Source organism: Chiloscyllium plagiosum, unplaced genomic scaffold (assembly GCF_037043375.1).
Source record: "Chiloscyllium plagiosum isolate Xiang-an unplaced genomic scaffold, Cpla_swu_hap1 HiC_scaffold_17, whole genome shotgun sequence".
Lineage (NCBI taxonomy): Eukaryota > Metazoa > Chordata > Chondrichthyes > Orectolobiformes > Hemiscylliidae > Chiloscyllium > Chiloscyllium plagiosum.
Window position 1 is genome coordinate 61,147,435 of NW_028270155.1, and position 104,944 is coordinate 61,252,378.

A 104,944-nucleotide genomic window follows, 5' to 3' on the forward strand; every position below is an offset into this window, starting at 1 on the left:
CACTCTGTCCCCCAGCTCTCTGTGGCAGGGAGCTACAAAGATTCTTAACCCTCTGAAGAAGAAATTCCTCTTCATTGTCTTAAGTTGACTCCCCTTTATTCTGAGACTGTCTTCTGGTCCTAGACTTTTCCTTGAGGGGAAACACTCTCTCAGCGTTTATACTGTCAAGTCCCTTAAGAATTTGATATGATTCAATGAGATCATCTCTCATTCTTCTAAATTCCAATGAGTCGAGTCCTGACCTATTGAACCTTTACTCACAAGACAATCTCTCCATACCAAGAGTCATCCGAGTGAACCTTCTCTGAACTGCTTCTAATGAAATGTAATCTTTCCTTAAATAAGGGAACCAAGATGCTCCCCCCCGATAGCTGTTAGATTAATTGGCCTATATTTACCAGCTTCTTGTTTGCCCCCTGTTTTGGATAGGAGTGTCACATTAGCAGTTTGACAATCCTCTGGTACTTTAGCAGCATCGAAGGATTTTTGGAAAATTGCAAACAGGGCCTGGAGACTTACCTGCCTTTAGCCCCATTAGTTTGACTAATACGACTTGTCTAGAGATGGTAGTTAATTCCTCCCCCATATTCTTTAGTATTAATGGGATGTTTGAAATATCTTCCACTGTAAAGATTGATACAAAATATCTATTTAGCTCTTCAGCCATCTCCTTGTTTCCCCATAACCATCCCTAGATATTCATTTTCTAAGGGCCCATCCATTCTATTGTATTACATCCCCATCAACATTCATGAACATTTCTGTGGACAAAGCCTTATTTTCAGTGTAGTTGGTAACTAGATACATTTTTTTTGTGAATTTTTTTTTTGAGAAAAATATTCTGACACCCAGCTCATTGGATGCTCTTCTGAGCACGGAATGAAAGAATACTAAACAATCTCTTCCCATGTGTGTCCAAAGAGGGGAGATTTGGCAAACCCAGGAGGAGGGACACCGGATCTACCTTGACATCCGTTCCCAAGACTCCTTCCAAAACACTTGCTATAGCGCCCTATTACCTATAAAGCCTGTGGCATGACCACAAACAATAAGTAAGAGTACCAACATGTATTTTATATTTGGGGCACACTGGGGACACTCCTGTCTTAAATTCCACAAGCCGCTCTGGTACCAAATAAACCCTGTGGAGTACCTTCAGTTGCATAGCCGGTGTCCTATTGCAAATTGAAATCTTCCTACGTTCTCCCAAATATCCTACCATGCCTCTGACGAGATCTTCATCTCCAATTCCTGAGTTCAGATCCTGCACAGCCGCTCAATGTCCTTCGAGCCACTACCTCCGAATAAATGATAGAGGGTGCTGACCGAGAGTGTGCCCATGGACCGAAGCACTCTCCACTCTATATCAGACTCATAGGGACTATCCATTAACGTAGTCTTTTTCTGTATAAAGTCCCTGTCATGAAAATAACGAAAGAGGCTCCTCCTAGATTGCTCATATTTCTGGCTCAGCAGCTCGAAAGACATCAGGACCTCCCCCTCAAATAAATCTTCCAAGCAGGAAATTCCTCTGGACTCCCAGAGCCTCAAGCTGGAATCCATTGATCTCGGCTGGAATCCTGGCATTCCTACTATGGGAGTAAAAGGGGAAGTCTTTTGTAAATTGCCCTCGCTTTGTCGCATCATTCTCCATTTTTTAACCATGTTAAGGATTTCTGCAATACCCCCTTACAGCCCTCACCTTGTACATGAACAACAGATTAATGAGGGGACATTTTGCCTGGGAGGCTTCGATGTCCATCCAGATTGACCTCTAGTCCTGGCAAGTCCAATCAGCCACATAGGATAGTAGGGAACTTAGTTGGTAATTCCTAAAGTCTGGAAAATCCACACTCCCCCATCCCCCTGTGGAAGCTGCAATTCGGCGAGCTGAGTAAGAGGCCGCCTGTGACACCAGATAAACGAGCCGAAGCAACGGTATATCCTCTGTAGCACCTGCCTGGGCAGCATCGGAGGGAGCATTTGCATAGGATATAACAAACGAGGAACAATATTCAGTTTGATCAGAGCTATTCTACCCAACCAGGAGATCGGAAGATCCTCCCTGTGCTGAAGATTCTGTCTTATCTTCTCTTGCAACTGCACAAAGTTTGCATTATATAATTGATCAAAGGCCGGGATGATAAAAATGCCTAACTACGAGAAACCTCCCTGCGACTATCTGAAAGGGAATCGGATTCCACCCCCAAGATCGGGTACTCTAACAAGACCCCTGACAGGTATGGCCTCTGATTTCATAAAATTGATTTTATACCCTGAGAAAGAGTCAAATAAATTAATCACTTGTATTAAAGGGGGCACAGATATCATTGGGTTAGTTAGAAAAAGAAGAACATCATCTGCGTAAAAGGTGATCTGATGCCTTCCTGGTCCCATCTCTGGGGCAGTTATATTGGAGTCCTTCCGGATTGCCTCTGCCAATGGCTCAATCACCAATGTAAATAGCAATGGTGAGAGGAGGCACCCTTGTTGGCTGCCTCTGCCAATACTAAAATTGTCAGACCTTATACCATTAGTGAGAACCGCTGCCTTAGGGTCACTGTATAACACTGCCACCAATCTGGCAAAGACCCCTCCCAAGGTCAAACCGTTCCAGAACATAAAAGAGGTACGGCCACTTCACCCGGTCAAATGCTTTCTCTGCATTCAGGGAGACTACCAAACCTGGAATTGAACCTTGCTGATACACCTGAACCATATATAGCGCTCTCCTAATTCTATTAGAGGACCTGCGACCCCTAATAAAACTTGTCTGGTCCTCTTTTACAATGAAGGGCAAGGCCTTCTCCAGCCCCAACAGCAGCACTTTTGACAAAATTTTCAAATCCATGTTTAACAATGATATGGGCCAAAAGAAATGCAATCCTCTGGGGCTTTCCCTCTCTTAAGAAGGTAAATATTTGCTTCTCTCAGACAGGATTGGAGGCAGTCCTGATTGTACAAATAATTGTACATATCCAACATTGGCACAACCAGCATATGAACTCCTTATAAAACTCACTCCAAAATCCATCTGTGCCAGGTGCTTTACCACTCTGGAGCTGCCTCACCACCTCCTGTATCTCTTGAATTGTCAGAGGGGCATTCAAAAGAGACACTTGTTCTAAAGTTATACCTGGGAGGTCCAAGGTCTTAAAAAAGGACTCCATCTTCGCCAATCTGTCCTCACAGCCCTCCAACTGGTACAACCTAGATTAAAATTTCCTGGATGCTGCGTTAATCTTTTTGGGATCGCAGGTGATAGTACCAGCACCTCGCTAATGGATGTGATAGATTGGGAGGTACTCTCCTTTCTGGCCAAGTACACCAAATACCTACCCAGTTTATTACCATAACCAAATAACCTCTGTTTCGCAAAGGAGATCTCCCTCTTTGCTGTCTAGGTCAGCGCAGCATTCAGAGCAACCCGGAGGGCTGTAATCCGCTGCAACTTCATTACAGCCTGCCTGTCAAAGTATACTGTCTTAGCTGCCTTCAGCCAGGCCTCAAGCATACGCTGCTGCTCTCCCTTCTGCAGCTTCCAAGTCGCCGAGTTAGAAATAATCAAACCCCTTGCATAGGCCTTGACAGTCTCCAAGAGCACTGATGGATTGCTGGCCAAACCTGAATTAATGTCTCAAATAATTTTAAATTCCCGCGAAAAGTACTCAATAAACTTGCTATCCTTTAGAAGGAAAGGTTCCACGCTCCACTGCCACAAGCCTATCCTATCACCACCGACTCTAATCTCCATGTACACTGCTGCATGATCAAAATGGCTATGTTCCCAATTCTACAGGACAGCATCAAACTCAAAAAGGCCAATGGAGCAAAAAACATGTCAATCCTAGTATAGCACTTGTGTGAGTTAGCCTCAGGGTGTTGTCACCTCAGGGTGAAGACCTCGCCACACATCCATCAACCCCAACTCCCTGTTCAGATCCACCAGCTGCCTAGATTGTGGGGATATGCCCGCGAGACCCTTAGGCATCCTATCCACCTCAGGGTCCATCAATCAGTTAAAGTCTCCCCCTATAATTGTATGATATGCCCCAAGGGCCATCAACCTGGAGAGTGCATCCATTAAAGATTTGAGGGGATGTGCTGGGCAACAATATACATTCAAAATCCCGTACTCCTCTCCATGTATTAAAGCTTTAAGGATCAGAAACCATCCACATTCATCCTTAATTTGGTCTAACAACTGAAATGGGAGATTCTTCTGGATGTGTATTGTGACTCTTATGCTTTTCTAATTAATGGATGAGAAAAACACCAGGCCAAACCCTCCCTGCTGTAACTTTAAATGCTCCTTAACGGTTAGATGTGTTTCTTGCAGCAAAGCTATATCGACCCTTACTTTTCTAAGACTTGAAAGTGTCTTTTTCCTTTTAATCAGTGAATGACTCCCCTTAATGTTCCAGGTGCACCATTTAAATGAGCAGTTAGCCATAGCCATCTGAAGCAGCTCGTAACCCCCCCCAGGGGAAAGAACCCCATTTATAGCGCGCCGAGTGAAAGCAGTAAACAGTTCATATAAACTTGAAAATACAACTACAAAAACTGTCGAATCAAAACTTCTAACAACTACTTCTACAATGAACCCAACATATAACACAAATAAGAGGAGTCCTCCCACTTGCCCATAGGGGGGGCACTCATAGGGGGATATCCACTAACCCCTCCATAGCTTCTTCTAGCTAAAGCCACACCCCAAACCCAGGCAAAACAAAATTTTAAAAATACACGCTTGTTACATCAAGAAAATTAAAAGTAGACATTCAGTCCATCCAATCTATATTTTGATCCTTGACAATCCTGATAGATTAAAAAAAAAGTAGCCCCAAACCCTCCCCCCACCCCACCCCCCCATCCCATACCAAGAGAGAGAAAAGAAAAGGGAATGATAGAAAAACAATGGACAATGGGAGGGGAGAAAGAAAGGAGAGGAGAGAGAAAGAAAAAAGAAAGGAAGACCCCGACATATTAAAAAAACAGGTAAACCAGGAAAACTACAGAAAAAAGCAAAGAGAACACAATTGCCCATATTATTTGAACCAGCCAATCTATTTTAAGGTGTCCAGGAAGCCCTTTGCCTTTTCCGATGAGTCAAAATTAAACACGGACCCTCCTTGGCTGAAACATAATGTTACCAGATATATTAGAGTACTGAATATTCAAGTCCCTCAGCCTCCTTTTTACTTCAAAGGCCTCCCTCTTACAGATCACGGCCACAGAAATGTCTTGGAAGAACATATTTCTTGATCCCTTGTATATGAGAGCCTCTGGATCCTTCCCCAGTGCTCTAGAAGCTTCCAGCACCATTTGCTTGTCTCTATAGTGCTGGAGTCTCACTAGGACCGGGGGGGGGGGCATTGGTTTGACCTGGGCGTGTGCACTGTGACCTGGTGGGCCCGCTCGACCCGTACCCAGCCCGCCCCGACTTACAGCTTCAAAACCTCCAAGAAGCTGATCAGCTGACCTCCCTCTTCCCGCTCCAGCAGCTTGATCAGATGGATATTCCTCCAATGGTCTCAATTTTTCGAGGTTGTTGAACTGCTCGACTAAGGCCCATAACATGCTGTTTCAGTGCCCGGTTCCAGCCCTCTGAAGATTCCACCGCGGTTTTGGAAGCTGCAGCCCCACTGTTCCACCTCCACGACGTGCCGCTCGAGACACTGGATCTCCTGGTCATACTTCTGCAGCATGGCCAAGATTGGTCCCAGCCTGGTCCGGGTCCCCTCCATCACTGAATCAATCTTTTCTCAGAGTTCCACGGCCTCAGAGACCAGGCTCTGCTCCACAGGCAAGTCCTCCGGGATGTTCGCGGAGACCGATGCTGTGGCCGTGGGCGTGTCCGGTACCGCAGGGGAGTGCCCTACTCGTTGCAATCCTCGCGGTCCTTTTCCCTTGTCATCTTCCTTAATCAACAAAACTGACACACAGCAATTCTGGGGATCTAAAACTGCCAATTTTTGCCACAGTAGCTAAGAAAGGGAGGGTAAATGCACCACTTTGCCTGGGTTCTGGTGCAGAGCTCAGCAGGGCAGACCTACTGGATCACTGCCATCTTGGATATCCCCAGATACATTTTTAAGCTGCAATTTGTTATGGTCTGTGAGACAGTGCCTGGGAGGGTGGAGAAAGCAGATTTAATAAAAGTGAAATATTTGATGTGTGTATTTTTATGGACATGATTTCAGGGAAATGAGGAATGTGAAATAAATTTCTCCTGTGCTGTTATATTCAATCTAAATTTTGCTTTGGGGTCCTGTTGAGAATTGTCTCTGTCTCAGTATTATATAAGGCCATGACTTATCCCACAGGATCTGAACCATATCTCAACTTGTTCAAAATTGTTGACAAATCACTGCCGCCCTCTGATTGTAAAACTGAACATTTTATAAAACTACGTAATAAAGACCTTGCCATTTTAGATTGTCATTCTTTATTGGGAAAGATAAAGGAAGAAATTGCTTCACTCAGTCATAAAGAGTGCAAAGCAAAGGTAGTATTTACTAAATGAGGGTGCTGAATCAAAAAGCTGTCTCTGGCTGGCTTTCTCTCAGTGGGAATGGAACCATTCAAAGTTGGTCCAATGGAGCTGGTAGACAGCACAGAGAGAGAGAGAGAGAGAAACACTTCACTGAGGATGGAGTAGTGAACCATCCTTAAACTCATAGCCAAGTCAAAGAGGACCAGAACAGATAGTACATGATGACCAGAGACGATTTAATCTTTGATGTTGGAGAGGATTTAATCTTGGGTGGACACATTTGGAGCTTTGTGAAGACTGGAAATTGAAATGGAATTCACAAACAAAGAGAAGACGATGGCTTGAAGAGGGAATAACTCATTTAAGGGGCTTTGAAGAAAGGTTTTGATGGAGAGGAGAGCCTGAGTTGAGAGCTTTTTTTTTAAAATGAGGAGGGGCATCATGATGATGTTGAAAAGGAAGTGGATGGAGTTTGTGAAAAATATTCATGATCTTGGGTAGTATTGGGTCAGGAAAGAGAATTGATTGTCTCACCTCTCGTTTCAAATCTGATTTTCATTTTTAACCTTTAACTTGAGCTTGCTTTTTGCTCAGAACCAGCTCTTCCGTTTTGAAAGGACATGTGGAATATGCCACATTACTCATTTGTGTGATATCCTTGATGGCAGCATCCTGTTAGTGGTAAAAGCTGCTTGTGTTGCTATTGCATAGTAACTCTGAGAAGCAGTAAAGTTCTGCTGTTGCTGAAATATCAGAGTAATGAGTATGAGTTTCAGTGTTTGTACGTTCATCAGTCTGTAGCCATGTGTCCCAAAGACTGGTGGATTGTATTAAAAAGCAAGGTATTGACATAACCATACAGTGTTTGCACCACTCAACACAAAATGGCCAACATTAGACATGATTGCATAACTGGATAGAAGTTGCTAAACAAACCTGGGAGCACTAACAGTTGTATGAGCTGTGAATTGAAGATTGTCAGTTAGGTTTAAGGGATAGCCCACTTGCACGTACTGGAAACTACATAGATTAATGCACACAGCATAAGAACATGGAGCAGGCGATCTGTCTCATCAAGCCTGCTCTGTTATTCAATAAGATCATGGCTGATCTCAGTTCCACTTACCTGCCCACTCACCATAACCTTTAATTCCTTTACTGTTCGAAAATCAATCTATCTTTGCCTTAAAAACATTCACTGAAGTAGCCTCAACTGCTTCACTGGGCAGGGAATTCCACAGATTCACAACCCTTTGGGTGAAGAAATTCCTCCTCAACTCAGTCCTGAATCTGCACCCCCTTATTTTGAGACTATGACCCCTTAGGAATGTATACACATTATCTGTTTCAACTTAACAAAATAAGTGATAGCCATACATAGAATCATTTCTCAGGGCAATGACTTGACCAATCATTGTCATCATGCCTGGTTTAAACTGAAATAAATTTTGGCAGCTAACTGTTGGACACAATTTTAACTGGCTCTTCAGTCATTGAAATGCTACCATATTCTGCTTTTTGCCATGCATGTCCTTGTATGATCAGAATAGATGGAACTTAATGCAAATCTCAGCATTAACCTTTTCAGAATTGTTTACCTTGTAAAACAACATCTTTTGGGTGGGACTTGTGATTTCAGACCATTCACTCATGTCTTCAGGTTGTCCATTGAGGAGAACATTTTGCCTTTGATAGCAACTGAAGACAGGATAAAGCTCCACACGTGTCACATTCAACCCAGTCTAAAGTGCCCAACGTGAAAACTGACAAGACCCAAAGTCCGGCACAGACTCCATCCCGAGATTGCCAGTTTTAAGACGTTATACCTGGATATCATGGAATAAACAAATATCTTCCACTAAACCGATGACTTTATTCTCCAATGTCATTTAATATTTACAGTGACTAAACTCCTGCCGGTACTTGGCTTTAATAAAATTTAGAATCATCACAATGAGAATGCCTCACCTTTTGCTCAAGTAAAAGAACAATATTGTGAATGCTGGAAATCTGACATTCCAGAGAGTATCGGAGAAACAGGCCTGGCAGTATCAGTGGAGAGGAATACAGAGTTAATGTTTTCAATCTGGTGTCACTCTTCTTTGGAAGGATCCGTTTGCTTCATTGATCAGTCTATTCCAATTATTGTTGTTGACAATTTAAAAAAAAAATTCAATTATGTTTATGATTCACTTTCTCCAAGAAAATGAAGGAAGAACGTTTTCTCAAATGCTGTAGTTCTCTTCTGAAAGGATGTGCCTGCTACAAATCCATTTGGCTTTATGTTTCCACACTGAGAGATTGAACACTAGTTGTATGCTTGTGTGTTAATACAAACTGGGTCAAAAGACATGTTTCCATGCTTGAACTTTTCGGTGCTTCCTGTGACTACTTTAAACTACTTTTTCAGCAAATGGAAAGAGAAAATATCAATGAAGAAGCAATGAACAACTTTTAAAGAACCTGCAGTGAGAAGGAGAAAGGAACCAATAGAATCATTTAGAATATTTTTGACTCCCATTTTATGTTGGCAACAACTCTGAAGTGTAATAGTGGAAATTCGAATATGTACATCCTTACTGCAAAGCTGTCCAAGAGTAGTCTGCGATTCGTCATCAGTTGACGTCAGTCGATGACAAACTGGGTGGAATGGAAGCAGTTTTCCAGTTTGGACTCCAGGCCTTTGCCAGGATCGAACACTTTGGAGCTGTTATATTTAAAGCTTGAAGTAATTTAAAACATTAATCCCTGAGCCAGTACTTCCCAAAGTTTACCTGCTGTGACTGCATCCCAATTCTGAAGACTTCCTATGAGCCTGAATGAAACTTTTGCGGTTATGGGTAGGAGATTGGAGAGGGGAGCTTCAGCTTTTGAGCAGGTAAAAGGAGTGGAAGAGCTTTAGTTATTGAGCACTTTGTGGGGCAACGGGATGGCACTGCTACTGAAAAGATATACAATAGCATCCCGAATTCTAAAGCATTAGGGTTCTCTTATGAATGTACCAAGTTAGAACGCAGTGTAACATTATTGATGCTGTAGATCATTAATTAATTACAAACCATACAGATTTTTAATGTGTTTAGGCTCAGCTTACGTAATTGCACCTTACAGAATCATGATTTATCTCGATAATTGCTGAAATTGACAATGACTTTAATAGGATCCTGATTGTCCATGTAATTGGATTCTGACAACCAAAATACAGGTAATTCTAATTATAAATGATTATCATTCTGATTATTAAAGCAATATATAGCAGATTATTAATACAATATGAAGTGTGTAACAAATGTAATTAGATCTAATTATTAATTGGAAAGACTACACCTTTTTATTTTACCCTATTTTTGATTGTGAACTGAACTGGGAAAAAGTCTATTTTACAAAAGTATAGAGTAAATAGTTACTAAAGTTTCTGATACTCGGTTTTGTTTATACAGTTAATTTACAAAGAATAGGAGTAAGTGGCATAGCATGAGGATGCAAACAAAGTGATATTCAGCTGGCAATATGTAGCCAATTGGTTTGTGGAATTATGACAGGTCATGGATGCCAAAGGTGAACAGTCAAATGCCACCTGTCTAGTTGCTGTAGAGCTGAACACCTTGTGTGTGAGAACAGACCAATCAGTTGCTCTTGGACATCTGGAAAGGCAGATAGTGTCTACCTGAAACTAAAGAAAGTCAGTTGTTTTCTCTAACAAGTTGCTGTAAGCTGTTGTTTTTAAGCAATAGGTTAGAGACTTTGTAATTTGTGAACCAGTCACTCTGTGCCACCTATGAAGACTTTTAAGAATCTGAAGGCACAACTTGGGAGAATGACTGAATTGGGAAATGAAAATAAATTCTTCCATTGAATCTTGAGGACTGGTGTCATTGAACTGTTTTCACATAACTTTGTTTCCATTCCATCCATATCACCAATTTTTTGTTTGTTTATCTGCATCTGCCTGTGTGTCTGTCTACGAGGTGTGTAAAAGGGGGTCAGGGGTTTAACTAGTAATGTTATATTGTTGACCATTCATAGTTGTTTAGCAGCAGTTAGGATCTATTTATTTATAATAAATAATAATTCTTGCTAAATACAGAAACCTTGTCCATGATTTCTGTTCACCTGAATCTATCAGACAGTTATAAAGTGTTCCTGTCGTGCAGTAGTAGCATTCCTACCTCTGGACCGAGAGATGTGGGTTCAAGTCTCACCTGCTCCAGAGGTGTTTAATTACATCACTGAACAGTTTGATTAGGAACCATAGGTTAAATTGGAGACTTTGAGTACAAGGATAAAATGTTTAACTTTTGACAACTCCTGATTTCCACTGGGCTCTCCCAGAGTGAAAGTAATAATATTTAATAGGACTTTGATTATTTATGCAGTAACATCTTAACTTTTGATACAATATCCCAGTTATTGATGTTGTCATAGAGTCATAGAGTCATAGAGATGTACAGCATGGAAACAGACCCTTCGGTCCAACCCGTCCATGCCCACCAGATATCCCAACCCAATCTAGTCCCACCTGCCAGCACCCGTCCCATATCCCTCCAAACCCTTCCTATTCATATATCCATCCAAATGCCTCTTAAATGTTGTAATTGTACCAGCCTCCACCACATCCTCTGGCAGCTCATTCCATACACATACCACCCTCTGCGTGAAAAAGTTGCCCCTTAGGTCTCTTTTATATCTTTCTCCTCTCACCCTAAACCTATGCGTCTGAATTTGAAAGTAATAGGACACTGTTTATGAATGTAACAGTAATCTGATTATCAATATAATCAGAATGAGGGCATTAATGTAATAAAATCGTCATTGTTGATGGAATAGGTTTCTGACTAATGTAATGATATCTTGATTATTAACAAATTACGATCCTGATTATGATGGAAGTAGGCTTTCTGAAGAGAAATGAACAGTAACTTATCTAAAAGCTCTCTTGTTCACACTAGCAGTCAAGCTGCAGAGACAATTTCATTATATTGGTTCCATAAATAAAAGACCTGCTTAAATCATGGTTTTCTTAAGGGATTTAAAGTGTCAGTGTGCAGTGAAGCAGTCTGGGCAGAATACCCTGCGATTTGTTTTTGTTGAGAAAACAAGTGTGACATGTAAAGGTTCATTGGCTGAAGTATTGAATTTTGGGAAGATTACCTGAGGAGTTGGAAAGACCACTGAGCTAAGAGCTAAGGAATCGGAGAGACAGTGGGACCTGCGAGATAGCAACGCTAAGCAGGGTGATATAAACTGTAGGCAAAGCCTGAGACCTGAATCACTTCCCTTGGGAGTCAGAGAAGCAGCAGGGTCTGTGAGGGAGCAGCTGGTCCTGAGCTCAAAACTGAGTAAGAAAAACAGTGACATCACAGGAAAACCACACATTGATTGGTAAGGAATTCCTGTTTGGGATTGTCTACAAATTGCTGTAAATTAGAAAAGCATATTTATTTTCAAACCATTAGCTGTACTTGGATTTAACTGAGAATGTTATGTCCAATATAATAAGTAAGTAAAGGAAGTAAAGTCTTAAAGTACGAACTTCAAAGACATATGGCAGGGACCGTTTGTTTGGAGTGAAATGAAGTCCCTAGCATTGTTAGTTTTCATTAATAGGAGAACTCACAATTAGTTTTCAGGGAAGTCATGGAAGTGGAGCTCATATCCATAATATGGTCCTCCAGCACGATATGAGAAGCCATGAACACTTCCAGTGTCCCTGACAACCACGTGTGTAGGAAGTGTGTCCAGCTGTAACTACTGGCTAACTACATTTGATATTGCTGATAGGGAGGGACTAACAAAGGGCGGGGAACCTGAGCATGGAGACAGAACGATGGAAACAAAAAGCAGAAGTGGAAGAAGCAAGAAGGAAGACAGAAAGAAAACAAATGAGGCCACAGCACACAATAAAGCTAAGACAACTAACAAGGTTAGAAAAGGCTTTATAGCTTAATGTGCAGAGCATTTACAATAAGTAGAAATAAAATGGAGGAGGTTGTGTTACAAATAGATAATAATTGTAATGATGTAGTTGCGATCACAAAGACTTGGCTGCAAGGATGTGGACTGAATATCCTGAGGCATGTTATATGGGAAGGACAGAGGAAAAAGGGAAAGGAAGTGGCATAGCATTATTAGTAAAGGAGTTCATTAATGCAATAGTGAGGAAGATATTGGTTTGGAAAATCATGATGTGGAATTGGTATGGATGGAGATAAGAAAAACCAAGAGACAGAACATGTTGGGGATTGTCTACAGGCCCCCAAAAGTAGTGGAGATGTAAGGGAAGGCATTAAACCAGAAGTCAGTGATGCATGCAATAAGGATACAGCAACATTGATCACTATGAACATGTTAATTGGCTTGGGCCCTGTAATGATGGGCCACTTCTTGCTCGAAAAACATGAAAAAACCCCTCAAACTGAGCCATTAAATTTAAGCTTTTTGTGTGTCTTGTTCTTTCTTGACTTTGCTCAAACAAAGAGCCTCATCTGACACAAAAAGATTATGAGTTTTGTTTGTGCCATCAGCACCCTCCAGCTGTTATACAAGACAATAGGGGTGGATCTCAGTAACATCTGGATGCATGTGCTGCTTTGGACATTTCTTTGGCAGTTATCTGTTCCCCGCCTACAGAAACAAACACTCTTAGGTGGCCGGGAAACACATCCCCCACCCTTTCCTCCTGAGCTTGGGGACCCCTCAATGTTTTTAAACAAGTATGAGATATCTTTTTAGGCATCCAGGTGACTCTCCAGATCTGCAGTCCATCAGTGAGGTGCACATGAACCATAATAGATGTCACTATATTATGATTTACTTGCTGTACTGTTGTAATCTCCACCGAATAAAAAAACCTTTAAAGAGAAATTCAAACTTCTCGGTTAACAGCTCATAGAATGACAGAAAAATGTTTCAAACTTAAAATGGTTTCTGTAACAAATGATTAAGAAAACACAACCAACTGAACACTTTTTTAAAAAGACAACTTAATTTCAGAAAAGCAATTCCACACTTAAATTTAGCATGATCAAAAATCTCCCACTCTAGTTACTAAAACAGATATTTCATTCTCCAGGAGCGAGTCTTAAAACTATTCTCCATTCCTAATAGTTGCTTCCTGGCTAACTTTTAACCTGAGTTCTGCCTTTCACTTTGAGGGTTGTGACGTAAATCTCTTCCCTCGTTGCATGCAATGCAGATCTCCCAGTCCCCTTCAAATCCTCACGAGTCTCAAGGTTCCCGCTCACATTCTGCAGGACAAAGAGAAGTTAACTTTTCTCTGCTAAAGGTTCAGACCTGGTTGTTTCTATCTCTTGAGGCTTTCTGCTTCTCAGGTGGTTGCAGGCAAGTTGAAATTGCGAACTGCTGTCCATTTGTAGGATTCTCGTAGGTTTCTCGGGAAAACTCAGAAATGGCTCCATCTACCCTTATCCCCATGGTAACACATTAGCTGTATTGTCTAGGTTGAAACGCAAATTAGTTTTCCTTGATTTAACCCTTTCAACTTGAAAGTAAAAGAATAGTTTTCAACATCACAATTTACAACCTATTCACCCATAACACATGTATTGGATTTTAGGACATTCAGTGCTTCTTCATAGCATACTCAAAGACTGCTCAGTAACCCAAGTGAGACTTGTTAGTAAAAGAATCTGAGTCTACCTTTGATTGCCAATAATGAAACCACGGAGGTGTTCCAGCAGGCAGACTGCAGAACAGGCTTCTTTTATCTACCCTGTGTTTAAAAGGAGAATGTCTACATGTAATAATCAAATAAACCTTATCACTGTGCTAGGACAGGTACCACACCAACAATGGGCCGTACTATGGAATGGAGCAGGAACATGTATTTAAAGGGGTCCCATCCGTGCTCTACCATTTTCTTTGAGATTCCAACCTTTTTAAGACACTGAAGAAAATAACTGTAAGGAATTCACCTTCAGAACTCCAATTCTGAATTAAAACCTCTCAGCAGTGATTCACTGTGAGAAACCTATTACCACCAGTGAGTGATGTGTTTTAGGACTGGTCCTTAATACGCAAAGATTACAGAGAACTTTGATCCAATGTGCACATGCTTTATTATTCTTTAAGAGTTACAAGATATCACTTACATTTGCAATATTCCATTTAATTCATTGAGGTACAAACTGAGTGGCATCACAATCTTCTGAAATGGTCAAACTCAAGTTCCTTGCATTCACCTGCATATGTCCAGTTGTAATCAATATAATCAATTGTTCTAAGTAAAGCTTATTTCTATTAAAAATGTGTGGAGTGGAGATATGGCTGTATGATCAGACTCATCAGCTAGACAAGAACCACAGAAGCTATGACCATAGAGTCATAGTCATAGAGATGTATAGCATGAAAACTGACCCTTCGGTCCAACCTGTCCATGCTGACCAGATATCCCAACCCAATCTAGTTCCACCTGCCAGCACCTGGCCCATATCCCTCCAAATCCTTCCTATTCATATACCCATCCAAATGCCTCTTAAATGTTGCAATTGTACCAGCCTCCACCACATCCTCTGGCAGCTCATTTCATGCACCACCCTCTGCGTGAAAAAGTTGCCCCTCAGGTCTCTTTTATATCTTTCCCCTCTCACCCTAAACCTATGCCCTCTCGTTCTGGACTCCCCCACCCCAGGGAAAATACTTTGCCTATTTACCCTATTCATGCCCCTCATAATTTTGTAAACCTCTATAAGATCACCCCTCAACCTCCGACGCTCCAGGGAAAACAGCCCCAGCCTGTTCAGCCTCTCCCTATAGCTCAAATCCTCCAACCCTGGCAACATCCTTGTAAATCTTTTCAGAACCCTTTCAAGTTTCACAACATCTTTCCGATAGTGATACAGAATTTCCTAGGTAGACAATAGTACACGTTAGCAAGTGATTACAGAGGACAATTTATTAATCGCCCGTTATGTTATAGGATCTTGAGCTTTTTTTGACTCAAATAATTTTCAATACTGTTTTTAGCTAAGCGGCCACTTAACAACTCTTGCACAAACAGTCAACTAATACAATACATACTATGTTCTCGTAAACAGAAGCTACCTATTGGAGACAGTAGGGATTCCTACGTGGGTTCATCAAAAATATATCAAACAAACAATGCTACATTGTCTTGACATAAGGTGTGTCAATGCTTCTGATAATTTAGAGAGCACTTTTCAGAAAATGCTTTCTCACACCTCTTTAATTACTCAATAAAGAAGAGAAATTGCGTCCTGCACATTGGTCCCAAAAGTATGAAATATTCCTGAGCACAAAAAAAAAGCAGCTAAAATAAAAGCTTTCTAGTGGGTTTTGAACTGTCATTTATTTTCTGGGCAGAATTTTAGTTGTTTGACTATTATATTGTGGCCTATATGCATAACAGGATAAAGTTAGGCCTCATCATCACAGAATGAGTTGGGAAGGCTATCTTTGAGCCTTCCAAGTTAAAGACAATCAGAATGAAGGTAGGAAGGTGGTGATGATTGGATCCCACTTTTCAGTGTAAAGTATATTTAATATCTCTTTGCCAGTGTTTACACTCTCCAAATCCAACTCAGATGAAACGGGAGGGTTCATAGATTCAATTGAGATGTTTGGTGCATTTGAAAAGTAAAGGTGTTGGAGTCTCAAACGGATTGAGTGATTTGGCTTCCACAGCCTTCTGTGGTAGAGACTGTCACAGGTTTGCTAGTCTGAGTGAAGAAATCTTCCTCATCTCAGTCCTGAGGCTCAGTTTGAATTCCAGATTTTTGTTGAATTCAAATTTCATCATCTGTCATGGTAGGATTCAAACCCATGTCCTTAGAATATTAACCTGGGGGACTGGATGATGAGTTCAGTGGCGTCACCACTATATCACTGTCTCCACCACCTATTAGTTTAGCCTTTGCAGCTTTCAAACAAATTGAAGGATTTGCTTTCTCAATTCTCTACTGCTTAAGTCTTTGCTGATCAACCGGAACTAACTCTGATAATTTTACAGCAGCTGGAATTGAGACAACTCCTCATTTCAACTGATCATTAGCCTTCATCTAATGGGCATGATTTGACATAGCATTTGACAAGTCATTTAATTTTATATTGGCAATGGCCTTCAGAATAGATGGTTCTCAGAGCTAAGGGGTAATGGACGTTTGTGTGCTGATTCTGAGTATACGCTGAACCCATACATAAAGCAAACAACTGTACGCATTTCACACAATATACAAGTGGTAGGATTCTTTTTAAAAACAAAAGATTGTTTTGAAACACATTCGAAAGGTGAATGGAAGGCAAGTTATTTCACTTTCACCATTTCTTCTCTATGTTGAGGTTGTATAACTTGATATTTCGTCTTTCGTTGGTTTTTTCATAGCCCAATACCACAGGAATATGAAAAATCCTGCAAAGGTTTTTAAAAAAATGACATGGTCATTAGTTACTCTATTTGTTGACACAAAATGGCCTAATCTCCTCCATCACTAAACCTAATCACCCGATGCCTGGAGGAAGAATGGCTCATCTTCCATCTTGGGACCTTCCAACCACGTGGAATCAATATGGATTTCACCAGGTTCCCCATTACCATCCCCTACCTTATCCCAGTCCCAACCTCCCAACTTAGCACCGCCCTCTTGAACAGTCCTAACTGTCCATCTCCCTCCCACCTATCTGCTCCACCCTTCTCTCTGACCTATCACTTTGACCCCCACCATCATCTACCTCTCCTCCTCTAACCTTGAACATTGTCAACATGAAAACCCATCTGCTTCATGCGTGTCCAATTAGGAAGGGAAATCTGCTCCCGTTCTTACCTGGTCTGGCCCACATGGGTGCCCAGATCCACACCAATACAGTCATTGTACTATAATGAAACAAGCCACTAGTCAGACCATAGTTGGGACACTGCGAACTGTTCTGGGGCCCTTAGCTAAGGAAATGTACACTGGCATTGCAGACTATCTGGAAAAGATTCACTAGGCTGATAGCAGGTATGGAGGGATTGTCTGATGAGGAGAGGCTGAGTTCAGCCAGTCCTCATTGGAATTTTAGAAGTATTGGAAGTGATCTTATTGAAACATACAAGATTCTTAGATGCAGAAAGGTTGTTTCCCTTTGTGGGTGAGACTAAGAGCTGAGGACATAATCTTAGATATAAGGTTCATATACTTCAGACAGAGATGAGGAGGAATTTCCTCTCGTGGAGGATAGTGAATCTGTGGAATTCCTTACTGCAGAGGACTGCCTGGTTCAAGGAACGCAGATTTTCTTTTTACTCAGTACTACAATTCTGAGTTCTGGGTTCTGAGGCGGCTTAATTTAAACATTCACATTCTAAAATTACATTGCATGAGTGACATGGATGTAGTCAGGGTTGGAAGCTGGAAATTATCTGAACATTGGGTTCCTGACCTTCATTTTAAAACCCAGTCCTCTATTATGTGAAGTAAATTCATTTAATAAAATTAACACTATCATCGGTCCTTTGTTACCATGATATGACTACAGCACCAGAGCATTGACTGGAACAAGCGTAGAAAGTGCTGGAGAAACTCAGCAGGTCTGGTGTCATCTGCAGAGAGGAAAACAGAGTGAACATTTCGAGTCAGGACAGGGAGTCAGTCACCAGAGCATGGACTAACCTTGCAAGGAGTTGAAGATGGTGAACAGGTAGATTTCAATCAGACGGAGTGGTCCAAACGAAAAGAAAGCCAAAGCCCAGGTTATGCCCAATAGGCAACAGAGGCCAAGGATTGTCCACAGATCCTTCCAAACAGACCCTTGTTCTTCAGTGCGCTGTCTTTTCAGATAAAATAGCTTGGTACAGACTGTGATTAGTATTATTGTATTTCCAAAGAATATAATGCTGAAATAGCCACAGTTTGTAATGTAATGAACCACCTTTTCTTTTATCCAGCACCTGTTCAGAAAGAAGTATTCAATGATGTACTTTACGTTTTGAATGCAAATACATGATTAGGATCAGCAGAAGGCCATTTGGCCCCTTGAGCCTGCTATCCCAGTCACTAAGATGATGGCTAATCTTATTGTGCCTCACCCCCACTTTCTTGCCAAACCTGATCAGCCTTGATACATTTGTTAATCAAGAATGTGTCTTCCTCTGCCTTAAAAATATTCAATAACTCTGCTCTGCTGTTCTTTGGGGAAGGGAGATCCACAGACATGAAGGGAAAAGATTTTGCTCACATCTGTCTTAAATGGAAGATCCCCAATATTTAAACAGTGTCCCCGAGCTTTATTCTCTTCCACAAGGGTAAACATTCTTTCAGTTATATTCTGTCAAATCTCCTCAGGATCCACCCCCTCTCCACCCCGCCCCCCCCCTCCCCTCAGGATCTTACATGTTGCAATTGCATTGTTCCTTAAATAATCAAAATAGATCAAAATAGTACAAAGTACTCCAGAGGTGATCTTACCAATGCACTATACAACTGGAGCAAAACAGCCCAAATTTTATATTCCATTCCCCTTGTAATAAGCAACAATGATCCATTTGCCTTCCTAATCAATTTGTACACCAAACATTTTGTGATTCATGAACCAGGTTACCCAGATCCCTCTCTACCACAGAGTTCTGCAATCACTCTCCATTTAAATATACTTTAAGTACCACTCTCTCCCACAGTACGGTCTATCTGCCAAACTTTGCTCACAACTTGACCAATCTACACCCTTCTGCAGACTCCTTATGTCCCATTCACAATTACTTTCTTATCAAATTATCACCATATATTCGGTCCCTTCATCTAAATCATCAGTATTGGCAGTAAGTAGTAAAGGACTAAGAACTGACTCTTGTAGTCCTCTACTAGTGAGAGGTTGCCAACCCTGATATGACTCATTTATGTCTATGCTATGGTTCCCTGATAGCCACCTAGCTCAGTTGGCTGGATGACTAGTTTGCAGTGTAGAATAATGCCAACAATTTAATTCTGCTCTGATGAAGAGTCATCTAGACTCAAAACACTAGTTTGCTCTCTCTGCATCGAACTGTCTGACCTGCTGTGATAAATCCAACATTTGTTGTTTTCAGTACAGATTCTTGCAGTAATTTGCTTCTACGTGGGGTTCAACTCCCACACTGGCTGAAGGTACCATAAAGGATTCTCCATCTCAACTTTTACCCTTGCCTGAGATGTGGTGACTGTTAGGTTAAGCACCCACCAGTCGTCTCCCTCTAATGTGAAAGTGTCTCTGTGATCTGGTAAAACTGTGGTTCCTTAGCTTTACCTTAGTCCTATATCTGTGCTAATATGTTATTCCCTGAGCCCATGAATTCTTATTTCATGTAGCAACATTTGATGTGGAACCTTGTCAAGTGCCTTATTGAAATTATGAGCTCTTTTTTATCCATATTGTTTGTTTATTTCTCAAAGAATTATGATAAAATGGTCACAGATGATTTTCCTTTCTCAAAGCCATGTTGATTCTGCTAAATTACATAATAAGTGCCATGCTATAAACACCTTAATAATGGATTCCAGTATTACCTCTACTGCAGACATCAAGCTAACCGGTCTGTAGTTACCTGTTTTCTACCTCCTTCCTCGTTTGAATCATTTTCACTTTAATGTCCAAACAAAAAGTTCTATTTGGAAGTTAACTTCTGAGTATTCTGCTTATTGCTTAAAACTTGTAGGCTCATAAGTAACAATGGCAAAGAAAAATAAATATTCTATCACAGAAATCTAATCTTCATTAAGATATATAATAACATTTTTTAAGTTTAAGTAGAATAATCAGTCAGTGTATCAAACCTCAGTATAATAGAGGCATTATATTCACTATTTTGTAATCGAATGAGACCTTTCCAATATTAAGTAAAATTTGGAAAATGAAACTATTGCAGCATCTTAGGATAAAGTCTAATTGGATCAGGGGACTGTCAGTCTTTAGTTGTGATAACTTCCTCAGTACCTCGCCTTCACAATGTGATCATCAATTAATCTTATCTGATTGCACTATACAGGGTGTGGTATAACCGCTCTTTTGGTTAGCATTAGAATATGCTGTTCTAAGAATGTTCCAGAAAACATTCTATGAATGCATCATCTGGAATACATTTGAATCTGACTTTTCCAGTTCATATGCTGATTAGAATCTCCCATGATTATGTTTGTGTCTTTATGACAAGCTCTCATTCTGTCCTTCTTTTCGCCCCTGTTTAATTATTGTTCGGAATTCTGTACATCCTCCTGTAAGTACTTATCACTTCGACCCAAACTGTTTCCACACCTTCCTGACTCAGGTCACCCATCTCTATTATGCTCAACTGATCATTACTTAACAAAGCCACCGTCCGCATTTTTCCTATTATTTCTAAATGTTGTGTAAGCTTCAAGTTCAGGTCCATATTATTCTGCCCAGAGCACTGATGCTGAGTGGGGGCTGTTTTTGTGTTTGTGGATTCTGTGTGGCAGGGTCCAGGGGGGATGTTGTATCTGGTTCTCTTTCAGCGATGGCCATCAGTTTCTGCACAGCAATGGTATCCTCCTCTAGCTCGGTGCAATCCCACAGCTGCTGGATCTCCTGAACTTTGAACTCCTTACCCTTATCTTTCAGCAGGCATTTCTCCAGTTAGCAATAGCTATTTCGATCTTTTTGCAGCGCTATCTAATCCGGTTCCAAATGTTACACTTTAGTGACCTCAAGCCTTGACTATTGGCACACACTTCAGTGGTACACTCTGTCACTTCCAGTTATTACTTTCCTGAACACTACCCTGTTCTCTTGGCTTGTCCTCCCTCTCTGACTCATCACATCTTTCCTCACTTGGTCTTTCCCTCCTATGGGGAGAAAGTGAGGTCTGCAGATGCTGGAGATCAGAGCTGGAAATGTGTTGCTGGAAAAGCGCAGCAGGTCAGGCAGCATCCAGGGAACAGGAGAATCGACGTTTCGGGCATAAGCCCTTCTTCAGGAAGGGCTTATGCCAGAAACGTCGATTCTCCTGTTCCCTGGATGCTGCCTGACCTGCTGCGCTTTTCCAGCAACACATTTCCAGCTCTTTCCCTCCTATTGTTTAGTTTAAAGCTATCCTTACCCACACTCATTATCCGAATTAGCACAGAGATCCCAGCATGCTTTAGGTGAAGATTGATACACGTCTCACTTTCTCCAGTACTGGGGCCAGTGTCCATGAATAAAGACCCATTTTCTCCCACAGTGACCTTTGAGCTATGCATTTCTAATCTTTTTCGCGATATGCCAATTTTTCTTGTGGCTCAGCAAATAATTCAGATGTTATCACATTTTGGGGTCCTGCTTTATAATTTAGCCACTTGCTGCACATACTGCCTCAATAGATCTTTTCCCAGTCCTCTCTCTGTTGTTGGTGTCAACATGGACCACAGTCACTGGATTGCCTCACTGTCAGTGTAAGACACTGGATTGCCTCACTGTCAGTATAAGACACTGGATTGTCTCACTGTCAGTGAAAGACACTGGATTGTCTCACTGTCAGTGTAAGCCACTGGATTGCCTCACTGTTAGTGTAAGACACAGGATTGCCTCACTGTCAGTGTAAGACACTGGATTGCCTCACTGTCAGTGTAAGACACTGGATTGCCTCACTGTCAGTGTAAGCCACTGGATTGCCTCGCTGTCAGTGTAAGACACTGGATTGCCTCACTGTAAGTGTAAGACACTGGATTGTCTCACTGTCAGTGTAAGACACAGGATTGCCTCACTGTCAGTGTAAGACACTGGATTGTCTCACTGTCAGTGAAAGACACTGGATTGTCTCACTGTCAGTGTAAGCCACTGGATTGCCTCACTGTCAGTGTAAGACACTGGATTGCCTCACTGTCAGTGTAAGCCACTGGATTGCCTCGCTGTCAGTGTAAGCCACTGGATTGCCTCACTGTCAGTGTAAGACACTGGATTGCCTCACTGTCAGTGTAAGCCACTGGATTGCCTCGCTGTCAGTGTAAGCCACTGGATTGCCTCACTGTCAGTGTAAGACACTGGATTGCCTCGCTGTCAGTGTAAGCCACTGGATTGCCTCGCTGTTAGCGTAAGACACAGGATTGCCTCACTGTCAGTGTAAAACACTGGATTGCCTCGCTGTCAGTGAAAGACACTGGATTGTCTCGCTGTCAGTGTAAGCCACTGGATTGCCTCACTGTCAGTGTAAGACACTGGATTGTCTCGCTGTCAGTGTAAGACACTGGATTGCCTCGCTGTCAGTGTAAGCCACTGGATTGCCTCGCTGTCAGTGTAAGCCACAGGATTGCCTCGCTGTCAGTGTAAGCCACTGGATTGCCTCACTGTCAGTGTAAGCCACTGGATTGCCTCGCTGTCAGTGTAAGATACTGGATTGCCTCACTGTCAGTGTAAGCCACTGGATTGCCTCGCTGTCAGTGTAAACCACTGGATTGCCTCACTGTCAGTGTAAGCCACTGGATTGCCTCGCTGTCAGTGTAAGCCACTGGATTGCCTCACTGTCAGTGAAAGCCACTGGATTGCCTCGCTGTCAGTGTAAGCCACTGGATTGCCTCGCTGTCAGTGTAAGACACTGGATTGCCTCGCTGTCAGTGAAAGCCACTGGATTGCCTCACTGTCAATATAAGACACTGGATTGCCTCACTGTCAGTGTAAGCCACTGGATTGCCTCACTGTTAGTGTAAGACACTGGATTGCCTCGCTGTCAGTGTAAGCCACTGGATTGCCTCACTGTCAGTGTAAGACACTGGATTGCCTCACTGTGAGTGTAAGACACTGGATTGCCTCACTGTTAGTTTAAGCACTGGATTGCCTCACTGTCAGTGTAAGACACTGGATTGCCTCACTGTCAGTGTAAGCCACTGGATTGCCTTACTGTCAACATAAGACACTGGATTGCTTCACTGTCAGTGTAAGGCACTGGATTGCCTCACTGTCAATGTAAGACACTGGATTTCCTCACTGTCAGTGTGAGCCACTGGATTGCCTCACTGTCAGTGTAAGGCACTGGATTGCCTCATTGTCAGTGTAAGCCACTGGATTGCCTCACTTTCAATATAGGACACTGGATTGCCTCACTTTCAGTGTAAGACACTGGATTGCTTCACTGTCAGTGTAAGCCTCTGGATTGCCTCACTGTCAATGTAAGCCACTGGATTGCCTCGCTGTCAGTGTAAGACACTGGATTGCCTCACTGTCAGTGAAAGCCACTGGATTGCCTCACTGTCAGTGAAAGACACTGGATTGCCTCACTGTCAGTGAAAGACACTGGATTGCCTTGCTGTCAGTGTAAGCCACTGGATTGCCTCGATGTCAGTGTAAGCCACTGGATTTCCTCACTGTCAGTGTAAGCCACTGGATTGCCTCACTGTCAGTGAAAGACACTGGATTGCCTCGCTGTTAGTGTAAGACACTGGATTGCCTCGCTGTCAGTGTAAGCCACTGGATTGCCTCACTGTCAGTGTAAGACACTGGATTGCCTCACTGTGAGTGTAAGACACTGGATTGCCTCACTGTTAGTTTAAGCACTGGATTGCCTCACTGTCAGTGTAAGACACTGGATTGCCTCACTGTCAGTGTAAGCCACTGGATTGCCTTACTGTCAACATAAGACACTGGATTGCTTCACTGTCAGTGTAAGGCACTGGATTGCCTCACTGTCAATGTAAGACACTGGATTTCCTCACTGTCAGTGTGAGCCACTGGATTGCCTCACTGTCAGTGTAAGGCACTGGATTGCCTCATTGTCAGTGTAAGCCACTGGATTGCCTCACTTTCAATATAGGACACTGGATTGCCTCACTTTCAGTGTAAGACACTGGATTGCTTCACTGTCAGTGTAAGCCTCTGGATTGCCTCACTGTCAATGTAAGCCACTGGATTGCCTCGCTGTCAGTGTAAGACACTGGATTGCCTCACTGTCAGTGAAAGCCACTGGATTGCCTCACTGTCAGTGAAAGACACTGGATTGCCTCACTGTCAGTGAAAGACACTGGATTGCCTTGCTGTCAGTGTAAGCCACTGGATTGCCTCGATGTCAGTGTAAGCCACTGGATTTCCTCACTGTCAGTGTAAGCCACTGGATTGCCTCACTGTCAGTGAAAGACACTGGATTGCCTCGCTGTCAGTGTAAGCCACTGGATTGCCTCGCTGTCAGTGTAAGCCACTGGATTGCCTCACTGTCAGTGTAAGCCACTGGATTGCCTTGCTGTCAATGTAAGTTTCTCTCCAACCCAGAACACTTGTACTTGCCAGAATTCTTTCGACCGGCTTTAACATGATTTTATTCTTTTGTATGTGTCCTTGCACACTATGATTCCAGTGAATGCCTGGCCAAGTTATTTTCCAATCAGCCCAAACTGCTGAACAGATTTTAGTTTGAAATGGGCACTATAAACTGAAATTTTGCTGAATGTATTATTTATGAACATTATGAACATGAAGAAGTTATTTGGCCCTTCAAACCTGCACTGCCATTCAATAAGATCTGATTTTAATCTCAATTCTAAATTCCTGCATGTCCCTGATCAATCTTTCGTTCCCTTGGTCATCAAAAATCTATCTACCTCCACTTGAACAATATGTAAAGATCCTGCATTGACTGCCATTTGAGCAAGGGAATTACAAATATTCATGACCATCTGAGAGAGAAAAACTGTTTCCTCACCTGTTTTAAATGGCACCCCCTTCGTTTTAAACCATGATCCCGAGTTCTAAGTAGTCCCACAACATTCTTTCAAAATTCACTTGCTCAAGTCCTCTCAGGATCTCAATTCATTCACCACTGACTTTTCTACGTTGCAGAGAATGCAGGCCTGTCTAGCCTTTCCTCATTAAAACAATCAGCTCATCTACAGTTTAGTAAACCTCCTCTGAACTGCTTCCAAAGCATTATCATCCTTCTGTAAGTCTGGTGACCAGTACTGTACACAGTACTCAAGACACAGTCTATCAATGCCCTGGATAACTGAAGCATAACGTTTCTACTCTTGCATCCAACTCCTACCACAATAAAACCTAATGTTCTGTCAGCTTAGCCTGCTATGATTTCAATCTTGTCCTCTCCATGTAGATTCAGTGTAGGATTATAACAGGAGTAAGAACCTGGCGAATGCCAAGTGTTTATTTTAACTCCCTCACACTCAATTGCACATGTCACTTCACAAATCATTCATCATAGTTGTTGCAACTTACTTGGTAATGAAATAACAGAAATTGCACAGTATTTCACAAACTAAAACTCAATCCTGTTAAAGAACAAGATTAGTCACTTCTTGTCCAAGCCAGCTTTGCGATTATATAATTTCCTTTTCCTGTCTTCCAAAATCTCCTTACCAGCTTCCTGTTGCATACACACAGTCACCCTCTGTAATTCTATTCTGAACATGAAAGGCTATTTTACCGTAAGAGTAGTCGAATCCTGCCTTCACTGAGTTACAAACCCCCCCAATGCTCAGTGGATCCCTATCAGAAGCAGGAACACAGACAGATTTCCCTGCAACTATTAGAAGCAAATTATAGCATAGTTCCATCAGTTGTCTCAAACCAGGTCATACACATTTGAATTTGATCCTAGGAAATTGTTGTCCCAGTTCCTCCCTGGAAATAAGTGCCTCCTCAAACTCTCATGGAAGTGGAGGAGAGTCAAATACTAGCATTATTGCCTTTTACAAAGACTTACATTGAAGTATTCTTCCCGTCTTGTTTCTCAATCACAAATTCGCCATAAATGTCTGGTATTGCGATACATATAAGCACCACAATTGCAGGAAGGCCTATCAGTCAAAGAAAATGATTTGCAATCATTAACATTTAAAGAATACAGATCATATTAAGAACAGTGAGCAATAGGCTCCTCAAGGTAAGTGTTTGCCAGGAATTGGTGTTGGAGAGACTGTTAGGTCTGAAGGTTGATAAGTCCCCGGGGCCTGATGGTCTACATCCCAGGGTACTGAAGGAGGTGGCTCGAGAAATCGTGGATGCGTTGGTGATTATTTTCCAGAGTTCGATTGATTCAGGATCAGTTCCTGCGGATTGGAGGGTGGCTAATGTTGTACCACTTTTCAAGAAAGGAGCGAGAGAGAAAGCAGGAAATTATAGACCAGTTAGTCTGACCTCAGTGGTGGGAAAGATGCTGGAGTCTATTATAAAGGATAAAATTACGACACATCTGGATAGTAGTAACAGGATAGGTCAGAGTCGGCATGGATTTGAGAAGGAAAAATCATGCTTGACTAATCCTCTGGAATTCTTTGAGGATGTAACTCTGAAGATGGATGAGGTAGATCCAGTAGATGTAGTGTACCTGGACTTTCAGAAAGCTTTTGATAAAGTCCCACATAGGAGGTTAGTGAGCAAAATTAGGGCGCATGGTATTGGGGGCAAAGTACTAACTTGGATTGAAAGTTGGTTGGCTGACAGGAAACAAAGAGTAGTGATAAACTGCTCCATTTCGGAATGGCAGGCAGTGACCAGTGGGGTACCGCAGGGATCAGTGCTGGGACCGCAGCTTTATACAATATATGTTAATGATATAGAAGATGGTATTAGTAATAACATTAGCAAATTTGCTGATGATACTAAGCTGGGTGGCAGGGTGAAATGTGATGAGGATGTTAGGAGATTACAGGGTGACCTGGACCAGTTAGGTGAGTGGTCAGATGCATGGCAGATGCAGTTTAATGTGAATAAATGTATGGTTATCCACTTTGGTGGCAAGAACAGGAAGGCAGATTATTACCTAAATGGAATCAATTTAGGTAAAGGGGCAGTACAGAGAGATCTGGGTGTTTTTGTACACCAGTCAATGAAGGCAAGCATGCAGGTGCAGCAGGTAGTGAAGAAGGCTAATAGCATGCTGGCCTTCATAACAAGAGAAATTCAGTATAGAAGCAAAGAGGTTCTTCTGCAGCTGTACAGGGCCGTGGTGAGACCACACCTGGAGTACTGTGTGCAGTTCTGGTCTCCAAATTTGAGGAAAGACATTCTGGCTATTGAGGGAGTGCAGCGTAGATTCACGAGATCAATTCCTGGAATGGCAGGATTACCTTACACTGAAAGACTGGAGCGACTGGAGCGACTGGGCTTGTATACCCTTGAGTTTAGAAGACTGAGAGGGGATCTGATTGAGACATATAAGATTATTAAAGGATTGGACACTCTGGAGGCAGGAAACATGTTTCCGCTGATAGGTGAGTGCCGAACCAGAGGACACAGCTTAAAAATACGGGGGAGACCATTTAGGACAGAGATGAGGAGAAACTTCTTCACCCAGAGAGTGGTGGCTGTGTGGAATGCTATGCCCCAGAGGACAGTGGAGGCCCAGTCACTGGATTCATTTAAGAAAGAGTTGGATAGAGCTCTCAAGGATAGTGGAATCAAGGGTTATAGAGATAAGGCAGGAACAGGATACTGATTAAGGATGATCAGCCATGATCATATTGAATGGTGGTGCAGGCTCAAAAGGCAGAATGGCCTACTCCTGCACCTATTGTCTATTGTCTATTGTTGCTAATGTTGAAGAAAGGACATCTTTTCCTTTCAATTTTGGCTCAGAAGGAGCACTATTAGATGCAGAAGAAAGCACCCTTGACAATTTTTTTGAACAAAGAGGAAAACATTTTACATGGTTGTGGATTACAATCCAAATTCCCTTTTGTGACAATGTTAGACCAGCCTCACCTCTCAGATGATCTTTCTGAAAGTTAGCTAGAGAAAGGCTGACTGTAAAAATACTACACAAATCTGAAGGACAGATTTATCTTTCACCAAATGAAAGGCACTTACTGAGCATATTAACTTCTATCATATTGTCTTTTCAACATGGAACTGCTAATTTATAACATTCCAGATATTACTATAATCCAGCAACCTCTCCTGAGTAAAGTATCTCGCCACCAAAGAGGTATGGACCAAGTACACAGGAGTGGGCTTAAAGGGCACAATGTTTCTCATTTTCTGAATATCCTCTGTCTCAGTCCCCTTCATGTTAAATCATGTCCTTTCATTACCATAACAAGAGAGGGGTTATTCTGAGGATGAATTTCATCTCAATCAAAATGATACTAACATTTCTTTCACTTATACATGGGATGAGGGCATCTCTGGCTAGGTCAAAGTTTACTGCCCATCCCTCATTTCCTTAATAATGTGGTGGAGGTATAAGGAAAATCTATATTTGAGACCAGAGAGGAACTAATTTGGGTATTGGAATACAAGCGACAATGTTTTGTTAAAATGAAGGGAAAACATCAAGCAGGGGCAAAAAAAAACCTGTGAGTAGAGGAAGAGACAGCTAAACGTAGAGGCCCGTGTTAGAAACAATGACATCTATCAGAGTATGTTTGAAATCTTGCAGAGTTTGAGTTTAGAAAGTTAGGAATCGGAAACCAGTGTTAGAACTGGAAGATGTAATTGCAGTCTTATGTTTAGGGAGGACCTGGTTTTGACTATCCATTAGATACCTGACCTCTGCACACTATTTCAAAAATTTAGGACAATTAAAGTTTTGTGTGTAAAACACAAAGTAACATCAATACATCAGCCAACAAAATGTGAAAGGAAAATCATTCTTACTCACCCCAACCTATAACAGCCAGTTTTTGTATGTAGTATTTTATGTAGGTGTTGAAAACTTTGATCAGCAGCAGGTACAGCTGAAATGCTTCAATTCCCATCCAGGTAAAAGTACACAGCAATGAATAATGTAGAAAAACAGCAATGGTCTTACATAGACTTTCATTTTTCACCATACTGAGCCACACGTTGGTCAAGAAGTTCACATTCAGGAGAAATATGGCAGCACAGAGATTCATGTGGATCTTTGTGACTTGATCGCTTTTAATTTTCCTAAACACAAAGTCGAAAGAAAAACAAAATGTTTTACCAACATTGTGAGGACGGTTAGTTATATATACTTCAGACGCCTTTAGAATTAGCAGTATATTATGTGTGTTCAAGCTCCCTTTACAGGCTTGCTTTCATTAACTTTAGGCAGCATGGTCGCTCAGTGGTTAGCACTGCTGCCTCACAGTGTGAGGGACCTGGGTTTAATTCCACCCTGAGGCAACTATTTGTGTAGAGTTTGCACATTCTCTTTGTGGGTTTGCACCCACAGTCTAAAGATGCACAGTCTAGGTAGACTGGCCATGAGAAATGCAGGGTTACAGGAATAGGGTTGGGAGATATAGGTCTGGGTGGGCTACTCTTCAGAGGGTCACTGTGGACTCAATGGGTTGAATGGCCTGATTCCACACTGTTTCGATTCCATCTAAACCTTCCCTATTCATGTATCTACCCAAATTTTTTTTTAAGGTTGTAACTGTACCTGCATCCACCACTTCATCTGGCAGTTCATTCCGTGTATTTGAGATTTGAGATATCATAGGCATTACGTGAGTGCAGAGGCAAATGTGTGTATGTGGCAGGAGAACTGGAGGAAAGGTCGGTGATAGGAGAGAGAGGTAACGGAACCAACATTCAAAGGCAATGACAGTTCATGACAAAGGAAGTGTTCATGGGACAAGTGCAGAAACATTAGGTATATCCAGAAGCGATGTAAGTATGAAAAGGAGAATCATCACTTCCTGCTCCCTTTCAAAACCACAAAGGTAAAATACATGATCTGAAATTGCAGAACTCAATTTTGATTCTAGAAAACTATATAGTGTCTAATTAAAAGCTAAGCTGCTTCTTCGAGCTCACATTCCATTGGAACAGAGTCAGCAGCTGAAGGTAGAGAGGTCAGAGCGAGTGTGGGCTGGAGAATGAAAATAACAAGTGACTGGAATTTCAGGATCATAATCTTCACTGGCTGACATTTTTCTTCAACTCAGAACAAAATATTGCATGTGATTTATGCACGAGGAAAATGAGCATCTCAGAGCTCTGCAGCCTCACACCATTTAGGTGAAAAGCTTTTAAAAATGTTTTTATGCCAAAATGGACATTTCATACTTGCACACAATGTATAAAGAGAGGGCTAAGAAGAGCCAGGAAGGGACTTGAGAAGTCATTGGCAGATAGGATCAAGAATTTTTTTAGACGTATCAGGAATAAAAGAATGACTAGAGTAAGATTAGGGCCAATCAAGGATAGTAGTGGGAAGTTATGCGTGGAGTCAGAGGAGATAGGGGAAGTGATAAATGAATATGTTTCATCAGTATTCACACTGTTGTGAATAAGACAATGTTGTCGAGGAGAATACTGAGATACATACTACTAGATTAGATGGGATTGAGGTTCACAAGGAAGAGGTGTTAGCAATTCTGGAAAGTGAGAAAATAGGTAAATCACCTGGGCCAGATGGGATTTATCCTAGGATTCTCTGGGAAGCCAGGGAGGAGATTGCAGAACCTTTGGCTTTGATCTTTATGTCGCCATTGTCTACAGGAATAGTGCCAGAAGACTGGAGGATAGAAAATGTTGTCCCCTTGTTCAAGAGGTGGGGTAGAGACAACCCTGGTAATTATAGACCTGTGAGCCTTACTTCATTTATGGATAAGGTGTTGGAAAAGGTTATCAGAGATAGGATTTATAATCATCTAGAGAGGAATAAGTTGATTAGGGATAGTCAACATGGTTTTGTGAAGGGTAGGTCATGCCTCACAAACCTTATTGAGTTCTTTGAGAAGGTGACCAAACAGGTGGATGAGGGTAAAGCGATTAATGTGGTATATATCGATTTCAGTAAGGCATTTGATAAGGTTTCCCATGGAAGACTATTGCACAAAATACGGAGGCATAGGATGGAGGGTGATTTGGTGGTTTGGGCCAGAAATTGGCTAGCTGAAAGAAAGGTTAGAAAGTTGTGGTTGATGGGAGATGTTCATCCTGGAGTTCAGTTACTAGCGGTGTACTGCAAGGATCTGTTTTGGGTCCACTGCTGTTTGTCATTTTTATAAATGACCTGGATGAGGGCGTAGAAGGATGTGTTAGTAAATTTGCATATGACACTAAGTTCGGTAGAGTTGTGGACAGTGCAGAGGGTGTTGTAGGTTACAGAGGTGGGCTGAGAGGTGGAAAAGGGAGTTTAATGCAGAAAAGTGTGAAGTGATTCACTTTGGAAGGAATAACAGGAATGCAGAGTAGTGGGCTAATGGTAAGATTCTTGTTAGTGTAGATGAGCAGAGAGATCTTGGTGTCCATGTACATAGATCCCTGAAAGTTGCCACCCATTTTGATAGCGTTGTTAAGAAGGCGTATGGTGTGTTAGCTTTTATTAGTGAAGGGATTGAGTTTTGGAGCCTTGAGGTCATGCTGCAGCTGTACAAACCTCTGTTGCAGCTGCACTTGGAGTATTGCATACAGTTCTGGTCACTGCGTTATAGAGAAGATGTGGAAGCTTTGGAAAGGGTGCAGAGGAGATTTACGAGGATGTTGCCTGGTGTGGAGGGTAGGCCTTATGAGGAAAGGCTGAGGGTCTTGAGGCTGTTTTCATTAGAGAGAAGAAGGTTGAAAGGTGACTTAATTGAGACATATAAGATGATCAGAGGGTTAGATAGGGTGGACAGTGAGAGCCTTTTTCCTTGGATGGTGATGGCTAGCACGAGGGGACATAGCTTTAAATTGAGGGGAGATAGGTATAGGATAGATATCAGCGGTAGTTTCTTTACTCAGAGTAGGGGTGTGGAACAACCTGCCTACAACAGTAGAGGATTCGCCAACTTTAAAGGCATTTAAATAGTCTTTGGATAGACATATGGATGATAATGGAATAGTGTAGGTTAGATGGGCTTCAGATTGGTTTCTCAGGCTGGCGCAACATCGGGGGTCGAAGGGTCTGTACTACGCTGTAATGTTCTATGTTCTATACAACTCACCAGATCTCTGATTACTCACTTAGCCTGTTTACATCCCTTTGTTGGCTCCTTATATTCTCTTCACAAGTAACTTTCCTACCTATCTCCACACTATCAGCAAATTTAACAAACATACTTTTGATCCCTACATTCAAATAATTTATATAAATTATAAAGAGTTGCGGCCGGGGTCTTGATTTGGGGCTTGTTCTTGTTCTAGCAGGCCTACCCTTTAAAACCATACTGCACTTTCCCTTTAGTGACTCTGAGGCTGAGTCACCTGCCTCACAGGAATTTATCCCGTCTTATTTTGAAAGAAAAGTTGCCACAGCTTTTCCGTCTGTCCATCCAATGCCCCACCTTAACATCAATCCCTTCCTCCTCAACAGCCAGTGATGATAATATAACACCCTGCAATCAAAATAAAACTGTTGTCTATTGTTCCTGAGCTTTTAACTTGCACCAATGCGAAAAAGTTTTGAATAAAGGACAAGATAGATTCAGTTATGACAAGCCACCCATTGCTTCAACCAAGTTACTTCCTGCAGACAGACCCAACATTCCACTTACTTTAATGATATATAGCTCAACAAAGTGAAACATCATCTGAGGGATTGGTCTGAGAAATGTGGAAAATGATACATGATCCAACGCTATTGGAATTATTGGAAGACAATCCCATTGGTGACAATCTGATTGTATTCACTGAGCAGATGTGTGACTTACCTGAATACACAGTAAATGATTATTGTGGTGGCTGAGAAGATGGCAGAAATACCACAACCAATCTGTGAGATGTACATCAATGAAATCAAAACTTTCTCATCCACGGTGTTGTTGGTATTACTGAAGTCCTTTGGGAAATGAAGGCATAGACCACAATGAGTAAGAGTTAAATCCTGTCTCACCCAGAATAAATAGCCTGTCTCTTGTACCAGTTCAAAACACTGGGATTAAGCTACTTGATTAGTAGGATCAGCTCAAATGCAAGTAACTGTACATTGAAAGAAACTTTTGTTAGTGTGTGTAGAATCCTGGTGAGGCTGCACTTGAAATGCTAGGTTAGAAATGGAGCCATTCTCCAAGTCCTCTTCTGGGATAACTCCTACAGAGGAATCTAGATTCAACTGGGGCAATGGTTGTCGACACTTGGGCTAGCCCACTCACAACCAGCCAAAGGCTGTCCTAGTAATCTCATCAGGTTATGTCTCCTAAACACAGGTTCACAGCAAATTTAAATTCTGTTTCAGGTCCGACATGTGACTGGATGCCTGAAGGTTATTGCAAGTGGTACCATGCATTATTGAGGTTCACCGTTAGTAAACTTTATCCCTTTCTGACTTTGGCTAGGAAAACCTCTGGCTTTTTTCTCAGAGCAGCATGTACAGCTGTGAGGCTCTGATGTCCCTGCCACCTGAATTAGGTGCAGATGCTGGTTCCAGTGTTGACATGGCCCTGTGTCCAGTGTAAAGCCGTGGGCAGAAGTTGCATTGTACTTCACGTCCAGTGGCACAACTGCATTGAAGAGTATCCTCTTGGATATTGTGCAATTTCAGCTGCTACGTCCTCAAAACCCATCGATGAGAGAGAGAGAATTGAAAACTGAGTAGCTCAGTTAATGTCAGTCCTTGGGCTCTGAGTAGGGATAGTCAGAAATCTCGACAAGTTTGCACTGAAACTCTGGCAAAGCAGTAGGCAGGGAAGACTGTGAAGGAAGGTTGAAAAGTCTGTAGAAGATGACAATGCGAAATAAAGGAAATATTTTGAGGAGATTCAGTGAAAAGAGTGAGTTGCCTATTGGCAACGACTAACACACAGTCAAGAAGTGTGGTGCTGGAAAAGCACAGCCTTTCAGGCAGCATCTGAGGAGCAGGAGAGTCGACATTTCAAGCATAAGCTCTTCATCAGGAATGACAGATCTCTCAGACAAAAGACATCAGTCCAAAACTTACCAGTAACACAGCAAAGTAGGAGAGATGGTCACACTGACATATGGTATGGCCATCCTGAACTGTTGTTTTACAACCAGTAGAATCCCAATGACCTGTTGAGTTGTCTGTAACATAAGGTTTGTCTAAAATTAGAGAATTGGTTTTTTCTAATATTAACTGTAATAGTTTGACAAGTCTTTTACTTACCATCTTCATTTTCAGACCAGAAGACACAATGTTGAGAGAAGTTATTCTGAAATTCAAAAATAAATTGAAATGTTTTGTTTGGCTAGTTGGTGTTTCACTACAAATCTATTGAAATGCCTATTAAACTACAGGTATACCACAAACAGAGACCAGTGTTTGTATATGACAATGCTTAACCTAAGATTGATTTAGACTGTGATTGCACCTCACATTTGGATTATAACAATTAAACTGTGCATTTACACATCCGGGCACAAATGTTCCCTTGGTTAGCCATTATTTAATGTTTGAACACCCCCAGTAATAAAGGAACCGTTGTCATAACATTCAAATGATTGAAAGTGAATTTAGATGGTCCTCAGGAAATTGAGAGACTTTCTTAACATGTGGCTTTTACAGGGTTGGAGTTCTATTGTGGAGCCTATAAAGTGGAGTTAAACCAATGACTCGGGTGGCCTCATTTTTTGCTGGATTCTTGTTGCACACCTAAAACTGGCTCACATCAATGTACAAGTGGGAGCATGTCTGCATCCTCAGTGACGTGCCTTAGTGGGTATCAACACAGCCCTTGAGGTGTGCAGGAGGTAAACCAGGAGAAGTTCCAGAAGATCGCTATCAATAGCCTTGGTGTAAGATTGAGGCAGTCACCAACATGAAGGTGAGTGAACTGGATAGCCCTCGACAATGGGTGCAGATATCACAATGTGATGATTAATTTGGTTAATGTGCTAATTAGCACACACATACAGGCTTAGGAAGACAGTTCCTTTGGTGCTGTGATTTACCCCCACCTCAGGGCCAGGAGGCCCCAGTACAAGTCCCACCTGCTCCAAAACTATGTCATATTATATCGGAATAGGTTGGTGAGGAAAATACCTACAGGGTGGTCAAGCTCCCGGCCGAAAGATTAACATGAATTTAAATTTAAACTGCAACATGTGAGCAGGTCAGCTTATGCATCCATGTAAGAAGGGAGTGTGTACTTAAAGAAATTAACCAGAACAGATGGAATAATGCTCACATTTGTGTGATGTGAACATTGTCTTAAAACTTGTCTGTGCTACTTAAAACCAACTTGAAACTTTCAAAGAGAAGGAGCACTCCACCCAGACATGATGCAGGAGTTGGTGGTAGAAGAGACTTCAGGAGCGAGGAATACATTTGATGTAATAGGACAGAAGGGATGTACAAAGTTTCTCAGATGTTCAGAAACCACTTGAGCGTAGTATAATTGTCACAACTCATCAATAAAAAACAACCAACAGCTGCCATGTGAGTAGCTGACGATCCTTTTAATGAGCTCGGGTGTGGGGTCCTTCCTGAAGCTGTCTGTATTTAAGAGATAACTAGAGGGTTTTATTTTAAAATGGCAGCGCTGATGTGAGAGCTGCTTGATTCACTGACTGCTATCCACCGCAAACTCCAGCAGATACTCATAGCTGAAAAAATAAACCAATATCTCCAAAACAGAGTGGCACAGTGGCTCATTGATTAGCACTGCTGCATCACAGCACCAGGGACACAGGTTTGATTCCACCCTTGAGCGTCTGTGGAGTTTGCATCTTCTCCCCATGTCTGAGTGGGTTTCTGAAGGTGCTCCGATTTCCCCCCACAGTCTAAAGTTGTGCAGGTCAGGTGGATTGGCCATGCTCAATCCCATAGTGTCCAGGGATGTGTAGGTTTGGTGGATTAGCCATGGGAAATGCCGGTATTCCGAGTTAAGATAGGATACTGGGTATAGGTGGGATGTTCTTTGGACAGTCAGCATGGACTTGATAGACTGAATGGCCTGCTTCCACACTGTAAGGATTCTATGATTCCATGAGCGATAAGAAGTAGAATTTCAAAGCTTAGATTGCTTAAATCAGATGAACAAAGAACTTTACTTTATACTTTACACAGGGTGATAAATGTTCTGTCAGTTCTGAGCCATTTAAAATTGAACAAAAACATATGTAGAAAACCGAATAGGTTGTTATAATGTCAATTTGGGGACAAAAAGGATAAAATTCAATCAACATAACAGTCTCCTCATTCCTCAAAATTCTTGGGAATTACTGAAGATTTTCTTACCAGCATTTTTGACTTATGATTAATTGTAATATTCACATACTCAGTGAGGTTATGAATGCTTGTGTTTCCTACAGCAACTTCAATCACGTTATTGTTTAAGATAGTACTGTTTTTTTCGTCCTGTGGAGAAAGAAGCCAGGAGAACTGTCAGCAATGTACTGCAATGTGTACTGCACTTTAGGTATTTTAAACAGTTCAAGTGTAAGTAACTAGGGCCAAACTAGTGTTAGGGTCCACACACAGGGTTTCACCTCGTGTGGGCATTCCTTAATAGTCTAATAGGATGGAATCCTGTCCCTCCTGTGGAACACAAAGTGATAACAAAGGACTTTAATGGACAGGGTAGTGAGATGAAGTCAAAGAGACTCTGAAACACAGGACTGTTCATATTCCATGGCTTTCAGAGCTGGACAGGTAATTTGCAAATGTTATATTATCTGAAGCTAACTGCACTGACTTCAGAGATTCAGAAACCAGGGGGATCTTATGTTATGGATCCAGGGAGAGCTTACCAACTAACAATGTTCCCTGTAACCCAGAAGGTGCATTGGCACCTGTATCTCTGAAAGTCAGAGGTAATGTCAAAGGGCACACGATGGGAACATTTCAATGGCATCTTCCTAACCCACAACCTCCAACACCAAGAAGGGCAAGGGGAACAGATGCGTAGGAACACCAGCACCTGCCAGTTCTCCTCCGAGCCACACACCATCCTGACATGAAACTATCTTGACATTCCATCATTGTCACTGGGTGAACATTCCTGAACTCTCTTCCTAACAGCACTGTGGTTGTGTTGAGTTCACAAGGACAGCAATGATTCAAGAAGGCAGCTCACCACCACCTTTTACCAGGGAAATTAAAGATGGGCAATAAATGCTGGCCCAGTCAGTGATTCTCACATCCAACTGGGGATGAAATTATGCAATGTATTTGTTGGATCTCTGTACATTTTGTACAGCGATAGGAATTAGGATGTAGAACAGACCCAGGTCATTGTACTCCTTCGAGTCTGCTCTGTCATTCTGTATGATCATGGTTGTTGTCTCAACTCCACTTTTCTGTCTGACTACCATAACCCTAGACTCCCTTGTTGATCAGAAATCTATTCACTGCTGCCTTGAGCAAAATCAATGACTGAGCCTCCTGTGTTTTCTAAGGAAAAGAATTCCGTGGACTCACGGCTCTCCAAGAGGAAAACAAAGCCTTCCACATCTCAGTTTTAAAAGGATGGACTCCTGTTATCAAACTGTGGCCCATTACTCTTTTGTCCTTGACAAAAGTATCCATCCATCCATCCTATCAAGTCCCCTTTAGCGAGAGTTGAGGAAGTTACAGAGATAGGGAGGCTTGTAGGTTCTGGAGGAGTGTACATTGATCTAGAGGTTCGGAAAGGCTGGAGAATGCTACAGTGCTAGGAAGGATTGTCGGGACTGGAGGAGGTTACAGAGATAAGACCATAAATTCATCAGGTGAAGGAGGAGAAGTTGTCCATTCAGCCCATCATATCTGTTCCACCATTCAATGAGATCTTGGCTGCTCTGCTAATCCTTACTGCCATTTTCCTGCCTTTAGCCCATAACCCTTGATTCCTTACAGTGTGCAAGTAGGCCATTCAGCCATCAAGTCCACACTGACTGTTCGAAGAACATCCCACCCAGACCAAGCCTCCTATCTTAACCCGGTAATCGGTCTATTTCAGCCTTGAATACACTTCAAACATACAGACTACCTCCCTTATTCCTAAAAGTGAATAAAAGGGATTAAGATTAGGGTTAGATGGCAATTACTTTGCCCAGTTAATTGTGACACACAACAGTTAGTCATAGACCGAAGGGTTTGTTTCCATGCTGTACATCTCTATGACTCTATGATTCTATTAATGTTGACTTTGCCAGCAAAGGAGTTTGCAAAATACAATTCAGAAAAAATGCGTGAGCTGTTAGTGGCCTGTTCACTACTCCCCAGTTGATCGAATGTAGCCTTCCTTGTGTTATGAGAAGTTCCTTTCTACTTTCTCCTTTTTGAATTGAAGTGGTGGGAGGTGCATACAGACATCAGTGCAGAATTGAAGCACTTTACCTCAAACAGTGCTGTATCATTGAATAATGAAAAAGTGATGCTCGAGAAATCGTTCTGCTGCTCCATTGATTTCCTGAACAATTCCTCTGGGAGGACAACCTCAATGTCAACATTTTGTTCTTGAGTGGTTCTTTCACCGACCTGCACAACAAAATAAATAACTATTTCACATTTCTGTTCATCAATCATAATTTATAGATAAGGTTCATTTGGAATGGCACATGCATGAAAATCAGATACTAAAACACTGAAAAAAAAAGGATAATTTCTAATTAGAATTATTGTTTGGGTAATTTAACCTTTAGGTGAGGTAGTGTATTCTTTTGGGCCTGTTCAGTTGACCCTTTGGGAGAAGTAAGTAACCTTTTCAAAACTTTAATTGTTCATTGAATTGTTCAAAGTAGACATGAGTAATCATGAAATGTCGATGAAAACGCTGGAACTATCAAAGCTGTCATGGTATATAACTCTCCTGCTCTGTAAAGTTTGGAAAATTGTCTGCAATGTTTAAGAAAATGGTATTTCCAATCCATCAAAGCAGGAAGCTGTGCTTTTTCTAGTTATGGGGATAGAAAGAATAGAATAAAATAAAACAATGAGTAATAGGACAATTGTATGCTTATAGTATTGTTAAAAAAAAAACAAGCCTACTTTAGAAAGCATAGAGGAAATCTGAGAAAGGGAATAAGAGAGGAAATGAACAAGAATGAGAATAAATTAACAGCTAACACATTAGTAATGAAATGGAAGTTAAAAGAAGGATAGGGCTTATTCGAGAACAAAAAGGAAATTTTCCTTTTTGCAACAGTAGCTCTGTAACGTACTATACCACATGGCATATGTCTTCACTACAGGATTAGATGCTGCTAATGTAGCAGTAAAAGGGGAGACAGTGGGAATAATGAATAGAATAAAAGCAGAGATGAATTTCTTAAATATGGCTTGAAAGAAATCAAAGAAAGAAAGCTCACCTAGTCCAAGGGTTTATCAACCTAGATATTTTCTAATCAACTTGTCCAGAGATGTTTTTACACACCTTTTAAATGTTGTAACTGTACTCAGATCCACCACTTCCTCTGGATGGTCATTCCACACATGAACCATTCTCTGTGTAAAAGCATTGCCCCTCACATACTTTTAAAATATTACTGCTCTCACACTAAAAATAGATCCTCTAGTCTTGAAATTGTCCACTCCGGGGTAAAAGACACCTGCCATTTACCTCACCTATGGCCCTCATGATTTTATAAACCTCTATAAGGTCACCTCTCAACCTCCTATACTCCTCCAGTGAAAAAAAGACCCTGCCGATGCAGCCTCTCCTTAGAACCCATGCCCTCCACTCCCAGCAACATCCTGGTAAATGTTTTACATAGGAACATCAGAAGATAGGAACGGGGAGCAGCAGTAGGCCATCTGGCCCTCCCAGCCTGGTCCTCTATTCAATAAGATCCTCTGCTCCACTCACCTGCCCTCTCACCACAACCCTTAATTCCTTCATGGTTAAAACAAATATCGATCTTAGCTTTAAAAATGTTTACTGAAGTAGCGTCAACTATTTCATTGGGCAGAGAATTTCATAGATTTACAACCCTCTGGGTGAAGAATCTCCTTCTCAATTCAGTCCTAAATCTGCTTCCTCTAATTTTGAAGCTATGCCCTCTTGTCCTAGTTTAATCTGCCAGTGGAAACATCCTCTCTACTTCGATCTTATCTATTCCTTCATAATTTTATGTTTCTTTAAGACTCCCCCTCCCCAATTTCTTCAAAATTCCAATGAATATAATCCCAGTCTACTCGGTCTTTCCTCATATGTCAACCCACTTAACTCCAACCTAGTGAACCCCTCTGCACCCCCTCCAGTGTCAGTACATTCTTTCTCAAGGAAGGAGACCAAAACTGCACACAGTACTCCAGGTGTGGCCTCACCAGTACCCAGTACAGCTGCAATATAACCTCCCTGCTTTTAAACTCAGCCCCTTTAGCAATGAAAGACAACATTCCATTTGCCTTCCTAATTACCTTTTGTACCTGCAGACCAACCTTCTGTGATTCATGCACAAGGACAACCAGGTCCTGCTGCACAGCAGCATACTGCAACATTTTACCATTCAAGTAATAGTCCCTTCGGGAATTGGTTTAGTTCAGTTGCCTAGATCGTTGGTTTACAGAGCAGTGTGGGTTCAATTCCCATCACTGGTTTAAGGTTACCATAATGGATTCTCCTTTTCAACCTCTTCCCTTGCCCGAGGCCTGGTGGCCCTCAGGTTAAGTCACCACTAGTTGCTTCTCTCTCTAATGAGACAGCAGCCCCTATGATCTCATAAGACTATGGCAACATAACAACAATAGTCCTTTTTACCGTTACTCCTACCAAAATGGATGACTTCACATTTATTACCATTGTGTTCCATCCGACAGACTTTTGCCCACTCACTTAAAGTATCTATGTTTCTCTGCCAAGTTTCACAGTCTTCTGCACGCTTTGCTCTGCCAATCATCTGCAAACTTTGACACACTGCACGTGGTCCCCAACTCCAATCATCACATAAATTATGTGGTCCCAACATTGATCCCTGAGGCACACCACTAGTTACTGATTGCCAACCAGTAAAGCACTCATTTAGCAAAGTCAAAAAGTGTGGTGCTGCAAAAATGCAGCCGGTCAGGCAGCGTCCAAGCGACAGTAGAGTCAATGCTTCGAGCGTACGCTCTTCATCATTCCTGAAACGTCGACTCTCCTGCTCCTCAGATGCTGCCTGACTGGCTGTGCTTTGCAAATGCCACACGTTTTGACTCTGATCTCCAGCATCTGCAGTCCTTGCTTTCTCCTAGCACTCATTTATCCCCACTCTTTGCTACCTGTTGGTCAATCAATCCCCTATCCGTGCCAATACTTTACCCGTAACACTATGTAGCTTTATCTTATGCATTTTCTGAACCTGCTCCGGCTTGATATTACTTTTTATTCTATTTTAGCTGAACTTTGTTAATTCAGTTACTGTGCCAGTTAAAGGTCAATTTTACAGATCTTCCCTGAATTCAAATAAACTTTTTTTTGTTTCTCAACATTACTTGAAGATAAAGAGAAAGTTAACGTTCTGAGGCAAGCATGATTCTTCCTTGGAATTTATTCCTTCAGCATTCCAAAGAAGGCTCATACTGGACTTGAAATGTTTACACTGTTTCTTTCTCCACAGATGCTGCCAGACTTGCTGGGTTTCTCCAGCATTTTCTGTATATCTTTCAGATTTCGAGCATTGGCAGTGTTGGGTTTTTCATTGCTTTGGGGTGAATGGTTGATGTCTGAGGTTGCGCTATCCACTGGATCATGTATCACAATAGGCCTAATTGTATCTCTTTCTCCCATTTTTATATAACTTAATATAAGCTTATCCCTGTATCAGTGTGTACTAAGTTTGGTTTCATATTTAATCAATTACCCTACCCAATTCCCAGAGGCAGCCTGTATTCCTTGCTGCTGATGTATGCAGTTAGAGGCCTAAAAACATGAAGAGCGCATTTATTCCCAAGCAGAGTGAGGCAACTCACAAACAAGAACAGAAAATGCTGGAGAAACTCAGCAAGTCTGGCAGCAGCATCTGTGGGAAGAAAGCAGAATTAATGTTTCAAGTCTCGTATCTCTTCATCAGACTTCAGTTTCTGGTTTGGTTTCAGACCTCCAGTGCCCACAGTTCTTTATTTTAGTTTAAGGTGAGGCTAGTATATTTGAGATGAATATTTAATTTAAATCTCATTCAATTCCTTTTATGTTCATCAATATATATTAGTACTTAAAACATATTGAGATAAAAATCTAGCCTCAAATATGAACTTTGAAAATTATAAATATATAGGATGCCACGTCAGATTTGATGTTACAAGGCAAACATTTCTGTGCACGTTGAAAAATCAGGTCAGAGATGCTATGTTGTCTGTACCTGTAGTTGTAGCTTTGCTAGGCACAGAGTTAGTGAAAATTACTTACCCATGAAGAATTGGCAACAAGTGTTATTCCTTTAAAACTTGAGTTGGTTAATTTTCTACAATAAGCTTTATATCTTGAGTGTATTTGTGTGATACTGTCTTTGTCAGAAGCTTCACAATTAGCTGTGGCTCTTATACATCTCCTTTGTAATCTGTAACAAGAGATTTTAAAATACACAAGATGAGTAATGTAGATAGTAAAGTAAGCGATTATCAGCTAATTGAAGTGGTTAGACGCTGGGATGCAGCCTTGTGGATCCAGCCGGATACAGTCTTGGGAGAAGAGATTGAGCAGCTGGATGGTGGACTGCTGCTGAGATATTCGAAGGTTATGAGGTTGTTTCTTGATCATTATTGCAGGCCAAAGAAAATGAAAGAAAGCTTCCAGGCTGAATAAGAGCTGTGTTTGAGGGAAATCAAAGGTGAGATCCTGGGAGGAAAATGTCTCTTCCTTATGAGAAAAAGTCAGAGTTTAAGGGATGTTTGTAATACCAATTACTACTGACCGAGGGGGCTGCTGAGCAGTTTGTGGGATCTGTCTTCACTGTGGTTGTCACTAGCTGTGCACTTTTCAGTCTTTGGCCTACAATAATGGCCTGAACTTCATTACACTTGTTAATATCCCCCAATAGGGTTCAACTCTAGTGGAATCAGATATAGCATTCTGTGTCGTAAATGTTATAATCTCAACCAAAGATCACATTGGGTAATTTAGCATGACCAATTCACCTAATCAGGGGAAACCCACAGAGAGAATGTGCAAGCTCCACACAGACAGTTGCCCAAAGCTGGTATTAAACCCTGGTCCCTAGCATTGTGAGCCTTCAGTGCTAAACACTGAGCCAACATGCCATCCGAATATCTATCAGGTTAATGAATGTGCTGAGCTTAGCTTACCTGGCCTCCATGTGACTCCAGACCCACAGAAATGTGGTTGACTCTCAGCTGTCTTCTCAGTACTAGTTAGGGATGGGTAATAAATATTGGCCCAGTCAGTGATAGCAATGTGAATTTATGGATTTAAAAAAGAAATCCCTTGATGTTTATAATCTCTCAACCTGAGCCTTGAACAAACGCAACAGCCGAACCTCCACAGCCCTCTGGAGAAGGAATTCCTCATCTCAATGCGAATGGTTCCACAACAATGGTTCCACACCAACAACACATGTACAAAAATCAACGATGTTCACAATTAGATCCTTAAAGCCAGATTTTTATTGAATTGGAATTTACCATCTGCTGTAGTGAGATTTGAACCCAGGACTTCAGAACAGTACCTGGGTCTTTGGATTAATCACTTAGCGATAGCACCACTAGACATTCAGCCTCCCCTCAATGATCCGTATTCTAGAAGTTTAGGCAAAAAGCTGATAAAAACAGAATACATCATTTTAACAGCATCATGAAGATAGTAAGGATTGCTGATGCTGGAAGCCAGAGTCAGTAGATGTGGAGCTGGAAAAGCACAGCAGGTCAGACAACTTCCGAGGGGCAGGAAGGCCCATGTTTTGGGCTGAAACCCTTCATCAGGTCTGTTCTGCTCTAATTCCAATTCAATCAACTAATCAATTATAAACCCAGGCCTTTTCCCGATCCTGATCCTGATCCTGATCCATGTTCTGCGCTGAAAATATCAACCACATACACTTACTTGTTCTTAATGTTCTTTGCCTGTAGATTGCATGTTGTAGTTAGATTCTGGACAAATGCCTCACATTTATCTGATGTTAGAGTTTCTGAAATGAAATGATAAAAGAATATTGACTGAGTCTCTTAAACGTAATTAGTGCTCTCTCTTTTTTAAATTCCATCATGCTTCTCGATGTTAACAGTGGTTAAACAAGTCAGTGTTTTTAAATAAAACATGGATCGATGGTTTAAAGAGCTGTGTCCAACTACTCATGAGATGAAATGTCAAGTTGGAGCCTACTAACCATTTCTTAAAAGCAGTTTATTATTATATATCAGCCTGGAAATTGGATGGTAGAGTGAGGAGGGATGTAATCCAGACCAGGTAACATAATGAGGGGCAGGTTATTTCAGACTGACATGAGGAATTCCTTCTCCAGGGGACTGTGGAGGCTCAGATTGAGAGATTATAAACATCAAGGGATTTCTATTCTAAATCCATAAATTCACTTTGCTATAACTGACTGGGCCAATATTTATTACCCATCCTGAACTGCCCTAGTACTGAGAAGACAGCTGTGGGTCTGGAGTCACATGGAGGCCAGATAAACTAAGCTCAGCATATTCATTAACCTGATGGATACTGGGTGGCACATTGTCTCAGTGGTTAGCAATGCTGGCTGACAGTGCTAGGGACCCGGGTTCAATCCCAGCCTTGGCCAACAGTTTGTGTGGAGTTTGCACATTCTCTCCATGAGCTTCCTCCCACAGTCCAAAGATGTACAGGTTATTTGAATTGGCCATGCTAAATTTCTCATAGCGTTCAGGGATGTGTAGGTTAGGTGCATAAATCAGGGGTAAATGTAGAGTATTAGGTTTGGGTGGGATACTCTTTGAAAGGTCAGTGTGGACTTGTTGGGCCGAAGGGCCTGTTTCCACACTGTAGGGATTCTATGATTATACCTGACCAGCAATGATTTCAAAGTCACCAGTAGACTAACACAATTGCAATATTTAAAAGGCATCTGGATGGGTACAGGCCAGGTGCGAATAGATTGGTTTGGACCGAAGGGTCTGTTTCCGTGTTGTATGACTCCAGATTTTGATTCAAAGCCCAATTACATATTCCCAGGGTGGGATTCGAGCTCACATCCTCAGGATATTAGTTTGGAACTCTCAGTTATGAGCTCACTGACATGACCACCGCTCATACAGAGACTGCAGGAAAATGTTGCTGAAGTGGAAGATCAGACGTGGTCTCAGTAAATGGTGGCATGGGCTGGTGAATGAGACTCACCTTCCCCTGTTTGTTTGTTTTTAAGTAGACATCCATTTCCCTGGAGCTCTGCTGTTCTCCTGCCAGAATTCCCAGGATAAATGGGGTTTCAGGATCAATACAGGTTGCAGATTTCTGCACAGCCAGTACAGGGCAAGAGGAAGTGTGATTTGGATAAGTTCCTCAATTATCCCCTTCTCAAAACACAAAAAAAAGTACATCTGACATCACCTAGTTCCAAGATGAGGTGTTTGATTAAAAACCAGACATTTGGTCCATCTTAATTCATGACATCAAACCATGTCAAGTTCCATTGACAGCACAGAAACAGCCCAACTGGTCAGTACCAGTGTTTATATGAGTATCCTCCTACCTTCCTCACCCAACCACATCAATATAACTTCCCATTTCTTTCTCTCTGATGTGTTGATCCAGCTTCACCTTCTTGAGGGTAATGGGTCGGGCAACAAATGCTGCCCTTCCTGGGGGGTGGGAGTATTAGGACCCGTGCCTTGTTTGACATCTATCAAAGGCCAGACCACAGGTACACGAACCTCAAAGTGTACACATGAAGGCTGAAACCTGGTGCTGCTCTCAGTAATGGGAAACCTGTCTGTGAGGATAAATATGTCAGGGCATTTTTGCCTAGTCTGTGGGACAGCTGTCACAATTTTGGCACTAGCCGCCAGATATTAGTAAGGAGGACTTTGCAGGTTCAACAGGGCTGTGTTTGCCTTTGTTGTTCCCAGTACCTAGGTCAATGCCAGGTGGTCCAGCTGTTTCCATTCTATTTTTTTGTTTCTACCAGTTGGTACAACCAAGTAGCTGGCTACACAATTACAGAGGGCAGTTAAGAGTCAATCACATTGCTGTTGGTCTGGAGTCACATGTCAGCCAGACCAGGTGATGATGGTAGCCATCCTTCCCTGACGGGCATTAGTGAGTAGGATGGTTATTTTCCTGACAATCAATGATGGACAACATGGTCATTGGATTCAAACCCAGGTCCCCAGAACATTACCTGGGTCTCTGTGATAGTCTCGGGAGAGAACCACTCTGTCATTGCCACCCAGCTAAACAGCTGAAACCTCACTACAGGCACTTAAATAGATGGACTCAGTCGTCATTTCAATGATCCAGATGTTGTGTTTAATCTGCAATTCTGTCCATGTAAATTTAAATGTAAAAGATCTGAAAACTCTATTTGAGGATGAACAGAAGACATATTCTGGCCAATATTTATCTTACGTCCAATGACATTGAAACTCAGCTCAAATCGCCCAACTATTCTCTAATCATGGAGCCTTGATGTACAAACATCGGCTGTCATGTTTAAGAAAGACTAAACATTCAAAGAATATCACACACTTTGGTAAATTTTGGGGTTGTGACAGGTGCTTTATAAATGCACAATTTCTTACTTTCATCTTCACTCTTCTTGTACAATAATTGTGACTTTTTTTAATTTTGTGTTTATTTGATCACTGACCTTTGGGTTGGCAGTAATTCTCACAACAATCATCTGTGGAGATAAAATAAAGACAGCTTAGAACTTAGTTCTGATGGTTATGGGATCACTTAACTCTGCCCATTGCATGCTGTTTCTGCTTGGTACACTTGGTACACTGTTTGGGAGCTTCAGCAGTTCATCATCATATTTTTCGGTATACCTGGTGCTGCTCCTGGCATGCCCTCCTGTATTCTCCATTGAACCAGGGTTGATCCTCTGGCTTGATGGTAATGGTGGAGTGGGGAATATCCTGGGCCAGGAGGTGACAGATTGTGCTGGAGTACAATTCTGCTGCTACTGATGGTCCATGATGCTTCATGGATTCCCAATCTTGGATGCTGCATCTGTTCAAAGGCTGCCCCATTTACACAGTGACAGTGCCACACAACACTGTGGAGGGTATTGTCAATGGTTTTATCTCCACGAGGACTGTGTGATGGTCACTCTTACCAACACTGGCCTGGACAGATACTTCAGAAGACAGTACATTGGTAAGGATGAGGTCAAGTATGTTTCTTCCTTCTTGTGGGTTCCCTCATTATCTGCTGCAGACACTGTCTAGCATGGATGTCCTTTAGGACCTGACCAGCTCAATCAGTACTGCAGCATTTCAGCATTGAATTGACATTGAAATCCCCCACCCAGAATACATTCTGTGCCCTTGCCACCCTCATTGTTTCTTCCAAGTGTTATTCAACATGGAGGACCATTGATTCCTCAGCTGAGGGAGGATGGTACGTGGTAATCAGCAGGAGGTTTCCTTGCCCATATATAACCTGATGGCTTCAGACTTCATGGGGTCTGGAACTAATGTTGAAAACTCCTAGGGAAACTCCCTCCCAACTATATACCACTGTGCTGCCACCTCTGCTGGATCTGGCCTGCTGGTGGGACAGGACACATCCAGGGTTGGTGATGGTGGTGTCTGGGACATTGTCTGTCAGGTATGACTCTGTGAGTATAACTATGTCAGGCTGTTGCTTGATGAGTCTTTGAGACAGCTCTCTACATTATCCCATGGCCAACAGCATTAAATCACAATTCTAATCATTCAACTATGCTCTAATCGTGGGTCCTTGCTGTGCAAACATTGGCTGCTATGTTTAACAATGACTAAACATCAAAATTATTTCACCATCTGTCGCACACTTTGGGAAACTATGAGGGTGTAACAAATGCTTCACGAATGCACCATTTCCTACTTTCATCTTCTCTCTTTTTGTGCAATAATGATGATATTTTTCCTTTTATTTTTGTTTATGAGATCACTGACCTTTTGATCTCCCCTTTTCGCAAATTTTCTTACAAACTCTGTCTGTAAGATAAAGAAGACAGCTGTAAGGTTTGGAAATAAAAAGTAAACTTCATTTATTGACAGAATTTTGTTTTTAGTTCTTACATCAGTGATGTCAATCTATCTTTGAGTGCTGGTTTATTTCCATTGGGTTTTTCAATATTGATCTTTGGCTAGTTAGCTGAGTTACCTGGACAGCTGGTTTGCAATGCAGAGTGATGCCAACAGTGCTTGTTTAGTACCCCTACCAGCTGAGGTGACCGTGAAGGATTCACCTTCTCAACCTCCCCCCTCACATTGAGCCACCACCAGCCATCTCTCTCTCCATTGGAACAGCAGCTCCTGGGGACTTTGGCAATGTTACTTTTGATCTCTAGCATTGGAGTTCCAGGATGTTGATACAGCAACAGTGAAGGAACCATGATATAGTCACATGTCAGAGTGGGTTATGGCTTAGAGGGAAACTTACAGGAGAGGTGATGCTCCCATGTATCTGCGGCTCTCTCCTTCTCCTTGATAGAGGTTGCAGGCTTGGAAGCTGCTGTCAAGGGAGTCTCAGTGAGTTAATTCAGGACAGCATCATACACAGTACACACTGCTGCCACTGTGCATTGCTGGCTGAGGGAATGAACGGTGAATGTATTAGTTGGGATGTAAATCATGAGTGTGATAGAATAAGTCCCAAATGCTAAATTTGTGCTAAATGGTTTCAAATGTTTTGAGTGTTCTTGGAGCTGCACCTATCCAGGCAACTGGGGCATATTCCATCACATGCTTGATTTATACATTGTAGATGATGGTTAGGCTTTGAGGAGTGAGAAGGCAAATTACTCACCACAGAATTCCCAACCTTTGATGTATTTTTGTAGCCAGATTATTTGTGTGAATGTCCAGTTCAGATTCTGGTCAGTTGCATCCCTTGATAATGAGGGATTGTGAATTACCATTGACGTTGAATGTCAGGGGGCAATGGTTGGATTCTCATTAGTTGGAGATAGCTATTGCCTGGTACTTGTGTGACCGAAATATTACAAGGCACTTATCAACCCAAACCCGGATGTTGCCTACAGTTTGCTGCGTAGAGACACAGGCTGCTTCAGAATCGAGGACTTGGGAATGTTATTCAACATTGTACAATCATCAGAGAACATTCCCATTTCTGAACTTATGCAGGACACTAGAAGCTGATAGAGGTGTTTGCACCCAGAATACTATCCTGAGTAACTGCGACAGAGATGTCCTGGAACTGAAATGACTGACCTCCAGCAACCACCACTGTCCTCCTGTGTTCCAGGAATAACAGTAATCAGTGGAGAGATTTCCATTTGACTTCAGTTTTGTTACACTTGGTCAAATACTACCTTGATATCAAGGTCAGTTACCTTTACGTCCCCTTTTGACCTCACCTCCTTTGTCCATGTTTGGACTGAGGCTGTAATGAGGTCAGGAGCTGAGTGGTCCTGGCAATACCAAACTGACCATCTCTGAGCAAGTTATTGCTGAGAAAGTGCTGCCTGATGGCACTATCCCTTTCCTAATGATTGAGAATAGACTATATGGGATAATTGGCTGAGTTGGCTTTGTCCTGTTTTTTATATACAGGACATACCTGAACAATTCTTGAAATTTCAGGTAGATGCCAGTGCTATAGCTGTATTGGAACAGCTTGGCTAAGGGAGAAGCAAGTTGAAGAACACAAGTCTTCAGTACTATTATCAAAATGTTGTCAGGGCCCATATCCTTGCAGTATCCTGTGCATCCAACCATTTCTTTACATCATTCTATATATATGGAGGCCGACATGACATCCACTCAGCATTTCTAACTGAAGATGTCTGAAATGATTTGCCTTGTTTATTGCACCAATGTGCTGGGCTTCCCCATCATTGGGGATGGTTAAAGTCAGAGACCATGGTCCTCCTGTTCATTGTTTAATTGTAGACCATGATTCATGACTGGAAGTGGCAGCACTGCAGTGCTTAGCTCTGATGGTTATGGGATCACTTAGCTCTGTCCATTGCACGCTGTTTCTGCTTGGTACACAGCTAATCCTGTCTGGCAGCTACAACAGTTTATCATCGCATTTTTAGCAATGCCTGTTCTGCTCCTGGCATGCCCTCCTGCACTCTCCATTCAACCAGGGTTAATCCCCTGGCTTGATGGTAATGGTTGAGTGGGCAATATGCTGGGCCATGAGGTTACAGATTGCGCTCGAGTTCAATTCTGCTGCTGCTGCTGGCCCACAGTGCTTCATGGATTCCAAATATTAATTTTCTAGATCTGTTCAAAGTCTGTCCCATTTAGAATGGTGACAGCAATTTTTATTTTGTGTTTATGAGATCACTGACCTTTGTCTTTTATTGTTTTGCAGATTTTCTGACAGTCACTGTCTGTAGGGATAAAAAAAGGCAGCTATAAGGTTTGGAAATTGAAATCTCTTTTGCTGAGAGCAGACTGATTTTCGTTCTCACGTCAGTGATGCCAACTAATATTCTCTCTCTTTGGATATTGTTTCATTTCCACTGGGTTTGTCAATATTAATCTTTGGCCATTATGAGGTCAGTTGGCTGGAGAGCTGGTTTGCAATGCAGGCTGATGCACACAATGTGGGCTCAGTCCCACACCAGCTGAGGTCACCATGAAGGACTGTCCTTCTCAACCTCTCCCCTCACAATGAACCACCACCAGCCATTTCTCTCTCCACTGAAATAGCACCTCTCGGGGACTTTGGCAATGTTACTTTTTAACTGGAGCAGTGGAGGTCCAGGATTTGAACCAGCGACTGTGAAGGAACGATTATATAGCTATAAATCAGGATGGCTATATGGCTTAGAGGGGAACTTGCAGGAGAGGTGGTGTTCCCATGTATCTGCGGCTCTCTCCTAATTGACAGTACACACTGCTGCCACTGTGCATTGCTGGCTGAAGGAGTGAATGGTGAAGGTATTGGTTGGTACGTACATCAAGTGGACAGCTTTGTCCTAGATGATGTCAAACAACTTGAGTGTTGTTGAAGCTGCACCCATACAGGAATATACTATCATACACTGGATTTGTACCTTGTAGATGGTGGACATTCTTTGAGGAGAGAGGAGGCAAGTTACTCACCACAGAATTCCCAAACTCTGATGTGGTTTTGTAGCCAGATTATTTATATGAATACTTCAGTTCAGATTCTGGCCAATTGTATCCCTCGGGATGTTGATTATGGCAGATTGGGAATTACCATTGACATTAAATGCCAAGGGATGATGTTTGGATTCTCATTAGATGGAGATGGCCATTGCCTAGCACTTGTGTGGCCCAAAATATTTCTAGGGACCTCCCAACCCAAACCTGAATGTTGTGCAGATTTGCTACTTATTGATACATGCTGCTTCAGTATCTGAGGAGTTGGGAATGGGAATGAACATTTTGCAATCATCAGAGAATGCTGGAGGGTAGGAACAGTTAAAGATAGTTGGGCCTAGGATCCTATCCTGAGGAATTCCTGCAGAGATGTCCTGGAGCTAAAATGACTGACCTCCAACAACCATAACCATCCTCCTATGTTCCAGGAATGACTCTAATCAATGGAGAGTTTTCCCCCTGATTCCCATTGACTTCAGTTTTACTCAGACTCCTTGATCTCACACTTGGTCAAATACTACCTGGCTGTCAAGGAGAGTTACCTTTTTGACCCCTCATGACTTCATCTTTTTAGACCAGTGTTGTGGCTGTACTGGAACAGCTTGGCAAGAGGAGTGGCAAGTTCTGGGTACAAAGTTTTCAGTGCTATTGCCAGAATGTTTTCAGGGCCCATCGACTTGCAGTATCTATTGCCTACAGCCATTTGTTTACATCATTCTTTGTAAGAGGCCAATATAAATCATGCATTTGGCATTTAGAGCTGAAGATGTTTGTAAATGCTGTTGGCCTGATTTGTGCACCAAAGTGCTGGGCTTCCCTATCATTGGGGATGGCAAAATTCAGGGGCATGGTCCTCCTGTTCATTGTTTAATTGTAGACAATGTCTCATGACTGGAAGTGGGAGCACTGTAGTGCTTAGTTCTGATGGTTATGAGATCACTTAGCTCTGTCCATTGCATGCTGCCTCTGCTTGGTAACACAGATAGTGCCGTCTGCTGGCTTCAGCAGTTTATTGTCACATTTCAAGCAATGCCTGGTGCTGCTCCTGGCATGCCCTCCTGCATTCTCTATTGAACCAGGGTTCATCATCTGGTTTGATGGCAATGGTTGACTGGGGATACGCTAGTCAAGAGGTGACAGATTGTGCTGGAGTACAGTCCTGCTGCTGCTATGGTTCATAGTGCCTCCAGTGTGGAGTTGCTAGATCTGTTCAAAGTTTGACCCATTGTGCATGGTAATCGAGCCACTCAACACAATAGAAGGTATTCTCAATGTGAAGGTGGGGCATTGCGTCCACAGGGACTGTGCCGGGGTCACTCTTACTGCCACTGCTTTGCACAGATGCACCTTAAGCCAGCAGATTGGTGACGATGAGGTCAAGAATGATTTTCCTATTTGTGCATTCCCTCACTACCTGCCGCAGACCCTGTCTAGCAGCTGTGTCCTTTTGGACCCGACCAGCTGGTTCGGTAATGCTGCTTCTGAGACACTCTCAGTGGTTGACATTGAAATCTCTCACCCAGAATACGTTCTGTGCCCTTGCCACCCTCATTGTTCAACATGGAGGAGCGCTGATTCCTCAGCTGAGGGAGGATGGGATGTGGTGATCAGTTTGAAGTTTCCTTGCTATATATAACACGATGACTTCTGACTTCATAGGGTCTGGAATCAAAGTTGAAGACTCCAAGGATGCTCCCACCCAACTATCTTGCACTGTGCTGCCACCTCTGCTGGTTCTGTCCTGCTGGTGGGACAGTACATATCCAGGGATGGTGATGGTGGTGTCTGGGATATTGTCTGTGAGGTATGATTCTGTGGGAATGACTATGTCAGGCTGTTGCTTGACCAGTCTGTGAGTCACTCTCTATTTTAACCCATGTCCAACAGCATTAAAACGCACATTCAAATCATTCAACTATTCTCTTAGCATGGGTCCTGCTGTGCAAAGATTGGCTGCTATGTTTGACAACAACTAAACATCAAAATTATTTCATTATCTATCACACACTTTGATAATTTTTGAGGTTGTGACAGGTGCTTTATAAATGCACAATTTCTTACTTTCATCCTCTGTCTTCTTGCGTAATAATTCTCACTTTTTTTTTATTTTTGTGTATATGAGATCACTGACCTTTGGGTTTCAGATTTTTGCAGATTTGCTTACATTTTCTGTCTGTAGCGATAAAAAAGACCACCACAAGTTTCAGAAATCAGAAGGAAATATGTTTTGTTGGGGGCATCCTTTTTTTTCGATCTTACCTCCGTGATACCAACCTATATTTTCTCTCTTTGGGTGCTGTTTTATTACCATTGGGTTTCTCAATTTTGAACTTTGGCCATTATGGTGTCAAGTTAGCTGCGTTGGCTGGACAGCTGGTTTGCAATGCAGGGTGATGACAACAGGGCTGGTTCAGTACCCCCACCAGCTGAAGTCACCATGAAGGATTGTCCTTCTCAACCTCTCCCCTCACAATGAGTTGCCACCAGCCATCTCTCTCTCCATGAAACAGCAGTCCTGTGGGACTTTGGCAATGCTAATTTCTACCTCCAGCAATGGATTTCTGTGATTGTGATCCAGTGACAGTGCAGGAATAGAGTTGCAAGTGAGAACGGTGTCTGGCTTAGAGGGGAAGTTGCAAGGAAGGTGGTGTTCCCAAGTATCTGCAGCCCTCTCCTTCTAATTGACAGAGTTTGCCAGCTTGGAAGTTGTTGTCAAAGGAGCCGTTGTGAGTCAATGCAGGACAATATCATACACGGTATATACACTGCAGCTAATGTGCATTGCTGGCTCAGAGAGTGAATGATGAAGGTATTATTTGGGATGGAAACCAAGTGGACAGCTTTGTCCTAGATGATGTCAAACATCTTGAGTGTTGTTGAAGCTACACCCATCCATGCAATTGGGACGTTTATCATCACACTCAGGATATGTACCTCTTAGATGGTGGACAGGATTTGAGGAGAGAGGAGGCAAGTTATTCACCACAGAATTCCCAAACTCTGATGTGGTTTTGTAGCCAGATTATTTATATGAATACTTCAGTTCAGATTCTGGTCAATTGTATCCCTCGGGATGTCGATTATGGCGGATTGGGAATTACCATTGACATTAAATGCCAAGGGATAATGGTTGGATTCTCATTAGATGGAGGTGGCCATTGCCTGGCACTTGTGTGTCCCAAAATATTTCTAGGGACCTCCCAACCCAAACCTGAATGTTGTGCAGATTTGCTACTTATTAATACATGCTGCTTCAGTATCTGAGGAGTTGGGAATGGGAATGAACGTTGTGCAATCATCAGAGAATGCTGGAGGGTAGGAACAGTTAAAGATAGTTGGGCCTAGGATCCTACCCTGAGGAATTCCTGCAGAGATGTCCTGGAGCTAAAATGACTGACCTCCAACAACCATAACCATCCTCCAATGTTCCAGGAATGACTCTAATCAATGGAGAGTTTCCCCCCTGATTCCCATTGACTTCAGTTTTACTCAGACTCCTTGATCTCACACTTGGTCAAATACTACCTGGCTGTCATGGAGAGTTACCTTTTTGACCCCTCATGACTTCATCTTTTTTGACCAGTGTTGTGGCTGTACTGGAACAGCTTGGCAAGAGGAGTGGCAAGTTCTGGGTACAATGTTTTCAGTGCTATTGCCAGAATGTTTTCAGGGCCCATCGCCTTGCAGTATCCATTGCCTATAGCCATTTGTTTACATCATTCTTTGTAAGAGGCCAATATAAATCATGCATTTGGCATTTAGAGCTGAAGATGTTTGTAAATGCTGTTGGCCTGATTTGTGCACCAAAGTGCTGGGCTTCCCTATCATTGGGGATGGCAAAATTCAGAGAGCATGGTCCTCCTGTTCATTGTTTAATTGTAGACCATGACTCATGACTGGAAGTGGGCGCACTGCAGTGCTTAGTTCTGATGGTTATGTTGATCACTTAGCTCTGTCCATTGCATGCTGCCTCTGCTTGGTAACACAGATAGTGCCGTCTGCTGGCTTCAGCAGTTTATTGTCACATTTTTAGCAATGCCTGGTGCTGCTCCTGGCATGCCCTCCTGCATTCTCTATTGAACCAGGGTTCATCATCTGGTTTGATGGCAATGGTTGACTGGGGATACGCTAGTCAATGAGGTTACAGATTGTGCTGGAGTACAGTCCTGCTGCTGCTATGGTTCATAGCGCCTCCAGTGTGGAGTTGCTAGATCTGTTCAAAGTTTGACCCATTGTGCATGGTAATCGAGCCACTCAACACAATAGAAGGTATTCTCAATGTGAAGGTGGGGCATTGCGTCCACAGGGACTGTGCCGGGGTCACTCTTACTGCCACTGCTTTGCACAGATGCACCTTAAGCCAGCAGATTGGTGACGATGAGGTCAAGTATGATTTTCCTATTTGTGCATTCCCTCACTACCTGCCGCAGACCCTGTCTAGCAGCTGTGTCCTTTTGGACCTGACCAACTGATTCGGTAATGCTGCTTCTGAGACACTCTCAGTGGTTGACATTGAAATCTCTCACCCAGAATACGTTCTGTGCCCTTGCCACCCTCATTGTTCAACATGGAGGAGCGCTGACCCCTCAGCTGAGGGAGGATGGGATGTGGTGATCAGTCGTAGTTTCCTTGCCATATATAACACGATGACTTCTGACTTCATAGGGTCTGGAATCAAAGATCAAGACTCCAAGGATGCTCCCACCCAACTATCTCGCACTGTGCTGCCACCTCTGCTGGTTCTGTCCTGCTGGTGGGACAGGACATATCCAGGGATGGTGATGGTGGTGTCTGGGATATTGTCTGTGAGGTATGATTCTGTGGGAATGACTATGTCAGGCTGTTGCTTGACCAGTCTGTGAGTTACTCTCTATTTTAACCCATGTCCAACAGCATTAAAACGCACATTCAAATCATTCAACTATTCTCTTAGCATGGGTCCTGCTGTGCAAAGATTGGCTGCTATGTTTGACAACAACTAAACATCAAAATTATTTCATTATCTATCACACACTTTGATAATTTTTGAGGTTGTGACAGGTGCTTTATAAATGCACAATTTCTTACTTTCATCCTCTGTCTTGTTGCGTAATAATTCTCATTTTTTAAAAAATTTTGTGTATATGAGATCACTGACCTTTGGGTTTCAGCTTTTTGCAGATTTGCTTACATTTTCTGTCTGTAGCGATAAAAAAGACCACCACAAGTTTCAGAAATCAGAAGGAAATATGTTTTGTTGGGGGCATCCTTTTTTTTCGATCTTACCTCCGTGATACCAACCTATATTTTCTCTCTTTGGGTGCTGTTTTATTACCATTGGGTTTCTCAATTTTGAACTTTGGCCATTATGGTGTCAAGTTAGCTGCGTTGGCTGGACAGCTGGTTTGCAATGCAGGGTGATGACAACAGGGCTGGTTCAGTACCCCCACCAGCTGAAGTCACCATGAAGGATTGTCCTTCTCAACCTCTCCCCTCACAATGAGTTGCCACCAGCCATCTCTCTCTCCATGAATCAGCGGTCCTGTGGGACTTTGGCAATGCTAATTTCTACCTCCAGCAATGGATTTCTGTGATTGTGATCCAGTGACAGTGTAGGAATAGAGTTGCAAGTGAGAACGGTGTCTGGCTTAGAGGGGAAGTTGCAAGGAAGGTGGTGTTCCCAAGTATCTGCAGCCCACTCCTTCTAATTGACAGAGTTTGCCAGCTTGGAAGTTGTTGTCAAAGGAGCCTTTGTGAGTTAATGCAGGACAATATCATACACGGTATACACTGCAGCTAATGTGCATTGCTGGCTCAGAGAGTGAATGGTGAAGGTATTAGTTGGGATGGAAACCAAGTGGACAGCTTTGTCCTAGATGATGTCAAACATCTTGAGTGTTGTTGAAGCTACACCCATCCATGCAATTGGGACGTTTATCATCACACTCAGGATATGTACCTCTTAGATGGTGGACAGGATTTGAGGAGAGAGGAGGCAAGTTATTCACCACAGAATTCCCAAACTCTGATGTGGTTTTGTAGCCAGATTATTTATATGAATACTTCTGTTCAGATTCTGGTCAATTGTATCCCTCGGGATGTTGATTATGGCGGATTGGGAATTACCATTGACATTAAATTTTATTAATGACTTGGATGAGGGAGTCGAAGGGTGGGTCAGTAAATTTGCAGATGATACGAAGATAGGTGGAGTTGTGGACAGTGAGGAGGGCTGTTGTCGGCTGCAGAGGGACTTAGATATGATGCAGAGCTGGGCTGAGGAGTGGCAGATGGAGTTCAACCCTGCCAAGTGTGAGGTTGTCCATTTTGGAAGAACAAATAAGAATGCGGAATACATGGTTAATGGTAGGGTTCTTAGTCAGGTGGAGGAACAGAGGGATCTTGGGGTCTATGTACATAGATCTTTGAAGGTTGCCACTCAGGTGGATAGAGTTTGTAAGAAGGCCTATGGAGTATTATCGTTCATTAGCAGAGGGATTGAATTCAAGAGTCGTGAAGTGATGTTGCAGCTGTACAGGACTTTGGTTAGGCCACAGTTGGAGTACTGTGTGCAGTTCTGGTCGCCTCACTTTAGGAAAGATGTGGAAGCTTTGGAGAGGGTGCAGAGAAGATTTACCAGGATGTTGCCTGGAATGGAGAGGAAGTCGTACGAGGATAGGTTGAGAGTTCTCGGCCTTTTCTCGTTGGAACGGCGAAGGATGAGGGGTGACTTGATAGAGGTTTATAAGATGATCAGAGGAATAGATAGAGTAGACAGTCAGAAACTTTTTCCCCGGGTACAACAGAGTGTTACAAGGGGACATAAATTTAAGGTGAAGGGTGGAAGGTATAGGGGAGATGTCAGGGGTGGGTTCTTTACCCAGAGAGTGGTGGGGGCATGGAATGCGCTGCCCGTGGGAGTGGTAGAGTCGGAATCATTGGCGACCTTTAAGCGGCATTTGGATAGGTACATGGATGGGTACTTAATCTAGGTTAGATGTTCGGCACAACATCGTGGGCCGAAGGGCCTGTTCTGTGCTGTATTGTTCTTTGTTCTATGTTCTATGTTCTAAATGCCAAGGGATAATGGTTGGATTCTAATTAGATGGAGATGGCCATTGCCTGGCACTTGTGTGGTCCAAAATATTTCTAGGGACCTCCCAACCCAAACCTGAATGTTGTGCGGATTTGCAACTTATTAATACATGCTGCTTCAGTATCTGAGGAGTTGGGAATGGGAATGAACGTTGTGCAATCATCAGAGAATGCTGGAGGGTAGGAACAGTTAAAGATAGTTGGGCCTAGGATCCTACCCTGAGGAATTCCTGCAGAGATGTCCTGGAGCTAAAATGACTGACCTCCAACAACCATAACCATCCTCCAATGTTCCAGGAATGACTCTAATCAATGGAGAGTTTTCCCCCCGATTCCCATTGACTTCAGTTTTACTCAGACTCCTTGATCTCACACTTGGTCAAATACTACCTGGCTGTCAAGGAGAGTTACCTTTTTGACCCCTCATGACTTCATCTTTTTTGACCAGTGTTGTGGCTGTACTGGAACAGCTTGGCAAGAGGAGTGGCAAGTTCTGGGTACAAAGTTTTCAGTGCTATTGCCAGAATGTTTTCAGGGCCCATCGCCTTGTAGTATCTATTGCCTACAGCCATTTGTTTACATCATTCTTTGTAAGAGGCCAATATAAATCATGCATTTGGCATTTAGAGCTGAAGATGTTTGTAAATGCTGTTGGCCTGATTTGTGCACCAACGTGCTGGGCTTCCCTATCATTGGGGATGGCAAAATTCAGAGAGCATGGTCCTCCTGTTCATTGTTTAATTGTAGACCATGACTCATGACTGGAAGTGGGCGCACTGCAGTACTTAGTTCTGATGGTTATGTTGATCACTTAGCTCTGTCCATTGCATGCTGCCTCTGCTTGGTAACACAGATAGTGCCGTCTGCTGGCTTCAGCAGTTTATTGTCACATTTCTAGCAATGCCTGGTGCTGCTCCTGGCATGCCCTCCTGCATTCTCTATTGAACCAGGGTTCATCATCTGGTTTGATGGCAATGGTTGACTGGGGATACGCTAGTCAATGAGGTTACAGATTGTGCTGGAGTACAGTCCTGCTGCTGCTATGGTTCATAGCGCCTCCAGTGTGGAGTTGCTAGATCTGTTCAAAGTTTGACCCATTGTGCATGGTAATCGAGCCACTCAACACAATAGAAGGTATTCTCAATGTGAAGGTGGGCCATTGCGTCCACAGGGACTGTGCCGGGGTCACTCTTACTGCCACTGCTTTGCACAGATGCACCTTAAGCCAGCAGATTGGTGACGATGAGGTCAAGAATGATTTTCCTATTTGTGCATTCCCTCACTACCTGCCGCAGACCCTGTCTAGCAGCTGTGTCCTTTTGGACCCGACCAGCTGGTTCGGTAATGCTGCTTCTGAGACACTCTCAGTGGTTGACATTGAAATCTCTCACCCAGAATACGTTCTGTGCCCTTGCCACCCTCATTGTTCAACATGGAGGAGCGCTGACCCCTCAGCTGAGGGAGGATGGGATGTGGTGATCAGTTCGAAGTTTCCTTGCCCATATATAACACGATGACTTCTGACTTCATAGGGTCTGGAATCAAAGTTGAAGACTCCAAGGATGCTCCCACCCAACTATCTTGCACTGTGCTGCCACCTCTGCTGGTTCTGTCCTGCTGGTGGGACAGGACATATCCAGGGATGGTGATGGTGGTGTCTGGGATATTGTCTGTGAGGTATGATTCTGTGGGAATGACTATGTCAGGCTGTTGCTTGACCAGTCTGTGAGTCACTCTCTATTTTAACCCATGTCCAACAGCATTAAAACGCACATTCAAATCATTCAACTATTCTCTTAGCATGGGTCCTGCTGTGCAAAGATTGGCTGCTATGTTTGACAACAACTAAACATCAAAATTATTTCATTATCTATCACACACTTTGATAATTTTTGAGGTTGTGACAGGTGCTTTATAAATGCACAATTTCTTACTTTCATCCTCTGTCTTCTTGCGTAATAATTCTCACATTTTTTTTAATTTTTGTGTATATGAGATCACTGACCTTTGGGTTTCAGCTTTTTGCAGATTTGCTTACATTTTCTGTCTGTAGCGATAAAAAAGACAACCACAAGTTTCAGAAATCAGAAGGAAATATGTTTTGTTGGGGGCATCCTTTTTTTTCGATCTTACCTCCGTGATCCCAACCTATATTTTCTCTCTTTGGGTGCTGTTTTATTACCATTGGGTTTCTCAATTTTGAACTTTGGCCATTATGGTGTCAAGTTAGCTGCGTTGGCTGGACAGCTGGTTTGCAATGCAGGGTGATGACAACAGGGCTGGTTCAGTACCCCCACCAGCTGAAGTCACCATGAAGGATTGTCCTTCTCAACCTCTCCCCTCACAATGAGTTGCCACCAGCCATCTCTCTCTCCATGAAACAGCAGTCCTGTGGGACTTTGGCAATGCTAATTTCTACCTCCAGCAATGGATTTCTGTGATTGTGATCCAGTGACAGTGTAGGAATAGAGTTGCAAGTGAGAACGGTGTATGGCTTAGAGGGGAAGTTGCAAGAAAGGTGGTGTTCCCAAGTATCTGCAGCCCTCTCCTTCTAATTGACAGAGTTTGCCAGCTTGGAAGTTGTTGTCAAAGGAGCCTTTGTGAGTTAATGCAGGACAATATCATACACGGTATACACGCAGCTAATGTGCATTGCTGGCTCAGAGAGTGAATGATGAAGGTATTATTTGGGATGGAAACCAAGTGGACAGCTTTGTCCTTGATGATGTCAAACATCTTGAGTGTTGTTGAAGCTACACCCATCCATGCAATTGGGACGTTTATCATCACACTCAGGATATGTACCTCTTAGATGGTGGACAGGATTTGAGGAGAGAGGAGGCAAGTTACTCACCACAGAATTCCCAAACTCTGATGTGGTTTTGTAGCCAGATTATTTATATGAATACTTCAGTTCAGATTCTGGTCAATTGTATCCCTCGGGATGTTGATTATGGCGGATTGGGAATTACCATTGACATTAAATGCCAAGGGATCATGGTTGGATTCTCATTAGATGGAGGTGGCCATTGCCTAGCACTTGTGTGGCCCAAAATATTTCTAGGGACCTCCCAACCCAAACCTGAATGTTGTGCGGATTTGCTACTTATTAATACATGCTGCTTCAGTATCTGAGGAGTTGGGAATGGGAATGAACATTGTGCAATCATCAGAGAATGCTGGAGGGTAGGAACAGTTAAAGATAGTTGGGCCTAGGATCCTACCCTGAGGAATTGCTGCAGAGATGTCCTGGAGATAAAATGACTGACCTCCAACAACCATAACCATCCTCCAATGTTCCAGGAATGACTCTAATCAATGGAGAGTTTTCCCCCTGATTCCCATTGACTTCAATTTTACTCAGACTTCTTGATCTCAGACTTGGTCAAATACTACCTGGCTGTCAAGGAGAGTTACCTTTTTGACCCCTCATGACTTCATCTTTTTTGACCAGTGTTGTGGCTGTACTGGAACAGCTTGGCAAGAGGAGTGGCAAGTTCTGCGTACAAAGTTTTCAGTGCTATTGCCAGAATGTTTTCAGGGCCCATCGCCTTGCAGTATCTATTGCCTATAGCCATTTGTTTACATCATTCTTTGTAAGAGGCCAATATAAATCATGCATTTGGCATTTAGAGCTGAAGATGTTTGTAAATGCTGTTGGCCTGATTTGTGCACCAAAGTGCTGGGCTTCCCTATCATTGGGGATGGCAAAATTCAGAGAGCATGGTCCTCCTCTTCATTGTTCAATTGTAGACAATGACTCATGACTGGAAGTGGGAGCACTGCAGTGCTTAGTTCTGATGGTTATGGGATCACTTAGCTCTGTCCATTGCATGCTGCCTCTGCTTGGTAACACAGACAGTGCCGTCTGCTGGCTTCAGCAGTTTATTGTCACATTTCTAGCAATGCCTGGTGCTGCTCCTGGCATGCCCTCCTGCACTCTCTATTAAACCAGGGTTCATCATCTGGTTTGATGGCAATGGTTGACTGGGGATACGCTAGTCAATGAGGTTACAGATTGTGCTGGAGTACAGTCCTGCTGCTGCTATGGTTCATAGCGCCTCCAGTGTGGAGTTGCTAGATCTGTTCAAAGTTTGACCCATTGTGCATGGTAATCGAGCCACTCAACACAATAGAAGGTATTCTCAATGTGAAGGTGGGGCATTGAGTCCACAGGGACTGTGCCGGGGTCACTCTTACTGCCACTGCTTTGCACAGATGCACCTTAAGCCAGCAGATTGGTGACGATGAGGTCAAGTATGATTTTCCTATTTGTGCATTCCCTCACTACCTGCCGCAGACCCTGTCTAGCAGCTGTGTCCTTTTGGACCCGACCAGCTTGTTCGGTAATGCTGCTTCTGAGACACTCTCAGTGGTTGACATTGAAATCTCTCACCCAGAATACGTTCTGTGCCCTTGCCACCCTCATTGTTCAACATGGAGGAGCGCTGATTCCTCAGCTGAGGGAGGATGGGATGTGGTGATCAGTGCGAAGTTTCTTTGCCCATATATAACACGATGACTTCTGACTTCATAGGGTCTGGAATCAAAGATCAAGACTCCAAGGATGCTCCCACCCAACTATCTCGCACTGTGCTGCCACCTCTGCTGGTTCTGTCCTGCTGGTGGGACAGTACATATCCAGGGATGGTGATGGTGGTGTCTGGGATATTGTCTGTGAGGTATGATTCTGTGGGAATGACTATGTCAGGCTGTTGCTTGACCAGTCTGTGAGTTACTCTCTATTTTAACCCATGTCCAACAGCATTAAAACGCACATTCAAATCATTCAACTATTCTCTTAGCATGGGTCCTGCTGTGCAAATATTGGCTGCTATGTTTGACAACAACTAAACATCAAAATTATTTCATTATCTATCACACACTTTGATAATTTTTGAGGTTGTGACAGGTGCTTTCTAAATGCACAATTTCTTACTTTCATCCTCTGTCTTCTTGCATAATAATTCTCACATTTTTTTTTACTTTGTGTATATGAGATCACTGACCTTTGGGTTTCAGCTTTTTGCAGATTTGCTTACATTTTCTGTCTGTAGCGATAAAAAAGACAACCACAAGTTTCAGAAATCAGAAGAAAATATGTTTTGTTGGGGGCATCCTTTTTTTTCGATCTTACCTCCGTGATCCCAACCTATATTTTCTCTCTTTGGGTGCTGTTTTATTACCATTGGGTTTCTCAATTTTGAACTTTGGCCATTATGGTGTCAAGTTAGCTGCGTTGGCTGGACAGCTGGTTTGCAATGCAGGGTGATGACAACAGGGCTGGTTCAGTACCCCCACCAGCTGAAGTCACCATGAAGGATTGTCCTTCTCAACCTCTCCCCTCACAATGAGTTGCCACCAGCCATCTCTCTCTCCATGAAACAGCAGTCCTGTGGGACTTTGGCAATGCTAATTTCTACCTCCAGCAATGGATTTCTGTGATTGTGATCCAGTGACAGTGTAGGAATAGAGTTGCAAGTGAGAATAGTGTCTGGCTTAGAGGGGAAGTTGCAAGGAAGGTGGTGTTCCCAAGTATCTACAGCCCTCTCCTTCTAATTGACAGAGTTTGCCAGCTTGGAAGTTGTTGTCAAAGGAGCCTTTGTGAGTCAATGCAGGACAATATCATACACGGTATATACACTGCAGCTAATGTGCATTGCTGGCTCAGAGAGTGAATGATGAAGGTATTATTTGGGATGGAAACCAAGTGGACAGCTTTGTCCTAGATGATGTCAAACATCTTGAGTGTTGTTGAAGCTACACCCATCCATGCAATTGGGACGTTTATCATCACACTCAGGATATGTACCTCTTAGATGGTGGACAGGCTTTGAGGAGAGAGGAGGCAAGTTATTCACCACAGAATTCCCAAACTCTGATGTGGTTTTGTAGCCAGATTATTTATATGAATACTTCAGTTCAGATTCTGGTCAATTGTATCCCTCGGGATGTCGATTATGGCGGATTGGGAATTACCATTGATATTAAATGCCAAGGGAGAATGGTTGGATTCTCATTAGATGGAGGTGGCCATTGCCTAGCACTTGTGTGTCCCAAAATATTTCTAGGGACCTCCCAACCCAAACCTGGATGTTGTGCAGATTTGCTACTTATTAATACATGCTGCTTCAGTATCTGAGGAGTTGGGAATGGGAATGAACATTGTGCAATCATCAGAGAATGCTGGAGGGTAGGAACAGTTAAAGATAGTTGGGCCTAGGATCCTACCCTGAGGAATTCCTCCAGAGATGCCCTGGAGCTAAAATGACTGACCTCCAACAACCATAACCATCCTCCAATGTTCCAGGAATGACTCTAATCAATGGAGAGTTTTCCCCCTGATTCCCATTGACTTCAATTTTATCCAGACTTCTTGATCTCACACTTGGTCAAATACTACCTGGCTGTCAAGGAGAGTTTTTGACCCCTCATGACTTCATCTTTTTAGACCAGTGTTGTGGCTGTACTGGAACAGCTTGGCAAGAGGAGTGGCAAGTTCTGGGTACAACGTTTTCAGTGCTATTGCCAGAATGTTTTCAGGGCCCATCGCCTTGCAGTATCCATTGCCAATAGCCATTTGTTTACATCATTCTTTGTAACAGGCCAATAAATATCATGCATTTGGCATTTAGAGCTGAAGATGTTTGTAAATGCTGTTGGCCTGATTTGTGCACCAATGTGCTGGGCTTCCCTATCATTGGGGATGGCAAAATTCAGAGAGCATGGTCCTCCTGTTCATTGTTTAATTGTAGACCATGACTCATGACTGGAAGTGGGCGCACTGCAGTGCTTAGTTCTGATGGTTATGGGATCACTTAGCTCTGTCCATTGCATGCTGCCTCTGCTTGGTAACATAGATAGTGCCGTCTGCTGGCTTCAGCAGTTTATTGTCACATTTCTAGCAATGCCTGGTGCTGCTCCTGGCATGCCCTCCTGCACTCTCTATTAAACCAGGGTTCATCATTTGGTTTGATGGCAATAGTTGACTGGGGATACGCTAGTCAATGAGGTTACAGATTGTGCTGGAGTACAGTCCTGCTGCTGCTATGGTTCATAGTGCCTCCAGTGTGGAGTTGCTAGATCTGTTCAAAGTTTGACCCATTGTGCATGGTAATCGAGCCACTCAACACAATAGAAGGTATTCTCAATGTGAAGGTGGGGCATTGCGTCCACAGGGACTGTGCCGGGGTCACTCTTACTGCCACTGCTTTGCACAGATGCACCTTAAGCCAGCAGATTGGTGACGATGAGGTCAAGTATGATTTTCCTATTTGTGCATTCCCTCACTACCTGCCGCAGACCCTGTCTAGCAGCTGTGTCCTTTTGGACCTGACCAACTGATTCGGTAATGCTGCTTCTGAGACACTCTCAGTGGTTGACATTGAAATCTCTCACCCAGAATACGTTCTGTGCCCTTGCCACCCTCATTGTTCAACATGGAGGAGCGCTGATTCCTCAGCTGAGGGAGGATGGGATGTGGTGATCAGTCGTAGTTTCCTTGCCATATATAACACGATGACTTCTGACTTCATAGGGTCTGGAATCAAAGATCAAGACTCCAAGGATGCTCCCACCCAACTATCTCGCACTGTGCTGCCACCTCTGCTGGTTCTGTCCTGCTGGTGGAACAGGACATATCCAGGGATGGTGATGGTGGTGTCTGGGATATTGTCTGTGAGGTATGATTCTGTGGGAATGACTATGTCAGGCTGTTGCTTGACCAGTCTGTGAGTTACTCTCTATTTTAACCCATGTCCAACAGCATTAAAACACACATTCAAATCATTCAACTATTCTCTTAGCATGGGTCCTGCTGTGCAAAGATTGGCTGCTATGTTTGACAACAACTAAACATCAAAATTATTTCATTATCTATCACACACTTTGATAATTTTTGAGGTTGTGACAGGTGCTTTATAAATGCACAATTTCTTACTTTCATCCTCTGTCTTGTTGCGTAATAATTCTCATTTTTTTTTAAATTTTGTGTATATGAGATCACTGACCTTTGGGTTTCAGCTTTTTGCAGATTTGCTTACATTTTCTGTCTGTAGCGATAAAAAAGACAACCACAAGTTTCAGAAATCAGAAGGAAATATGTTTTGTTGGGGGCATCCTTTTTTTTCGATCTTACCTCCGTGATACCAACCTATATTTTCTCTCTTTGGGTGCTGTTTTATTACCATTGGGTTTCTCAATTTTGAACTTTGGCCATTATGGTGTCAAGTTAGCTGCGTTGGCTGGACAGCTGGTTTGCAATGCAGGGTGATGACAACAGGGCTGGTTCAGTACCCCCACCAGCTGAAGTCACCATGAAGGATTGTCCTTCTCAACCTCTCCCCTCACAATGAGTTGCCACCAGCCATCTCTCTCTCCATGAAACAGCAGTCCTGTGGGACTTTGGCAATGCTAATTTCTACCTCCAGCAATGGATTTCTGTGATTGTGATCCAGTGACAGTGTAGGAATAGAGTTGCAAGTGAGAATGGTGTCTGGCTTAGAGGGGAAGTTGCAAGGAAGGTGGTGTTCCCAAGTATCTGCAGCCCTCTCCTTCTAATTGACAGAGTTTGCCAGCTTGGAAGTTGTTGTCAAAGGAGCCTTGGTGAGTTAATGCAGGTCAATATCATACACGGTATATACACTGCAGCTAATGTGCATTGCTGGCTCAGAGAGTGAATGGTGAAGGTATTATTTGGGATGGAAACCAAGTGGACAGCTTTGTCCTAGATGATGTCAAACATCTTGAGTGTTGTTGAAGCTACACCCATCCATGCAATTGGGACGTTTATCATCACACTCAGGATATGTACCTCTTAGATGGTGGACAGGCTTTGAGGAGAGAGGAGGCAAGTTACTCACCACAGAATTCCCAAACTCTGATGTGGTTTTGTAGCCAGATTATTTATATGAATACTTCAGTTCAGATTCTGGTCAATTGTATCCCTCGGGATGTCGATTATGGCGGATTGGGAATTACCATTGATATTAAATGCCAAGGGAGAATGGTTGGATTCTCATTAGATGGAGGTGGCCATTGCCTAGCACTTGTGTGTCCCAAAATATTTCTAGGGACCTCCCAACCTAAACCTGGATGTTGTGCAGATTTGCTACTTATTGATACATGCTGCTTCAGTATCTGAGGAGTTGGGAATGGGAATGAACATTGTGCAATCATCAGAGAATGCTGGAGGGTAGGAACAGTTAAAGATAGTTGGGCCTAGGATCCTACCCTGAGGAATTCCTCCAGAGATGTCCTGGAGCTAAAATGACTGACCTCCAACAACCATAACCATCCTCCAATGTTCCAGGAATGACTCTAATCAATGGAGAGTTTTCCCCCTGATTCCCATTGACTTCAATTTTACTCAGACTTCTTGATCTCAGACTTGGTCAAATACTACCTGGCTGTCAAGGAGAGTTACCTTTTTGACCCCTCATGACTTCATCTTTTTTGACCAGTGTTGTGGCTGTACTGGAACAGCTTGGCAAGAGGAGTGGCAAGTTCTGCGTACAAAGTTTTCAGTGCTATTGCCAGAATGTTTTCAGGGCCCATCGCCTTGCAGTATCCATTGCCTATAGCCATTTGTTTACATCATTCTTTGTAAGAGGCCAATATAAATCATGCATTTGGCATTTAGAGCTGAAGATGTTTGTAAATGCTGTTGGCCTGATTTGTGCACCAAAGTGCTGGGCTTCCCTATCATTGGGGATGGCAAAATTCAGAGAGCATGGTCCTCCTGTTCATTGTTTAATTGTAGACAATGACTCATGACTGGAAGTGGGAGCACTGCAGTGCTTAGTTCTGATGGTTATGGGATCACTTAGCTCTGTCCATTGCATGCTGCCTCTGCTTGGTAACACAGATAGTGCCGTCTGCTGGCTTCAGCAGTTTATTGTCACATTTCTAGCAATGCCTGGTGCTGCTCCTGGCATGCCCTCCTGCACTCTCTATTAAACCAGGGTTCATCATTTGGTTTGATGGCAATAGTTGACTGGGGATATGCTAGTCAAGAGGTGACAGATTGTGCTGGAGTACAGTCCTGCTGCTGCTATGGTTCATAGTGCCTCCAGTGTGGAGTTGCTAGATCTGTTCAAAGTTTGACCCATTGTGCATGGTAATCGAGCCACTCAACACAATAGAAGGTATTCTCAATGTGAAGGTGGGGCATTGCGTCCACAGGGACTGTGCCGGGGTCACTCTTACTGCCACTGCTTTGCGCAGATGCACCTTAAGCCAGCAGATTGGTGACGATGAGGTCAAGAATGATTTTCCTATTTGTGCATTCCCTCACTACCTGCCGCAGACCCTGTCTAGCAGCTGTGTCCTTTTGGACCCGACCAGCTGGTTCGGTAATGCTGCTTCTGAGACACTCTCAGTGGTTGACATTGAAATCTCTCACCCAGAATACGTTCTGTGCCCTTGCCACCCTCATTGTTCAACATGGAGGAGCGCTGATTCCTCAGCTGAGGGAGGATGGGATGTGGTGATCAGTTCAAGGTTTCCTTGCCCATATATAACACGATGACCTCTGACTTCATAGGTTCTGGAATCAAAGTTGAAGACTCCAAGGATGCTCCCACCCAACTATCTCGCACTGTGCTGCCACCTCTGCTGGTTCTGTCCTGCTGGTGGGACAGGACATATCCAGGGATGGTGATGGTGGTGTCTGGGATATTGTCTGTGAGGTATGATTCTGTGGGAATGACTATGTCAAGCTGTTGCTTGACCAATCTGTGAGTCACTCTCTATTTTAACCCATGTCCAACAGCATTAAAACGCACATTCAAATCATTCAACTATTCTCTAAGCATGGTTCCTGCTGTGCAAAGATTGGCTGCTATGTTTGACAACAACTAAACATCAAAATTATTTTGTTATCTATCACACACTTTGAGAATTTTTGAGGTTGTGACAGGTGCTTTATAAATGCACAATTTCTTACTTTCATCCTCTGTCTTCTTGCGTAATAATTCTCGCAATTTTTTTTATTTTTGTGTATTTGAGATCACTGACCTTTGGGTTTCAGCTTTTCGCAGATTTTCTTACATTTTCTGTCTGCATCGATAAAAAAGTCAACCATAAGCTTCAGAAATCAGAAGAAAATATGTTTTGTTGGGGGCATCCTTTTTTTTCGATCTTACCTCCGTGATACCAACCTATATTTTCTCTCTTTGGGTGCTGTTTTATTACCATTGGGTTTCTCAATTTTGAACTTTGGCAATTATGGTGTCAAGTTAGCTGCGTTGGCTGGACGGCTGGTTTGCAATGCAGGGTGATGACAACAGGGCTGGTTCAGTACCCCCACCAGCTGAAATCACCATGAAGGATTGTCCTTCTCAACCTCTCCCCTCACAATGAGTTGCCACCAGCCATCTCTCTCTCCATGAATCACCCGTCCTGTGGGACTTTGGCAATGCTAATTTCTACCTCCAGCAATGGATTTCTGTGATTGTGATCCAGTGACAGTGCAGGAATAGAGTTGCAAGTGAGAACGGTGTCTGGCTTAGAGGGGAAGTTGCAAGAAAGGTGGTGTTCCCAAGTATCTACAGCCCTCTCCTTCTAATTGACAGAGTTTGCCAGCTTGGAAGTTGTTGTCAAAGGAGCCTTTGTGAGTCAATGCAGGACAATATCATACACGGTATATACACTGCAGCTAATGTGCATTGCTGGCTCAGAGAGTGAATGGTGAAGGTATTAGTTGGGATGGAAACCAAGTGGACAGCTTTGTCCTAGATGATGTCAAACATCTTGAGTGTTGTTGAAGCTACACCCATCCATGCAATTGGGACGTTTATCATCACACTCAGGATATGTACCTCTTAGATGGTGGACAGGCTTTGAGGAGAGAGGAGGCAAGTTATTCACCACAGAATTCCCAAACTCTGATGTGGTTTTGTAGCCAGATTATTTATATGAATACTTCAGTTCAGATTCTGGTCAATTGTATCCCTCGGGATGTCGATTATGGCGGATTGGGAATTACCATTGATATTAAATGCCAAGGGATAATGGTTGGATTCTCATTAGATGGAGGTGGCCATTGCCTGGCACTTGTGTGTCCCAAAATATTTCTAGGGACCTCCCAACCCAAACCTGGATGTTGTGCAGATTTGCTACTTATTAATACATGCTGCTTCAGTATCTGAGGAGTTGGGAATGGGAATGAACATTGTGCAATCATCAGAGAATGCTGGAGGGTAGGAACAGTTAAAGATAGTTGGGCCTAGGATCCTACCCTGAGGAATTCCTGCAGAGATGTCCTGGAGCTAAAATGACTGACCTCCAACAACCATAACCATCCTCCTATGTTCCAGGAATGACTCTAATCAATGGAGAGTTTTCCCCCTGATTCCCATTGACTTCAGTTTTACTCAGACTCCTTGATCTCACACTTGGTCAAATACTACCTGGCTGTCAAGGAGAGTTCCCTTTTTGACCCCTCATGACTTCATCTTTTTTGACCAGTGTTGTGGCTGTACTGGAACAGCTTGGCAAGAGGATTGGCAAGTTCTGGGTACAAAGTTTTCAGTGCTATTGCCAGAATGTTTTCAGGGCCCATCGCCTTGCAGTATCCATTGCCTACAGCCATTTGTTTACATCATTCTTTGTAAGATGCCAATATAAATCATGCATTTGGCATTTAGAGCTGAAGATGTTTGTAAATGCTGTTGGCCTGATTTGTGCACCAACGTGTTGGGCTTCCCCATCATTGGGGATGGCAAAATTCAGGGGCACGGTCCTTATGTTCATTGTTTAATTGTAGACCATGATTCTTGAGTGGAAGTGGGAGCACTGCAGTGTTTAATTTTGATGGTTATGGGATCACTTAACACTGTTCATTGCATGCTGTCTGGTGCTGCTCCTGGCATGCCCTCCTGCCCTCTTTATGAAACCAGGGTGGATCCCTGAGCTGGATGGAAATGCTTGAGTGGGGTAAGTGCTGGGCCATGAGGTTACAGATTGTGCTGGGTCACAATTCTGCTGCTACTGATTGTCCACAGTGCCTCATGGAGCCCCAGTCTTCAGTTGCTAGATCTGTTCAAAATCTATCCCATTTAGATTAGATTCCCTACAGTATGGAACAGGCTCTTTAGGCCAACCAGTCCACACTGACCCTCTGAAAACCACCCAGTCCCATTTCCCTCTCACTAATGCAATTAACACTATGGGCAATTTACTGTGTCCAATGTACGCACCCTGCACATCTTTGGCTTGTGGGAGGAAACCACAGCACCCAGAGGAAACCCACGCAGACATTGGGAGAATGTGCAAACTCCACACAGACAGTCGCCTAAGGCTGGAATCAAACCTGGGACCCTACTGCTGTGAGGCAGCAATGCTAACCACTCAGCCACCATTCCACCGTTTGATAGCAGCACCCAACATGAGAGATGTGTTCTCAATGTGAAAGTAGGATTTTGTCTCCACAAGGACTGTGTGGTTGTCACTTTTACTAATACTGGCCTGGACAGATGCATCTGCAGCCAGCAGATTGGTAGGATGTGGTCAAGTAGCTTTTTTCCCTCTTGTGGGTTCCCTCACCACTTGCTGCAGTCCAGTTCAATCAGTTGTGCTGCTTCTGAGCTACTCTTGGTGATTGACATTGAAATCCTCCACCCACAATACACTGTGTGCCCTTGTCACCCTGATTGTTTCTTCCAAATGCTGTTCAACATGGAGGAGCGTTGATTCCTCAGCTGAGGGAGGATGGTATGCAGTAATCGGCAGGAGGTTTCCTTGCCCTTCAGATGGCTTCTGACTTCATGGGGTCTGGAATCAATGTTTAGAAATCCTATGGAAAATCCCTCCCAACTGAATCCCACCCACCAGCCACCTCTGCTGGGTCTGTCCTGCTGGTGGGACAGGACATATCCAGGGATGGTGGTGATGGTGGTGTCCAGGACATTGTCTGTGAGGTATGACTATGAGTATGACTATGTCAGGCTGTTGCTTGACTAGTTGTGAGACAGCTCTCTATATTATCCCATGGCCAACAGCATTAAAACACACGTTCAAATTATTCAACTATTGTCCACTCATGGGTCCTTGCTGTGCAAACAATGGCTGCTATGTTTAGCAATAACTAACCATCAAAATTATTATTTACCTGTCATGCACTTTGGGAGATTTTGAGGTTGTAACAGGTGCTTTATAAATGCACAATTTCTTACTTTCATCCTTATGCTTTCTGTGCAATAATTGTCATACTTTTTTATTTTGTGTTTATCAGATTACTGACCTTTGGGTTGCAGATAACTGCAGCATTTCTTGCAACAATTCTCTGTAGGGATAAAAAAGACAGCTATAACTTTTGGAAATCAAAAAGTGGAGGCATCCTGATTTTAGTTCTTACGTCAGTCTTGCCAACCTTTACTTTCACTCAAAAACAAAACAGACGTTGCTGGAAAAGCTCAGCAAGTCTGGCAGCATCTGTGAACATAAATCAAATTTTACCTTTCGGGTCCGGTGACCCTTCCTCAGTTAATTTTGATTTCTTTTCGCAGTAGCTGCCAGACATGCTGAGCTTTTCCAGCAACTTTTGCTTTTGATATACTGCATCCACAGATCTTTAATTTACATTTTCACTGTTTGGGTGCTGTTTTATCTTCATTGGGTTTCTCAATAGTGACCATTGTACCTCTTGGGTCACTTGGCTGAGTAGGCTGGACAGCAGGTTTGTAATGCAGGGTGATCCCAACAGTGCGGGTTCAGTACCCCCACCAGCTCAGGTCACCAGGAAGGATTCTCCTTCTTAACATCTCGCCTCACATTGGGCCACAATCAGCCATCTCGGTCTCTCTCCGTGGCCCTTGGGGACTTTGGCTATGTTACTTTATACCTCTAGCAGTGGAGTTCCAGGATTTTGATCCATCAACAATAAAGAAACAATGATAGAGATGAAAGTCAGGATAGTGTGCGGCTTAGAGGGGAAGTTACAGGAGAGGTGGTGTTCCCGTGTATTTGAATGCTCCAGTTCAGATTCTGGTCAATTGTATCCCTTGGGATGTCGATTATGGGGAATTGGGAATTACCATTGACATTGGATGTCAAGGGACAGTGGTTGGATTCCCGTTAGCTGGTGATGGCCTTTGTCTAGTACTTGTGTGGCTGAACTATTATTGGGCACTTATCAACTCAAACCTGGGTATGATCCACATTTGGCTGCATACAGACACAAGTTGCTTCAGTATCTGAGGAGATGGGATTGGGACTGAATGTGCAATGGGCTTCCCCATCATTGGGGATGGTAAAATTCAGGGAGCATGGTCCTCCTGTTCATTGTTTAATTGCAGACTATGATTCATGACTGGAAGTGGCAGCACTGCTGTGCTTATGGGATCACTTAGCTCTGTCTATTCCATGCTGTTTCTGTTTGGTACACAGGTAATCCTGTCTGAGCAGCTATAGCAGTTTACCATCGCATTTTTATCAATGCCCTGTGCTGTTCCTGCCATGCCCTCCTGCACTCTCCATTCAACCAGGATTAATCCTCTGGCTTGATGGTAATGATTGAGCAGGGCATATGCTAGGCCATGAGGTTACAGATTGTGCTGGAGTACAATTCTGCTGCTGTTGAATGGTCCACAGTGCCACATGGATGCTAGGTCATTTCAAAATCAGTCCCAGTTGGCATGGTGACAGTGCCAGACAACATGATGGAGGTTGTTGTCAATGTGAAGGTGGGGTTTTGTTTCCACAAGGGCTGTGCGGTGGTCACTTTTACCGATACAGTCACAGACAGATGTATCTGTAACCAGTAAATTGGTAAGGGTGTGGTCAAATATGCTTTTCCCTCTTCTTCGTTTCCTCACTACCTGCTGCAGACCCAGTCCAGTAGCTTTGTCCTTTAGGACCCAACCAGTTCCATCAGTAGTGCTTCTTTCGAGCCACTCTTGGTGGTAGGCATTGAAATCCCCCACCCAGAATACATCCTGTGCCCTTGCCACCCTCATTGTTTCCTTCAAGTGTTGTTCAACATGGAGGAGCTTTGAATCCTGAGCCGATGGAGGATGGTACATGGTAATCAGCAGGAACGTACCTACCTCATATATAACCTGATGGCTTTCAGACTTCATGGGGTCCACAGTCAATGTTGAGGAGTCCGAGGGAAATTCTACAGGGAACTGCGCTTGGGCTTGTACTGTTTGTGATCGACATAAATGGTTTGGAGGAAAACGTGGCTGGGCTAATTAGAAAGTTTGTGGATGAAACAAAGATTGGTGGAGTTGTGGATAGTGAGGAGGATTGTCAGAGGGTACAGCAGGATATAGATAAGTTGGATGCATGGGCAGAAAAATGGCAGATGGAGTTTAATACAGACAAATGTGAGGTGATGGGTTTGGAAGGTCAAGTACAGATGGAAATTATACAGTGAATGGCAGAACCTTTATGAATATTGGTATGTAGAGGGATCTGGGTATGCAGGTCACAGATCACTGAAGGTGACAGCGCAGGTAGATAACGCAGTAAAAAAGCAATGCATGCTTGCCTTCATTGGAAAGGGCATTGAGTATGAGGAAAGGCAGGTTATTAGATTAGATTACTTATAGTGTGGAAACAGGCCCTTCGGCCAAACAAATCCACACCGACCTGCCGAAGCACAATCCACCCAGACCCATTCCCTTACACTTACCCCTTCACCTAACACTATGGGCAATTTAGCATGGCCAATTCATCTAACTTGCACATTTTTGGACTGTGGGAGGAAACAGGAGCACCCAGAGGAAACCCACGCAGACACGGGGAGAATGTGGGAACTCCACACAGTCAGTTGCCTGAGGTGGGAATTGAACCCGGGTCTCTAGTGCTGTGAGGCAGCAGTACTAACCACTGTGCCACCGTGCCACCCACCACTGTACCACTGTGTCGTTATGCTGTAGCTTTACAAAACTTTAGTTTGGACACACTTGGAATATTGCATTCAGTTCTGGTCACCACACCACCAGAAGGTTTGGAGAGGGTACAGAAAAGGTTTACCAGGATGTTGCCTGGTATGGGGGAATTTAGTTTTGAAGAAAGGTTGGATAGATGGGGTTTGTTTTCACTGGAAGGCAGGAGGATGAGGGGCGGCCTAATAGATGTTGAATGGCATGGATAGAGTCATAGAGTCATAGAGTCATAGAGATGTACAGCATGGAAACAGACCCTTTGGTCCAACCCATCCATGCCGACCAGATATCCCAACCCAATCTAGTCCCACCTGCCAGCACCTGGCCCATATCCCTCCAAACCCTTCCTATTCATATACCCATCTAAATGCCTCTTAAATGTTGCAATTATATCAGCTTCCTCCACTTCCTCTGGCAGATCATTTCATACACGTACCACCCTCTGTGTGAAAAAGTTGCCCCTTAGGTCTCTTTTATATCTTTCCCCTCTCACCCTAAACCAATGCCCTCTAGTTCTGGACTCCCCCATCCCAGATAAAAAACTTTGCCTATTTATCCTATCCATGCCCCTCATCATTTTGTAAACCTCTATAAGATCACCCCTCAGCCTTCAACGCTCCAGGGAAAACAGCCCCAGCCTGTTCAGCCTCTCCCTGTAGCTCAGATCCTCCAACCCTGGCAACATCCTTGTAATTCTTTTCTGAATCCTTTCAAGTTTCACAACATCTTTCCGATAGGAAGGAGACCATAATTGCACACAATATTCCAACAGTGGCCGAACCAATGTCTTGTACAGCCGCAACATGAAGAGTGGAAAGTATGAGGCTTTTTCATACAATTACAAGGGAAGGGATGTTTAAAAGAGATTTGTGAGGCAGGTTTTCACACAAAGGGTGGTGAGTGCCTGGAACACGCTGCTAGAGGAGGTGCTAGTAGCAGACAGAATAACAGCATTCAAGATTCACCTGGACGAATACATGAATAGGAAGGATTAGAGGGATACAGGGCTGAAAATGTGTTGCTGGAAAAGCGCAGCAGGTCAGGCAGCATCCAGGGAACAGGAGAATCGACGTTTCGGGCATAAGCCTGAAGAAGGGCTAATGCCCGAAACGTCGATTCTCCTGTTCCCTGGATGCTGCCTGCTCTGCTGCGATTTTCCAGCAACACATTTTCAGCTCTGATCTCCAGCATCTGCAGACCTCACTTTCTCCTTAGAGGGATACGGATCCTGTAAGTGAAGACAGTTTTAGTATGGAAGGGCAGGCTAGGAGAACTGAAGGGCCTGTTCCTGTGCTGGATTTTTCTTTGTTCTTTGATCTCTTTGTTCTTTGTTATACCCATGGATGGTGATGGTGGTGTCTCGGACATTGTCTGTGAGGTATGATTCTGTGAGTATGATTATGTCAGGCTGTTGCTTGATGAGTCTGTGAGACAGCTCTCTATATTATCCCATGTCCAACAACATTAAAACACACATTCAAATCATTCAATTATTCTCTAATCATGGCTCCTTGCTGTGCAAACATTGGCTGCTGTGTTTAACAATGACTAAACATCAAAATTATTTCATTATCCGTCATGCACTTCGGTAAATTTTGTGGTTGTGAGAGGTGTTTTATAAATGCATAATTTCTTACTTGCATCCTCATTCTTTTTTATGCAATAATCATCACACCATTTTTATTTTTGTGTGTATGAGATCACTGACCTGTGCTTTTCAGCTTTTCACAGAATTCCTCACATATCTCTGCAGAGATAAAAAAGACAGTTGGAAATCAAAAGGAAATCTCTTCTTCAGCACGTCCTGTTTTTAGTTCTTACATCAGTGGTGCCAACCAATTTTATCTCTGTTTGGCTGCTGTTTTATTTCCATTGAGTTCATCAAACTTGATCTTTAGACATTATGGGATCAGTTAGCTGAGTTGGCTGGACAGCTTGTTTGCAATACAATGTGATGCCAACAGGGCTGGTTCAGTACTCCCACTAGCTGAGGTCACCATGAAGAATTCTCTTCTCAACCTCTCCCCTCACATTGAGCCACCACCAGCCCTCTCTCTCTCTCTCTCTCTGCACTGGAACAGCTGCTCTCTGGGACTTGGGCATGTTACTTTTTACCGACAGCAGTTGATTTGCAAGATTTTGGTCCAGTGACAGTGAAGGAATGATGAGAGAGTTACATGTCAGGATGGTGTATGGGTTAGAGGCAAATTTGCAGGAGAGGTGGTGTTCCCATGTATCTACACCTCTTTCCTTCTCATGGACAGAGAGCTTGTCAGCTTGGAAGCTGTTGTTAAGGGAGCCTCAGCAGAACAATATCAGACATGGTACACACTGTCACCACTGTGCCTTGCTGGCTGAAGGACTGAATGTGGAGGTATTAGTTGGGATGTAAATGAAGCAGACAGCTTTGTCCTGGATGGTATCAAGTGGTTTGAGTGTTGTTGAAACTGCACCCATCCAGGCAATTGGGGCATATTCCATGGTACAAAACTCTACTAGGCTGGGTTTTGTACCTCATAGATGGTGGACAAGCTTTGAGGAATGAGGAAGCAAATTATTCACCACAGAATTCCCAACATCTGCTGCGTTTTTATCGTAAGATTATTTGTGTGAGTGTTCCAGTTCAGACTCTGTCAATTGTAGCCCTCAGGATGTCGATAATGGGGGATTGTGAATTATCATTGACATTGAATATCAAGGGGTAAAGGTTGGATTGTCGTTAGTTAGAGATGGCTGTTGCCTGGCACCTGTGTGGTCAACATATTACAATGAACTTATCAACCCAAATCTGGATGTTGTCCACTGTTTGCTGCATAAGGACACAGTGATCTGAGGAGTCGGGAATGGGACGGAAAATTGTGCAATCGTCACAGAACGTCCACACTTTTGAACTTATGCTGAACATTAGGAGGTGATAGAGATGCTTCCCCCTAGAATACGACCCTGAGTAATTTCTGTAGTGATGTCTTGGAGCTGTAATGACTGACCTCCAACAACCACAACCATCCTCCTATGTACCAGGTAATGACTCTAACCAGTGGAGAGTTTTTCCCTTGATTTCCATTGACCCCAGATTTGCTTGGAAGCTAAGACATCACACTTGATCACATACTACCTTGATGTCAAGGGAAGTTACCTTTACATCCCCTCTTGACTTCATCTCTTTTGTCCATGGTTAGACCGACGCTCTACTGAGCTCAGGAGCTAGTGGTCCAGGTATATTCACACTGAGCATCTCTGAGCAGGTTATTGCACTGTCCCTTTCCTAATGACTGAGAAGAGACTGATGCAGTGTCAGTTAGCTGAGTTGGCTTTGTCTTGTTTTTCATGTACAGGATATACCTGGGCAATTGCCTACATTGTCAGGTAAGTGCCAGTGTTGTGGCTGTATTAGAACAACTTGGCGAGGGGAGCAGCAAATTCTGAAGTGCTAACCTTCAGTACAATGTTGTGGTTCTGTTCGCCGAGCTGGAAGTTTTTGTTGCAAACGTTTCATCCCCTGGCTAGGCAACATCATCAGTGCTTGGGAGCCTCCTGCGAAGCGCTTCTTTGATGTTTCCTCCGGTGTTTATAGTGGTCTGTCCCTGCCGCTTCCGGTTGTCAGTTTCAGCTGTCCGCTGTAGTGGTTGGTATATTGGGTCCAGGTCGATGTGTTTGTTGATGGAGTTTGTGGATGAAAGCCATGCCTCTAGGAATTCCCTGGCTGTTCTCTGTCTGGCTTGCCCTATAATGGTAGTGTTGTCCCAGTCGAATTCATGTTGCTTGTTGTCTGCGTGTGTGGCTACTAAGGATAGCTGGTTGTGTCGTTTCGTGGCTAGTTGATGTTCATGTATGCGGATTGTTAGCTGTCTTCCTGTTTGTCCTATATAGGGTTTTGTGCAGTCCTTGCATGGTATTTTGTACACTACATTAGTTTTGCTCATGTTGGGTATCGGGTCCTTCGTTCTGGTGAGTTGTTGTCTGAGCGTGGCTGTTGGTTTGTGAGCCGTTATGAGTCCTAGAGGTTGCAGTAGTCTGGCTGTCAGTTCTGAGATGCTCCTGATGTATGGTAGTGTGGCTAGTCCTTTTGGTTGTGGTATGTCCTCGTTCCGTGGTCTTTCTCTTAGGCATCTCTTGATGAAGTTGCGCGGGTATCCGTTTTTGGCGAATACCTTATATAGGTGTTCCTCTTTTTGCAGTTCTGGTGTACTGCAGTGTGTTGTGGCCCTTTTGAATAGTGTCCTGATGCAGCTTCATTTGTGTGTGTTGGGGTGGTTACTTTCATAGTTTAGGACTTGGTCTGTGTGTGTGGCTTTCCTGTATACCCTTGTAGTGAATTCTCCGTTCGGTGTTCTTGGAACTATGAAATACATGAACATCAACTAGCCACGAAACGACACAACCAGCTATCCTTAGTAGCCACACACGCAGACAACAAGCAACATGAATTCGACTGGGACAACACTACCATTATAGGGCAAGCCAGACAGAGAACAGCCAGGGAATTCCTAGAGGCATGGCATTCATCCACAAACTCCATCAACAAACACATCGACCTGGACCCAATATACCAACCACTACAGCGGACAGCTGAAACTGACAACCGGAAGCGGCAGGGACAGACCACTATAAACACCAGAGGAAACATCAAAGAAGTGCTTCGCAGGAGGCTCCCAAGCACTGATGATGTCGCCTAGCCAGGGGACGAAACGTTTGCAACAAAAACTTCCAGCTCGGCGAACAGAACCACAACAATGAGCACCCGAGCTACAAATCTTCGCACAAACTTCAGTACAATTACAAGAATGTTGTCAGGGCCCATATCCTTGCAGTATCCTGTACCTGTAACTATTTCAATTACTCCATTCTTTATATCAGGAGGCCGAGATCAGTTAACCACTCAGCATTTTTAGCTGAATATGTTAGTAAATGCTTTTGCCTTGTTCACTGCAAGGCTTCCCCATCATTGGGGGATGGTAAAATTCAGGGAGCATGGTCCTCCTGTTCATTGTTTAATTGTAGACCATGATTCATGACTGGAAGTGGGAGCACTGTAGTGTGATGGTGATGGGATCACGTAGCTCTGTCCATTGTATGCTGTTTCTGCTTGGTACACAGGTAATCCTGTCTGGCAGTTACAGCAGTTTATTGTCGCATTTTTAGCAATGCCTGTTCTGCTCCTGCCATGCCCTCCTGCACTCTCCATTCAACCAGGGTTAATCCCCTGGCTCTAGGGAAATGGTTAAGTGGGAGATATGTCAGGCCATGAGCTTACAGATTGTGCTGGAGCACAATTCTGCTCTACTGATGGTTCACAGTGCCTCATGGATGCCCAGACTTCCGTTGCCAGATCTGTTCAAAGTCTATCCCATTTAGCACAGTGAGAGTGCTATGGAACACGATGGAGGACACTCTCAGTGTGAAGGTAGGTTTTTGACCCCACATGAACTGTGTGATGATCACTCTTACTGGTACTGGCCTGGACAGATGTACCTGAAGCCGCCAGATTGGTGAGGAAGGGCCAAGTATGATTTCCCCACTTGTGGATTCCCTCACTGCCTGCCACAGACCCTGTCTAGCAGCTATGTCCTTTTGGACCCGACCAGCTTGTTCGGTAATGCTGCTTCCGAGCAACTCTCTGTCCTGCTGATGGGACAGGACATACCCAGGGATGGTGATGGTGGTGTCTGGGACATTGTCTGTCAGGTATGATTCTGTGAGTATGACTATGTCAGGCTGTTGCTTGACTAGTCTGTGAGACAGCTCTCTATTTATCCCATGTCCAACAGCATTAAAACACACATTTAAATCATTCAACTATTCTTTAATCATGGGCCTTTCAGCCGCAACATGAAGAGTGGAAAGTATGAGTCTTTTTCCCAGTGTGGTGGGATCAATTACAAGGGAAGGGATGTTTAAAAGAGATTTGTGAGGCAGGTTTTCACACAAAGGGTGGTGAGTGCCTGGAACACGCTGCTAGAGGAGGAGCTAGAAGCAGACAGAATAACAGCATTCAAGATTCACCTGGACGAATACATGAATAGGAAGGGTTAGAGGGATACGGATCCTGTAAGTGAAGACAGTTATAGTATGGAAGGGCAAAATGTGTCAGTGCAGGCTAGGAGAACCGAAGGGCCTGTTCCTGTGCTGGATTTTTCTTTGTTCTTTGATCTCTTTGTTCTTTGTTATATCAAGGGATGGTGATGGTGGTGTCTGGGACATTGTCTGTGAGGTATGATTCTGTGAGTATGATTATGTCAGGCTGTTGCTTGATGAGTCTGTGAGACAGCTCTCTATATTATCCCATGTCCAACAACATTAAAACACACATTCAAATCATTCAATTATTCTCTAATCATGGGTCCTTGCTGTGCAAACATTGGCTGCTGTGTTTAACAATGACTAAACATCAAAATTATTTCATTATCCGTCATGCACTTCGGTAAATTTTGTGGTTGTGAGAGGTGTTTTATAAATGCACAATTTCTTACTTGCATCCTCATTCTTTTTTATGCAATAATTATCACACCATTTTTATTTTTGTGTGTATGAGATCACTGACCTGTGCTTTTCAGGTTTTCACAGAATTCCTCACATATCTCTGCAGAGATAAAAAAGACAGTTGGAAATCAAAAGGAAATCTCTTTTCTTCAGCACGTCCTGTTTTTAGTTCTTACATCAGTGGTGCCAACCAATTTTATCTCTGTTTGGCTGCTGTTTTATTTCCATTGAGTTCATCAAACTTGATCTTTAGACATTATGGGATCAGTTAGCTGAGTTGGCTGGACAGCTTGTTTGCAATACAATGTGATGCCAACAGGGCTGGTTCAGTACTCCCACTAGCTGAGGTCACCATGAAGAATTCTTTTCTCAACCTCTCCCCTCACATTGAGCCACCACCAGCCCTCTCTTTCTCTCTCTCTCTGCACTGGAACAGCTGCTCTCTGGGACTTGGGCATGTTACTTTTTATCTACAGCAGTTGATTTGCAGGATTTTGGTCCAGTGACAGTGAACGAATGATGAGAGAGTTACAAGTCAGGATGGTGTATGGGTTAGAGGCAAACTTGCAGGAGAGGTGGTGTTCCCATGTATCTACACCTCTCTCCTTCTCGTGGACAGAGAGCTTGTCAGCTTGGAAGCTGTTGTTAAGGGAGCCTCAGCAGAACAATATCAGACATGGTACACACTGCCACCACTGTGCCTTGCTGGCTGAAGGACTGAATGTGGAGGTATTAGTTGGGATGTAAATGAAGCAGACAGCTTTGTCCTAGATGGTGTCAAATGTCTTGAGTGTTGTTGAAACTGCACCCATCCAGGCAATTGGGGCATATTCCATGGTACAAAACTCTACTAGGCTGGGTTTTGTACCTCATAGATGGTGGACAAGCTTTGAGGAATGAGGAAGCAAATTACTCACCACAGAATTCCCAACATCTGCTGCGTTTTTATCGTAAGATTATTTGTGTGAGTGTTCCAGTTCAGACTCTGTCAATTGTAGCCCTCAGGATATCGATAATGGGGGATTGTGAATTATCATTGACATTGAATATCAAGGGGTAAAGGTTGGATTGTCGTTAGTTGGAGATGGCTGTTGTCTGGCACCTGTGTGGTCAACATATTACAATGAACTTATCAACCCAAATCTGGATGTTGTCCACTATTTGCTGCATAAGGACACAGTGACCTGAGGAGTCGGGAATGGGACGGAAAATTGTGCAATCGTCACAGACCGTCCACACTTTTGAACTTATGCTGAACATTAGGAGGTGGTAGAGATGCCTTCCCCTAGAATTCGACCCTGAGTAATTTCTGTAGTGATGTCTTGGAGCTGTAATGACTGACCTCCAACAACCACAACCATCCTCCTATGTACCAGGTAATGACTCTAACCAGTGGAGAGTTTTTCCCTTGATTTCCATTGACCCCAGATTTGCTTGGAAGCTAAGACATCACACTTGATCACATACTACCTTGATGTCAAGGGAAGTTACCTTTACATCCCCTCTTGACTTCATCTCTTTTGTCCATGGTTAGACCGACGCTCTACTGAGCTCAGGAGCTGAGTGGTCCTGGTGATATTCACACTGAGCATCTCTGAGCAGGTTATTGCACTATCCCTTTCCGAATGACTGAGAAGAGACTGATGCAGTGTCAGTTAGCTGAGTTGGCTTTGTCTTGTTTTTCATGTACAGGATATACCTGGGCAATTGCTTACATTGTCAGGTAAGTGCCAGTGTTGTGGCTGTATTGGAACAACTTGGCGAGGGGAGCAGCAAATTCTGAAGTACTAATCTTCAGTACAATGTTGTGGTTCTGTTCGCCGAGCTGGAAGTTTTTGTTGCAAACGTTTCGTCCCCTGGCTAGGCGACATCATCAGTGCTTGGGAGCCTCCTGCGAAGCGTTTCTTTGATGTTTCCTCCGGTGTTTATAGTGGTCTGTCCCTGCCGCTTCCGGTTGTCAGTTTCAGCTATCCGCTGTAGTGGTTGGTATGGACAAAAGAGATGAAGTCAAGAGGGGATGTAAAGATAACTTCCCTTGACATCAAGGTCGATGTGTTTGTTGTTGGAGTTTGTGGGTGAATGCCATGCCTCTAGGAATTCCCTGGCTGTTCTCTGTCTGGCTTGCCCTATAATGGTAGTGTTGTCCCAGTCGAATTCATGTTGCTTGTTGTCTGCGTGTGTGGCTACTAAGGATAGCTGGTCGTGTTGTTTCGTGGCTAGTTGATGTTCATGTATGCGGATTGTTAGCTGTCTTCCTGTTTGTCCTATATAGTGTTTAGTGCAGTCCTTGCATGGTATTTTGTACACTACATTAGTTTTGCTCATGTTGGGTATCGGGTCCTTCGTTCTGGTGAGTTGTTGTCTGAGCGTGGCTGTTGGTTTGTGTGCCGTTATGAGTCCTAGGGGTCGCAGTAGTCTGGCTGTCAGTTCTGAGATGATCCTGATGTATGGTAGTGTGGCTAGTCCTTTTGGTTGTGGTATGTCCTCGTTCCGTGGTCTTTCTCTTAGGCATCTCTTGATGAAATTGTGCGGGTATCCGTTTTTGGCGAATACCTTGTATAGGTGTTCCTCTTCTTCTTTTTGCAGTCCTGGTGTACTGCAGTGTGTTGTGGCCCTTTTGAATAGTGTCCTGATGCAGCTTCGTTTGTGTGTGTTGGGGTGGTTACTTTCATAGTTTAGGACTTGGTCTGTGTGGGTGGCTTTCCTGTGTACCCTTGTAGTGAATTCTCTGTTCGGTGTTCTTGGAACTCAGAACGGACAATAAACTATGAAAGTAACCACCCCAACACACACAAACGAAGCTGCATCAGGACACTATTCAAAAGGGCCACAACACACTGCAGTACACCAGAACTGCAAAAAGAAGAAGAGGAACACCTATACAAGGTATTCGCCAAAAACGGATACCCGCGCAACTTCATCAAGAGATGCCTAAGAGAAAGACCACGGAACGAGGACATACCACAACCAGAGGGACTAGCCACACTACCATACATCAGGAGCATCTCAGAACTGACAGCCAGACTACTGCGACCCCTAGGACTCATAACGGCTCACAAACCAACTGCCACGCTCAGACAACAACTCACCAGAACGAAGGACCCGATACCCAACATGAGCAAAACTAATGTAGTGTACAAAATACCATGCAAGGACTGCACTAAACACTATATAGGACAAACAGGAAGACAGCTAACAATCCGCATACATGAACATCAACTAGCCACGAAACGACACAACCAGCTATCCTTAGTAGCCACACACGCAGACAACAAGCAACATGAATTCGACTGGGACAACACTACCATTATAGGGCAAGCCAGACAGAGAACAGCCAGGGAATTCCTAGAGGCATGGCATTCATCCACAAACTCCATCAACAAACACATCGACCTGGACCCAATATACCAACTACTACAGCGGACAGCTGAAATTGACAACCGGAAGTGGCAGGGACGGACCACTATAAACACCAGAGGAAACATCAAAGATGCGCTTCGCAGGAGGCTCCCAAGCACTGATGATGTCGCCTAGCCAGGGGACGAAACGTTTGCAACAAAAACTTCCAGCTCGGCGAACAGAACCACAACAACGAGCACCAGAGCTACAAATCTTTGCACAAACTTCAGTACAATTACAAGAATGTTGTCAGGGCCCCATATCCTTGCAGTATCCTGTACCTGTAACTATTTCAATTACTCCATTCTTTATATCAGGAGGCCGAGATCAGTTAACCACTCAGCATTTTTAGCTGAATATGTTAGTAAATGCTTTTGCCTTGTTCACTGCTGGGCTTCCCCATCATTGGGGGATGGTAAAATTCAGGGAGCATGGTCCTCCTGTTCATTGTTTAATTGTAGACCATGATTCATGACTGGAAGTGGGAGCACTGTAGTGTGATGGTGATGGGATCACGTAGCTCTGTCCATTGTATGCTGTTTCTGCTTGGTATACAGGTAATCCTGTCTGGCAGTTACAGCAGTTTATTGTCGCATTTTTAGCAATGCCTGTTCTGCTCCTGCAATGCCCTCCTGCACTCTCCATTCAACCAGGGTTAATCCCCTGGCTCTAAGGAAATGGTTAAGTGGGAGATATGTCAGGCCATGAGCTTACAGATTGTGCTGGAGCACAATTCTGCTCTACTGATGGTTCACAGTGCCGCATGGATGCCCAGACTTCCGTTGCTAGGTCTGTTCAAAGTCTATCCCATTTAGCACAGTGAGAGTGCCATGGAACACGATGGAGGATACTCTCAGTGTGAAGGTAGGTTTTTGTCCCCACATGAACTGTGTGATGGTCACTCTTACTGGTACTGGCCTGGACAGATGCACCTGAAGCCACCAGATTGGTGAGGAAGGGCCAGGTATGATTTTCCCACTTGTGGATTCCCTCACTGCCTGCCGCAGACCCTGTCTAGCAGCTATGTCCTTTTGGACCCGACCAGCTTGTTTGGTAATGCTGCTTCCGAGCAACTCTCTGTCCTGCTGATGGGACAGGACATACCCAGGGATGGTGATGGTGGTGTCTGGGACATTGTCTGTTAGGTATGATTCTATGAGTATGACTATGTCAGGCTGTTGCTTGACTAGTCTGTGAGACAGCTCTCTATTTATCCCATGTCCAACAGTATTAAAACACACATTCAAATCATTCAACTATTCTTTAATCATGGGGCCTTGCTGTGCAAACATTGGCTGCTATGTTTAACAATGACTAAATATTAATTTCATTATGTGACAGGCACTTTGATAATTTTTGAGGTTGTGATCGGTGCTTTATAAATGCACAAATTCTTACTTTGATCCTCTCTCTTGTACAATAATTCTCTATTTTTCTCTATTTTTGTGTTTATGAGATCACTGACCTTCGGGTTTCATGTCCTCACAATCGCCTGTCGCGATAAAAAAGACAGGTATTAGTTTGGAAATAAAAGGGTAATCTCTTTGGTTCAGTTTGTCTTGTTTTTAGTTCTTACGTCAGTGATATCAACCTATCATTTCTCTCTTTGGGAGTAAGTAAGGACTGCAGATGCTGGAGATCAGAGTCGAGAGTGTGGTGCTGGAAAAGCACAGCAGGTCAGGCAGCATCTGAGGAGCAGGTGAGTCGATGTTTTGGATTTAAGCCCTTCATCTGGAATGAGATTTGTGGGCTGGGGGAGCTGGGAGATAAATGGGAGGGGGATAGGGCTGGGGGGATGGCAACTGGGAATTTGAGAGCTAGATGACGGTTAGGGAGAAGGTTTTAGGTCGGAGAGGGGAATGCAATAGGTAGATGAAGGTGGGGAATGTAATAGGTGGATAAAGGTGGGGAAAATCTCTCCTTGGTTGCCCTATATTTCCATTGGGATTCTGAATGTTGATCTTTGGCCATTATGAGGTTAGTTAGCTGAGTTGCCTGGACAGCTGGTTTGTAATGCAGGGCTGGTTCGGTAACCCCACCAGCTGAGGGCACCATGAAGGATTGACCTTCTCAACCTCTCTCCTCGCACTGAGCCACCACTTGCCAGCTCTCTCTCCACTGAAACAGCAGCCCTCCACTGAAATAGCAGACTTTGACAATGTTACATCCTGCCTTTTGTAGTGGATTTCTGTGATTTTCATCCCTTGACAGTGAGAGAATGATGTTATAGCTGCAATTCAGGATGGCGTATGGCTTAGAAGGGAACTTGCAGGAGAGATGGTGTTCCCATGTATCTGCAGCCCTCTCCTTCCAATTGACAGAGTTGCCAGCTTGGAAGCTGCTGTCAAGGGAGCCTTAGTGGGTTAATGCAGGGCATAAGAGCATGGGAACATAAGAAGGTAAGGACTAGGAGCAGGAGTAGGCCATCTGGCCCTTCCAGCCTGCTCCACCATTCAATATGATCATGGCTGATCTCTTCATTGACTCAGCTCCACTTACCCGCCCTCTCACTCGAACCCTTAATTCCTTTATTGTTCAAAACAATTATCTATCTGAGCTTTAAAGTCAGTAACTGAGGAAGCCTCAACCACTTCAGTGGGCAGGGAATTCCATGGATTCACAACCCTCTGGGTGAAGAAGTTCCTTCTCAATTCAGTCCTAAATCAGCTCCCCCTAATCTTGAAGCTGTGCCCTCGTGTCCGAGCTTCAGTGCCTGAGAAGTTGGTAACAGGACTGAATATTGTGCAATCATCAGAGAACGTCCACACTTCTGAACTTACGCTGGACAGTAGAAGCTGATAGAGATGTGCTGGATCTGAAATGACTGGCCTCCAGCAACCACCACTATCCTCCTGTGTATTAGGTTTGAATCCAACCAGTGGACAGTTTCCCCCGATTGCCAATGATTTCAGTTTTACTCGGATTCCTTGATGTTACACTTGGTCAAACACTACCTCGATGTCAAGGGAAGTTATCTTTACGTCTCCTCTTGACTTCATCTCCTTTGTACATGTTTGGACTGAGGCTGTAATGAGGTCAGGAGCTGAGTGGTCCTGGCGATACCCAAACTGAGAGTCTCTGAGCAGGTTATTGCTGAGAAAGTGCTACCTCATGGCACTGTCCCTTTCCTGATGACTGAGAACAGACCGATGCAGGGATAATTGGCTGGGCTGGCTTTGTCTTGGTTTTCATGTAAAAAGCTTGTAAATTGTCCACATTGTCAGGTAGATGCCAGTGTTATAGCTGTACTGGAACAGCTTGCCTAGGACAACGGAAAGTTCTGGAGTGAAGTCTTCAGTACTATTGCCAGAATATTGTCAAGGCCCATATCCTTGCAGTATCCTGTGCCTCCAACCATTTCTTTGTATCATTGTTCAGATCAGGAGGACGAGACAAATCATACACTCAACATACCTAATTGAAAATGTTTATAAATGCTTTTGCTTTGATCACTGCTGGGCTTCCCCATCATTGGGGGATCGTAAAATTCAGGGAGCATGGTCCTCCTGTTCATTGTTTTATTGTAGACCATGATTCATGACTGGAAGTGGGAGCACTGTAGTGTGATGGTGATGGGATCACGTAGCTCTGTTCATTACATGCTGTTTCTGCTTGGTATACAGGTAATCCTCTCTGGCAGCTACAGCAGTTTATTGTCACATTTTTAGCAATGCTTGGGGCTGCTTCTGGCATGCCCTTCTGCATTCACCATTGAACCAGGGTTAATCCCCTGGTTTGAAGGTAATGGTTGAGTGGGGTATATGCTAGGCCATGAGGTTCCAGATTGTGCTGGAGTACAATTCTATAAGACAATAAGACATAGGAACAGACATTAGGCCATTAAGCCCATCGGGTCTGCTCTGCCATCCAATCATGGCTGATAGGTTTCCCAAACCCATTCTCCCACTTTCTCCCCATAACCCTTGATCCCCTTGATACTCAAGAACCTATCTGTCTCAGTCTTAAATATACTCAATGACCCGGCCTCCACAGCCTTCTGTGGCAGTGAATTCCATAGATTCTCCACTCTCTGGCTGAAGAAGTGTCCCCTTATCTCCATTCGAAAAGGTCTTCCCTTTACTCTAAGGCTATGCCCTCGGCTCCTTGTCTCTCCTATCAATGGAAACAACTTCCCAACATCCACTCCATCCAGGCTCCTCAGTATTCTGTATGTTTCAATTAGATCCCCCTCATCCTTCTAAACTCGATTGAGTATCAACCCAGAGTCCTCAAACATTCCTCGTATGTTAAGCTTTTCATTCCTGGGACCATTCTTATGAATCTTTTCTGAACATGCTCTAGTGTTAAGAGTGTGTTGCTGGGAAAGCACAGTGGGTCAGGCAGCATCCAAGGGGCAGAAGAATTGACATTTCAGGCATAAGCCCTTCATCAGGAATGAGGCTTCTGGGTTGGGGCTGAAAGATAAATGGGAGGGGGTGGGGTGCATAGCTGAGAAAGCGATAGGCGGATGAAGGTGGGGGAGAAGGTGATAGGTCAGAGAGGGGAGTGATTGACAGGTCTGGAAGGCGGTGTCAAGTTGAGGCTTGGGACTGGGATAATGTGGTGGGAGGGGAGATGTGGAAGCTATTGAAATCCCCATTTATCCTGTGTGGTTATAGGGTCTTGAGGATTTAGCTGAAGAGCTTCAGGCAGAGGAGAGGACTTGGAGGTACAGTGACAGAGGGACTCACTGAGATCTTTGTAGAGAGAGGAGGAGAACTTCTTCAAGGTAGGCTGCCTGGCCTGCCGTGCTCGTAATGAAGGGCTACAAAGATCTCAGTGAATTTAGCAGCTTCCTCATTTCCTCTCCCAACACATTCTCCCAGTCCAAAGCCTCCAATCCGGCATCGCCCCCTGGATCTGTCCATCACCACCCCCCCCCCCGACCTATCACCGTCTTCCACACCTTCATCCACCTATCACTTTCTCACATACCTACCCCACTCCCTCCCTTTTATCTCTCAGCTCGACCCACCAGCTGCCTTTCTGATGAAGGGCTTTTCCAGAAATGTTGACTCTCCTGCTCCTTGGACGCTGCCTGACCTGCTGTGCTTTCCCAGCAACACACTCTCGACTCTGATCTCCAGCATCTGCAGTCCTGAACATGCTCCAGGGCCAGTACATCCTTTCTGAGGTATGGGGCCCAAAACTGTGCACAATCCTCCAAATGTGGTCTGACTGGAGCGTTATCGAGTCTCAGGCGTACATCCCTGCTTTTATATTCAAGTCCTCTCAAAATAAATGCCATCATTGCATTTGCCTTCCTAACTACTCACTCAACCTGCAAGTTTTCCATGTGAGAACCCTGCACTAGAACTCCCAAGTATCTTTACACTTCAGACTTCTGAATTTCCTCCCCATTTAGAGAATAGGCCATGCCTCTATTCTTCCAACCAAGCTGCATGACCTCACACTTTCCCACATTGTATTCCATCTGCCACTTCTTTGCTCAGTCTCCTAACCTGTCCAAACCCTTCTGCAGTGTCCCAGCCTTCGGAATGCTACCTGTCCCTTTACTTATCTTTGTATCGTCTGCAAACTTAGCCAGAATGCTCTTAGTTCTTTCATCTAGATTGTTAATGTATCAAGTGAAAAGTTATGGTGCTATCGTTGAGCCTTGTGGAACACCACTTGTCACTGGCTGCCATCCTGAGAAGGACCCTTTATCCCGACTCTCTGCTTCCTGCCAGACAGCCAAACTTCTATCCGTGCCAGCACCTGCCCTATGTCACCATGAACCCTTACCTTGCTCAGTGTCCCCCCCATGCGGCACCTTGTCAAAGGCCTTCTTGATGTCGAGGTAGATAACACCCATTGACTCTCCTTGGTCTAACCTGCTTGTTATTTCCTCAAAGAATTCTAGCAGATTTATCAGGCACGACCTCCCCTTGATGAAACCATGCAGACTTTGCCCTATTTTACCATAGACTTCCAAGTATTGAGAAACCTCATCCTTCACAATGGATTCTGCTGCTGTTGATGATGCCCCACTGATGCCCAGTCTTGATTTTCTAGACCTGTTAAAACCTGTCCCATTTAGCACGATAGTGCCACACAACATGATCGAGGTTATTGTCATTGAATGTGATGAAGGACTGTCACTAGATTCACAACCTAGAGCTTTTAAATATTCCATAACCATAGAATCCATCTATAGAATCCATCTACCAGGCCCGTTGTCAAGGGAAGGCCGCCAGCATTCTCAAAGATCCATCCCACCCTGGCAATGTTTTTCTCCAACCTCTACCATCGGGGAGAAGGTACAGAAGCCTGAACACACGCACCAGCCGGTTTCAAAACAGTTTCTACCCTACTATTGTTAGAATACCAAACTCTTAGGATTCGCCTGTACTTGAGTTTTGGTTTTTGCTGCTGTTTACCTATTTATTTACTGTCTATGCTCTTTAACTCTGTGATCTGCCTGTATTGCTCACAAGAGAAAGCTTTTCACTGTGCCTCGGGACACGTGACAATAAATTCAATTCAATCCCCAGAGGCAGACAGACAGAAAACCACAGTTAATGGATAAATTGGAAAGAAAATTGAAGATTGATCATTTGCCAGTTTATGTAATTAATTTGGAATGATGGTTGCTAACCCTTCATGTAATCCCTGGATTATGCAATCGCAGGCCCATGGGATTGTCTATCCTGCTTGAATTCCAAAGTTATCGGTCAATGCAAACAGCTTCTGCTGTTTTGCTGGAGACTTTTATTTATGTCATACAGACTGAGGCTCTTTTCTCAGAACTTTGAATAATCAATAACTCGAGGACATTTAGAGAGTAACCAAAACTCTGTTTCGCAGCTTCCCATCTTACTACCTTCTGTCCCCAAAGCCTCAGATAAAACCAGATCCCTCTAGAGTTTCTCTTTGTTTTGCCCACATTCTCTGTGGTTGCCTGACCAGCACCAGCCTCCCTTTGATTGACTAATGCAACATCCAACCTGCGGCCATAACTCACCCCGGAGCTGTGTTCATAGAGCAATAATTAACCTGCAATTATCTTTCCAGGCCAGTTCCTATGTGCAAACATAAGTTTGTTTGTTCTGTTGTGTTTTAAAACAAACTTGTTCAATGGATAAAGTTCAAAGAATAAAGATCAATCCAGCACAGGACCAGGCCCTTTGGCCCCCCAAGCCTGCGCCAACACATTTTGCCCTTCCATACAAAAACTACCTTCACTTCTATGATCCTGATCCCTCCATTCCCTTCCTATTCATGTATTCCTCCAGGTGGTTCTTGAACGCTGCTATTGTGTCGACTTCCACCACCACCTCTGACAGCGGGTTCCAGCCACTCACCACCCTTTGTGCGATAAACTTTCCTCGCGTATCACTTTCAAGCTTCTCTCCCGCAACCTTGAACACGTGTCCTCTAATAATTGACCTTTCCAGCTCCTAACTCACAGAGTACACTCACAGAGAATCAAAAATTCAAAGGTCTCAACAATTCCTTGCACAATTCTGCTAAATCTTCTTTTTGATTCATTCTGGGATGTGGGCATCACTGGCGAGTGCAGTATTCCTTGCCCGTCTCTCATTGCCCTGAGGAAGGGGCTGGTGAGTTGCCTTCTTGAACTGCTGCAGTTTGTGGGGTGCAAGGATGTGGTTAGGAGTGAAGTTCCAGGGTTTTGACCCACTTTGAAATCTATCCCTTTCAGCAAGGTGGCAGTGACAGACAATATGATGGAGCATATCCTCAGTGTGTGAAACTAGGACTATACCTGCACGAGGATTGTACGGGGATTATTCTTACTGATCCTGTCATGGATAGATCCATCTGTGGCAGGCAGATTGGTGAGGAAGAGGTCAAGTATGCTTTTTGACTTGTTAGTCCCCCTACCAACTGCCGCAGACCCAGTCAAGCAGCTATGTTCATTAGGACCCGACCAGCTCGGTCAGTAGTGCTGCTGCTGAGTCACATTCACTGTTAAAACAAGGTGAAACAAATGTCAAAAAACTTGCTGCTGAAAAGATTGCTCTTTCTCTTGAAAAAGTAAGAGGCCATCTTAAAAACTGAGTAGCTGCACAGATCTCTCTGTGAAGTATTTCTGGGCACCTGACAAAGTTCCAGCTCTCAGTATCTCTGAGTGCAGCATGGACCCTGAAAGGTCAATTGTTATTTCTATTACAGTAAAGAAGCCAGAGCATGGGGCACAATTAAATCAAATTGTCATGACTTTCTGATCTTTTAATCAACCTGCTTCTTCAGCATTATTGAGCTAACTTGATCTGATTTTCCACCTGAACTGAAATCTAGTCTGAAGATTTTCCACCTGAATTAGTTGCTATCTTGTAGGAAGTCAGTCTAAGATCCTGTACACTGACACAGGAGGACATAAGGATGTGTTGGCTCTCCTTGGGAATGAATTATCCTGGCCAATATTTATTCCATGTCCAACAGCAATCAAACACGTGTTGGAACCAATTAACTATTCTGTCGTCCTGGCCCTTGCTGTGTAAGCATTCACTGCCCTGTTTAAAAATGACAAAACATCAAAACCATTTCATTATCCAGCACATGGTTTGGCAGATTCCGATGCTTTGTAATTGTACAATTTCTCATTGACTACTTGCCTCTTCTTGTACAATAACTGTCACATCTTTTTATCTTTGTTCTCATTTTGATCTTTGTTATTTCTGTTTTCTTTCAGATCCTTTATTTTATAGTCTGGAAACAACAGGGAGATGCCGAGTATAAAGATGAGAATGCTAATGAACTGGAATATCGTCATTTATCAAATGGCCAAGATTCTTCCGGTCCTATTCAGATTTTAAAATAAGATCACTCACTTTTACTCTTCTGCTTTCCAAAGAAATGAAGAACACATACAGCTAAAAATTTCATAAATCAGAAAAAGGAACTCGCTTTTGTTGAGGCCTTCCTGTTTTTAGTTGTTCTGATTATATTGCCAACCAATACTTCCTCTCCTTCTGTGCCCTGACAGAAGTTGCTCAGTTTATTTTCCACTGTGTCCCTTCTTATCCATTACTGAGGCTTTGTACGGAATCTTCCATTTTCTGGCTAAGTGCCATTTGTGTTGAGTCTTTTGGAGGGACTTCTGCTGCAAGGCTTATTGAGATCTCTCACCATATCTAATCCAGCTCAGCACATTAACTCCCTACCCTGCCCAGACTGGCATCTGTCTGATGGTCTGCAGCACCCAGTTTACATTAACAGGAATGGGGTGTTGATCAGGTCCTGTCTGGATTGCAGCGCCTGATGTTTTCAGCTGGGCTGTACCATGCACAAGGACAGCTTCCCCTATCTCAGTGTCATTGTCTCCTTGGATTACAGCTCCCACTCCCCTAGTTCCTCAGTGTCCAGCGCATCTTCCCTCTGCTTGCTCCAATTGTGTAGGGTTCAGCACACCAGGATGACACAGCACGCTCTGTCTGGAGTGTACTGGAGCCCCACTGCCTCCTGACCCAGACCATTCAGCAGAGCCCTCTCCTCAGGAACCCCATTGTCTGCTGCCCCACTGCCCTGGTTGAAGCACGGGCTGCAAGTTACCTGTGGCCCATATCAGTCAGGACGCTGTGTAATGGTGCAGTGAGTCATGGACATCCCTACCCCATCCCCCATTCCCCATCCCCCAGTAACCATCCTTGTAAGGCTCTTCACCCTTGTACACAGCAGGTACATGAGAGTGCTCCTGGGTGTAGGAGTCATGGCATATGCCAGGGCAGTGGGCACACACAGCTTCAGGAAGTGGTAATAGTAATCACAGATCACTTGCACACTGATAGAATGGAGTCCCTTCCTGTTGATGAATTCTGCAGCGTAGTGCCCTCTCAGTGCCATGTGGGTGTGTGCAGTTGATGGTGCCCCATACCTGGGAGGTGCCAGCATTGTTCCTGAATCTTACTGCCTGGCCAGCAGCACTGGTCCCTCATAGGGATCAGAATGAATTGGGTTCTATCTTACACAGATAGTACAGGGCACTGTCCTGAGGGATTGTGGCTGCATGACTGAGTGATCCCATGAAGGGCACCCATCGGTCCCTGGAAGGTGCCAGTCATAGTGAGGATCAAAGCAGCTGCCCCCCTGGGAGTCACAGTCCCTGGGAGAGGATGGTTTCCCAATCCTGAAACTCTCAGGATCCCTCTCCAACCCATCACCGTTCCATCACTGTGTCCCAGGACACACAGAGACCGCATCAACACTGAGGCTCACTCATCCCCATGGCTCAGGGCTGGAATATTCTGCTCCTCTCGTGTACCTGCATTTCCTGAGGGGGCTCCATGGCAGTGACCTGTCCCTGAGCAGGAAGCCTGTCCTCAGCATGAACCTGCTGCTACTCCTGGCCGTCTCCTCCTGCTCTCACTTTGTTAAGGAAGGCAGCCACAGAGTGCAGCCTCCCACCAGGAGGAGCACCCTGTCCCTTCGTGGAAATGACCCATATCAGGCCTCCTGGCTCAGAGATCTGATACCATCGCAGCACCACAACATATGTGTGAAACTCTATGATGTGTTCCAATTTTCAAGAAGTTTATGCAAATCAAAAACGTATTGATCCTCGCACTGACCTTTGGGAACATCACTGACGGCCATTCCCCAGTCTGAAAGAAAACAAACTGTTTTTCTCCTTCAGTCATTATTTTCTGCAAATTAACACTGACCCCTCTGTTCTACAATTTTGACAACCTACCTTTTCTATGATATTTTGCAAAACACTTCCTTAAAATCCAGAAATACAATAAATCATTACCCTTTATAACTTTGTTACTTCTTCAAGACTAAAGTCAATCAGTCAGTCAACTATGGTCTACGTTTTACAAATATTCAAACCTCTCTGTTGTTTTATTCAAAGGTGAAGGATAATTATTTAAAAAGTGAGTGACCTTACACTTTCTCAGTCTCAGGGTGTCCTGAAACATCTCACTGCCAGTGAAATCTTTGCAAAGTATAGTCACTGTTATAACTTGGGGAAACACTTCAGCCAATCTATACACAACAATGACAGAAATGACTTAACCATTGATGTCGGTTGAGAGATAAACATTAACCAAGACATTACGAGAACTCGCTTCTTCTTCTCCAAATTTTGTCATAAAGTGTTTCAAATCCAATTGTCAACGTAGATGGGGATTTATTTTCCAGTGTCACTGAAAGATTCCACCTACCATAATATCCATTTGAAAAAAAATACTGTGGATGCTGGGAATCTGAAACAAACACAGAGAATCTGGCAAAAATCTGTGGACAGAGAGTTACACAACACCAGGTTATAGTCCAACAGGTTTATTTGGAAGCACTAACTTTCAGAGTGCCGCTCCTTCATCAGGTGGTTGTGGAGATTAAAATCATAAGACACAGACATTATCGCCAAATGAGTACAGTATTACGAAAATGCGATGACACATTAAACAATTTTAGATCAAGTTTTTCATCTTTTAGAATGGGATGCGTTGGTTTCTGTTCTTTGATATGTAAATCCCAGAACTTCTTTTAAATTACATTTGCAAGAAAGATCTAGCTTTTCTTATAATAGGTGCCATCTCAGCTCAGACAATGCATTAAGGTGTGAGGTCTGTCTGAGTCCCAATGTTGAGTGAGACTGGTTTTATTTCTAAAATGGAATTTAGAGTTTTACACGGATTCATCCGGTTTTTAAGCAAAAGTAGTCCTGCAAAAACAAATTCATCCCATAAAGCTATGTGTGCACGTGTAGGAGAGACAGAATGAGCGTGGGCATGTGAGTGTGCGTGTGGGTGTAAGTCCATGTGATAGAGTGTGTATGTAAGTTTGGTTAAGTGTACAAAGTTAAAAATCAAACAATACACCAGGTTATAGTCCAACAGGTTTAATTGGAAGCACTAGCTTTCGGAGTGCTGTTCCTTCATCAGGTGGTTGTGGAGTACACAGTTGTAAGACACAGAACTTATAGCAAAAGTTTACAGTGTGATGTAACTGAAATTATGCATTAGAACATAAAACATAGAAAGGTACAGCACAGAACAGGCTCTTAGGCCCACGATGTTGTGCCGAGATTTAATCCTAATGTAAAATACAGTAACTTAACCTACGCACCCCTCAACTCACTGCTATCCATGTGCATGTCCAGCAGTTGCTTAAATGTCCCCAATGACTTCGCTTTTACCACCTCAGCTGGCAATGCATTCCATGCATTCACAACATTGAAAAATTGTTTGTTAAGTCTCTCATCTGTTAGAATGACCATGTTTGTTTCTCTTCCATATGTAAATCACAAAACGTTTTTTAAAAAGTTACGTTCTCAGGTTAACTGTAACATTTGGTGTCAGCACAGATAAGATGTTGAGATGTTGAAGGTGTTAGCCCCTTGTGCTCCCTGTCTGTGCCATTATGTTTAGACTGATTCTAATCAAAAAAGTGAGTTAACAGAGTCTTACATGGATTCATGCAGTTTTTGAGCAAAGTACAATGTAACTCTGCAAGTACAAATTCACCCCACAAATGTTTATATGTATGTGTGCATGTGGGGTTTTGTGCATGTGTGTGTCTGTTGGAGTGTATGTGTGTGTCTGGGGTGGGGAGTTGTGAGTATCTGTGAGAGAGAGTGGATATGCATGTGTGAGTGTAAAATGTCAAAGTCTGTGAGAGGGTGCATGTGTGTGTGTGGGAGTGTATGTGTCTGTAGGAGTGTGTGGGAGTGTCTGTGTACAGGTGTGCATGTGTGCGCGCGCGTGTGTGTGCTTGTGTGTGTAGGAGTGTTTGTGTGTGTGTGTATAGTGCAATGGTGGTCACCTGTACTGTGACATGAACTCAAGGTCCCGGTTGAGGCCCTTCCTATGGCTACGGAACTTAGCTATCAGCCTCTGTTCGGCCACTATTCGCTGCTGCCTGTCCCGAAGTCCGCCTTGGAGGATGGTCACCCGAAGGTCCGAGGCCGAATATCCTCGGACTGGGAGGGATCACTTCTGCCTTGTAATTGTTGCACAGTGTCATGAGGAACAAACACCAGATAGGAGTGTTCCCTTCCAGTTGGGGCACGCTTCAGCGGTCTGGGACATTCGGCCTTAGAACTTCGGGTGACTATCCTCCAAGGCAGACTTCAGGACAGGCAATAGCGAATAGTGGCTGAACAGAGGTTGATAGCTAAGTTCCGTACCCATAGGGAGGACCTCAACTGGGACCTTGGGTTCATGTCACAGTATAGGTAACCCCACTGCAGTGTACACTCTCTCTCACACACACACATGCTCCTACAAACTCATACACCTACGCAGACCCTCTCTCATACACAAGCTCTCTCTCATACGCACACATACAGCCCCCGCACTCACACCCACATACGTACCCTCCCACAGGTGTATACCCCATCACACATGCTCAGACACTTAACCAAGCTTACACACATACATTTACACACACACTATATCAAATGCACTTATGCCCACACACCCACAGTCACATGCACACACTCACTCTGTCTCTCCTACACATGCACACATATAAGTTTATGGGGTGAATTTTTTTTTGCAGAACTACATTTCATTTTGCTCAAAAACTGCACAAATCCACGTAAACTCTGTAAATCCCATGTTAGAAACTAACTCAACACTGGGACACAGACAGCCCTCACACCTTAATGCATTGTCTGAGCTGAGATAGCCCCTATTGTTCTTTCTTGCAAATATAATTTTAAAGAACTTCTGGGATTTACATATCAAAGAACAAAAGCCAGTGCATCCCATTCTAAAAGTTGAAAGATTTGATCTAAAATTGTATCATCACATCTCCATGACACTGTACCAATTGGCCATAAAGCCTGTGTTTTATGATCTTATTCTCCACAACCACCTGATGAAGGAGCAGCGCTTTGAAAGCTAGTGCTTCCAAATAAACCTGTTGTGTGATTTTTAACTTTGTCCACCCCAGTCCAACACCGGTACCTCCAAGTCGTGTGAAGAGAGAAACAGAGTTATGTTTCGCATTCACTCTGATGCTTCTTCAGAGTCCTGCTGAGTTTCTGCAGCATCCTCTGTGGTTACCTCAAAGTGTATTGCAGTTCCTGAGTGCTACAATGTAGTGACAGCTTACAGTATACATTCAGGTTTCTGGAGTGGGATTTGAACCACAAAATTCTCTGACTGCTGCAACAGAGGCACTTGTTTACTGAATGGCTTTCTTTTTAATATTGCTCTCAAGGATACTTTATCCTATCCCATCAGTGCTTTGGTATCTTTCTTTGAAGTCTCATAATAACCGCTTTTTCTTGGTAACATCCACGCTCTTGAGGATGGTTCGTTCAGATGCTGGAAATACAGCTCCAGCATCCACAGTATTTTGTTTTTTTTTTCAAATGGATATTGTTGTAGGTGGAAATTTGCAGTGACACTGGAAAACAAAACCCCATCTCTGTTGACAATTGGATGTGAAACACCTTATGCCACAGTGTGGGCTCAATTCCCGCACTGGCTGAGGGTACCTTCAAGAGGTCTCCTTCTTAACCTCACCCCTTGCCTGGGTATAGTGGCCTTCAGGTTAAATCCCCACCAGTTGTCTCTCTCTCTCTCTCTCTCTCTCTGAGAGAAAAGCCCTATGGTCTTGTCAGACCATGGTGACCTTTACCTATCACCACACTGGTCTCAGCCTTAGTCTGTTTCTGTTCCTCCTTCTCTTTCATTTCCTGATTTATAGCTATTTTGGGATCCTCTATAATGTTAGAGGATTTGTATCCTCTATAATGAAGACAGATTCAAAATACCTCTCCAGTTCATCCACCATCTCCTTCACTTCCCATTATTAATTCCACAGACTCATTTTCTGTAAGACCAATGTTCACTTTAATGCTTTTCTTTTGAAATCTCCATTGAAACTCTTACTATCTGTTGCCATATTTCCAGCTTGCTTTACTTTTCAATCTATTTTGCCCTGCTTACTAATCAGTAATGCTTTGCTTTGTTTATAGTATTCTGTCCAACCTTCTGATCTGCCAACTGCCTTTGCTCAATTCAGTGTTTTCTTCTTTACATTTGGTTTTCACTTTACCTTTCTCAATTAACCACCTCCAATGGAGCCTCACCCATTTGGAATTTTCTTTCTCAATGCAGTTGAACAATTCTGTGTAATTATGTGACATTCCCTTGAATAACTGCCAAATGCGTTGCTGCTGTTCTCTTGTTTCCCCCACTTTGCCTGTTTACTTCATCCAGCTCTGCTTTCATGGAGGGTCAGTAGACCTGAAATGGTAACTCCGATTTCTCTCCACAGATGCTGCCTGACCTGCTGAGTTTTCCCAGCAATTTCTGGCTTTGTTTCAGATTTCCAGCATCTGCAGTTCTTTCAGCTTTTTTTTGGGCGAGTGTTAAACTCTCTGCCACATCTCGTTCAGGCACGCTCACTCTGAAGAAGTACTGCTCCTCTCTCCAACAGGATTTCCATTCCAATCTTTTTTTTTCTTGTTTCACCGTCACTAATTTTGCTATGTAATTGCTAAAACTCATTTCCACAGCCACATCACATTCCTCAGCGACTGTCTCTGGCTCAGACTCACCCCACGTGGATTCCAACTGAAGTTTCATCTTTCATGTTTTGGATCCACCCAGGATCACAGGTTCTCCGTGATATACAGCATTGCTCAGACAGCTGTTCTCACCACATTCTGAGATCCACACTTACTGCCCTGCAATGCCATGTGTAGACTCTCCACCAACATCGCCTCATGCTGGGTCAGAGCTGCCCTCCCCCACCACCACCACCCACCATTTCCACTTCATCCACCTGCTCATCGATGTGCTAAGATAAAACTTTTTTTCTTTTCATTTCAGGCATTAAGGAACACAAGAAGCTGTAACTACCTCCTCTGGAACCTTCCTCTCCTTTGAATACATCCCTTCTTCCTACCCCATAAATCTTCCCCCACCCCACCCCAACTCTTTATCTGCAGCTCCCCCCCCCCCCCCCACACCCACCCCCAGTCCTGAAGAAGGGTTACACTGGAAACATCAACTTTTCCATCTCTTAATGCTGCCTGGCTTGCTGTCTTCTTCCAGCCTCCTGCTTGTTTACTTTAGATTCCAGCATCTGCAGTTTATTTGTCTCTAATTGCGAGGGTTGTTGAGGCAGGAACCCTCACAACATTTAACAAGGGCTTGGAAGAACACTTGAAATGTAATGGGCCAGTGCTACAAAGTGGGGCGAGTGTAGATTTTGAATAGCTCTTTGTCAGTGCACTCTCAGTGAGCTGCATTGCCTCTTCTATCCTGGATCCTGATTCAAAATTAAAATCTCCTATGATTTCCGCTGCACCTTTCTGACAGGCTTCCACTGTTTCTTCCTTTATAATTATCCCACCATGTGGTCTCTGTTAGGGGCCCAGCCAGTGACAACCATGTCCCGTAAGTGAATTTTAAAAAACCCACACTTATAAACAAATATTACCATCATTATTTCTCATCTCTCCCCAAACTGTTTCCACATCTTTGTTTCTAGAATTTAAGTCATCGGGTCTTTTGCATTAACCGTATTGTCCATTAACAGAGCCATCGTTCCAACGTTTCTGATCTTCCAGTCCTTTTTAAATATCATGTACCCCTCGATACTCAGACTCCAATCTATGTCACCCTGCTGCAGCCTTATCTCAGCAATGGCTATCAGATCATCCTCATTTATTCCTGATGAAAAGACATGTTATTGATACTTTCTTACCTTGCCTTTATCAGGACAACTAACAAGAAATAATAAATTAAAAAGAAAACAACATTTAGTCTCCGTGAGTGGAGAGTGCTGATTGGTTCCTAGTGGAAGGCTGTCCCAAGTTTTTAGTTTGGAAGTGCATTTGGTTCCAAGGGACAGCAATGGGAGTGAGTTACAACTGTTCATAGATCCCGTGTTTCACAAGGAGCCTGCTATTTGTTAAGGCTACTTCATACAGAGGTCAGTGCACAAATCTTTAAGTGTGGACAGTCAGGTGAGGAATAGGCATCAAAAAAGTACTTGCATTTATATAGCAGCTTTCACCACCTCTGGATTTAAAAAAAAGTCATGGGGTATGGGCATGGCTGGCTGGGTCAGGATTTATTACCCATCTCTAATTGTCCAGAGGGCAGTTAAATGCCAACCACATTGCTGTGGGTTTGGAGGTACATGTCACCGTAAGGACGGCAGATTTCCTTCGGTAAAGGCCATCAGTGAGTCAGACAGGGTTTCCCGACAATCACCAACAGTTTCATGGTCATTGTTAGACTCTTAATTACAGAAACACCAAAGGACTTTCCAGCCAATGGACTCATTTCAAAGTACGATCATTACTGTTCTGTGGTAAGTTGTTGGTGGCTCAGACAGCAGGGGATTGAATATTAAACACACATGTCAGTTACTCAGTTACAAGAAGGAACATAAGCTTTCAACCTATCAATTAAAACAGAATAAGAAGCAGTAAATACCTTACCATCTCCTTTCACACACTCAAAAATGAGGACGAGCAAAATAACATATTTTGAGAGCTGTGCGAATGTATGTGTCCTCATGATTTCCATTGTCCGATGCAGTGACCTGTTCAGGGATACAAACATTCCGTGATGAGATACCGGGCAGAAGCGATCTTGAAATCAAATCCCAATTCTGATGAATCTTTTCTCACTGCATGCATTAATGCAACAAAGCCAACGAAGGGAGCACCTCAGGGTGTTGCCTCTAACAAGTGTAAACTTGCCGGGTTAAAAGGGAACAAGAAACGTGTGGTGTTCTCAGATGTCACTAGGACAGGAGTGTTTCTGCAGGGGCGGGACTGATGTCAGTAACTAAATGAGGTCCAGGATTTCAAAACATATTTCAACTGCAGATTTCTGCCTGTCAATTCATTTGAATATTGAGGCTAATTTACTTAAACATCCACTGACATCAACTGAGTATAATTCCAGTGAAAGATGGAAACACTGTGCAGTGGGTGGGAAGCTCAGCTGTAGGTGTTAAACAATAATGACATGAAGAATTCAGGAGCCAGCTGGTCAACATGTACCTTTCAGAAAATTGAAATGAATGAAATCTCAGCGAATGAGTATAACTCGCTCAGCGGGGAATGCACAATAGTTTCAAAGAAGGTTTTGAACCGGGGGAACATACAGAATGAACTAAAGAATGGAGTAGGCAGTTTACAGGAGACATGAGCACAATATAATGCCAGTGATCATAGGGCAGCCCCCAGTGAAAAGCTGTAGAGCCTCAGGCTCCTGGGTGCCCATGGGAAAACAAACCTCAGGAAAGTGTCACGGTGATCAGAAGGAGGATTGAGAACAGGACTGAGAGAGAGAGAGAGAGAGAGACAGGCAGAAATCCCACTGAGGGTGGAATGCTCTGATATTTATACCAAAATGTGGTGGTGAGTCTAAAAATGGATGGAAGCACTCAGTGCCAACATAATCAGGAAATCCCACCAGATCCCATGCCTATCAAGCACTCGTATGGTCACTTTCTGTTGGAATCTCTTTCTGGGCAATAATTTCCAGCCCTGCCTGAAACTGCTGGCCAATCAGAAGCATGAAGACACTCAGTCCCACTAGCACTCCAGTAGAGTTGAAAGGGGCTTTTTAACTTCCGTCATTGTCTGTCCCGTGGGTGTATTTGCAGTGTCAGAAGCTGTTGGCGGTATAGCAGTCCAGATTTCCAGCAACAGCAGGCACAGGAGATAGATTTTCACAGGGTGGGGATCACAGGGAGAGAGGGCTGGAAGCAAGGGCATGGGTGGCCTTCAGTGACCACTCTCTGACCCCCATTGTACCCCTTACTCATTCCCAGATTGGGGCAGATTGGAAGCCTACCCCCTGCCCAATACCCTTTCAGGCAGGTCACTCCATTTTAACAGGTGGGGTGTTGCCTGTGCTCTCAGCCTATGGGAACAGAGTTAACAAAGGCAGTGTGGTGAACAGGCCTTTAAGTAGCTGTGAATTGACCAATGAAAAACTCAATTAATGGTGGGATGACAGTCAAATTGAACACTTTTTCTTTATTCTTTTATTTTACTGCCTTTATAGTCAATGTTTTGGTTTATTTTTCTTGTTTTAAGGTGGCACCGGAAAGTGGTGACACTATGAACTTTTCACCGGTTTTTGTGACAAAATACATGTGACAATAAATCAAATCAAATCAAATTAAATTAAATTTGTGAGCTGGTTGGAAGATGGTAGGGAATTGCTTTCCAAGATTGGAAGATTCTGCCTTGATTTTCATATCCCTCAATTCGAGAATGACAGACCAATGTCACTAAAAGTTCAATGATATGGCAAATGCAAGTGAGGTAATAGAATGGTAAGCCCTTTCCTTTCCTGGAAACTATAGGCAACAAGCCATTGTTTATCCTTCAGGTAAAGTAAAAGTCACTATAGGCAAAAGTGAGGACTGCAGATGCTGGAAATCAGAGTCTAGAATCTAAAAGTCACTATAGACCTAGAGAGCTGCTCTCTCATTGGACATATACACAGGTGGTGAGTTTAACCTGATGTTCACCAGGCCTCAGGCAAAGGACAAGCTTGAGTAAGTAGGACCCTCATGATGACCTCAGCCAGTGTAGGAAATGAACCCATGCTGTTGGCATCACTGGGATTAATGTACACAGGGTTCAAATCTTGGTATGTAGGGATGGTCACAACCGTACTGCTGTCTCCTGATCACCCCTGTGTTGCAGGTAAAGTTAATCTCTCATTCTGACTATTAGAGTTTAGTTAGCTAGCAGCTGGGGCTAAGGCCACAAAATGACTTTCTCTCTCATCCTGAATGCTGGGATTGAATCACAGTTGAAAGGAATCAGCACTA

General features: G+C 43.5%; 1 protein-coding gene across 18 annotated transcripts; it reads right to left on the reverse strand.

Annotated features, from left to right (window-relative positions):
- Positions 1–14,550: 14,550 nt before the first annotated feature.
- LOC122558518 (adhesion G protein-coupled receptor G5-like) lies at positions 14,551–102,904 on the reverse strand. 18 transcript variants are annotated; one of them, XM_087995985.1, is made up of 23 exons: positions 102,815–102,904; positions 102,585–102,688; positions 81,867–81,905; positions 77,034–77,072; positions 72,676–72,717; positions 66,443–66,484; positions 63,443–63,484; positions 60,439–60,480; positions 56,497–56,538; positions 50,579–50,620; positions 48,210–48,251; positions 46,916–46,948; positions 44,173–44,257; positions 42,523–42,673; positions 38,535–38,675; positions 36,453–36,572; positions 34,380–34,425; positions 34,194–34,297; positions 32,968–33,095; positions 29,022–29,290; positions 26,124–26,217; positions 18,124–18,401; positions 14,551–16,883 (listed from the first exon to the last, which is right to left on the reverse strand). In XM_087995985.1, the coding sequence occupies exons 2-23, from the start codon at positions 102,670–102,672 to the stop codon at positions 16,804–16,806; spliced, it is 1,989 nt and encodes a 662-aa protein (XP_087852111.1). In that variant the 5' UTR covers positions 102,673–102,688; positions 102,815–102,904; the 3' UTR covers positions 14,551–16,803. The 18 variants fall into 18 exon arrangements, with proteins under 18 accessions (XP_087852111.1, XP_087852110.1, XP_087852112.1 ...); XM_087995984.1 differs by lacking the exon at positions 102,815–102,904 and having other exon boundaries at positions 102,585–102,808; XM_087995986.1 differs by lacking the exons at positions 81,867–81,905; positions 102,815–102,904 and having other exon boundaries at positions 102,585–102,808.
- Between the last annotated feature and the right edge of the window lie 2,040 nt (positions 102,905–104,944).

What these genes read in the sequence shown, in the direction of transcription:
- LOC122558518 (XM_087995984.1), bottom strand. Translation starts at nt 102,708, where the DNA reads ATGTTTGTATCCCTGAACAGGTCACTGCATCGGACAATGGAAATCATG. An exon ending in CAAAAAGCTGAAACCCAAAG is followed by an intron (nt 63,485 to 66,442) that starts GTCAGTGATCTC and finishes TTATCGCTACAG; the next exon opens with ACAGAAAATGTAAGCAAATC. An exon ending in ATCATTTACTGTGTATTCAG is followed by an intron (nt 29,291 to 32,967) that starts GTAAGTCACACA and finishes CTTTGTGTTTAG; the next exon opens with GAAAATTAAAAGCGATCAAG.